Source organism: Dermacentor albipictus, chromosome 8 (genome assembly GCF_038994185.2).
Source record: "Dermacentor albipictus isolate Rhodes 1998 colony chromosome 8, USDA_Dalb.pri_finalv2, whole genome shotgun sequence".
Lineage (NCBI taxonomy): Eukaryota > Metazoa > Arthropoda > Arachnida > Ixodida > Ixodidae > Dermacentor > Dermacentor albipictus.
The window spans coordinates 23067391-23209026 of NC_091828.1; the positions used below are offsets into that span (position 1 = coordinate 23067391).

Consider the following 141636-nt stretch of genomic DNA (forward strand, 5'->3'; position numbering starts at 1 on the left):
ATAAGATCCTAGACTGCGCCGTTGGCTGTGCGCGTTAAAGGAAGTGTACGAGGGTGAGCCGAGATGCATACTGCCTGGATGGGTGCCCGAAGTATTTATAGGTGGTCGCGTTATAAAACGCGTGCAAGCTGGGGAAAGGAGGTGCTGGTTTAGCACGCTTCACCTCTGGCCGTCGCTCTAGCCCGGTCTCGCGACACTGCCGCTCTGTCTTGCAGATAATTTCCTATGGGTGCAAAGCGAGGGGGGGGGGGGGCGCTTTTATAGCGCCATTTTCAAGTTTCGAAGACGCTTTGAAGGACGCGGCAGCAGAAGCGTTCTGTCCGCCCTGTTCGCGCCCTTCATCACGCCGACACTGTGACAGCGAATGTTCGCGGTCATTGAGTGAGATCTGTTCATGTTTGCACGTGCGCGCGTGACCCCGCGCTTGCTACTTTACGGGCTAAGCGAATGTTTACTGCAGTTAATTCAGGCGATGAAACTACGAAACTTGGTTCGAGCAGTGGTTCATGCAGTGGTTCATGCAGCATTGGGGGGAGACAGCTACATTTTTGTTTTTACATTTCTAGGGGGGTTTAACAGCAGTGCTGCGTGCGCTAATGTTTGTTTTTGGTCGCGGAACGCAGCGCACTGCGGTAGCCCAGTGGCTTTGGTCTTGCACTGCTGAGCTCGAGCTCACGGGTCCAATCACAACCGCAGAAGTCGCATTGTAAAGGGGGCAGAATGTGAATACGCGCGTATACTGTGCATTCCGTGCACGCTAAATAACCCGAGCTGCTGAAAATAAATCTGTAGTTTTCCATTACCGTGCGCCTCATAACAAGATGTGGATTTGGGAACCTAAATCCTCAAAAATTAATTTTACGTAGCGCAATTACATTTGCAATCGACACTGTTGAGTGCGCCTACTGAATGTGGTATGTCGTTGCGGTGCTCTCTTTAGTAGCCAATGCTTTTTTTTAAGATTTACTTATGGTCAGAATCCAGTCTGACAAATCCGGGTCTTCCTTAGCATAGGAAACCACCTATCGCTTAAGCGCGTGAGATATTAACAAACATGTTCAAGGAAAATCGATGTTTAGAGTTCGATGCAATTGCAGAGCATGACAAGGACGAAAGAATGATACACCGCATTACAACCTGGACAGGAACCCGAGGGCCTGCCTAAAACAGAAGTCGTTATCTGGTATTTCTTCTCCTGCAATTTAATCTTTCTCTGGCCAGACTCATCTCGAATATGAGAAGAGCCGCGACCTTCCACGACGACTCTTCGCGTGCTATTGAGAGTCAAATGACCCAGACACAAATGTTGAATCTTGTTTTGTGACTCTACCCGCGTGAAAATGGGTCTTCGCAAGAAAAAAGAGCGTCAAGTTGCCGTGACTCACTTTTTACTCTTTTTTCTTAGAGTGTACCAGATTTACCAGATTCTCTAGGCTCACCAGAACCGCATCTTGTGCACGCATCACCAACCTTCAATAACCAAGATGGCTCCTCTACAACATATATGTAGTAAGCGCGGGGGCTCCCCAGGCGAGATCACAGTGTGGCACTGGAATTGCCGGGGCTACTAGAACAAGTACGAATCACTGATACATTACATCACTACATCAACACGACCACCTGAAATTATCGCACTGCAAGAAATGAACACACACGTCCGCCTACCAGGATACGTCACGAATGGCACCGATACAGGTGACAGCCTTCCCACCCTGGTCAGTAAGAAGCTACTGGCCGTTCAACACCATCTCCAACAATCGGAACCGCTCGTCATTCTGCTCGAATTTATCCCGCAGGCGACAAAGAAGAATAGCCCCATATTCCTGTTAAACGTATACTGTCGGCCGAAAAGCGCGCCATCGGTCCTCAAACAGCTTTTGGAGCAAGCCACGCACGCAGCGGGCAACGATCCGCTTCTAAGAGTGAGAGACTTAAATGAAGCCCACCCTCTATGAGGTTTTACGTACACCAACGCCAGCGGAAACCTGCTTCCCAGTGTTGTGCGCTCACAGTGTTCTGTGACTAAAACCAGCACTGCAACTCATCAGAAATTATATGAATCATAGAACCTCATAGTCCTCTGGTTTACCCCGCACCTCCACCAGATATGTTACGTAGGAAGACGCTGACGAAAAGCTATATACAAGTATATTGACACGTGTACTTCATCGGGCGACCACGTTTCGCCACCTAACAAATGTTATCGCACTGCGCAGGACGCGCCTGCATGTAAAAGAAGTTTCTGGAATATTATCGATTGTTCCATCCACTGTCTTTCGCCGCAACTTTTGTAATCTGATTCCATGCATGCGTGGCGCGAATAGTGTGGATCCTTGTGGAAGACACGCGGGTCCCACCGGTTAATCTGGAACATTCGACGACTGATCTATAAAAGCCGACGCGCTTGATGCGCTGATCAGATTTCCGACGATCGCCGACCATGTTCGCTGCTATCGTTGTGCTATAAGTGTAGCCTGTTTTGTGGGCACAGGTTCGCCCAATAAAAGTTAGTCTTGTCGTTCACAATATTGCTACTGTGTTCTTCAACGTCACAACCACGTGACAATATTTACAAGGCAATATGCCGCACTTGGCCAAGAGACAACAGCACGCACTAGCCTCTAATCGTCGTCGTCGTCTTCACCCTGCTCGCCTCTTTGTCATCTTTGTCATACTGTGGAAAAGAGGACAAGGTCGTTGATGGTAAAGACGACGAAGTGGCAACAGCCTAAGTTTCAATCGGTCACTTTTTTAAATAAACTGTTGCAAGATTACCTAGCACTCGTGCAAACAAATAACATAATAGCTACAGACGCTCCAGTGAACAACGAAAAGGTGGGCGTAGGCATCTTCTCGCTTCCGCTTGGCTGGTCATTCTCCCTGAGACTGCCAGATTTCACACCCGTTCTTGAAGCTGAGCTTTTAGCAATACTTTTAGCGCTTCGCAAACTCCCGTCGAACTCAATAAGTGCGGTTATTATAACAGATTCCCTTTCGGTCTGTACATCGCTTACGGCTTCACCCAAATCGCCACCACTAAAGATTTTTCTAACATTAATTCCTCCACAGTGGAATTCTCTAAAACTATTATGGGTACCTGGACATTGTGGCGTACATTCAAATGAAATGGCAGAGTCATTAGCACGAGCATCCCTGAGTGGACCCATAATGCCTGTTCTTCCTTTGGTGGCTCACGTAACACCAATCAGATATAGAAAATATTCAATTCATAGAGATGTCAGTGAATCAATAACAACATGGACAGAATATCAGCACCTCAGATTTCCGTGGAAAATCCAGTGGTGCCCCTCAAGACAATCAGAAGTAGCGATCAGGAGATTACGATGCCGTGTCCTTCAATTAAACCTATACACATGACTGGTCTGACGCTATCGCCTCTGTGTCGATACTCCCAGAAATAGAATCACTAGATCATTATTTTTTGGTATGTCGACGACACGAATTGTTATGAAAAAGACATCTAGAACTGCCGCTCGCAAAATTAGGGTTAATGTTATCACCATAAATCATACTATCTTTCGGTGCGTCAGTTATAGGGGTCAGCCACAGGGATGCATTTGATGCTGTTTGCAGTTACATACAATCAACAAAACGAATAACTTTTTAACTTTTAACTGGTAATTTGTTTGTTTTTTATGTTTTCTTATGACTTTCTGTATAATTTTTTCGCATCGAATAAGTAGTACTTCAAAAGAATAGGTAAACGTTTCAGCACGCAATTCTTGGCCAATCCCCCAGTGTGGGTATGAGCCATAACATGAGGCCATCATCATCATATTCATCTCAGGATTCTCGGCTGTTGTTTATATATGCCTTGTAAATACATTTTGTAAATAGTTTTATATCCGTGACATTTTGGTGGACGTGCGGGGTACGCGACTTCGCCACTGAGCTCCGCAGCGGTCGTCTCACCAAGCCTGGGACTATGCTTCCAGTGGAAAGTACCGCATCTGCATCTGCAATGTCAACTCCGCATACCCAGTACGTTGCTCTACCTCAACCACAAGACCCTGGCAAGTTCACTTGCCTCGGTGGTGTTGACGTTGAAGAACAGCTCAATATGTATGAGCACGTCAGGAAGGTGAGCACGTGGGATCCTACCACAATGCTGTTCAATGTCGTGTTCTACCTCGACGGAACACCGCGAACACACACGAGGAAGAGCTAACCACCTGGGACTTGTTCAAAGAAAAGCTGTGCGACGTATTTGGCCCTCCGACCGGTCGACAACTAGCCGCCAAGCAACAACTCGCCATGCGTGCCCAAACTGCTACCGAGACGTATGTCTCTTGCATTCAGGATGTCGTAGCCCTCTGGCATAAAATCGGCACGTCCATGCCAGATGCGGACAAGGTACTGCACATTATCAAAGGCATTGCTGACGACGCATTCAACCTTCTGGTCTTTAGGAACTTGTCGACTGTCGACGCCATCATGAAGGAATGCCGCTGCTTCGAGCAAGCAAAGAGTCGCCGTATATACAGTAAGTTTACACGGCTTCCAAATACTGCAGCGACCTCTTACTGAACCGACCCTACTGACAAATCTAGCTCTCCACCACCAAGCGAACACTTGAACCGTATTGTACGCCGCGAATTCAAAGCTGCGTTTCCTGCCTCGCCTCAATGGGCGTCATGGAACAACACCGCTGAGACGATATCGCTCATCCAGTCCGTGGTTTGCCAGGAAATCGCTAATATGGTCTTCCCAGCGCCTGCTCCTTGAGTCGCCCTTACACCCGCCCTGCTCCTATGCCTCGGTCCAATCGCAGTCCACCTCACAGTGTACGTTATTCCTGCACTACCAGGGATCCATCGGACAGGCGTACACCTGACGACAGGCCGATCTGTATCTGCTGTGGCCGAACCGGTCACGTTTCCCATCACTGCCGCAGCCGTAGGCCATCCCCTCGTCGAAACTGCTTCCGGAATTCAAGTTCGCCCCGAAGTTCCTAACCCCGTCGCTTCAATGATGCTTCCGACGCCATTACCTCGACTTGCCGCTATGCTCGCTCGCCCTCGCATCAACGTCGCCAGCCACGTCCGCCCCAGCTTCACCGCTCGCCGTGAGCGACCTACCCAGGTCTGTCCCAGCAGGAAGACTAGACAATGCGGCACCTTGAGGTGGTGCTGCAGCGTCGGATTCACCAAAACATCCTCCTTTGACGCTGTTTAAGAGAAATAACCTCCTTGACGACCAAGTTGATGGCACACCCATCACAGCCCTCATACATACCGGAGCCCTCATATCGATTATGATCAGCCGCCTACGCCGTCATTTAAAGAAATTTGTTATGCCTGCCGTTACTTGGTTCGTACGAATCGCCGACGGTAGCACGGTGACCATGGTCGGAATGTGTACTGCACATGTGAGCATTTCCGGCCGCCATACTGTCGTCCTTTCCCGGTGCTTGAACAATGCCTCCATGACCTCACCCTAGGCCTAGACTTCCTTTCCGCCCATTCAGCGCTCATCGATTGTTCCATTTCACAGCTTTCGGACAAGGCCAACGGGCAACGTCATGACCCTACTTTGAGGACCCTCATTGACCGAATGGAATCTGCTCCTACTGATCCATCGTTACGGTGGTTCGTTCGCAACGACGGGATGTTGTACAGATGCAGTTTTCATCCTGACGGTCCTCCCCTTCTCCTTGTCGATCCTCAACACATCCGCTCAACCGTGCTTCAGGAGCTTCATGACGCCCCAACTGCCGGACACCTTGGCTTTGCTCGCCCTTCCGACCGCGTGCGCCGTCGCTTCTACTGGTCCGGCCTCGCACGCTCCGTATGGCTAGAGCCGTACGGAGCGTGCGACATGCTATGTAGCTGCTTGCAAGCCTAGTGAAGATTGCAAAAAGCCAGCAACGCTTCCTGCCGGGTACTTACAGCCGATCGACATGCCACCTAAGCCATTCTTTCGCGTAGGCTCGAATCTCCTTGGCCCTTTCCAGGAGTCCAGCTCCGGCAACAGGTGGATCGCTGTCGCTACTGATTACGCGACACGCTATTCCATCACTTGGGCACTTCCCCCGAGCTGCGCAACCAACGTCGCTGATTTCCCACTCCGGTATATCATTTTAGTACATGGGGCCCCGCCGCAGCGCCTTACTGACCACGGCCGCACTTTCCTCTCCCAAGTCATCGCCGATATCTTATGCTCATGTTGTACCAAGCACAAAGTGGCTACCTCCTATCATCTCGAGACCAACGGCCTTACTGAGAGACTTAATCGGACCATTAATGACATGCTATCGAAATACGTTTCACCCGACTACAAGGAATGGGATGTGGCTGTCCATTATGCCACGTTCACCTATAATTCATCACGCCCCGATACTGCGGGGTATTCCCTCTTCGGTCGTGACCCTGCATTACCATTGGACACTTCGCTTCCCTTGGCACTTGAGTCGAGGACCGAGTATGCTCGCGACGCCATCGCCCACGCCTACCATGCGCGCCAGCTTGCCCGTACTCGTCTGCTGACATCGCAAGAATCTCAATGACACGCTTACAATCGCCGCCATCGAGGCACATATTTTCCACCAGGCTTTCTCGTGCTACTTTGGTCGACTTACCGCCGAGCGGGGCTATCCGAGAAACTCCTTCCGTGCTACACACGCCCTTACCGTGTTCAACGTCAAGTGACCAACGTAACTTACTAGATAATCCCCGCGACCTCCGTCCTGCCAGCCGGTTCCACATCACCTGACGTCGTGCACGTCTCTCGGCTTAAGCCTTACCCTTACCACCGGCCCCGTCTTAAGCACTGAGACGTGGCTTTTTCTGCCGGCGGTCGTGTTACGGTAGAAAAGAATAATAATAATAATATTTGGGGTTTTACGTGCCAAAACCACTTTCTGATTATGAGGCACGCCGTAGTGGAGGACTCCGGAAATTTTGACCTCCTGGGGTTCTTTAACGTGCACCTAAATCTAAGCACACCAGTGTTTTCGCATTTCGCCCCCATCGAAATGTGGCCGCCGTGGCCGGGATTCGATCCCGCGACCTCGTGCTCAGCAGCCCAACACCATAGCCACTGAGCAACCACGGCGGGTACGGTAGAAAAGAGGACAAGGCCGTCGATGGTGAAGACGACGAAGTGGTAAAGGCCTCTCGGTATTCTCGGCTGTTATTTATATATGCCTTGTAAATACATCTTGTAAATCGTTTTATACCCGTGACAATATAGTGTCTCGGCTTGCTGAGGCGTCTCAATCCGGGCATACCATCCTGATGCCCTGGATTTCTAGCCATTGTGGAATAACCGGAAATGAACAGGCTGATGCGGAAACAAAAACCGCGTGCACTGACGGGAACATTATAAAAATTCATTTTTACCTATATGACACTAGAGCCTTGCTCCATAACCCCATCAAAAAGCTCTATGGCGCGAGAATGGGACACCCCAAGCATTAGCAAGATCAGCTCCATAGACATGACGCAGGGTTGCGATTTCGGATTCCAGTTCGGTTGCGGAGAGGCCAGGAAACACTTATCCATCAATTGCGGCTTGGTGGGGGCACATTCACCGATAATTTCACAAGATTGGACAAGCACAGGACCCTGACTGTAGCGCCTGTTGCACTCCCGAGACAACAGCTCAACTACTTTGCATGTGCCCTCAATGTGCTGTTCCATTTCTTATGCCTTTGTTTGACGATACTGATACGTATACTTATCTTTATTGGGCAACCACGTTTCGCAGCTTAACAAATGTAATCGCACAGTGTGGGACGCGCCTGTATGTATCCGAAGTTCCTGGAACGTTATCGATGCTTCTATCCGCTGTCTGTTGTCGCCGAACGTTATGTTATCTGATTTCATCACCTGACGCGAATGGTGTAGAACTTTGTGGAAGGCACGCGGGTCCGAACGTTTAGTCTGGAACATTCGACGACTGCTATATAAAAGCCGACGCGCTTGACCCGCTGATCAGATTTTCGACGATCGCCGACTGTATTCGCCGCTATCGTTGTGCTTTAAGTGTAGCCTGTTTTGTGGGCACAGGTTAGCCCAATAAAAGCTAGTTCTGTCTTTCACAGTACTGCTACTGTGTTCTTTCTTCACCGTCACTACCTCGTGACATCTGGTGGAGGTGCTAGTGCGTTCATGTACCGAACGCCCCCGCGAAGCCGCGATCCAAGCCCGAAGCCCGAGGACAGAACCAACATCGCCCAAGACCAACGTGCTAGCCGCAGACTGCAAGGACTGCCCCCAGAGCACGGACTTCTACCTGAGACGACACAGAATATCGTGGTCAAGACAACCCCAATGGCTGCCCCAGCGTCCCCTGTTATCCTACAACAACCTCGGGACCCACCAACCTTCCATGGAGCAGCGACTGAAGACCCGGAATCATGGCTAGAGACCTACGAACGAATCGCAACATTCAACAACTGGGACTCCGACGAGAAGCTGCGGCATGTCTACTTCGCCTTAGAAGACACCGCCAGAACTTGGTTTGAGAACAGGGAATCGACCTTGACAACGTCGGACCTGTTCCGTAGCAGCTTCCTACGCACCTTTACAAGCGTCGTGCGCAAGGAAAGGGCCGAAGCTATGCTGGACGCCCGAGTGCAGCTACCAAACGGGAACGTTGCCATTTTTACGGAAGAAATGAGCCGTTTGTTCCGCCACGCCGACCCGGACATGGCCGAGGAGAAGAAAGTCCGCCTACTGATGCCTGGTGTAAAGGAGGAACTTTTCACCGGGATGGTAAGAAGCCCACCGAAGACCGTCGAAGAGTTTCTTCGTGAGGCGACGAACATCGAGAAGACACTCGAAATGCGGAACCGGCAATTCAACCGCCGTACAAGTTCTACCCACTACGCAGGAATTCAATCACTGGCCACGGACGATCTGCGCGAGACCATCAGGGCCATTGTGCGCGAAGAACTGCGCAAGGTCTTGCCTTCGGCGCAGCCTCAAGTGGCCTCGATCGCCGACATCGTAAAAGAAGAGGTGCACCGATCGCTTGCAGTTCTTGAGGTGCAACCAGAACCGCCGCAGCCTCAGCCGCAAGCGATGAGCTACGCCGCCGTCGCCCGCCGTCAAGGTCCCCTTCCACGACCGCGCCAGGGCCCCGTAACGCCGCAATTCCGTCGACCACCACCGCCGCTGCCAGCACGCCCACCTGTCGCCGAGCGCAGCTACCCGAGGAAGACAGACGTTTGGCGCGCTCCTGACCACCGCCCACTCTGCTACCAATGCGGAGAAGCAGGTCACGTCTACCGGATGCCCATACCGAGAGATGAGACTGCGAGGTTTCGCCGTCAACGCGCCGCGTCCACAGCTTGGAGAGCGCCCACGTGACATCGCCGACTACCTCGCCGCTACTCAGTGGAGCTCTCGACGACCATCGCGTTCGCCATCACCAGGCCGCTACGTGTCGCCGCAGCGCCGACCATACACTGGCCCAGCCCGGGGCCGGTCAGCGAGCCCATATCCGGAAAACTAAAAGCAGCAACCGATGGAGGTGCGGTTGCTGTTCGTCGAACTGACGAACATCCTCCGGCGCCGACGAAGTCGACGAAGAAACCATCTCGACGACCTAATGATGACACGCCGCGGTCCCGACGAAGTCAGCAAGCCAAGACTACACCGACGACAGACGACTTGACGACGCGACGTTCCAGCTTCAGTTCAACACGACGCAGCCATGATCCGACGCCAAGACCTAACTGCAACGCCAGACAAAGAACCACCGACCTCGATGTGCTTCTCGACGGCCACGCGGTTACCGCCTTAGTGGACACAGGGGCTGATTACTCCGTCATGAGTGGACACATCGCCGCCCAGTTGAAGAAGGTTAAGACTGCATGGGAAAGCCCTCAAATTCGCACTGCTGGAGGACACCTGATTACGCCGACTGGAATCTGCACGGCAAGGAGAACCATTCATGACCGGACTTACCCTGCCACTTTCGTTATCCTCCAACAGTGTTCTCGAGACGTCATTCTCGGTATGGACTTCCTGAACCAACACGGCGCAGTCATCGACCTGAAGTCGAAGTCAATAACGCTGTCGGAAGATAAAGCGATACCGCCGGAGAGCCCTCGTAGTCACCACGCCTTGAGTGTGCTCGAAGACCAAGTGAACATCCCGCCCCGCTCCAGCATTGTTATTTCGGTCGGCACCGAAATACCCGCTGACGTAGAAGGTGTCATCGAAGGCGACCAACGTCTCCTGCTAGACCGTGAAATTTGCGTCGCAAGAGGGATCGCTCGACTGCATGGAGGGAAAACTGAAGTATTGCTGACAAGCTTCAGCCCGGAGTTCAAGCACATCAACAAGGGCACGACGATCGCGTACATCGAGGAAATTGTGGAAAGCAGTAATGCGTTTGTCCTCTCGGATTCCGCCGCATCTACCCCGACGACCATGGTTCCCGAACCAGACTACGACATTAATCCAAGTCTCCCAGCGATTAAGCGACAGCAGCTCAGAAGTCTGCTCCGACGATACAAAGGCTGCTTTTCGACGACATCGAGGATTCGACAAACACCAGTCGCCAAGCATCGCATAATCACCGAGGAGTACGCTCGACCACTCCGCCAAAGCCCTTACCGAGTTTTGCGCGCGAGAACGCGAAGCTATAAGAGAACAAGTCGACGAAATGCTGCGCGACGACTCCATCCAGCCGTCGAAAAGCCCGTGGGCATCCCCTGTTGTCCTGGTGAAGAAAAAGGACGGAACCCTACGTTTCTCCGTCGATTATCGTCGTCTGAACAAGATCACGAAGAAGGGCGTATAGCCCCTTCCACGGATAGACGACGCATTGGATCGGCTCTGCAACGCTAAGTACTTCTCCTCGATGGACCTCAAGTCTGGCTATTGGCAAATAGAAGTCGACGAAAGAGATCGCGAAAAGACCGCCTTCATCACCCCAGACGGCCTCTACGAGTTCAAGGTTATGCCATTTGGACTGTGCTCGGCCCCTGCAACGTTCCAGCGCGTGATGGACACGGTTTTGCGGGATTGAATTAGCAGACCTGTCTCGTTTACTTGGATGACGTCGTTGTATTCGCCGGAAATTTCGACGATCACCTTAGGCGGCTTGCCACAGTACTAGAGGCCATCAAGTCATCAGGGCTCACTCTGAAGCCAGAAAAATGCCGCTTCGCTTACGACGAGCTTCTGTTCCTAGGCCACGTCATCAGTAAATCCTGAGTACGCCCCGACCCAAAGAAAACAGCTGCCATCGCAAAGTTCCCGCAGCCCACCGACAAGAAGGCAGTGCGTAGATTCCTTGGCATGTGTGCCTACTACAGGCGCTTTGTCAAGGACTTTTCACGCATCGCCGAGCCGTTGACACGTCTAACTAAATGTGATGTTGAGTTCAAGTGGGAAACGCCGCAGGCCGACGCATTTGAAGAACTCAAACGACGCATGCAGTCGCCGCCGGTACTTGCGCACTTCGACGAGTACGCCGATACAGAAATCCATACTGACGCCAGTAGCCTAGGCCTCGGTGCCGTTCTAGTCCAGAGAAAAAACGGAGTCGAACAGGTGATATCTTACGCTAGCCGGTCGCTGTCAAAAGCGGAAGGCAACTATTCTACGACCGAAAAGGAATGCCTCGCCATCGTTTGGGCTACAGCTAAATTTCGACCTTATCTTTATGGCAGGCCATTCAAAGTCGTCAGTGACCATCACGCGTTGTGTTGACTAGCGAGTATAAAGGATCCTTCAGGACGACTGGCGCGGTGGAGCCTACGCGGTGGAGGTTACAAGAATACGACATCACTGTAACCTACAAGTCCGGACGAAAACACTCCGATGCCGATTGCCTATCACGCGCCCCCATTGACCCGCCGCCGCAAGATGACGATGATGACGACGCCTTCCTTGCCATGATAAGCGCGGAAGACTTCGCTGAACAGCAACGGGCATACCCGGAGCTAAAAGGCCTGGTGAAATATTTGGAAGGGCACACCGACGTTGTCCCCAGGGCATTTAAGCGCGGACTATCTTCCTTCACGCTTCAAAACAATCTCCTCGTGAAGGAGAACTTTTCACCAGTCCGCGCCAACTACCTTCTTGTTGTCCCGTGAGGACTTCGTCCGGAAGTATTGCACGCCCGACATGACGATCCGACCACTGGACACCTCGGTTTTTCCCGGACACTCTCGAGGATACAACAAAAGTATTATTGGCCGCGCCTGACCGCCGACGTCGCCCATTATGTCAGAACATGCCGAGACTGTCAGCGACGTAAGACACCGCCGACAAGGCCAGCCGGATTACTACAGCCAATCGAGCCTCCTGGCCGGCCATTCCAGCAGATCGGGATGGACTTGCTGGGACCCTTTCCGATGTCAACAACCGGAAATAAGTGGATCGTCGTGGCGACACACTACCTCACCCGCTTCGCTGAAACTAAAGCACTGCCGAAAGGTAGCGCAGCCGAAGTGGCGAAATTTTTTGTCGAAAACATCCTGCTTCGTCATGGCGCCCCAGAAGTCCTCATCACCGACAGAGGAACGGCGTTTACAGCGGAGCTCACCGAAGCCATTCTGAAATACATTCAGACAAGGCACAGGAGGACCACGGCCTACCACCCGCAGACGAATGGTCTTACGGAGAGGCTGAATAAGACCCTCGCCGACATGCTAGCGATGTACGTCGACGTCGAACACAAGACCTGGGATGCCGTCCTGCCGTACGTAACATTTGCTTACAACACGGCGGTGCAAGAAACAACACAGATCACGCCGTTTAAGCTGGTTTACGGCAGGAACCCGACGACGACGCTCGACGCCATGCTGCCCCACGTCACTGACGAAGAGAATGTTGACGTCGCTAGCTATCTCCAGAGCGCCGAAGAAGCCCGACAGCTCGCCCGCCTACGGATCAAAAACCAACAGAGGACCGACAGCCGACACTACAACCTCCGACGACGCTTTGTTGAGTACCAGCCCGGCGACCGTGTTTGCGTATGGACACCGATACGCCGACGAGGACCCAGTGAGAAACTACTCCGACGCTATTTCGGACCGTACAAGGTCATCCGACGTATTGGCGCTCTAGACTATGAGGTCGTGCCAGACGGCATTTCGCATTCACAGCGGCGCCGCTCACGACCTGAAATAGTCCACGTTGTGCGACTCAAGCCGTACTACCAGCGTTAATGAACTTTGCGGCTTCGCGTAACTGACCTTTGGACTTTGTTTCTTTTCGTTGTTTTGTTACTTATGTTTAATAAGTGTCCTTTTGTGTTTCACTCTCTTATATTTGTAGCATCGGGACGATGCTTTTTAAGAGGGGGGTATTGACACGTACACTTATCTTTATTGGGCAACCACGTTTCGCAGCCTAACAAATGTAATCGCACAGCGTGGGACGCGCCTGTATGTATCCGAAGTTCCTGGAACGTTATCGATGCTTCTATCCGCTGTCTGTTGTCGCCGAACGTTATGTTATCTGATTTCATCACCTGACGCGAATGGCGTAGAACTTTGTGGAAGGCACGCGGATCCGAACGTTTAGTCTGGAACATTCGACGACTGCTGTATAAAAGCCGACGCGCTTGACCCGCTGATCAGATTTTCGACGATCGCCGACTGTGTTCGCCGCTATCGTTGTGCTTTAAGTGTAGCCTGTTTTGTGGGCACAGGTTCGCCCAATAAAAGCTAGTTTTGTCTTTCACAGTACTGCTACTGTGTTCTCTCTTCACCGTCACTTCCACGTGAAAATATCGTTATAAATACTGGAGGATGCCAATGCTCTTCACTAATCTATTTGTGCAGCAGTTTCTGGCAGGTGCCCCTCCAGGAAAAATAAATGCGCACGGCATTTATAAGGGCGTTTGATATGAATACAACCATCTGCAATTTGGTTGGAAGAACCCTGGCGCTTGGTTTCAGCACATGATGAACAGTGTATTGAAAGATTTCATAGGATATTTCTGCAATGTTTATGTTGCTGGCATCATCTGTAATACTCTTAGCGAAGAAGAGCATTAGTACCACTGTTATGTGCTAGAAGCACTGAGCAAATCACATTTAAAGATAAACAAGAAGAAAAGTGAATTCTTTCAGAGAAAGGTAGTATTCCATGGCAGAGTCCTGTACGGTTTCACGAAGACGGCAACGTAACACTCCGTACAACGAATTAAAGAGCTGCATAAGCCTTATGAGGTTCACTGACTGCGTGTGTTTTTAGGGCTGGCAGAACAATTTAGGGTGTTCATTAAAGACTTCGCATCAATATCCATTTGTCTTGCAAAGCTCACTCAAAAGGAAGTTTCATTTGAGTGGAGTGACGAGTGCGACCACGGATATGAAGAACTGGTGCGCGCAATATTTTCAGATTGAATTCTGATGTTACCCAATTTAGCCAAATCATTCAAGCTGTGCACTGACGCGTCCAAGTATGGTACAGGAGCAGTGTTATACCAACGAGATTAAAACCAAGACCGAATCCATTAGTTAAAGGTCATTGGCCATTGTTCTTATACTTTTCAAAAGTGGAAGTAAATTACAGCACCACAGGAATGGAGGCCTTAGCTGTAGTGCTGGCGTTATGATACTTCAGAAGTTATTCGGAGGGCCATCAGTTCAAGTTTTTCAGGGACAATCAGGCTTTCACATATATTCTGGGCATTACACAGCCGAACGGAAAAGTGGCAAGATGGATTAGCGAAATTCAGCAGTTCAGTTTTGATGTTAGCCACAGACCTAGTGAAAAGCTAGCTGACGTGGAGGTGTTATCAAGATTGCACATACCGCCAATAAACATCTGTCAAGGGGCACACGTCGCAAGTGTATGGGAAGACACTGAAGAGCTAAAATCGAAGGAAACTTTGTTGTTCCTGCACATCTAAAGTATTGCGGCTCTATAACTACAGTCCATAGTGAGAGGGCATGACAGCTCATGACGGACCTACTGGAATATTAAGAAACGTTTTATGTCGAAGAACACGAAAGCCAATGTAGATGATTACGTCAAGACCTTTCATCAAATTCAGAATATCAAAGCTTAGTTACACCCAAAAGGAAACCAGATGGTCATTGCTTTGTGTTCAGATGTCATCTTCGAAGTCGTTCATCTCGATTTTGCTGAAATGAAAAAGAAAGAAGCGAGTGTGTGCCGGACTCAGTCTCAATAGTGGCTGTGGACCAGTGCGCACGCATGGCGGCTGCAAAACAGGGAAGAGAAGATGCAAACAATGTGGTTGCAGCGATGGAAAGAGAGGGATTTAGACACGCCAACGTGATTGTCTCCGATAATGGACCTGCATTCCACAGCGAGAGGCTCTGCCCATGGGCAGCAGAAAAGGGTTGACTTGTGAAATTTTCAGCACCATACCACTTGAAAGGAAATGTACTAGCGGAATGCCTAATACGCGAATTCTAGACCTTCAGAATCAGAATCAGAATCAGTTTTATTTTCCTCAAGGAAAGGAAAAATGGACCCCAGACAAAATGCTGCTCATTGAGCAGCTTGACGAGGCCTGAGGCCCTACAGGCAGTGGCAACAGCGGCAAAACAGCAGTGTATGTCGTACTAGAAGAAAAAAAAAAGCAACTTGAGAAACAATAAAAAAACTGAAAAAAAGAAAGAACGAAACTGTTCGCACCAAGCTGTGAAGAACGAGAAAAAAAATATTTACATATACATACACCAATAACAAACCAATATTGTACACTGACATGTTATATTTACACGTACACACGCAAAAACCCGTAGAAGTGGCGCGCATACGCCCCTATATATATACATATATGTACAGCTACATATACATCAGTATATACACGCGTACATGGCATATATACACACACCATACAAGTGCACACATGTATAACTTCAAGGTAAATAATTTATGAAGGATGAACTGTTATAAAAACGGGGAGCGGGAAAAAAAAGTGAAATTGGACAATGTCTGCAAAATCATTCCACACTAGTCCACACAAAAGAACGCAAAATGCCGTATGTAAACTGCATGATATAAATCTGTTGCCGATTAAGCTATACTGTTTAAAAAGAATTCAATTAAAGCACGTTTATATATGGCGGGGCCATCAATTAGGCTTGCAATATTGTTCAGGGTGTAAGGTATTATATACTTTAACATTTGTTGACCGTAATTCGTTCGAGTTTTGGGAAGACACCACTTTTCTAATTGTCGAGTGTTGGCTGCCGGTACACGTTCCTTGAGCGTTGATATTCTGATAAGGAAGTTAGTACGAAACGTGGATTTAGCGGTGAATAAAGAAACAATAATGTGTGTTAGCATAACACTGATGGGCAGAATTTTTAACCGAAGGAAAAGCGGTTTGGAGTGTGCGCAGTGCTCTTCGTCTGCAATGACACGAATCGCTTTATTTTGCAGGTTCACAATTCTATTCATGTTAGTCGGTGATGCCGTGCCCCAAACAAGATGACAATATGCAATGTGTGATTGAAATAATGAAACATATATCTGTTTTTTAATTTGCACTGGAAGAATGCCGCGACACCGGGAAAGTGCTCCAACAGCTTTAGATAAACTTAGGGATACGTAAGTGGTGTGCTCAGTCCATCGAAGGTGCTCATCAAATACAACACCCAGTGCTCAATAATATAATTGCCTAGGTTAATGGTTAAGTTAGTCCCTATGTGACGATATATAGTGCGGAAAATAACAGCTTTTGACTTAGTTGTATTTATTTTGTGATTTTTTATTTTGACCAATTTAAAAGGCTGCTTAGGGCATTGTTTGCTAATGAAAGTATTTCTGTAGCCCAAAGACCAGAGATAAATAAGGAAGCGTCGTCGGCATAAATTACAAAATCAGCTTCTGTCGAAATTGTTATCACATCGTTTATATAGACATTGAAAAGAAAAGGTCCTAATATGCTGCCCTGAGGGACGCCACATTTCAGATAACTTTTGGATGAACAAAAACCGTCTATGTTCACTATTTGTTCACGGTCTTTAAGATATGAACTGAAAATTTGAAGTGTCCTTCCCCTAACGCCGTACTTGTTTAACTTATCTAAGAGAATATTATGGTCTAGACAATCGAAGGCCTTACTGAAATCCACAAAGATTACTAGTGTTAAGAGTTTGTTTTCAATATTCTGTAAAATAATTTCTTTCTGGACTAATAAAGCTGATTCTCTAGAAAAACCTTTGCGGAAGCCGAATTGAGAGTGTGATATTAACTGATTAGCATCAAAAAAGTTCTGCGCACGTTTGAGCGGAATTTTTTCTAGCACTTTCGAAAAAAGAGGAAGAATAGAGATGGGGCGATAATTGCTCTTGACGTCTTTCGAGCCTGTCATGAAAATGACTGTAACCTTAGCCAGTTTCATTCTTGCAGGGAAAACACACGATTCTAGTGAAAGGTTAATAATATGACACAAAGGTAGTGCAAGAAAGTCAGCAGCAAACTTTACCGGTTTAATTGTGAGGCCTTCTACATCAGAGCTGGAATTATTTCTTAAGGACATGAGAACGGTAAATATTTCTGATGGATCTGTTGGGCTAAGAAATACTCAGCTGGTTGTTTCATTTGAAATAACAGAACACGCATCTGCGTTATATTTTGCTGTTGCTTGCTCGGTGAAGAAGTTGTTAAAGCAATCAGCTAATAGTACGTCTGATTTTGGTGACCCGTCGATAATCAAATCGCGAATGTGATCCGATACATTTCTATGGTTAATTACCTCATTTATTGTATGCCAAATTAGCTTTGAATTATTCTTTCTTCCAGCGAAAATTACTGAGTAATAGTCACGCTTGGCTTTGCGCAAGTCATTATTTAATTTATTCCTAAACTGCTTAAACACAACGTAATCATTAGGATTTCTGGTTACCAAGAAACTGTGGTACAGGCGATCTTTTCTTTTATTCATTTTCAAAAGGCTAGGTGAAACCCATGGTTTCTTAATTTTTTGGGGTGATTGTCTCGTTTTTAATGGGAAACTTAATTCATAAAGCACTTTCAGTTTATCAATGAACGCATTATAAGCCTCATCTACTGAACGATAGTTGAGACATTGTGTCCATGGTGTCTCACTAATCAGTCGCCTAAATGATTGTAGTTTGTTATCAGTAATTGCCCGAAAGGTTACCGGTCTGCTTCGAACAGGTGCAGGTTGATGCTTTTCTATTGTTATAAAAATTGGACAATGATCGCTTAGATCACAAGACAGTGTACCCGAAGATTTTACGATGATATCTGTATTAACAATAAACAAGTCAATTATGCTTGACGAAGAGACCGTGATTCTCGTTGGAGATGTGATGGTGTTGGTGAACCCATTGGATTCAATGGCCGTAAGAAATTCTACTGAATCAGCGTTCACTTCGTATAGATTAATATTAAAATCGCCGCCGGGTGTAATTATTTTTAGAACAGCAGTTAAGAAGAGCATTCAAAATTTTGAAAAAAAAGGTGTTACAGTTTCTACCAGGGGGCCTGTAAATTACAGAAAGAATGTAAGTATTGTGTTGTTGCACGAGAGCTTCATAGTCGTTGGTTATAACGGTAAATTGTGGAACGATGCTACACTAGATTCTTGAGTCTTGAGTCTTGATAGCAATGCACACACACTAAAACTAATCACATATTGTGATTTTGTCAATTCCAAACTACTATTTAAAGGCTATACTGACTTAAACATGGTTGCACGTGTTGAAGCACATGACATGAAAGGAAGCTCTGATTATCTTGCAATACTATATATTGACCAATCGCAACTCCGCCGACGAAAATATAAAGAAAAATAAGAGAAAAATAAAACTAGGAAAAACAACAAATGCCGCACAGACCTAAAATATGATACGCATTCGCACCTGTTCAAACGCGTGGTGGTGCTCTCGTTGACCTAGCAAAGCAATATTCCTGGTACCAATGCACAAGCACTAAAAACCGCTAGTAGCCAATATACGGGCGTTACATAAGCTGCCACATACGGCGGCGGCGTAAAACTGAGGAACAAGATAAGGAAAGGTAGTGCTCTCACAGTGATAAAATTGTTGAGACTTATAGAGACACGATCTCAGTATAAAGTATGTTGTCGACATCACTGATTATGGTCTAATTTTACGTAAGTAAGCATTTGCAATATTTGAGTTTCAGTTCATCTATTTTCGCATGCTTACCGCAACGCGCACTCTTGCTCATAGCAGATACGATATGCCGAAAACGGGTCACACAGCGTAGGAAGCAATTTTCGGTCAAGAAATAAAATTTTTGTGCTGTACCCGAACAGACATACATGTTAAAACGAACAGCTTGTTTTGGCTCTTTTGGCCGTCGTCGAAGTGGTTTGGCAGTACTCCGATATTTCGACTTGCGGCAAATATGGCTAGGAAATGCGCCGACAGAAAGGGTGCGTGCTCTTGCGAAGAGGGGCGGTGAGAGTGGAGTGGAGGGAGTCCCGCACTGGGGGTCGCTCGCTTGCTCGCTAGCTGGTATGTCTCTTGAAGACATGGGAAAGGGCATGTTTTCACGGGCAAGTGAGAGGCAGCGAGAAGCTGAAGATAGGAAAAGGGAGACTGCCAATCGCTCGTTCACTCACTGGCTGCATCGTGGCATATATCGCTGGCAGCCCCGCGGTGGCCAGCCCATTGTGGACGATACCGTGGACAAAAATCAAATAGCGGGTTCTTGCCCACAAAAAAATGTACCGCACGCTCAGGCAAGCGTTCGGTCAAACACTGACGGCACTGGCGCCGACAGACAAAGGAAAGAATGGAGTGGACGCGCTCGTTCTTCGCTCGTTCTTCGCGGAAGACAGAAAGGGAAGGGCGCATGCTCTCGGGCAACCGAGTTCAGGGGTTGGGTGGCGACAAGGGCGGTGGAGGCAGTCAGTAGCTCACTCATTCGTGCCATCGTTAGGGCTATCCACGTAGATTGATAATCGCCATATATGGGGCCCTATAACGTAAATCTATTCTAATATGTTTCTATTCCAATCTCCTGACGTCAAATCTGCGTAACCACCAACGCAAGCATCGGGCGGTCACCCGCAGGGCTGTCTGAACAGACCAATCAGACGCTCTCCTCGTTCATAGGAGGTCACTTTCTCTTGCTTGAAATACGAATGACATTGCCTATACTGAGCGGCTTGTCTTATCTAATTGGCTGACAAGTGGCGAGGAGCACGCTCAAGTGGAGAGGGATTCGATGGGGCCGAGTCAGTGCACTGAAAATCAATAACCGGATAAAGAGGGTGGTGCCGGCGTCTGTGATTGGTCCGCTTTCTCTCACTTAGCTTGCGGTGGCTGGTCGAAATTCGCGGCGGCATACAACGGAAGTTTAAGAGTGACGCTGAAAGGGATCCCTAGGAAAAAAGAGTTAGCAGAACGAGGTCGTATATGTGCCGAAAGTGCTCGAAAACGTTACACGGCCATACAAAAAGTTTTACTATACGCAAATAAACCCATGCTCTCCGACAGGTGCGAATCGCCAGTGCCTGAGCGATTGGAGGCAGCCATCTGTTATTCCTTTCGGAACGGGGCAGCCTGCAGCTATACAGAAAAAAAATTCAGTTTGATTCGGTATATTATTGCATCTTTAACGCGTACACGTCACTTTGACGCAGTGAGATTTTGCGATTCTGTGACGTTGCGTGACAGGCAAACGAAGTGTGTGCAGCCCGAATACTTGTGACCAATAGCCGAGGGCTAATGGCGAAAAGGATCGAATCAGAAATAATTATTTTTCTTTTGTTTGGTCAAATCATGCATAATCAGTGTGTACACGTCATATCAGATGGGGAGCTGTCACGATTTTCGTGAAGTCACATGACAGACATATGGAGTGGGGGTGGTCCAAAAAAGTTTTTCACCAGTCGCGCACTGCGGAGTGCAGAAATTGAATATAAAAGTTTGGAATAGTTTTGAGGTATAGCGCCCATGGTTTTTGCACAATTTTTTTCGCTGGAAAGATCATTGTTGCCTCTATTGCTGCCGTAATATTACAGTTCTAAAATTTCAAACAGTCGCCATCACGCATCCTCCCTTTGGTGCGTGCCCCTGAGACTCATGAAAAAATATTTTAAAACTATTGTGCAAATGAACACACAGAAAATACAGGCATGCGTAGTTGTGGATGCGATCAATAAGGGCGCAAAAAGTTGAAAACGAAGGGAGAGCATACGAGAATAGAGGACTGCTGGTCTTCTTTGGCACGACATTTTTCACGTGGTATATGACAAGTACCACAATTTGTTAGCGTATAAACGTTCCGTGAACACCCGTTTAACAACTGATCAACTGCTACTCTTTACCGTAACTACTTCAACTCTTCCATTACTCCAAATGGTCAAAATTTAATCGGTGTCCTCCCCTACGGCATGCCTAATGAACACATCGCGTTTTTGGCATGGAAATCCGCAGAATGTTTCTATTTTTGTTAACTTTTCTTGCTTTTTCTCTGGACAGCATTACCCGCTTTAGTGGGAGCCTTACACTTTCTCGCGCAGTTTCCTCACGCGGTATTGCCGAGCACATTTAATAAACTGCGTGGCTGCAACATGCAGAAAGGGCGGTGTAGTTTTTATGAAATATTTCAAGAGGTTCTTCACCTTGTCAATAGGTAGGTAGGCTGCAAGAAATGGATTGATTACGCGTTAATGTACCTACTGAAAAACGGGGCCTTGAGCCGCCTTAAACCTTAAACGGCTTGTTAATGAAGTTTTCCTAAAAAGCTTTGAATTAGAGTTTATGTTCTTTGCCTCATGGCCTGGGCGGCATGTATCATGATTGAAATTTTACACAACAGTAGTGGATAATCGGATAGATTAATTTATGTTAGGCGATAGCCGCCTCTGTCGCGCGAGCTTTGCCAACCTCAGGATATATGTTTTGATAAGGTGAAAATCAGACATCGAACATTTGCCACATGTATGCAAACTGCTGACAAGTACACAATGGTAATATTGTTACCTAGAGAGCAAACCTCTAAGGGCCGCAGTGATTTCGAAACGGAATGATTTGCTCGTATACTGAATTCTTCACAGCGATTACTCAAATCCGCGTAAATTTAGTTGACAACCACAGCAATCGTAAGGGAAGACCCTCCCGCTAAACCATGGCGTCCACCTGCTCGGCGACCTACCACTGCAATACTAGCTATTTTTGGCTTCATATTTTTGACGCAGGCACTTTACGGCATTCTAGAGTATGTATAAAGAATTCACCTTGTTCCAGCAAAGATTCATTTTGCAGCTTTGTATTGAGTGTGTAAGAAATGATTGTTGGGACGCCACTAGCAGAATACTGCTGCGCAGGTGTGCATGAACGCTCAGCAGTTGTTGCTGTCATGCGCTTGTGCTGCTCAGAGACCCGTAATATAGTGAGCCGGATGGAAAGTTTAGGAGTCACGAACACAATGACTCAAATGTCTGACAAAAAAATAAACGAAACCAAGGAACGTGCACTATAAGTGATTTTCTTTATTTGTTATGGCCATCACAACGTCCACGGAAAAGCTGTTAACTTCAACCACAATACGAAAGCGAGATGGCCCGGTTTTTGCACCGATTCGTTCTTCCAAGATTGTACGGTTCCTTTATGCAATGTTACGATACTGTGATGTAGTTATCTTTTACACCAACAAAGTATCATTGCCTCGTGGCGATTTGTTGTAATTGTATTATCATGCTTATGATCACTGACACACAAATCGTCTGCGAAGTGTGTGCGTAATTTCATTGCGATACTGCCTTGTGCTTTCAATGAGACTGCAGTCTTTGCTGTCTTTTTCCAACATGCTTAATATTCTAGACTTGTCTCGCCAGCAGGGCAGCTCGAACTGCGAACAGTTATTTTTCTTCTCAGAAGTGTCCTGCTGCACAGGACGAATAATATATATAAAGTAGGACCATTTCTTTCCTCTGCGCCTGCATGGAACAATGTGCTTTGTTTCCATGGCCGAACGCCACTGACGACGGCGTGTGCTGATTATCAGGAAGTCAACGCGCATATGTGTTCTGCTGATTCGTGGACAACATGAGAAAAGAGAACATTTCTGCATTTGCTATTGCTAAAGCTGTAGCAGTACTCTAGCCACACGTACTTCGCAAGGAAGCGAAGGAGGAACCCTTGCACAAAATGGCGTAAAATCGAGCCAAACTTCACTTTTGTTGCTTCTTTTCACTTTTTTTACTAGAACAATGTTAAACTTGTGAGCAGAACGAGGTGGCAGACAACACAATGCACGTAGGCGCGTTGAATATTTTCTAACTCCTTGGTTTAAGTTTTGCCCATGGAGTTCAAACCAATAATCCTCGAAAAAAAGTTTTGTTATTCTAGAAAATGGAGCGTCACCTGCGAGGAGGCTTCTTTGTTATCTCACTGCGTTCGTGACCAGGTCTCATTATTAACAATCTTGAATATAATGATTCTGCATTGCCTTACTTTGATAAACGTGATTCTAATCACTCCATGCGCACATGGGAACAGTGGGCTGAGAGAGCTTCTTCAAGTAAGTTTTTTCCTTAGTTTTCTTATATTTATTGCCAAATTCGAGATGTAGATCTGAACGCCGATATCGCTGAGACATTAAAAAAATTCAATTCCGCATAAGATTACTCGTTGCCGTTGAATAGTACATCTAAACAATAACATATTAAGCTAACTCGCTCAATAAGGTCCCTTATGTCAGAGCTACGTGATAATTCAGCGCTCTAAACAATTCCTGAAATAATAATAAACAATATAACTATTAAATTCTCCAAGTAATGATGTCATACTTATAGCATTTTGCTGCAAGTCACGGCATTCCATATATCGTTCCAGGCCATGACGGCTGAATTTTAAAGGGAGCGGAATGCGAGAACACCCATGTACTACCATTTATCTGTTGATTTAAGACTCCTAGATGAACGAACATCTCCCGGACTCCGTCACTAACGGCGCCCGTCACAGGGCAAGAGTTCCTTTCCGACGTTAAACACACAAAATAACTGATGTTGTGTTGAGAAATGAAATTGTGCTAATCAAAACAGAGCTTGCCATTCGCGATTCTGTGTCGATTCTCGCCATTCTATGTGTAATTTTGTTTTCTTTGTGCCTGTTTTTTGTATCTTCACACAATGTTTCCCACCTGCTATGATTCCTGCTGCTTCGCTAGTCAGTACAAGATCGCAGTATTCATAAATAAATAAATAAATAAATAAATAAATAAATAAATAAATAAATAAATAAATAAATCTTCCAATCAAATCGTCCTGCGCACATCAGTACATCATTTCGACATGCGTTACCCTACATGGAACAGAAAGTTCTGGTGCCCACATTTAGCTCTATTGGCGTTGCGAATGTAATCGGTTATACGCGCTTGGGTCCTTATTGTGTTGGAAGTTTTCTCGACCTTGTAAATACATAAAGAGCTTTGCTCAAGCAGGATAGCATAATCGCAGTGACAACTGTTTCAGAGAAATTGAATTTAAAAGAACACGTGTTATCCAATTCTTTCCTGTCAGGGAGTGACGTGTTGATACAATAAACAGGACAGGAATACAGGAACCGCCAGCCTGAAATAAAGAACTAAACAGATTGGAAACAAGTTTAACACGCCCTAAGGAATATATTTCACGCCTATAAACAGGCTCATGGCTGTACTAGATGAATTGTGAGAGCATGTCCGCAAAGAAACGTTTCTTTTTCGGTGACGAGCCTTACAGTGTCACATGTCTTGGTGGAATATGCTTCAACGCCCTGGGTTTCGTTGCATTCCAGGTGTAGATCCGTTATAGCCAAGTGGGTAAGATTGTTGGCAGTCGCAAATATCTGCTTAATTTAAGGTTCTGACGAAAAAAAAGGCCATTTGGTGGATGCAGATACTCTATAGCTTTTGTGAAGTGGACATGATGAGTTTTGCGGGTCATTCGATTCATATTTGCGGGGTATTTTGATGTTGACATCCTCTAAAATATTTTGCCCTCATGAGCTACTGCAATTGCCCGTAGCGGAATTATTTCTCCTCTATATTCGCTAGCTCAGAGAGAGCAACACGATGGTAGTCGCCGTTGATTAGTTGTTTATAAAGACAGTGGTGCGCAAAAATCCCTACTCTATAGCACCCTGGAGACTAAGCTAGTCTGACCCAAGAGCCCTCCATGAAACGCATGACTGTTCGCTGTTTCTCGCCAAAGTTTGTTTTTCTTATTTCTCAAAGACAGTGGTCATCTTCTGCAAGCAGTGCTGGATCAAATGGATGTTGAACAGGCACTCGTTTTCTGTGCTTGTGTGCTATTACTTGTTTGCAACTGTTTTCAAATCTCTCCAGTCGAGGCCTCCCGTACGATGCGGCATGACAGGCAATATAAGGTATGGTGGTTGCGCGCACATTTTAAAAGACTATCGTGTATTTTTAAGACGAACCTTTTCGCGTAGCCGACATCCGTATATTCAAAATTTATTAACGTCTTGTTGTACCGGGCAGCATCGATGGTTTTGCCCAAGCTAAGTACCGGCTAGCACAGTTGATGAACTTCTGAAAACCTTCTTTCCTCTAGGCTTGCTTAGAACCAAGGCCTAGCCTGTTACCTTCGGCATCTACTTCAATTCAAGTGTCTTCGTTAATGCGAGCGAATAGTGCTGGGCATGACAGATGTCTTTTCAGTATGTGGGATGCTTATATGGTACTATTTTGCACTTGACATCAGATTTTGTTAATAAACTGGCGACTTAGAATTAGCTGAAATCGCATTTACAAAAGCCCCAATGTGCAGTAGCGCACACAAGTGCACAGACACAATCACAGACAGGCCGCCATTGGAATCTAAACCTGGCAACGTTTAACGTTAGGACGTTATCTAGTAAGGTGAGTCTAGCAGTGTTATTGGAGGAATTAGAGGGTAGTAAATGGGATATAATAGGGCTCAGTAAGGTTAGGGGTTAGGAAGACAAAGGAAGCATATACAGTGATAAAAAGTGGGCACGTCCTGTGCTACCGGGGCTTAGTGGAGAGACGGGAACTAGGAGTCAGATTCCTGATTAATAAGGATATAGTGGGTAACATACAGGAATTCTATAGCATTACCGAGAGGGCGGCGGGTCTTGCTGTGAAATTTATTGAGAGGTACACATTGAAGGTCGTACAGGTCTACGCGCCTACATCCAGTCATGATGGCCAGGAAGTCGAAAGCTTTTATGAAGACGTGGAAACGGTGATGGGCAAAGTCAAAACAAACTACACTATACTGATGGGCGATTCCAATGCCAGGGTAGGCAAGAAGCAGGCTGAAGAGAAGTCAGTGGGGGAATATGGCATAGGCTCTAGGAATAGCAGGGGGGAGTTATTAGTAGAGGTTGCAGAACAGAATATTATGCGGAAAATGAATACCTTCTTCCGCAAGCTGGTTAGCCGAAAGTGGACGCGGAGGAGCCCAAATGGCGAGACTAGAAAAGAAATAGACTTCATACTCTGCCCTAACCCTGGCATCATACAAGATGTGGACGTGCTCAGCAAGGTGCGCTGCAGTGACCACAGGATGGTAACAACTCGAATTAGCCTAGACTTGAGGAGGGAACGGAAGAAACTGGTACATAAGATGTCAATCGATGAGTTAGCGGGAAAAAGGAAACTAGAGGAATTGCGGATCAAGCTACAGGACAGGTATTCGGCTTTAACTCAGGAAGAGGACCTTAGTGTTGAAGCAAGGAACGACAATCTTATGGGCATCATTATGGAGTGTGCAATAGAAGTCGGTGGCAACTCCGTTAGGCAGGATACCAGTTAGCTATCGCAGGAGACGAATGATCTGATCAGGAAACGCCAATATATGAAAGCCTCTAACCCTACAGCTAGAATAGAACTGGCAGAACTTCCTAAGTTGATCAACAAGCGTAAGACAGCTGACATAAGAAACTATAATATGGATAGAATTCAGCATGCTCTCAGGAACGGAGGAAGCCTAAAAGCAGTGAAGAAGAAACTAGGAATAGGCAAGAATCAGATGTATGCGTTAAGAGACAAAGCCGGCAATATATTTGCTAATATGGATGAGATAGTTCAAGTGGCGGAGGAGTTCTATAGAGATTTATACAGTACCAGTAGCACGCACGACTATAATGTGAGAGAGAATAGTCCAGAGGAATTTGAAATCCCACAAGTAACGCCGCAAGATGTAAAGAACGCCTTGGGAGCTATGCAAAGGGGGAAGGCAGCGGGGGAGGATCAGGAAACAGCAGGTTTTTTGAAGGATGGTGGTAACATTGTTCTAGAAAGACTGGCCACTCTATATACCAAGTGCCTCATGACCTTGAGCGTACCGGAATCTTGGAAGAACGCTCACCTAATCCCACTCCATAAGAAAGGGGATGCCAATGACTTGAAAAATTATAGACCGATCAGCTTACTGTCCGTTGCCTACAAAGTATTTACTATGGTAATCGCAAATAGAATCATGAACACCTTAGACTTCTGTCAACCAAAGGACCAGGCAGGATTCGGTTAAGGCTACCCAACAATAGACCATATTCACACTGTCAATCACGTGATAGAGAAATGTGCGGAGTATAACCAACCCTTATATGTAGGTTTCATTGATTACGAAAAAGCATTTGCTTCAGTCGATACCTCAGCCGTTATGGTGGCATTACGGAGTCAGGATGTAGATGAGCCATGTGTAAAAATACTGAAAAATATCTATAGTGGCTCCACAGCAACCGTAGTCCTCCATAAGGAAAGGAACAAAATACCCAAAAGAAATGCTATTCACAGCGTGTTTACAGGAGTTATTCAGAGACCTGGAGTTGGCAGAACTGGGGATAAAAGTTGATGGAGAATACCTTCGTATTTTGCTATTCGGTGATGATATTGCCTTGCTTAGTAACTCAGGAGACCAATTGCAGTGAATGGTCACTGAGCTGGAGAGGCAAAGCAGAAGGGTGGATCAAGATATTATTCTGCACAAAACTAAAGTAATCTTTAACAGTCTCGAAAAAGAACAGCAGTTTGCGATAACACTGGAAGTGGTTTACAATAGCACTGGAAGGCACGGGAAGGCATTGGAAGTGGTAAGGGAATACATTTACTTAAGGTAGGTAGTGACCACGGATCCGGATCATGAGACTGAAATAATCAGAAGAATAAAAATCGGCTGGTGTGCATTTGGCAGGCATTCTTATATCATGAACAGCAGGATGCCACTATCCCTCAAGAGAGAAGTGTATAACAACTGTGTCTTACCAGTACTCACGTATGGGGCAGAAACCTGGAGGCTTACGAAAAGGGTTCTGCTTAAATTGAGGGCGACGCAACGGGCTATGGAAAGAAGAATGATAGGTGTAACGCTAAGCGATAAGAAAAGCGCAGATTGGGTTAGGGAACAAACGCGGGCTAATGACATCTTAGTTGAAATCAAGAAAAATAAATGGGCATGGGCAGGACATGTAATGAGGAGAGAAGATAACCGATGCTAGTTAAGGGTTACGGACTGGATTCCAAGGGAAAGTAAGCATAGCAGGGGGCGGCAGAATGTTAGGTGGGCGGATGACATTAATGAAGTTCGCAGGCACAACATGGTCACAATTAGTACATGACCGGGGTAGTTGGAGAAGTATGGAAGAGGCTTTTGCCCTGCAGTGGGCGCAACCAGGCTGACGATGGTGACAGAACAAGTAACGTGTGAACTGCATTCTTGTCGATGTGCTGTGGGGCTAGAAGTGACTCCTTACTTTCTGATGACGTCACCTTATAAGAAAACGCGGCACTTTATAAGGTCTTATAAGAAAACGCGGCACTTTGATGGCTTCGAGCTAAATGCGTGTATATGAATAGGATCATCTACTATTCCCTAGGCATATGGGGTGGCGAACACCATGGTGTCATCGACGTGTTGTATGTTGCGGGTGTGGAACAGAGCCCGAATATCATTACCTTAAATTTAAATAGGCTATCCGGCGTGGTCACGACGGCGTTCTCTCGTTTATTGTCGCTGAGTTCGACTTCAAAATTAGGTTCTGGGCCATGTGTCACTGACGAATGATAGGAGGATCCATCACTTGAGTACGCCTACCTCACGTTCGCAATACCATTTATGAATGCATTGCTTCAGATACATGAATCTCGTGCATTGAAGCGAAGCAAGGGTGATAGGGTCATACTTCAGTCAGGAATAGAAGCCTCTGAAGATAGGCATTCACATAATGTATTGCGAACGTCAGGTAGGCGTTCTTACGCAACAAATGCTCCCGGTATTACGTCAGTGACACACGGCCCAGAACCTAATGTGAAGGAACTTCGGCCTAGTGTTCCAAGCATAGGCAGAGAAAACTCGTCTTCCCTAGAGATGTTAGCGTTGCAATCGGTTTGGCGGTGTTTGCAGCGATGTTTCTACGTCTGGTGCATCTTCTGCACCGATTGGGATGATCATGTTCGCGCATGGCCCGGATTCCGCGTTATCATGCAGAGGAATTTCAATTGAGAATATACTTAGGTGGTTTAATTATTTTGCGGGTGCAATAGCCCTAACGTTATTTGCAAGAAGATGGCAACGCTGTATTATCTAAGGAAATCTATTCAGAGGATTACACCCCGTGAAGAAGTGATGAAAAATTCCGAATATCTCAGGCTCTTTATTTTTGAAAAAAAAAAAACTTATGTTCCTGTGCACTTTGCATACGGTGCAAGCATGGTAAACATGAGCCACGCCTGCTGGTATATATCGTCGCAATTCTGTAGCAGCAGCGCCAAATGTGAAGGCTCACGTACGGTGGAACATCTTTGCGGGTGTACACTACGGCGTGAGATACACGAACATTTAATGGGATTGCGATGGAGTTGGGGCTTGTGCGCCTAATATTGTGTTATCGATAATAGGAAATCAGGCAATAACGCCTTCCGGTAGTAATAATTTATAATTGCCTAATAGCTGTTATCTTCTTTGAACGCGATTGCCATTTCATTTAGTTGTGAGCACTTCTCTTGTGCTTAAAATACACCCCTAACACATCCCCTTAGTTCTTTTACTCCACGCTTAGCAAATTTTTATTCGCAGTCCTTCCGAGAGGCAGGCTATTAACTGAAGGACTGGACCGTCACGAAAATAACGTGTAACCCTTGAACAACGCTTGGCACTAATGAAGTTATTGAGCGCTTTTAAATTGGTTGATAAATTTTAGCCCGCTTACATTGCAACGATCATTTTCTAAAGTATTCGTACTAAGTGTTTCAAACGATCAATCTTTATTGCACATCTTAGTGATATTCGCATAAAGCATGCACAGCCTGTGGTAAGATTGAATAGGTCTCAATCCTATTGCTTTTGATCACTTTTACGCGCAAGCGTAACAGGCCACTCTTCAAATTGGTGGTGTCTGTCTGATGCCGCGAAGGAAGCGAACGGAGAAGGTGCTTGACCATCAAGAGAATCGCGCCCCAGAGAAAGTTCGAAAGAGCACGCTGAACACGCGGCAGAGTGCCGCCGTTGAGCGAAGTGGGGATGGAGAAACGAGGCAAAGCGTTGCGGAGGAGGAAGGCAGGCGGATTCGCGCTGCGTTGACTTAAACAATTATGGGGTTTTACGTGCAAAACCACGATTTGATTAAGGCACACCGTAGTGGGGTACTCCGAAAAGTTGGACCACATGGGGTTCTTTAACGTGAACCTAAACCTAAGTACCCGGGTGTTTTCGCATTTCGCCCTCATCGAAATGCGGCCGCCGTGGCCACGATTTGATCCCGCGACCTCGTGCTCTCCTGCATGAGATCTCGTGCTCTCGTGCACGAGCACGTGATCCCGTAATCTCGTGCTCAGCAGCCCAACGCCACAGCCACTGAACAACCATGGCGTGTAGGGCCTAATTCCTGTGGCAGTTGCTACAGGTTTTCCTTTTTTTGTGATGCATACGTAGTGGGTTCCCTTTATGGTAAGATCCTCGTCACGCACCGCGCGCTGTGTTCGCGACTGAAAGCGGGCGATGGTGATGTGACGGGAGGAAGCGTGCCGTATTCCGTCGCACCCATGGTACCATGACACCAGAGAAGAGGAGTGAGGTGGGGGGGGGGGTGTTGTATTTGACTGACAGCGGTCGATGGTGATGTGACGGGAGGAAGCGTGCCGTATTCCGTCGCGCCCATGGTACCATGACACCAGAGAAGAGGAGTGAGGTGGGGGGGGGGGGCGTTGTATTTGGTCGCGTGCGGTGACGCAGGCTTTATTTTTTAAGCGATCTGTTTTCGGGAATAGTCTAGGTGGGACGATGTCTGGTTGTTTTGCATGCGCTATGTTCTCATCCCTGGGTTTGCATTGAAGCAGTGCACAGCGCGAAGCTCATTTCGTTCCTTGCTGCTGCCGGGATTCCTCACGCCAGCATTTCAACATCAAGTGACCGCGGTCATCCAGCGTGAAACCTTCGTATTTGCCTGTACACGCTTACGCCATCCTAGGTAATTCAGATAGTAACCGAATCTTTACGACGGGGCGTTCTACTCTGTCCTCTGCTGCGTATGCCGTGGCCGTGCGAGCCTTGTTTTGAATACTATCGGCGATGCGGACAGTGTAGGCGTCAAGGCACACCGAAGGCCGATGACGTCATGTGCGCTGTAGCAGCTACACGCTTGCGCGTGACCAGCGTTGACGAAGTGAAATGGAACTAACTTTTTTAAGCAGTGCTTAGCGATGTTAGTTTTGACCCACAGGCTCGTGGTTATTTGTTACGGCTTTTTCACTTACATTTGCCTGCCTCCCTAGCTAACACCCAAAGAAATCATTCTCAGATATTAATTTCCTCTTTCTGCAATTGTAAAGCGTAGCATTGCACACCCTTCCTTTGACACTGCCCTGAATAATTCATTTGTTCACTGTTTCAAAGTATGCAGGGGCGATGCAGGGAACACTGCCAGTGCACTTGTACTTTTGATGCATATTTGGGGACGTCCAAGGGTCCGCACTATCGAGGATGTCATCTGTGCTGTCACAAACGTGCTCGAAGTTCCGGCTCCATGAACCTGATGTCTCGAGTAGGCGTGATGGAAATGGGGTGCGAGGCGACCTAAGTTTTCGCAAGCACTATACACACGCCAACGCACATGAAGAAAGTGTTTTGTTGACCAGGGGCGCTATAACGTAAAGCTATTCCAGACTTCTGTATTCTAAATCTGTAGTCAGCCCTCCGCGATTGGTCAAAAGCGTTTTAGACCACCCCCACTTCGCCTGTCTGTAGTGGGGTCGGAACGAAAACCGGGACGTTTACCAATATGACATCAGGGGAGCACAAAGCTTATGCATGATTCAACCCAACAAAAGAAAATATAATTATTTCTGATGCGACGCCTTTTCGCCATTAACCATCTTTTCGCCTGTCTGTCACCCGACGTCAAAATTCCGCGAGAACTCATTGCGTCAATGAGACGTGTACGCGTTAAAGAAGCATTAGTATGCCGAAGAAAACTGGATTTTTTTTCTACATAGTCAGAGACTGCTCCGTTCCGAAAAGAATAGAAGATGGCTCCCGGCGATTGCTCAGGCACCGGCTGCTCGCACCTGCCGAAGAGCATCACATTATTTGCGTGTAACAAAACTTTTTGCGTTGCCGTACAACCTTATCGAAACCATTTGGCAGGTATACGAAATCCCTATGCCAACTATTCTTTGCATAGAATCCGTTTAGCGGCAGTTTTGACTGTCCAGTGCACGCCGCCGCGTTTTGAGAAAAGCCACTGCAAGCTAAGTAACGGAAAGCGGACAAGTCGCAGACGCTAGCACTTCTCTCTTCATGCGGTTATCTTGTTTGCGTGCGCTCGCTCAGCTCTATCCAAACCCTCTCCCGTTGAGCATGCTTCTGGCCTCTTGTCAGCCAATCAAATAAAAAGAACGCTTAAAGAAGGAATTATTATTCGTTCTGAAAGAAAGCAAATGTTACCTCCTTTAATCGAGTACAGCGTTTGATTGGGCTCGTCAGGCAACGCTGTGGGTCATCGCCCCATGCTGGCGTTGGCAGTGGCGTAAATTTGGCATTAGGGGATTGGAATAAAAACATATTGGAGTAGGTTTACGTTATAGGGCCCAAGGACCGCACGAAACACGCACCAAAAGGGAAACTAATAAAACGCGCATGGCAAATCTTAACAAAAGTCCCTTTGGATGGCGCACCTGTTCGCATATTATACCAGCGAAATGCATTTAACTGTCGCTTTTACAGCATAAGCGGTTATAGCTGTTTCTAAAAGCCCTTACAGTTCGCCATGACGTCCACCGCCGGTGGCCGTCAAAGCTATCGCCGGAAATAGAGAAACACAACTGCTCTGTTGCCCCCGGAATCGAACCCGGACTCGTCATGTGGGAGTTAACTACTCTACCACTGAGCCACGCCAACGCTTCATTTTGTTTATTACCTGGGGGCAGACTATTCAAGAAATTAAGGAAACATAGCGATACAGAGATGAAAGGTGACCGAAAACACATTAAGAAGTCAAGCAAACATGCGCAAGTGTCCAGTAAAGGCATTAAATCCGGCGGTGCTTCTTGTGCAGGATACACACTACGAACGTAGGCAACAGATTCCTGAAGATACGACCGAGTGCTCGGCGCTGGTTCAGCGTATATGTCACACATTCTACTGTACCAAAGGCTATGTAGGCTAAGTACCAGGAACAGGTGATGTGGTGGGTCACAATGGTCTTTAAAAGGTAGGAAACATGTTGTGTATGGTGTGACATCTAAATCCCTTTTAAGTGTTCTTTGGAGAAAGTCTCAGAATAACACGGCTTCCCTACAATTTGCGAAACAGTGCTCGATCATTTCATCACGGAGAGAAAAGTGGCAGTTAGACCAGCATGGCACGAAACAGCCCCATTTTTGTAATCATGTTTTGACAGGAAGGCTTGTCGAATGTAATATAATGTAAAGAGTTTTGATACCCGGAGGAATGGCGATTCCACGGACACCTTTAAGTACGCCTAGGTAATGACATTCCGCATAAGACGCACAATGATGGCGAACAGGAAACAATGTGTCTATGAGTGTAGCAGATATTTCTTTGCGGGAGGCAGCGAAATCCATACAAAAGCGAGCTAAATCCTTCGGCAACCTCTTGCAAGAAGCCCCAAGGAGCCCGTGGTACATGTCTGATAGATGATGGCATAACTATGCCTAGAACGTAACTAATTAATCAAAGTAGTAACATTTCTCTTTGAAATGGACTGCTTACATTATGAAGGGGAATAACCGGGAGACAAGTCTAACAAAAAGGTTAACTAGGCCACTCTCAAGAAGTAAAGAAAGGTTCTCTGATCGCATGACCTCAAAACGTGATTTTCACACGTAGGTAACAAACACAACATGGAAAGTTTGCAACTAAAGCAGGAAGCAGTGTATGACCTGCAGGGCATACCTAAGTCAAGCTGCCAGAAAAGCAATGCAAGCCGCACCTCGGCTAAATATGGGAAACTGCCGTTCTTGCCAGTTGTTAATCTCATGTGCTTCTGCAAAATCGGCTTACCAGTACGGATTACTATCGATATATTGAACAAGGGGTACACCTACGTATTGAAAGTCTTGCCTGCGTTGAATACTTGAGATTTGGTTTGGCATAGTACACCATAGACCAAGCCAAAACTATCAACTTTTGTCACAGTTTACTGCTGCACCAGAAGCTGAGCAAAACTGTGGCGTTATGGCAAGGACATTCTCTACACTTGTCAGCACAAAAGAAAGCTATTCCTTATGCATAGGCAATACGCGGACTGCAGTGGATAAAAATCTGAACCCATGAAAAGCACGATCCTTCAGAATTCGTGCTGGATATATTTGGAGAAACAACCATTAACTATTAGTCTTGTTGTGCTGTTAGCACAGCATATAATAACGCCTTTAAAAAGACGAGACCCAATGTTTATGTCCTCTAACACAGGAAACAGGAAGTAGTGAATAACTTTATGAAGTGTTCTTGCCAAATGAACCCGAACTATTGCCACCTGACCTGCACTTTCTATTACACACCCTAGCAAATACCGCGTAACGTGGATATTTGACTAGTTAGTTCTTTCTTTAATGCCCCATGTTTTAGGGCCTCCCACCACTCATTGAATTACGTCTTGAAGGCGACTACCTATTATCTTCACAAATATCTTATAATACACGTTTCAAAGTGGTATCGGGCAAAATCCCACCACTTCCTGCAGTTTAGTTGCATCATTGCTTTTTGGGATAAGTACTGCGTGCCCTTGATAGAGCGTGGCGGGTACATATTCAATTCGGTAAGCTTCTTTGTGCACTTTAAGCAGAAAGGGAGCTAATATCGAGCAAATGCAGGGATAAAATTCCTCACTCAAGCCATCAGGCCCAGGAGTTTTGCCTTTAGCTCGTGGTGCAATGGTTGCTTCAACTTCTGCGATGCATATATCTGTACGAACCTCATCACATGCTTTTTGACTGGGCTGCGGCAGCAAGGAAACAATTTTTTCTGTTATAGCTGCACCATTACTAATACACTGAAAAATATTTTCGCAATGATCCGTTAACACTTTCATTATTCTAGCCTACTCATTATCAACTGCTGCGGCATACTCAATCTCGAGCACTTGCTTCAACAGAGTATGCCGACGCTCATCCCCAAGCAAAAGACTGTAAGGTTATTGCTCGAACTACCGACGAGTGCGTGCTCGGACTAGGGCACCTCTGTAACTCTCAGTATCCATTCTCTGCCTTTGTGCCTTAATGTTGTAAACGTCCTTAATGTACTTGCCAGGATGGAGGCATTCAAGTTCCCGTGGCTGGTCTAGCAACTTGCAGAACCCATTACATTTTCCTTTTTCCTCAAAAGACAATTTGGAAGCTTCTGCAATGCCTATCATTTCAACTTCTTGCTTAAATATCTCCCACTGCGAAAAAGAGATGAAGAAGTGGTACTGGATACTTGGTTAAAAATTCGCTGGACACGCTTTAGAAAAGGCTTATGTGAGGGTAACTTTTATTAAACTTCCATAAATTCCAGCTCATCCGCGAACTTTGAAATTGCCGGTTGCCAAAAACAACCGACACCAAGAAATCATCACTGAAGAACACAGGGTGCACATTGTAGCTGCATAGTCTAAACAGGATAGGTAATAACAGATCATTCCAAACAGGCCTTGCATGAGATTTACCGTGAAAGCGTATGTAGCGAATTGGGACTGTTTCATGCTCGCCTACATCAACAAGCTACATCAACATACAGAACAGATATAATCAACCGTAACGTTCGAGTAAGTTCCATATCAAGCTGGCGCGTCCTCCCCTGATCGATAACATTTAGTTGGCTGGTAACAATATGCACGTGTCAATAGCTACTGCGTGAGAAGTGAAAGCACTCATCAAAATACCATTGTTTTAAGCATGTCATATGGATTCTTAAACGCTATCGTTGGGACGGCTCTGCATTTTAAATTTTATATAGGCAATGTTATAATAAAATATTGACCACCCCTTTACTCCTGTGGGGAGGGGTGCAAGCGAAGCTAGAAATCCGTGGTTTACGTTGTCATAATGCCTCGGCTTCACGCTCCCTCATGGCAAAGTCGGCACGTCGACGACGACCCCTCGGTCGAGCGAGTTCTCGCGGCGTTCACCAATCGCTGCCTGCTCTTCGGCCAAACGTACGGCATGCTTCCGCTGCCGTTTCTTCAACGCAGCCTTCTCTTCGGCAGAACGAACCAAACGTGGCCTCCCCATCTGAGTGCTGGGCCTGAAATGGCCGGAAACCGCGGTCGCGAGGGGAGCGAACACGCGATAATACCCTTTCCTTCCTGCGGAGGAAGGAAGCGTCTGTGAATGGCTCGCGCCAGCGCTGCTTCTACTATTTCATTCATATAAAACCCCGGTTTAAAGGTCACGTCTCATCAACGGACAGTTCAAACGTTGTTTCCGTAAAAAGAACTATAAGCACCCTAGAATAAAAATTGTAGACTTTACAATCAACCAGAGACAATAGAACATTGCTTTATTCTTTGTCGTTGCGAATTTTATTTTTCGAACAATTTACAGACAATTATAAAAATGACTTGCCTCTCACATCTTATGTTATCCGGTTCCTTGCTTTCAAAAAGGCAGCTGGTAATACAACATATAATTTATTTATGTTATTAGGACTTCATGTGCAGAAGCCGAATGATTGACAGAAATGCCGAGCCACATCGCTCAACAAGACCTGTCTTTTGAGAAGAGGCTGCTCAAGTGCGTAGTGTGGTTGCTACCTATGATCCCGTTCCTGAATGCATTTTGCGTCTGGACGTTTGTGTTTGTTTGGCCAAATTTGAAACTTTCATTGGACTGTGTACCATGTGTAGATTTTTTCTCATGTATGTTCAAATGATATTGTAACAATTTTATATTGACACTACTGGTAATTACATAAAATAAAGAAAAAAGAAAACGACAGTGGCTGAATCGATTAGCGGTGGTGATCTCGCAACCCCGGAGGCCGGTGTTCCTAATCTACAGCCCAACAAGCAATTTTTTACTTTAGCGTGGCTTGGTTTTCTTCGTACGGCAACATCAACACTGCCGGCGGCACGAGTGAGGCAATACAGGCTTTGCTTGCAAATGCTTGTTATCTGTTCTTGTAGTACACCTTCATCGACCGGCTTGACTTATTTCATTGTTATTCACAATACTGCCGGGAGCTAATTAAAGTAGCTGGATACGTGCTTTCCAAGTATACTAGCCAAAAAAGATTTGACCTTCTCAAATAGGATAATCTTGCAGAAAGTGCACTCCTCGAACTTTGCGAAACTCGCTACATAATTGAAAATTGATAATGCGTGAAGCTGTAAACATTGGTGATATTAAACTTACAAGAAATATGGTGAAATAATTTTTCGAATGGACAAAACTATTTCAGCCAGTGGGAGACAATTCTCAAGTAACTACAAACGTATAGCTGGAAAGTTTGCCACAGACAAACTCTGTAAGTAATGAAAAATGCCTAACAGTTTATTTATTTTCTTCGCATCATGATGATGCCATCACCTGTCAGTAATGAATCTTGCTGCTCAGAAGCGAGGAAAACTTGTTTCATTTGCCTAAATCGCGGGCGCGGCGCACTGTTAGCTTTGTTTAATCGCTTTCGGTGGAATATCCATGGTAATAATATAAATATTATATTTCAAAATTTTATTATCCGTTACAAGTAACTTAAGTGGATGAGCATTAACAGTGTAGTAGCATGGAAAGCAAATTAGTGTGGTTTACTGTAGTTAGTCATCTCATTATTAGCTCTAGCGACCTCAAGGTATCTGTTGCGGTTGTCAACATTACAATCAGAAAATCGTAGAAGTGTTCAGTATTTGTTAACTTTAAGCAATTTGCCGCGGTTTTCCTCAATCACCTTGAAGATATTGGACTGGGTTGCTATGTAGGATGCGCCGAGCTTTTTGTTCACACGCGATTTTCCCGAGGTTGCTAGATGACAGCCAGTGAACGGAGGTAGCAGCGAACACGCGAAAACACCACGCGAAAAAAAAATGTCGTGAAAAAGTCGCGTATGACCACACTAGCGCACCCTGCGTTACTCATTGCCTTCTCCTATCAAGCACACAATGGTGCGCAAGGAAACGCGCCTGCGCTGCGTATTGTTATCAACGTATTATGGCAATTTAGCAATGCCGTGGCTGTCCGGCTGTATAAGTGTACTCTTGTCATCAGCCTCTTTACACGTCTTCCTCGTTTGCTTCAAGGGCATGCCTCATCTTTCGGGAATTATCTTTGTATCCTCCGTCGAATGCGAATAGGGCACATGCGGCGCATTTTTGTACCTACACTTTCGCTCAGTGGAATGCGTTGAAATGCAACAAATAAAATAACAAAGATACCAAGGCTCATATATCTTTTGGGGTCGCTGGAGCTCGTGAAGATCCCGAGTTTCGCCAAACAGCACATCGTGCATATCACTCCTGTTCCCATATATTATTTCTCATTATCGCGCTATTCGGCATCGGATAGACATCAACCAACGCGTCGAAAAACTAGTGCTACAGAATTTTACCAGAGCATCATTGCCGCGAGTCCAAAATTTTTTTTGGTATCGTTTGCTGCCGGGCTAGTTGCTACATGGCTTTTAGAAATGGTTTTAGACGCAAAAAATAAGACACGGAGAAAGTAATGAAAGTCACGGGCGGGCGCACAAACAATTTGGTAACGATTACAGTTTCAAATTTATTAGTACTTCGCTGAATTTCAGTGACTCTTTTTACGGTGACGGAAAGTTATTTGCTTGTCATAATTGAGAACTCTCTTTGCTACAATGGTGAAAGCAAGGCTTCCTATTTTAAAAATGACAAGTAAGTACGCTTTGTTTCAGATGTTGAGTTCCCCTGATCGAATTTGGATATACGCCGAAAGTTATTCAGAATACTACCGAGGCAGGCCTGCGGGATGTTTTGCCTACAAAAAAGAGTTCTTAAGGAGAACACATTACAATTTTACATTTGACATTGTTACTGATAAGAGAACGTGAGTACCTTTATTTATTAAAAGAGTTGTGGCGCAGGAGCGTAGGAGAGTGTTAATCCAGGTCTGCAGCCATACCCTCTTCAGGCTTTGTACACAAGACAAGTCGATAAAAGAATGAAAACAATATCGAACTTTTTTTCTGGGTCAGCAATTAACCCATATGTTCATGTTAGAAGATAGTGCCTTAAAAACTGTTTTGACAGGGTTCTGCGAGGCTAATTTCACGTGAAATATGTCCGAAACCCCTTTAGAAAAAAGCGGCACAACTTATTTCTCGATGACTGTTGACAGTATATTGAGAAGCACTTTGTTTTCTGTAATTAGTTCTTACTTTAGGTGCTCGTATCCTTTGTTCTCGTAAACAGTAGTATGGTTTTTCGATGCCGCTTTGTTTATATAATTTATTTTGTTGAATTACTTGGAGCAATTTAAAATTAAAATAGTACAACGGATCAACCCTAAGCATGGAATGTTTTATGAACAGCTGAGCAGTTGGCAGGTCTTGTAATTTTCCCCTGTACTTTTCGAAACAGCGCAATATTTTCTTCTGCATAGTAATAAGTCTATGGTAATTTCTTTGCGATGTTCCCCAGAGTAATATCCCATAAGTTACCTTAGAATGAACAATTGCATAGTGCATATTTAGTTTTAACCCTAATGTGATTAAGTGTACTTTTTAGTGAAAACAACCAACTATTCGCGCTAATGCGGTAATGAGGTGATTTACATGTGTATTCCAGTTTAATTCCTCCTGAAACCACGCACCAAGAAATTTGTGTTCCCTAACGTGTGTAATACAATTTCCTTCAAATGTGACACGTATTTTACTTATAGGTTTGTTTAGAGGTCGGAATATCATATAGGTTGTTTTTTTTGGCATTCAAGCGTAGCTTATTTTTCCTTAACCATTCTGAAAGATGCCTTAAATACTTATTTGTACTGACTTCAAGTGATGTTAAATTGTCTGATGAAAAGAAAATGTTTGTGTTATCAGCGTACATAATAAGTTCAGGGGAATCAGGAATTTCTATACCATCGTTTATATAAGCAAGGAACAATAGTGGCCCCAATATGGACCCTTGGGGGACTCCTTGGTTTAACTTTATCTTTTTAGACATTGTGCTAATAATTTGCACGAACTGATACCGATCTTCAAGGTAACTTTTGAAGAGTCGAAGTGCCACTCCACGCACTCCATATCTCGACAATTTCTGAATGAATAGTTGGAATTGTATGGAGTCAAATGCTTTTTGAAGATCAAGAAAGAGCCCAATAGTGTATTTTTTCTTTTCCGTATGGTCCATTATCTTATCCTTAATATATATTAGAGCTTGTTTCGTTGACTTACTTTTTTGAAACCCATATTGACTCTGTTATTATTTGATGTTTATCAAAAAAGGATGCAAGTCTATTGTAAATTACTCCTTAAAATAGTTTTGATATTGTTGGAAGCACAGATTTTGATAGATAATTTGACAAACTATTGATATTACCACCTTTATGTACTGCAGTGACGTTTGCCACATTTAACTGTTCCGGAAATACACCGGCAGTGAGGCTCAGGTTGATAATATAGGCGAATACATCACATATCAAATGGTGATATCAATTTCAACTGAGCGGAACCTATTTCATCTGTCCCCGATCCAAGATTATCTTTAAGCTTTCTGATTAAGTTTTCTACTTCAACCGGATCTGTGGGTACCAAAAAAATAGATTAAGGCACAGTAGACTTATCAGCAGTTGGGGCACTTTCCGCATTTCCATCGGTTGCAACATAGGAGCCCGCGTTTATAAAGTGTTCGTTCATGACATTGGGCAAACTTTCGTCGCTGAGTGTTTCGCCATTTATTGTTAGGTCATGTCTCCTACGACAGCCTTTATTCCTGTTCGTAAGCCCATTAATGACTTCCCATATTTTCCTCTGATTCTTGCAATTTTTTTCAAATAACTTTTCATAGTAGTGCGTTTTAGCCTTTTTTATGTCTGAAGTTAAAACACTTCTATATGACTTATATTTAGTGGACGCGTCAATCTCTCTCAAGTGGATGAAATCGTGGTACAACTTATTCTTTATTTGAATGCGCCTGTAAAGATCAGAATTTATCCAAGGCTTTCTACATTTGTTATATATATCCCGTGAGAACTCATGAAGTGGAAATGCTGCATCATAAATAGCACGCAACAGCTTTAGGAAGGCGTTATAAGCTTCATCAGGGTTATTTTGCCTATAAATATTGCTGCAATCAAGGTTTTGAACTAAGTGAAAAAAAATCTTCCCGAGTTTTGCTGTTTTTATTTCGATGTAGAAATGTCTGGGTTTTTGGTATGCGAAGGCGAGAAGTAGATAATACCAGAAAAAAGATGATCATATGCTCACTGATGTCATAAGAAAAAAACACGGTTTGTATATTCTGCGAATTTAAATCTGAAGCACATATATCAAGCAGGGTAGCGCTTACTGATGTAATCCTAGTAGGTAATGTCATAAATTTTGCACTTGCATACGTAATCAAAAGCGTTTCAAATTCTTTCACATAGGGATCATTGGAGCAGCGGTCAATATTTATGTCACCCATAATTATGCAAGGAGTATTCCAGAGAACAGTTGACGATAACACAACGTCAAGGAACTGAATAATTTTTTTTTGTGGCCACGGGGTGGCCTATATACACCAACTGCTAAAGATGGTCCGAGTGACCGACGAAACCGTTCAATAAACTATAGTGACCTAAGTAGACCACTTGGATCACTGGGTTAGCATAGGAAGAGGTGGAACAGAAGGAAGGAAAGCTAGGGTGGTCATCCAGACGCACGTCCGGTGGGTATTCTAGACGGGGTAAGAGGTTTAACGGATGACTAGCAAGCAATGGGGGGAAGGGTAGAAAGTGTTCTCATGTGAACATGTGCGGTTTTCATCACTAGACGATTACAATCGGTCACTGATGCCAACCGTAGCAATGCCCGCGTCGCTTGGTAAACCTGCGACGCGTGTTGTCATGACCTAGGAATCTTTCTTCTATGAAAATCATGTGCTGTCTAATCGGTTTGACAGATTCGCAAAAACAACTTTTCACTTCGATGGGTGTAAAATCTGGTAAACAAAACACGTGCTAAATTGTTACAGATAGGTGTGCGGGACATTCCAGTAACGGACGAGTTGGCTTTCGTAAACGCCACCCCTAACCAGAGGTGGAAAAGCAATGTTGTATCACGGAGGGAGAACAGCGATGGAATCGGCAGCTACAATGTATGATTCAGCCGGCAGAAATAGCAGCTCGAGAAATTCGTGGCGTCCCAAGAATGTTCAGTCTTGGTTTCAGCGAGTGTACGAAGATCCCTCGTGGCGTCTGTCCTTGGTAAAGGCATCGGAACTGTCAGGGTATCTTTATGGGCTGACTGAGCGCATCATCGACGAGATCATTACCGATGACGCAACAGTAGCACGGAAGCCATTGGAAGATTATGTCATGTTGGCTTAAGAAGTTGTGAGGGAGAACCCTTCTAGTCTCAATAACCAGTCGCTCATGGGCCTTGTGTCTTAAGGCTGACTACACTCTAAACCGCTGCCTTGAAGTCACACAAGTCCCAATTTCGAAGCTTCGATAGTGTGATGTAGAGAGAGGGGCAGAGAGAGAGATGCAAATGAGAGAAAGGCAGGAAGGTTAACCAGAGTTGAAACCTCCTGTTTGCTACCCTGCACTAGGGGAAGGGAAACGGGAAGTAACGACAGAAAGAAGAGCGTGAAAAAAGATGAAAAGGGGTGGAGTGGGATCACTATAGTCTTTCTTATAGGCGACTGCCACGTAAAAAGGTGAACAAAGCTTTAACCGACTTTCCGTGCAACGACAGTTCATGTAGGCATTCCAAGACTGGCTGTTGTGAAAGTGGCCTGTAATCAAGGCGTGCCAACGCGGTCGCTAGTGACAGCTGGTGAGCGCTGTATCGAGGACAGTGTAAAAGTACATGTTCTATTGTCTCGTCGATACCGCAATGACTGCAAGCCACGCTCTCGTCCATACCGACTTGGATGACGAGATCTTGCGTAAGCGACACCAAGCCACAGTCGTCAAACTGCTTCTGTCTCGAGTCGAGAGAGTCGAGGTGGGGGTCGAAGTCGAAGGGATGGGTCCAGTCGGTGTAGACGTGTGTGCTTCAAGCTTGGTGTGTTCCATAAAGTTCTGACGGCTTCATTTGCAAGCACACGAATTTCCATTGCAGCGTCTGTTCTTGAGAATGGAATGGAGACTTGTAAGCCCTCTTCATGTGCAGATCGTGCTGCCGCGTCGGCATGTTCATTGCCAGTTATGCCACAGTGGCTTGGAGTCCACTGTAACGTGATGTCGTGTCCTTGCTCGAAGAGGTGGTGAACCAGCAGTCTGATTTCTAGAACTAGTTGTTCGTGTGGTATGCGGCCTAAGGCCGAAACCAAGCAATGAAGAGCACCTTTGTAGTCACTGAACACGCTCCATTTCTTGGGTAGTTAATGCTAGTACGATGTAATTAGCAGCGACACGTAGGGTAGCAAGGTCTGCTGCCATAGAGGTCACTATATGGGACACTTTGAACTTCATTGTGACTTGTAAAGCTGGTATGACAACAGCGCCTGTGGTGCTGTTGGCTGAGATAGACCCATCGGTGTAAATGTACGTTCTTTCGTCGTATGCCTTGTTCAGTAATGAAAATGCTATCTGTCGTAGGGCCACTGTATAATGACGGGTCTTCGTAATTACCATAAGAGTTAGATGTATTTGTCGCTGTCGTTAGCACCACAGGGGAAACAGTGGTCTTGCTACTGCTGTAAAGCCCCAGGGAAGGCACCCAGATAGTCGCATGCTTAGTGTCATTAAGTGTTGTTAATCACGTTACGCGTAGAGTCCCTTCAAGATTTCCTTCATGTGGGGTCGAAACACGCCGGAACATCGAGCTCTGACGATATTACAAGGTCATCGCCTCCGGTCTCAATGGCCTACCGATTCGGTTCAAGTACAAAGACTTTCAGCTGAATCCATGGCGGACATCAGCTCTGTGGTCTAGTAACACCATTACATGAAGTCAAGCACCTAATTTTTCCTTCATCAACCAAAACAGTCGTAATATTTCCAATTTAGGGTCTCTTCTAATATAAAACTAAATGACCTCGAAATGTCTTGCAGTGCACGTTCTTGGGCAATCAGACATCCTTAAAAATTCCCACAAAAATAATGTTTTCCGGGTGAACCAGTGAATGACGTCCTATCACTGTGTGCAGTCATTGAAACTGAAGCGGAAGGCTAACGTGCGCAACTCGCGCTGCTTATCAAAGAAACCACGCTGGGTTAACATGCGCTGAGACTACCAAAATGGACCTCCGCACACCGACCTGAAGCATACAGGCTCTGTCATACTACCGTTTGTTCATGGGCACCGAAGCCGAGGTTGAACATGAACGCGTGGTAGGCTACAACGACTGAGCTGCCATCACATCTGCTAAATTCTACCGTCGCTTACGAAGCCTCCCCAATCAGGCTCCGTGAACCACACCGACAAAATCGACACCAGGATAACGTATTCAGCAGTCCGGCGTCCGCCTATAAAAAATCGAGCTATCTTAGTTTGAAAGTCCGTGACAGAATAAGTCAACTGGTGACACGCAGATGCTGAGTGGAATAACAAACGGGAGCCCATCGACCCGAATGCAGTCTCCGTGTCACACAACCGCGCTACAGCAGAAGCTTTGACAAGAACTACTAACTCGCCTAGCGACGGCAAATCATGCTTTTTCTCGAATTCAACGATCCACGCGAGAGAACTCTGCGGCGTTAATATCTCACTATACGTAACGAACTACCTACTGAAAGCAGGAAGACGATGCTTCCGCTGCACTCCAGAGCACCAAATGTCGAATTCTCGGCGAAGAGTTGGCAGTAGAGCCTACAATACAAGACAGGCAAAGACGATGTGCGACTCTAAGTTCCTTCAGGACCCATTTTGAAGGCATTGCAAGTCCCGTACAACTTCAAGCAAAAGGAACTGCATCTTCACACCATCTCATTTCCTTGCAGGCTAGTGTGGTACGGGCCGCAGGAAAGAGACATCGGATACTTGTGCGGGTCTTTTTCGACGCAGGCAGCCAACGCGCTTTCGTCGCCCAGGAATAGAAAAAAAAACGTAACTTAAAGTTGCCTTGCTGGGACGTCTCTACATAGATTTTTTTGGGAACAACAAAAATGGGATCCTGGTCAATGTGGCCTCCATTCACACGTCAAAATGTGTCATCGTCAAAGCACTCGTTACGCAAAAACATGCCACTAGCACCTACCTCTTACGCGTGCAAACGTCATGCAAGAGTTGACCCGCAGATGATACCAATTAACGGACGTAAGCGAAGCGAAAGCGGCAGGCTCCGTCAATGTTCTAACAGGCAGTGACCAATTCCTAACCGGTAACATGCAAGAACTGGAACAAAGGCTTAGAGCCATCGTAACGAAGCTCTGATGGACACTACATGGAGAAGTAGCTACATGCGCTTGTATCATTGCTAGCATTATGTATCACTGCTGTAAAGTTGTAGCACATAATACAGCAGTAACTCAAGTCAGCCAGGTATCTCACGTTCTAAAAAACTACTGGGAGCTCGAGAAAGTTCGTACAAAGAAAATAAAAGAAGCGACCAGCGAGGATACGGTCTTGAAGTACTCCAGGTATGCAACCACAGTAGAAGACAGTCCTAATGTTTTGTTGTTACTACGGAAACCCATAATTCCTTTGGACGACCTCAAAAGAAACCGCACGCACATAGCAGCATCAGCGTATCCGTTCGGCAGTACCGTTCGAAAGTGTGTCAATGATGGTGTGTCAGAGCTTGTCACGGTAACTCGGGAATATCTACCGGCGTGCTATAACACATGCCTCACCATGCGCTCATCAACGAGGATCCTACAACAAAACTTCCAGTGGTTTTCCACACATCGCCACACAACAAGGGCCAAATTTCGCTCAACGACAATTTGTTTTCTGGCCTGAACCAATAACCTCGTCGGTCTTCTACGGTTTACGAAATGTCGCATCACTTTTATCGCCGATTTGAAAAAGACATTCTGATACTTTCGCACCGACGAAAACGATCAAAGTGCGTTGCAATGCTCGTAGCTCAAGAACTTAACGATTCAAGGAAAGCGCTCACCGAACATTACCGTATAGTGCATGACTAAAGTGACGTTTGGACCGACATGCAGTCCCATTTTCTTATTGCGACTATTTCGCATCGTCTCGAGAAGATGGCTTCAAGCCACGCGGCCATAGTGAAGCACCTGAGGGATTTTATTTGCGTGGATGGCATTTTGACCGGAACCGAAACAATGAGGAATCACCTAAGTTTGCGTCTTGAAGCAACTGATATGTTCGGATCAGATTTCATGAAACTGTGCAAGTGGGCATCTAACGAACCAGTGATGCTCGTCACTAGTTCAGTGCCGCAACCTAGATTACATCTTGGACAAATCACTCGCGTGTTTAACGTACTTGGGTTTGTGCGGCACCCAGACGCTAACACGTAATTGTTCACTCCGACAAACGTCACTGAATTCGTCCACCAAAGGACGAACTCTAAAGGATGCATCCTTAAAACGACATCGCGCTTGTAAGGCCCACTGAGATATTTGACACGAGTAGGAAATTCGAATGTATATTCTTCCAAAAGCTCTTGAAAACCCGCATCAATAGAGCAGTAGAGCGTCGAGAAGAAATTTGTGCTGAATGACGCAAATGGTCCGAATAAGTTCGGAGATATTGTCAGGTAGAAGTTCGTCGTTTTTATAACAAACACATCATTCGACCGGGAATGAGACGCGCCCTTCACTACTTCGCTGGCGCGAGCAAACCAGCTTATGGTGCAATATGCTCCACCATAACCAGTGACACCGAGAGAGCTACGCACTCCAGCTTCGTCTTGTGCAAGTCTTTCATCGCACCTATTGAAGTGGTTACCCTCGCCTGTCTCGAACTCCTAACGTATTTCTCGTGACTTACTTCCTGAAACTATTAGTGGGAAATTCTGGACTGACTTGATTATTGCATTCTCTTGACTGACCGAATATCCCAGTATGCAGAAAAAGTTCGTACGGAGTCGAGAGGTAGAAATTCAAAGCAACACCGACGCTCAGTCGTATAGGCATTGCCCCAAATATGAAGAACCCTACCGACCTGCTTATACGACGAATTTCTGCAACATAAGTGAACGACAGAGAACAGTGGTGGTAAAGACCCTTGTAGATAAGCAGAATAAGCCATGGCCACGACCAAGCGCTCTTATATCTGACGGTTTTGAAACTTACGCTGAAGGTCGCTCAGTTTGAGTACTTCAAGTCAATGCTGCACCGTCGCAACCAATTCTGGGCGTACGAAAATACCACTTCCTAACACGTCTGGAACACGTGGCAGCCTGTATAAGGATATCCGTAGGATACGGTGTCAAATTAACGATTCCTGAGTTTTCTCAACGTGAAAGGTGCTAACCAGTGAACTTTAAGAAATAAAGCGCGTACAGAGAATGCCTTTCGTCAAAGAAATCGAATGTGTTTGCACAGATTTGGCACTTCGAGATGTCATGTGTTTTGCTGATTCCGATGGCGCTCGCGTCTCACGTCGTCTCTGAATTAGCAAGTTGCCTTATGAGACAAAGCATTCCCCCGCACTTCCGAAGGACAACTTGTACTGTAACATGCTTGTTCTACAGGGTTATCATCAACTTCTTGATGATGGAGTCCGTCACATAGTAGTACAACTCGGGCAGAGATGGATTTTACAAGGTCACCAGTTAGTGAAGGACGTCATTAGAGGATCAGTTATTCGCCAGCGCTACAACGCAGGACATGTATCGAAGTTGAAGCGCCTTTGCCAGTGGTGTGAGTTACCGCTTCCTAACCACATTACGTGACTGGACTGGCTTCACCGGACCACTGTGAAGGAATCAATGAAACAGCTGTGAAAATGTCTGCGTCGCAACTAGCGCAGTACATCTTCAGCTGTTACAGGACATGGCAACCACTTCCTCCTTGAATTCATTCCGTAAATTTGCTTACCGACGAGGGTTACCTGTACAGGGCATTTTCACGATGCTTTGGCACTCAAGAGCAGCAAGAAAGAATTTAGCCAACAGTGGAGACCGATGCGAAACAAATAAATCGTCGACTACATTTCAAGCGGGCCCATCAATTGGCAGTTGTTCGCTGACTGTTGTTACGTTTCGCCTCCGACGTGCGGTATAGCCGGCGCGGATGTAACGAACGCCGGGGCTTCGTTCAAAGCGGCGGACATTTTGGCCAGTTCAGCGCTGCCGCAACGCCTCCTGCCAAGCGCGTCCAGGCATGTTTCAATGCCATGTGTCTTCATGTGTGCGTGTGTATGTGTGTGCATGTTGGTGCCCACGCTTGTCAAAGCGCGGCAGCCGGTGAGAGGAGCTCCCCAACGGTGAAGCGAGGAGGTCTGACCGGCGCCGGCCCGGCGGATATGTCACTTCTTGTCACAACGTGTCCGTGCGCCGCCATCACGTGCGCCTCATCCGAGACGTTCCTTCTTGCCCTCGACTCCGAGAGCATAAAAGCAGCTGCCCCCTGACGCCAAGAGAGAAGCTTCGATTTATTCAGTTGAGTAACGTGGTCTCCCGTTTCTCCACTTCGGTCGACCTGACCGGCCGTTCTTTTGTGATGGTAGAATAAACAAGTTGTTCGGTTAGCAGTCGACTCATCCTTTGCCAGGACCTTCGCATGCTTCCAGCTGTGCCCCAGGCCGCCAGGCCAACGCTACCCTAGGGGCTTGCGACCCATTCACAACAGGTTGCAAGCGGTGAGATCGCGACAACGGAGGCCAGCAGCGAAGATGTGCGGTCGACTGTATGCAGAGCAGCACAACGACCATCCGGGAGCAGTGCAATGAGCCCTGTGTGATGACTGGTTGCCTGCAGCGGAACGACTGCGCTGAATTCTTGACTGCGAGGTTTGGTGAGTGCGGGACGTTATTTCCTGAGTTTTGCCAGGCTTTTGTTAGTGTCAGAAACAGAGCTGGTAATTGTGGTTTTTGTTGCTGCCGGGTTAGTTTGTGGCATGACAATAGTAGGCAGTAGAGAAAGCAGCATTCAGAGCAGCCATGGATTGGAAGTCGTTGCGCAAACCGAAATTGCTGGAGCTTGCAAGAAAGTTGGGTCTGGATGTCTCAGACAAACTCAGAAAACCAGAACTGCTAAGGGCTATTCTTGATTTAGAAGCTGAGGATGACAAGCTGTCGGAAGGCCTTGAGACCATTGAGGAGAGCGAGACGGCAAAAGGACAGGAGCGCGAACGTAAAGAGCAAAAAGAGAAAGAGGAGTGTGAACGTAAAGAGCAAAAAGAGAAAGAAGAGCGCGAACGTAAAGAGCAAAAAGAGAAAGAGAGAGAGCAACAAGAGAAAGAGGAGCGCAACCGTCAACACGCTCTGGAAATGAAGCGTCTCGAGGTAGAGATGGAACGCGCTCGTAATGGAAGCCAGGCACACGGTGCAGGAGAACGAGTATCGTTCAAAATGACGCACCTGATGCGGCCGTTTAAGCTTGGAGAGAACATTGGTTTGTTCCTGGTTAACGTTGAGCGAACGTGCGAGAAGCAGGGGTTCTCTCGGGAAACGTGGCCACAGCGCTTGCTCACTTTGTTACCCGGCGAGGCGGGCGACGTGGTCGCTCGATTGAAAAAAGAGGAGGCAGAGGATTTCGACCAAGTGAAATCGAGTCTGCTAAAAAAGTACAGGCTATCAGGGGAGGCGTTCCGTCGGAAGTTTCGGGAAAATGAGAACGGCAGAAGTGAGTCATATACACAGTTTGCCTACAGGCTTTTGTCAAAAATGCAGGAGTGGCTCAAAGAAGAGAAAGCATGTGTTGACCACGAGAAAGTTCTGCAGTGTTTCGGGCTGGAACGGTTTTATAGTCGGTTACCTGAGAACGTGCGGTACTGGGTCTTGGATAGGCCAGACGTTAGTACGGTGGCCAAAGCCGCCGAGCTAGCCGAGGAGTTTGTGACGCGTCGGGCTCGCGGAGCTAAGGACGGTCAAGAGGTAGAATTTGGCTCCAAGTTTGGGAGGCCGAAGTTCACACATATGAGAGCAAGGGTGGACACACGTAGTGCGGATGCGAGTGAAAGCAGTCCGGCCGAACGTAAGGAGATGGTGGCAGCCGAAGCCGAACGCAGAAAGCGGTTCGAGATGAGGCAAGCGCGCGTGCGTTATAGGTGCCAGAAGCCGGGTAACGTTTCGGCGCAGTGTCCAGAAACAAAAACAAAAGTCGTGTTTTTTCATTATGCAGCACTGACGAGAACATGAAGCTTCTCGAGCCTTACATGCGAGACCTCCTCGTGAACGGGAAAGAGTGCCAAGTGCTTCGTGATTCCGCAGCTACAATGGATGTAGTTCACCCCTCTTACGCAGAACCTGATATGTTCACGGGCGAGTGCGCATGGATCAAGCAAGCCGTGGAAGCTCATAGCATGTGTCTGTCCGTAGCAAAAGTGCTTATTGAAGGACCTTTCGGAGTGCTTGAGACAGAGGCAGCAGTGTCATCTATGCTGCCCCCCCCCCCCCTAGTACCTGTACCTATATTCGAACAGGTCCGATCACCTCATGCGCGAGAAGGGGCCTTTCTTTGGTGAGGCTAGCGTTCTGGCTTTAACCAGATCGAGAGTTCGAGAGCTCGCTGCAAAGGCGGTAGTTGCGGGGCCGACGTTGACGAACAATCAGAAAGGGTTGGAGGCGCAGCAAGCTGATGTTCAGAGCACGTCCGAACTGAATAAAATTGAGCCTGTAGCGTTGAAGGTACCAGATACTCGAGAGGAGATGCCCGACACGGGAAAGTTAAAAGAGCCATCTGCAGATTTGCTCATCGCGCCTACGTAAGATGGACTTAATAGGTTGCTAAAAGTCCGCCGGTCGGCTTTGATAGCTGAGCAAGAAAAAAAGATGGCAGCCTAGAGAACATGCGCTGCAATGTCAAGGAAAGTATCACCAAGAAAAATGCTCGTTTTGTGGAAAGAAGTGGGGTCCTGTACCGGAAGTATCTAGGCCGCAGGGGAGTGGAGTTCGATCAGCTGATCGTGCCTCAGTGCTACCGTCAGGATCTGTTGCACTTGTCACATGGAGGTTCGTGGTCTGGACACCTAGGAGTTAAGAAGACCAAGGATCGTCTCTTGCAAGAGTACTATTGGCCAGGGTGTTTTTGTGACGCAGAACACGTTGTGAGGACATGTGACACCTGTCAGCGGGTGGGCAAACCAGGGGACAAATCGAGGACACCATTGACGTTGGTGCCTATCTTTACGGAGCCTTTAAGACGGCTCGTTATTGATACAGTGGGACCTCTGCCGGTAACAACCACGGGGTACAGACACATTTTGACTGTGATCTGCCCAGCGACAAAGTTCCCTAAAGCAGTGCCCCTTAAAGAACTCAGCTCAGTTGAGATAGTCAGTGCAATACATTCCATATTTGCGCGAGTTGGTTTTCCTGCGGAAAGCCTGTCAGATCAGGGCACAGTGTTTACTAGCGCTTTGACGACAGCCTTTCTCGAAAGGTGTGGGGTAAAGCTGTTACACAGCTCAGTGTACCACCCACAGTCGAATTCCGTTGAGAAGCTCCACTCCATCCTGAAGCGCGTGTTCAGAGCATTGTGTTTTGAACACAAAACTGACTGGGAGCTGTGTTTGCCTGGGGTGATGTTTGCATTAAGGACCGCGCCGCATGCGGCTACGGGGTTTTCGCCAGCTGAGCTGGTGTACGGTCACTCGCTGTGGTCTCCGCTTCGCATGCTTCGAGACTCATGGGAAGGCAGGGGCGACGACCCAGTCGTGGTGGAGTACGTGCTTAGGCTCCTCGAACGCTTAAGAAGGGCACAGGAGTTGTCAGGTGAAGCAATGGCAAAGGCCCAGCAGAGGGCCAAGGTTTAGTATGATCGGACAGCCAGGGCCCGTCGTTTTGAGTTCGGCGATGAGGTAATGATATTCCGCACATCGCTGAAAAACAAACTCGACGTGCAGTGGGAGGGCCCAGCACAGCTTGTCCAAAAACTGTCGGACGTTAACTACGTGGTGAGTCTGCCAGGAAAACGGAACCCACAGCAAGTTTACCACTGTAACCTGCTCAAACCCTATAGACAATGGGAAGCACCGGTGTGTATGATGGTAAACGTTCCCGAAGAGCTTCCGGTCGAGCTTCCGGGACTAGGCTCAGTCACGAACAGGGAAGACACCGATCAAGCCATTAGTGACTTAATCAGTAAAGCACCGCTGTCGCCTCAGCAGAAACCCGAACTACACCAGCTCTTACAAAAGTTTCAAGGTCAGTTCACTGAGAGGCCTGGTAGGACTTCTGTCCTTACTCATGAAATAGAACTTACCTCCCCAGAGCCAGTACGATTCAAGGCGTACCGGGTGCCACCCCGCCAGCGCGATATTAGGGAGGCTGAGGTAAAGAAAATGCTACAGCTCGGTGTTAATGAGGCGGGTGAGAGTGATTATACCTCCCCTTCGATTTTAGTTGAGGTACCGGGCAAGGAACCTCGTCCTTGCGTCGATTACCGTAGGCTTAAGTCTATCACTAAGGATCAAATTTATCTGATCCCTAACATCGAGGAGCTCCTTGAGAAAGTTAGTAGCGCTCAGTTTATTTCCACTCTAGATCTTGTCAGGGGTTATTGGCAGGTTCCACGTTCAGAAGAGGCTTGTAGGTATGCGGCGTTCATTTCACCAATGGGAACATTCCGTCCTAAAGGTTTGAGTTTTGGTTTGAAGAACGCGCCATACTGCTTTTGAAGCCTCATGGACAAAGTGTTGCGGGTACAGGAAGAATTCGCTTTACCGTATTTACACGACGTAGCGATATTCTCCGCATCCTGGCCTGAGCATATGGCACACTTGCGGGCAGTGCTAACCCGCTTGCGCGAAGCGGGTTTGACAGTCAAGGCTCCCAAGTGCCAGTTAGCACAGGCCGAGGTTTTCTACCTCGGTCATGTGATTGGACGGGGTCGTCGCCGCCCCTGTGAAATAAAGGTGGCCGCTGTGCGAGACTTCCCGCAACCGCGGACGAAGACCGATATTCGGTCGTTCTTAGGTGTCACCGGCTACTATCCGAGGTACATCCCCGAATACTCTGATATCGCGGCTCCCCTGACAGATGCTCTAAAAGAAACAGAGCCCCAAACAGTCGTCTGGGACGAGACAAGGGAAAGAGCTTTTAGCGCCCAAAGAGCGCCCTAACAAGCCAGCCTTTGCTATGATCGCCAGACTACACAAAAGGGTTCGTTGTTCGGGGCGATGCTAGTGAGCGAGGCATGGGCGTTGTACTGTGCGCACGGGAAAATGGAGAAGTGGAACACCCCATCCTGTGTGCTAGTCGTAAGCTGACCAGTCGTGAGCCGGCGTAAAACGCCACCGAGAAAGAGTGTGCGTGTCTCGTGTGGGCCGTTCATAAATTGTCTTCCTACCTAGCCGGCTCGAGGTTTATCATTGAGGCGAATCACTGCCCTCTCCAATGGCTGCAGACCATCTCATCCAAAAATGGCTGCCTCCTGCGCTGGAGCCTCGCTTTGCAACAATATTCCTTTGAGGTGCGTTACAAAAAGGGGAGTCTCAACGGTAACGCCGATGGCTTAGGTCGAGGCCCCTAACGTAGGAATCAGCCTCAAAGTTGTTTGTTACTGTTGTTTTTCTTCCTGAGGCAGGATTTTAACATATTGCTTTTGTTCAGTGTTTCAAAGTCATAACGTGCTTTCTAGTGCGATTTTCCAATTTGTGAACGCATTCTGAGTGCTGCTAAACTACTGTAAGGAACTGGGCAGTAGTAAAAAAGGGGGCAGAGCCTGGCATGACTTAGTGAGGGTTCTGTTGTGCTTGCTGACGGAGCGGTTGAGTTTCGGCGTAGTTCTAACGCTTGGTGGGAACGAGAACAAAAAAGGCAACTCTCCCAAAGTCACTTTGCAGCGTCCTGTGTGAACCTGAACGTGAGAACAAGGCCTTCTCAGTGCGCTGCGCTCAAGAAACGCCGAGGGATGACCGACTTCGGTTATGAGCATCATCGAGCGACATCCTTCCGGACAGCGGATGCAGTTCCCTGACCATCGGGATCTCGTTCTCCCGGCGGGGTGGTCTGTTACGGTTCGCCTCCGACGTGCGGTATAGCCGGCGCGGATGCAACGGACGCCGGGGCTTCGTTCAAAGCGGCGGACATTTTGGCCAGTTCAGCGCTGCCGCAACGCCTCCTGCCAAGCGCGTCCAGGCATGTTTCAATGCCACGTGTCTTCGTGTGTGCATGTGTATGTGTGTGCACGTTGGTGCCCACACTTGTCAAAGCGCGGTAGCCGGCGAGAGGAGCTCCCCAACGGTGAAGCGAGGAGGTCTGACCGGCGCCGGCCCGGCGGATACGTCACTTCTTGTCGCAACGTGTCCGTGCGCCGCCGTCACGTGCGCCTCATCCGAGACGTTCCTTCTTGCCCTCGACTCTGAGAGTATAAAAGCAGCTGCCCCTGGACGCCATGAGAGAAGCTTCGATTTATTCAGTCGAGTAACGTGGCGTCCCGTTTGTCCACTTCGGTCGACCTGACCGGCCGCTCTTTTGCGATGCTAGAATAACCAAGTTGTTCAGTTAGCAGTCAACCCATCCTTTGCCAGGACCTTCGGATGCTTCCAGCTGTGCCCCAGGCCGCCACGCCAACGCTACCCTTGGGGCTTGCGGCCCATTTGCAACACTGTGCTTCATAGTGGCATAAATTTTTTTGAGCGGCTGATCATATCCGTCAAGCTCGCTCTCAAGAAAAGGATAGGAGCGAAATGGGTCAGCACAGGTGAACTTCAAACAATAGTGACAGATGTAGAGGTCGTAGTCAACTCTACACCGATAACCTGCTTCTACAACGGCTGCAGGGATCCTGGGTCCTTCATTCCGGCACGTTTTCTTATTGGGAAGTGCCTGACGGCTTTGCCGAATTTATAAATGGAGAGCTTCGCAACAAAATGATCTCAGCTGCTTCCATTGTGGACGCAACGAGCCGCAGTGTGACTTATGTTTTGCGAACGTTGGTTTATAGATTACCTGTCTGAAATAAGAGCCTCCTATAACACCAAACAGAGGACTTTACACAGGATCAAATTGGTCACTTTGTTTTCTTACACCACACTTGCAAGTAGTAACAAGGATGGAAGATGGGACTCGTTCAAGAAATGTTTCTATGGCTACTCGAAAAAACAAGATCATGTCTATGCAAAACAAGCGCAGGCGCTAACATTAAGAAAGCGGTGCAATAATTTAGCGCGCGGGTACGTTGTTGAAACTTTTAGCGGGTGGATGGCGGAAGACATGAACCACGCGGCGCGCCATCTTGGAGCAAGCCAGCCACTGACAGAGTCGGACACTTCTCAATTTCGTTGAACGTTGTTTAAGTTTAAGTTTAAGTTTAAGTTTAAGGCCAGGACTGTGAGGTGTGAACCCCACCGAAACAAGGGAGCCAGCCGAAAAACGTGGTGTAAGCACGCTCCTTAGGCTGTTCGTCTGGGTTCCTTACGCTGCTCGTCTAGCATATTAGCGATGCTGACGGGGAACATGACTGCGAAGGCCGTAAACAGTGAAGGCACATCAGAAGGTATCGGTGATTGGGAAAAGGGAACGGCGACAGAGTGCTTTCTTCGCGATCGGTAGACAATGCTGATGTGATATTCTTGCGTGTGAAGTGCCCATTAGCCTAGGCGATCTCACGGGTCTTTCAGTGAAGACAGCCAGCAAAGGGCTTGGTGCTCGGTGACAATATGAAAAGGGTTACCATATGAATATGAACGAAATTTGACGAGTGCCCAAATAATGGCCAAGCACTCGTTTTCTCTTACAGAGAAGTTGGCTTCTGCCTTCTTTAAAGCGCGGCGTACTCGTCGTAGCCGTCTTTGCTTTGTTCCAGGACTGCCTCAAGTCAGACGCCGCTGGCGTCCGTCTGTACTTCTGTAGGTGCTTCAGGATCGTAGTGTCGGAGAATCGGTGGCGAAGTACGCGACGTAGTTGCTTGAAGGCTTCGTCACACGAAGGTGACCACGTGGAGAAGCCGTTGCTAGCGGTAAGTAAATTGCTCAGGGGTGAAACTGTAGCTGCATAATTGCGCAAAAAACGCCTAAAGTAAGAGCAGAGCCCCAGTGAACTGTGGAGTGTCTGAATAGTAGCAGGCATCTGCAATCGTGCGAAGCTTGGCTTCGTCAGGAACACACTGTCTTTCGATACCACGTGTTCCAATATTGTTTACTTGGGAGCAACAAAACGGCACTTATCGATGGTGAGTTGGAGGCCGGCAGAGGTGAAGCAGGTCAGTATCTCACGCAAGTGAACAAGGTTTGTCGGGAAATCTCGCGAAAACAGGACGATGTCATTAACGTAGCTCATACATGTTCTCTACTTGTAGTTAGTTACCAAGGTTGGTGTCCGGGGCTTGTTGCATAGCAAATGGCATTACGGTAAATTCGTACGAGCAGCCAGGCGTAACGAAAGCTGTTTTCTCACCGTGATTTCCGGCGATAAGGAATTGCCAAAAGCCGAAGCAAAGATTCAAAGGCGCCTTGTAAGGAGTCGAAGGCGTCATCGATCCGAGGAAGCGGATATATATCTTTACGAGTGAACTTGTTGAGTCGACGGCGATCCACTACTACAGGAGACGCCCTAGAACTGCGGGAAGGATGCTACGGAGCAGTATATCATTGACTTGCTCCTTAACTATTGCACTATTATATGAATAAATAAATGAAATAAATAAATAATTATCTGTCGGCTGTCGACACGTGGTAAGGTCGCTGGCGTATTTGAGGATGCGAACGAGTGCGGACGCTGTGAGGGATGGTCGCTGTACGCCCAGGCGTGGTTGGTCGCGACCAAAACAGGAGCGAAAATTCTGAAGAAGCGCGATGACTTCATAGCGATACGGAGGTGGCAGATGAGCGTCCAAGACATATCCAAGGACGTCGAACGACAACGACATTGATGATGATTATGGCGATGTGCACAGCACCGGAGAATTGAGGGCGTCGAGCTGATCACAAGCCGTGTCATTGGAAGTATCGAGATTGTGAAGCAGGTCAAGGGATTGAAAATGATGTAGGGATTTTCCGCTCAGTAAGGTCACAGCGTATTGAGACGGATTACACACAAGCTTAGCGGACAATCCAGATACAGTGTTGAGGACAGCAAACGGTAGAGGTAGAGCTTTGCGACATAGAAAAATAGGTGATGGTGTAAAAATCTTTGAACGTCTGCTCCAATGGAGCAAGAGACGCACACAAAGCTGACATTCCGGGTGTTTTGTCCGTATGTGATACAACCGTGAGCTTGGCGGCTTTAATTCTTGGAAAGTCAGGCAGCGGGGAATCACCAAGCGGAAAAGTGCCACTTCGGTCAAGGCACAGTCGATGGCGGCTCCATGGTGATACAAGAAATCCCAGGCGAGAATGATGTCGTGTGAACGTGAAGGGAGCACGGAGAATTCAACAACACTGACAATGCCCTCAATGACCACCCTTGCGTTACATTGAGCAAGCGCTGCTATATTGCACTTAGCAAGCAGTGCGTAGAAGCATACAAGACAATGGCATTGTACAGGTTACCACAAAGCGTTTCGCCTTGGCAGAAACTGCAGCCCCCGTATCAATACACGCAGTTACGGCGGTTCGTTCGAACAAAGCATCTAATAAATTGTGCTAGGACGGTGCAGGCCTTACTGAAGTCGCGAAGTTTGCAGTTCGTGCCTGCGGAAATACAGCAACTAGGTTCCCTCGCTAGGTGACTGGCGACGACTTAAGGGGGAAAGCGTGCGATGACGCAGTGACGGAGAACGATGGGGGCCGAAACGGCGTCGAGGAGACGGCGAAAACTCTGGTTTGATATGCATGAGATGCCTGATAACCTCTGGGGAACAACCATATTCAGGCGTTGCGACAGCAGGTTTAGCAGGTTGCACGAGACTGTGGCAGAAACGCGTCAAATTGCTGGCGAAAGCTTTAGCGGAACATAGAGGCCGGTTGTCGCGTGTGCGCCAAGGATCATGAACTAGGCTTCGAGGTGGAATTAGAGCTGACATTAGACATTAGAGCTGGTGGTGGCAGAACTTGAAGGCGCGTTGACAGAAGAAGCGTGAATAACGGCGGCGCACGTCGTGCAGCGACAGCGGCTTAAGTCAGAACTACAACCACAATTGGACAGGGTTAAGCCGCAGGTAGCCACTCAGCAAGTTCCTCGCGAATGGCGCGCCTAACGCGAGCAGCGAGAGAGGCGTCAGGCTGGAGAGGTCGATCGCTGAGAGGCAGAATAGAGAACTGGTGCACTACTTCCTCACGTATGATATCCTTAATCTGAACGGAAAGCGATGATGCGGCATTGGAGTTGGAGGGAAACGGGAGGTCCGAGAGAGAGAGAGTCGCCAGCTGCACCAGCGCTGCGCGCAACTGGCCTTTGTCGATGCAGGTCATCCAAGCTTTGCCAAAGAGTGACGACAGCAGTGACAGAAGTAGCGTTTCCTCATATAAGCATTTGAAATGCGTCGTCTTCGATGCCCTTCAAGATATGCTTCACCTTGTACTCTTCACTCATCGTGCAATCGACATGGTGCAAACGACATCCTCGATGTAGCTTGTGCAAGTCTCGCGGGGCTGTTGAGCACGCTGGCCTAGAAGCTGTTCAGCTCGGTGTTTTCGGAAGACCGTCGGCCGAAAACTTCCGCGAATGCTGTCTTGAAAGCGGACCAGGTTTGTGGTACTCACTCATGATTGCGGAACTGCTTTCGTAACTTCAGCAAATTAGAAGATGACAGTACGTAGCTTCGTTTGGTCATTCCTCTTGCTGCGATTACTTTCGTAGAGAGCCAATTTTTCACCTCTTTATCATCTGATCCGCTGAATGGCGCCGCAAAGAATAGGAGTGGCGTATGCTCCAGGCGGATTGGAAGGAGCTTCGATCATCGTAGTCAGCAACGGGGCAGTCGGCAACGTTCGGTTGCGAATTTCGAAGGTGAGGTCGGGGATTGCAGCATCTTCCACCAATTGTAGCAGGACTACTTATTGTAAGACAATAACGTCTCACACAGTCTAGGTCACAACGGCGAAACAGGAACACTGATCGCCTGCATAGTGAGAGACGCAAGGGCGTTTTTTCGTCGTCTTTTCCACTAATAATAAGGGGAACCGTGGGGCTAAATTTTACTCGTACAAGCTGCATGAAAACAACGGGAATTTACAAGCTTATGCAGAATTCCCTTTAGTTATGAGTAGGTAACTTACCACTGGCGAAAGCGAAGCCTACAATATTCACATGAATATTGTAGTGCTCTAAGAGGGTGGATATTCCCTGTGCTCTTTGCTGGCATCTTTATGTTGTTAACATCACATTGTTACGAAACGCCTCTCGCAGTCATCGCAGCAGATATAGAACGTCATCTTAGACACAGGCGTCAAGCAGTTTATGGGCTATGTATGCTCAAATACTTTCTTAGTTGAGAGTCGTGTCCGTAAGTTATGTGTTTGCTATGATAATGTGCGCGGGTACAGTGCTTGTTGACCACATGAAAAAAATTACCGACGATTACGTTACTTCCTAATGCGAAATTTGAGCGCAGCAAATAAGCTGTTTCACCTTTTCGATAGATTGAGGCAAAGAAATCGAGCAACACATGTATGCGTTATCACAGAATTTTTTTTTAACTTTTCGCACGTATTCCTTTAACAAAGACTCCACTAACAGTTCTTGACCGTCATGAAGGAAGCTTTGTGGTCGGAGAAATAGACTGATATATGGTCGACTTGGTACACCAATGCTTGATTCTCAAGACGAGATCTATACAAGTGCCTCGCGAGGTTGTCACAGCCGTGGGACGCGTTACGAGCGAGAGGAACGGGATGTTCTCCCGCATAAGTGTTAGGAAATTGCTGTTTGTCTTTATGTCAACATTAAAGACGACCGACGGAGGACTTCCATCGGTCGTCTCGCTCATGGCTCAGAAAGAACTGGCAGATAATTTCGCAGTGGCGAACGGCAGCGGCAATTTCGGCTCGGGCGGTGCACATATACAGATCCGCCGCCACCGATCTGGCTCTCTGATTGCCACCGCACAGGGCGAACGGCAGCGGCAATTTCGGCTCGGGCGGTGCACATATACAGATCCGCCGCCACCGATCTGGCTCTCTGATTGCCACCGCACAGGGGTTGCATTGGAGGAGGAGCGAAGAAAGGAATTAAGTTCGAGCCGGCGCTTTGACAACCGGAGACTCGCAGGAAGAGGGGGGAGGGGGGCGGCGTGTACACCCAGCGGCAAACGATGGGGGCAGAAGCGCGCGCAGCAAGCCGACAACACGATAAAGGGAGGAGGGAAGAGATAGCAGTGACTGACTGATGCCGCTGACGCCGATAGTGAGTCAACCCCAGCTGCGGAGTTGGTTTCAGGGACAACGCCGCCGATGCCGACACAAACAATATGATACCCTCGCTTCCGCAGCGCTAAGAACCAGGTCTAGCCGTGGGAAGGTGGTCACGTATTCGTCGACGTGCCGGGGCCTACGTGAAATAACCGGCGCGTCGGCAACTGAAGAGCACCCTATCCGCCACACAAGAACAGGGGGGGGGGGACCCTTTCCTCCTCTTTCTGCATGGCGGCGACGGTGTTCTATGCAGTCACGTTATCTTGACTCTCTAGCGAAGTCAGCGGCATCCAGCGGTATCAGTCGGTCGCTGCTAGCGCTGGGGGGATGAAAGGGGGGCGGAGCTGGTTACGAGGCCGACGACAACGCCGACGACGACGCGAAACCCAGGAACGGACGCCAAAGAGCTGCGCTCTAAAAGATGACGGCGACATAAAATAGTGGCTCCACGAGCGTTCCCAATACGTTTTGTCGAAGACGAAGACGATACGAAGCTGCAGCACAAGGATAGTAAGAATGAGAACCAATCAGCAGTTTCTACGGAGAGCGGGAGGAAAAGAAACGAACGGGATTCAGACAGAAACCGGCGATCGTGGATGATGTGGCGGGGTTTGGGAGATGACGCCCGGGGCGAGCGGGGAGCGGCCACTCAAGCGTGTCGTCGCAACAGACACCACCTGGGAGCAGGCGCCTCATCTTGCCCTTATCGAAGCCTGCGGCTGGCGAACTCCGTAAGGGCATCCAGCGCAGGGCTGTTCGACGTCTCAAATACATCAGCCATGCTCCGGCCGGTGAACATCGACAGGGCATCCGGCCTCGTCGAACATACGCAAGGATCGACGCTGCGCTGAGCTTGAGCCAAAGAAAGTGTTCCTATTTGCCCTTAGCGTGCTCATCGTCTGGAATGTGCATCATGCCCACTTCACTGGTGAGCACTCTTTGTGCACCATGAACACTTGCATGAACTTCAGCTCTTTTCCTTGCGCATGCTTTTTCGTTTGCCCGTCGTGTGTGCTTTAAATAGGCCTGATTTGTTTTGCGCCATTACAAGGGATTTTGTCGTTTCCGATGACTTTCATCATCGTGATTTCATTTATGCAAAGAACATGAACTCGAAGCAACACAGCTTTGTGACAGTGGCGTCCGTGGCAGGACGAGGCCGTTTGTAAGCGCACAACAGAGGGCAAAACATGAGGGTCTCATAGAGTTTGTCGAGAATGGGGAAAGCATGGGTAGAGAAACAATAAGATATTCGGTGAAGAAGCGTGATACTGTAATGGAAGCCGAACGCGCTCGCCAGAAAGAGGAGCTTCTAGCTAAACGAGCTCGTTGGGGAGAAGAGCGTCGCATCCGGGAAGCGCAGATAGCAGCCTTTGAAGCACATTACGCTGATACCACTATATATATATATACTATGGATTATTTAGATGTAAGATTTGAACAGGACATGATATTCCTGAGATTCAGGCAATGCCTATGACATATCCGGTTACTAAGAATAGATTATTATCACCTATGGCTGGGAAAGTAAGTATGCTCGTGAGCAAAGGGTTGATAGGTAATTCAGATACTCTTAACCATGATGTCTAAAAAGTGTCAGTTGATGTTGGCTGCCACAGCACTATCCATTACATTTTCTTTGTTAAGGCGACCTAAGGATCATCAGTACTTTGCGACAAAATCCACTGTTTCCAGTTAGAGAAGACTAGGATCTCCTACAAACTGAGCGTCTTTTCCGAAGAATCTGCTAGTAGAACTTGTGACCTGGTTTCAAACACACCATCGGGGTTTCCGGATTTACTAAGTGTGATGAGATGCCACAAGCTTACGCAAAGTCAGAATAAAATTTGCTGATATACAAATCCCGTCTGACCTATCTGGAAAGTGCCGATGTGACTTGTCAATCACATTTCACGCTTGCTGCAAAACAAGGTCACATTTCGCAAAACTAAGATTTCAAATGCCAGGAGCCTTTCGAGTATCCCTGTACAGCAATAAACCAGTGCCTGGAATGTTCAATTTCATGCACCTCGAGTCAATCAAATATTTTGTGACTGGCAAAACTGCTCATTCATTAGGAAGTCTTGAGGTGCAATAACGTGATATCTGACTGAATGTTCCGTTAGATTAACTCTATGACCTGACCTGGACCAAAGAAGGGTGTTATTGGGTTGCATTTGTCTCTTGTTTATTTCTGTGCAAGGTTGACACGCGCGCAGACTAGTTCAGTTTTTTTTTTCTAAAACTTCCTGAAGGGGAGCCATATGTCATGATGTGTGCGGGCAGAGTGCTCGTTCACAAGACCAAGAAGATGAGGAAGACACATTAATGGCGGCGACATGAGCGCTCGCATCACGATTCGTCGAAGACGAACACGATGCACAGCTCCAGCACGCGTTTATACAGAATTGTAACCAATCAGCAGCTTGCATGGAGAGCGGGGGAAAGAATGTTCCCTGGTGGAACACAGTTAAACGAAGTTGGTGGAGTCGTAGCACGGTATTGCTTAATTTGCAAAAAGACGCAGACGCTGCTCGGCGCCGTCAGCAACTACCGCATCTACAACTGCGCCGCAACATAAGGAGGTACAGAGGTACAGGACGTATACAGAGACCTGGAATGGGCAAAATTGGGGATAAAAGTTAATGGTGAATACCTTAGTAACTAGCGATTCGCTGATGCTAGTGCCTTGCTTAGTAACTGAGCGGACCAATTGCAATGCATGCTCACTGACCTGGAGAGAAAAAGCAGAAGGGTGGGTCTAAAATTAATCTGAAGGAAACTAAATTAATGTTTAACAGCCTCACAAGAGAACAGCACTTTACGATAGGCAGCGAGGCACTGGAAGTGGTAAGGGAATACACCTACCTAGGATAGGTCGTGGCCGTAGATACAGATCATGAGACTGAAATAATAAGAACAATAAAAATGGGCCGGGGTGCGTTTGGCAGGCATTCTCAGATCATGAACAGCAGGTTGCCATTATCCCTCGAGAGAAAAGTGTATAACTGCTTTGTCTTACCAGTGCTCACGTACGGGGCAGAAACCTGGAGGCTTACGAAAAGGGTTCTAGTTAAATTGAGGACGACGCAACGAGCTATGGAAAGAAGAATGATAAGTGTAACGTTAAGGGATAAGAAAAGAGCAGATTGGGTGAGGGAACAAATGCGAGTTAATGAAATCTTAGTTGAAATCAAGACAAGGAAATGGGGCATGGGCAGGACACGTAATGAGGAGGGAAGATAACCGATGGTCATTAAGAGTTGCGGAATGGATTCCAAGGGAAGGGAGGCGTAGCAGAGGGCGGCAGAAAGTTAGGTGGGCGGATGAGATTAAGAAGTTTGCAGGGACAACATGGCCACAATTAGTACATGACCGGGGTAGTTGGAGAAGTATGGGAGAGGCCTTTGCCCTGCCGTGGGAATAACCAGGCTGACGATGATGATGACGATAACACACAGACCCAGCAGCAGCTACGCCTCGCTTCAAAGCAAAGCGCCGATAGCCCAGCGCATTCGAAGCTACGAGCACTCGGTGGTCTTTTATTTATTTATTTACAGTACTCTCAGAGTAAGTATACATTATGGAGGGGACAGGCAACGTAAAGGAGGAAAAGATGGTGCACAGAAAAGGCACAGTATAAGTAACAATGATAAATTGTCCTCGTTCAATGATTTACACATCATAAACAAAAAAAAATAATAGTGGTAGATCACCATAGAAATCTCTTGATACACTTTTCAATAAAACAAGCTGGGGATGATAGGTCAATACATACATAGTTGAGTTGCAAATATTCTATTTATACAATGAAAAGACATAAGATATATTGAATGCAAGTTTCATGATTTGAATGTAGTTAAATAAAGCGTTTCAAAACTGAACAGGATTACTTATACTAACAATGGATGCTTGCAGACCGTTCCAGTCGTTGCATGTTTTGGGTAAAAATGATTGCGGATGTGTTAGTGTGTTAGAGCGAGGCACATGTACTTTATGCGTATGATCTCTACGTGAGGAGATGAAAGGTGCTGAATTAATTCATGCTGACCGAAGCGCAGCGTTCTGGTAGTAAATATTATGAAATAAGCATAGGCGTGATTGTTTCCTGCATATTAACAGCGAAAGTAGGTTAAGTGTAGCCTTCATTTGTGTTACGCTTTGTGTTACGCATGTTATACTTGTACACATTGCAGAGCGCTTTCAAGAAATGGGCGCCCACATGGCGTACGCAGCAGTTGCCTGTAGTGGCAGGCAGTCCCACTTTGACCTTGACTGAGCTTGAAGGTCACACTTACAGAAACAGGCACTTTCTGGGTTTATACCTGCAGTAGTGAAGCTATCGCTCGAAAAGAAGCGAAGAGCACTGAGGGAGAAGGCCGGCAGTCCAGAAAGAGGCCATGGGAGATGGAAGATGGCGTTCGCGGCGAGGGGGTAGCGGCCACTCCAGGCTGTGGTCACAACAGGCTTCCATCTGGAGGCAGGCGCCTCATGTAGCCGCTTCGGAAGCCTAGGGCTGGCAAACGCCGTAAGGTCGTGCAGTTAAAACCTGTCCGACGTCTCCGATACATCAGCCAAGCTCCGGCCTGTGAACGTCGACAGGGCGTCTGGCCGATTCCGACATACACAAGCATCGAGTATGTGTCGTACTCCACCCACAGAATGTGCTTTAATCTGCTCTTCGCACGCTCATCGCACGGAATGTACATCATACTCACGTCATTGCTGAACGCTCTTCGTGTACGTTGAACACTTGCACGAATTTCAAGTCTTTACCAAATTTGTGTGTTTCGTTTGCTTTCCTGTGCGCTTTAAACATAGCTTCGTTGTCGTGTGCCTTTAGAAGCGACTCCCTCGTTTCCTATGACTTTCATCATCGCCATTTTTAATAATCTAAGAAGGCTGAACTCGAAGCAACGCAGTTCTTGGCAGTTGCATTGCATAAAAACTAATAATTATAGCGCATGTAAAGTTACGCATAAGGTCACCTCATAGCAAACTGATACCACAACTTTCCCTATGTTCTTGTGCTGTTACAGATATTACCTAGAATATTATGCAAGACTGGGCCTAGACTTTGAAGGAAATGCTTACATGCATATACGTGGACCTAGAAGTAAGAACTCTCTGTATTTAGCACCCTATATAATGACATCGCATGCCTAACCAATATATATATATATATATATATATATATATATATATATATATATATATATATATATATGTATATGTATATGTATATTCATCACCACATGTGCACAAACGATATATATAGATACAAGGGGCTTCAGCGCACATTTTGACGAATGTTTAAATGTTGTGTGGTGGATATGACAATTCTAGTTCATGAGCTGGTTTACGAAGTCCTACGCAACGAGGTATGGAGAGAATAATCCTGGGTTTAACGTTAAGGCATAAGAAAAGAGCAGATTGCGTGAGGGAACAAAGTAGAGTTAATGACATCTTAGCTGAAATGAAGAAAAAGAAATGGGCATGGGCAGGACATGTAATGAGGAGGAAAGGTAACCGATGGTCATTAAGGGTTACGGACTGGATTCCAAGGGAAGGGAAGTGTAGCAGGGGTTGGCAGAAAGTTAGGTGGGCGGATGAGATTAAGAAGTTTGCAGGGATGGCATGGCCACAGTTAGTACATGACCGGGGTTGTTGGAGAAGTATGGGAGAGGCCTTTGCCCTTCAGTGGGCGTAACCAGGCTGCTGCTGATGGTGATATGTCCCAAATTGCAATTTGCAAATTCTGGCCATGAAGTTTGCAAGTCGGATGCACTTGGAACGAATTTTCAAGATGACACCAATATCGAGACACAAATTCCAGAACTTTGCGGAGAAATGCGCTGACGTTCCAGTTAATTAGTCAAGAAAACGTCGTTTCACGTACTGAAGCACACAAGTACCTGGAACGATAACGCATTTCACTACAAAGTTCGGGAACTTATATCTCGAAACTGCTGTCGTTCTGAAATTCGCTCAAAGTTGATCCGCTTTGCGAAGTCCCCTGCTATAATTTGTAAATTGCAATATGGGTCATAAGATAATTAGCTAAAAAGGTAATTAGTGAATTCTTGTTAAGTTGTCGAGTTTGCATTTCAATTTGTTTTGTGCGCAAGTGTGTGCGCTGCTTCCAGTAGCTAAGTATGGACAGCTGGGCTAGTTGGTTATGATTAGCATTGTGAAACATAGTTCCAGCGCACATTTGAACAAGGACGAGGCGAGAAAGACAACACGTTCGTGTTGTCTTTCTCGCCTCGTCCTTGTTAAAATGTGCGCTGGAACTATGTTTCACAATGCTTCCGGTAGACCGGCTCATAAATTAGAATTGTGATGTCTAGCACAGGCGACCTTTAAAAATTTGAAAGTGTTCGCTGAAACACCCTGCATATTGAGAAGCAACGGTTTTACTCAAGCTTTTTTTCCAAAAGCACGAGCGAGCACGCCGACAATGAAGATGCCCAGTGATGGTGATGGTTAGGTTCGGATGTGGAAGATAACGTCTACAATATGAATACTCACGCTAATTGCCCCCACGGACGGAAACGGTGAACCTGGCCATAAATTAAGCTAGCAAGGAGCGCCGAAGCGGGAAACATGCAGGATTTTTGTCCTGCGGCAGCTTCGGTCAGTGGGGGAGTCAAAAGGGTTTCACACGGCAAGTTTCACGAGGTAGTCCACTGAGCTAGTCTGCTTTATAACTTTGTCGGTGTCGATGTACCGAGATTGAAGTTTTTCAGATAAACAAGACATTCGCACAGTGGTCGACCGCAGTACATCATCGCCAGCGTGTTAGAAAACAACATGGCAAGTAGCATCGTAACGACTCTTGCGATCTTCTTGGCTCGCCTCGGTGTTTATGCGAGCACGGTGGCGATATTGGGTAAGACGAGAGACAAAGTGGTCGCAAATTAACGGTGAAGTGTCTACAGTGCCAGAAAAGTAAGAAACGTCGATGCCAGAGGTTGTGTGTCGGTCATAGATAGAAAACTGAGGAGCTTGTGGTGCGCTACACGGTGGTGTTGTAGGCTAATGTCACTATGGGGAGAATGACATCTCAGTTACGATGGTCAGGCTGGATATACGTGGACAGCATATCATTGAGCGTGCGATGAAACCGTTCTGTCAGGGCGTTGGTTTGGGGGTGGTAGCCGGAGGCTGCCTTGTGCACGGTGTTGCAACCTCGGAGAACTTCATCAAGCGTGTTTTATAGAAATGCCTTGCCGCGGTGGCTCAAAAGGAGGCGAGGAGCTCCATGGCGTAAGCAGATAGATTGAAGGAAGAAGGCAGCCACTTAAGAAGCAGTACCTGGGCAGACAAAGGTTGTTTCTGCGTACCGCGTCAAGTGATCCACAGCAGTGACGATCTATCGGTTGCCGTCTGTAGTGGCCGGTAGAGCACCGTAAAGGTCAATTTCCACGACAACGGAAGATTCTCTTGTAAGAGGGAGTGGTTGTAGCGTCCCGGAGGCTGCAACTGTCCGTTGCTTGTGGCATTGGCAAAGGGTCCACGACGCGACTTATCAAGGTACGCTAGTTGAAAGACCTGGCGAGAAGAATGAACTTAGTCGCTCGCAGGTTTTGTGGCAGCGCAAGCCTGGAAAACTTCAGCACGAAGAGAACGCGGAACAACATGACCCCATTGATGGCCGTCCGGATGAATGATGCATCGGTAAAGAAGATCGCCCTCTAATTTGAATAGTTTGAATTGCTTTGGAAACGAGGGTTTAGGTGGAATTGAAACACCAATGAGGCGATTAATGATGTCTGGACAATATGGATCAGCACGCTGGTCAGTGGAAAACACAGAAGGGTGGCTAAATGGCGACTGGGTCAGGGAACTAATACGTAACACTGACGATGCGACGTCCTTGCGGCCATGTTGACAAGGTGACGTAACGTGATCGAGAGATGGCGGTAGTGGGCAGGGAGAAAGTGCGTAGGCGTCTTGGTGCTTTCTTCCGCACTTATAAACGACATCGAAATTAAATTGGCACGAGGATTTGTTTATCTTTATTGGGCGAACCCGTTTTACCGCCTAAGAAATGTTATCGCACAGCGCAGGACGCGCCTGCATCTATGGGAATTTCTGGAATGTTATCGATGGTTACATTCACTGTCTGTGGCCGAAGCTTGTGTAATATAATTGCATATATGCGCGATGCGAATAGTGTAGAACATTGTGGAAGACACGCGGTTCCCAGTGAATACTCTGGAACATTCGACGACTGATGTATAAAAACCAACGCGCTTGACCCGCAGATCAGATTTTCGACGAACACCGAGTGTGTTCGCCGTTATCGTTGTCTTTGAGTGTAGCCTGCTTTTGAGGGCACGACTTCGCCCAATTAAAGGCTAGTTTCGTTAACCACAGTTTTGGTGCTTTCTTCGCCATCACTGCTGCACAACATCTGCGGGGGCGTTGATGTACCGAACGCCCCAGCAAAGCCACGTTCTAAGTCCAAAACCCGAAGACAACACTAACGTTGCGAAGGACCAGCGGGCAAGCCGTAGGCAGCAAGGGTTGCGACCGCAATATGGACCTCTTCCCGAGAAGACCAGAAGGAGCAGGCCCAAATCAGAAACCGTAATGGCTGCCCCAGCGTCCCCCATTCTGCTGCAACAACCTCGGGACTCATCAACCTTTCATGGATCATCCTCTGAAGATCCAGAAACCTCGCTCGAGACATATGAAAGAATCACGACTTTCAACTAGTGGGACTCCGACGACAAGCTGCGGCATGTGTACTTTGCCTTAGAAGACGCGCCTGGACGAAGTTTCAGAACCGGGAGTGCGAACCTTTATGAGCGTCGTGTTTAACGAAAGGGCCGAAGCTATGCTGGAAGCCCGTGTACACCTACCTAACGAAAACATTGCCATATTCACTGAGGAGATGACGTACCTATTCCGCCACGCTGACCCCAAAATATCCGAGGACAAAAAGCTTCGCCTTTTCATGCGTGGCTTCAAACAAGAACTTTTCGCCGGAATGATACGATATCCACCGAAAACCGTCGAAGAATTTCTTCACAAGGTCACGAGCACCGAGAAAACTCTGTAAATGCGGAACCGCCAATTCAACCGCCGCGCAAGCCCAGCAAACTATGGCGAAGTTCAATCATTGGCCACCTACGACATCGCGAGACCATTAGAGCGGTCGTGTGAGAGCAACTTCAGAGGATGTTCCCAAGATCCCAGCCTCAGGTTGCGTCGATCGCGGACGTCATGACAGAAGAAATCCAGCGGTCACTGAAACTTCCAGAAGGCCAGCCGAATTCGCCATAGGCCCAGCCTGAAGCGATGAACTACGCCGCCGTCACCCGCCGTGAAAGTAACACTTCGCGCCTGCGCCAAAGCGCTGGAGCGACGGAGTTCCGCCGTCCGCTGCCGTTGCCAGCTCGCTCACCCGTCGTCCAGCGAAGGTACCCAAGCTACAGACGTCTGGCGTGCCCCTGACCACTGCCCGCTCTTTTACTACTGCGGAGAAGTGGGTCACGTCTACCACTGATGCCCCTACAGGAAGATGGGACTGTGAGGGTTCGCCGTTAACGCACCGTGACCACAGATTGGCGAACTACCTCGCGACATCACTGACTACCTCACCGCCACTCAGTGGAGCCCTCGACGATCATCCAGTTTGCCGTCACCAGGCCGCTAGCTGTCGCCGCAGCGCCGTCCATACACTGGCCTAGCCCGGGGGCGGTCCGTCAGGCCATATACGGAAACTAAAGGCAGCAACCGATGGAGGTGCGGATGCTGTTCGTGGAACTGACGGAGATCCTCCACCGCCGACGAAGACACCGAAAATACTGTCTCGACAATATATAAACGAGACGCCACCATCCCGATTAAGTTATAAAGTCAAGAATACACCGACGAAAGATGGCTTCCGACGCGACGTTCCAGCTTTAGTTCAACATTACGCAGCCGCGATCTGACGCCAAGACCTAACTGTAACGCAAGACAGATGACCACTGTCCTCGACGTGCTCCTGGACGGCCACACAGTCACCGCCTCAGTGGATACAGGAGCCGACTACTCCGTCATAAGTGCACCCATCGCTGCCCACCTAACGAAGGTTAGGACTGCATGGCAAGGCCCTCAAATTAGCACCGCTGTGGGGCACCTAATAACCCCGACTGGAATCTGCACGGCAAGAATTACTATTCATGACCATACTTACCCTGCCACCTTTGTTATCCTTTAAGAGTGTTAACGAGACATCATTGTCGGTATGGACTTTCTGAACCGACACAGCGCAATCATCGACCTGAAGTCGAAGCCGATAACGAACGGAAGATCAAGCGATACCGCCGGAGAACTGTCGTAGTCACTATGCATTGAGTATGCTGGAAAATCAAGTCAGGATCCCGCCGCGTTCCAGCATTATTATTTTCATGGGCATCGAAACACCCGCTGACGTAGAAGGTGCTATCGAGGGCGACCGACATCTACTGCTCGGCCGTGAAATTTTCGGCGCAAGATTGATCGCTCGGCTCCATGGAGGGAAAGCGGATGTTATGCTAACCAACTTCAGCCAAGAGTTCAAACACATCAGCAAGAGCACAATTGCGTACATCGGGGGAACTGTGGAAACAAAGAATGCCTTTGTCCTCACGGATTCTGCCGCATCTACCCCGACCAGCATAGTTCCTGAGCGATATTTCTACATAAATCCAGGTCTATGCCTGTGTAAGCAGCAACAGCTGACAAGTCTTTTTGGACGATACAAAGGCTGCTTTTCGACGTCAACGAGAATTCCATAAACACCAGACGCAAAGCATCGTAAATTAACGGAAGAGTGCGCTCGACCACTCCGCCAGAGCCTTTACTCAGTTTCGACGCGAGAACGTGAAGCTATTAGGCAAGAAGTTGACGAAATTCTGCGCGACGACATCATCCCGACGTCGAAAAGCCCCTGGGCATCTCCTGTAGTCCTGGTGAAGGAAAAGGACGCAACCCTAGGTTTCAGAGTCAATTATCGTCGACTGAACAAGGTCACGAAGAAGGGCGTATACCCCCTTCCCCGGATAGACGACGCATTGGATCGGCTCTGCAACGCTAAATACTTCTCGTGGATGGACCTCAAGTCTGGCTACTGGCAAATAGAAGTCGGCGAGAGAGATCGCGAAAAGACACATTCATCACGCCAGACGGCCTCTCGAATTCAAGGTCATGCCATTCGGACTTAGCTCGGCGTGTGAAACGTTTCAGCGCGTCATGGACACTGGGTTAGCAGTATTGAAGTGGCAGACGTGTCTTGTTTACTTGGATGACGCCATTGTCTTCCCTGGAAATTTCGACGATCAACTTAGGCGGCTTGCGACAGTCTTAGAGGAGATCAAGTCATCAGGGCTCATTCTAAAGCCGGAAAAGTGCCGCTTCGCTTACGATGAGCTTCTGTTCGTGGGCCACGTCATCAGCAAATCTAGAATAAGCCCTGACCCGCAGAAGACAGCTGCCATAGCGAAGTTCCCACAACCCATCGACAAGAGGTAGTGCGGAGATTTCTTGGCGTGTCTACTATAGGTGCTTTGTCAAGGACTTTTCACGTATCGCTGTGCCGCTAACACATCTAACCAAATGATGTAGAGCTCAAGTGAGAAACCCCACAGGTCGACGCATTTGAAGAACTCAAACTACGCATGCAGTCGCCGCCGGTACTTGCTCACTTCGACGAGGATGCCGATACCGAAATCCACACTGACGCCCGTAGCCTAGGCTTCGGTGCCGTCCTAGTCCAGAGTAAGGACGTACTTGAACGGGTGATATCTTATGCTAGCTGGTCGCTGTCAAAAGCTGAAGGCGATTACTCTACGACTTAAAAGGAATGCCTCGCTATCATTTCGGCTACAGCAAAACTCCGCCCTTACCTATAAAGCAGGCCATTAAAAGTCGTTAGCGAGCATCACGCATCCTGTTGGCTATAGCTACCGACCCTTCAGGATGGCTGGCACGGGGGGCCCTCAGACTACAAGAATATGACGTCCCGGTAATCTGCGAAGATGTTCTTCGAAAGAAGACCAGTCACGGAAGTCCCGCTCGTGAATATTAAACCATGTCTTCACGGCCTTAGTGATGTAGAAGTCAACTTTCTGCAATTTTGAAGCATCGTCCCAGTTTTTAAGTGAGCTTACTCGATCTTGGAATCCACCAAGTCTTCGAAGCCATCTTCAGGCAGCCCAGCGAGTGCCTCGGGATCGCGCTGACGGCTGCTTACAGTGTAGGAGGGTGTAATGCAATTCCAGAACAGTAATGTGGAGAGGTCAAATAGATCTTGAAGCAGTTCCACGACATGAGAAGCAATGGCTTAATGCGGCGGTTTTATTCCAAAAGAAAGACCGAGTGCGTGCGCCTACACTTAAGATGCCCAGTGGTGATGATGGCTATATAAAGACCACATAGTGAAATCAGCATCACTTGCACTTTCCCTCCGTGTGGTAGAGCGATCCCTCTTCCGACGCATATTTCACGGTTGAGCAGTATACGTTGGTCACCCTAGATGAAGCCTTCTATGTCTAAGGGTGTTAAAACAATGCGGGAGCGAAGAGGGATACTCACTTGATCCTCCAGCCCACTGAAGGCGCGGTGACTACGAGAGCTTCCCGGGGTAACCCCTTTATCTTCAGACAGCGTTATCGACTTAGACTACAGGTTGATGATTGCGCCGTGTTGGTTCAGGAAGTCCATGCCGAGAATGACGTCTGGCCTTGGAGGATAACGAAGGTGGCAGGGTAAGCTCGGTCATGAAAGGCAATTCTTGCTGTGCAGATTCTGGTCGGCGCTGCTAGGTGTCCTCCAGCTGTCTGCATATGAGGGCCTTCCCATGCAGTCTTAACTTTCTTCAACTGGGCGGCAAGAGAATCACTCATCACGGAATACTCGGCTCCTGTGTCCACTATGGCGGTGACTGCTGGTCATCGAGAAGCACGCCGAAATCAGTGGTTCTTTGTCATCCGTTGCAGTTAGGCCTCGGCGTTGGATAACGGCTGCGTCTTGTTTACCTACGGCTAGAACGTCACGTCGCCAAGTCTTTTGTCAGCGTAATCTTTGCTTCTAGGCTTCATCGGGATGGTGGCGTTTCGTTTATATATAATCGAGATCGTCTTCTCGGCATTTTCCTACGCGGCGGAGGATCTTCGTCAGTTCAACGAGCACCAACCGCACTTCCATCAGTTGCTGCTTTTATTTTTTCGGATATGGGCTGGCAGACCGGCCCTGGACTGGGCCAGTTATGGTCGGCGTTGCAGGGACAGGTAGCGGCCCGGTGACGGCGAACGGGACGGTTGTCGTAGGCTCCACTGAGTAGCGGCTAGGTAGTCGGAGATATCGCGAGGCTGTTCGCTTTGTTGCGGGCGCGGCGCGTTGATGGCGAACCCTCGCACACCCAAGTCCTGGTTTGGGCATCGACGGTAGACGCGGCCCACTTCTCCATAGTAATAGCACAGCGGGCGGTGGTCGGGGGCGTGCCATACATGTCTCTTCCTTGAGTAGCGGCGGCAGGCGGGAGAGTTGGTGGTGGCGGTGGCGGACTGCGGAATTGCGGCGTTACCGGGCTCTGGCGCGGGAGCGGAGGGGGAGCTTGACGGCGGGCGATGTCATCGCTTCTCGCACAGGACGCAGCGATTCGAGCTGCGTTTCCCAAAGCCTAGTGAGCGTCCAAGTTCATCCTTGACCATTTCGGTGACCGTGGAGACCTAAGGTGGCGACGAAGAAAACATCCTGCGCAGTTCTTCGCACTCAATGGCCGTTATGGTCTCGTGGAGATTACCGGAGCCAAGTGGCTGGGTTGTGCACTGTGGCGTGATAACTTCACGGTTAAATTGCCTACTGCGCACCTCCAGAGTTTTCTCAATCACTGTTTCCTCTGGCAAGAACTCAGCTACGGTCTTCGGTGGGTTGCAGATCAGACTGGCGAAAAGTTCTTGCTTTACGCCTAGCATCAAGAACCGGTCTTTTTTCTCCTTGGACATTAAGGGGTCGGCGTGCCGGAACAGACGAGTCCTCTCTTCCGTGAAGATGGCGATAGTCTCACTCGGTAGTTACCCTCGGGTTTTCACCAGAACTTCGGCCCTTTCTTTTCGGACAACGCTCGTGATGGTCCTTAGGTTGTTAATGCGGAACAGGTACCACGTTGTAAGGGTGGACTCCCGGTTCTCGAACCAAGTCCTCGCGGCATCTTCCGGGGAGAAATACACATGGCGCAGCTTATACTAAGAGGTCCAGTTGAACATTGAAATCCTTTCGAAGGTTACAAGCCAGGTTTCCGGATTCCCCGACGAAGCTCCACTGAAGGTAGGGGGCACTCTGGCTTGTTGAAGTACGATGGCATACGCTGTGGCTGCCATTGTGGTTGCTGATCTGACCATGGTCTTTCTCGTCGTATCAGGCAGAAGTCCCTGCTCCGGGGCCAGTCCTTGCAACCTGAAGTTTGCTCGCTGGTTTCCAGCGACGTTGGTGTCTTCGTCGGGTTTCAGGTTTGGGCTACGGCTTTGAGGGAGTGCTCCGTGCATGAACGCACTAGTACCTCCACCAGATGTCAGGTAGTAGTGACGGTGAAGAAAGCGGAAAAACTGGAAATGAAACTAGCGCTTAATTGGGCGAACATGGCGCCTCAAAAGCAGGCTAAACTCAAGGAACGGTGACGGAGGCGAACACATTCGACGATGGTCGAAATTCTAATCAGTGGTTCAAGCGCGTCGGCTTTTATACATCAGGCATGGAAGGTTCCAGAACAATCGTTGGTTCCCGTGTGTCTTCCAGAAAGTTCTACAGCATTCGCTTCGCGAATACATGAAATCAGATTACACAAGGTTCGCTGACCACAGACAGTGCATAAAACCTTCGATAACCTTCGTTAAACATCCGATACATGCAGGCACGGCATGCGCTGTGCGCCTACATTTCTTAAGCCCGGAAACGTGGCCACTTCATGCCGTCAATGTATGTTGGAGTTGAGCATGAGAAGTGGGATTCCAGACAGAGAGACAAGCAGACAGGCAGATGAAAAACTTTATCGAAGTCGTGAGGGACTACCCGGCACAGACACGTTAGAGTCCCCGGCTCGCCTCTTGCTGCATCGATGTCGGATTTTGGAGGCCAAGCCTCTCTGCTTTTTCAGAGACCCTCTGGATGGCCGTGGACCAGATGTTGAGTTCCGTTTATGAGATGGCCTCGTCCAAGCCCTGTCGGCTAGTGAGTGTCGTTTCCCGTAATGTAGGACACTGCCAGAACATATGAGTCAGAGTGCTAAAATCATCCACACAATCCGATCACTGCGGATTAGTTTTGTGTTAATCCTGCTTAGGAGACCTTGCGACGGGTATGACCTCATGTAAGGCCGCCTGAACGTGATTGCTTGAAATCCATATAGTTGTAAGCGTGGAGGCCTTCTATTTTGAAGTGTAAAACATTTACCTAGAATACGGCAGTAAAGGAAACAACACAGATGATGTCATTCAAGCTGGTTTACGTGTGTTACCCCGCGGCAACCCATGCTGCCGAGCTTCAGTGACGAAGACAAGGTTGACGTTGCAGCGCCCACCAAAGCCGCTGCGCGTGGACGCTAAAGGTCGGCGCTTTCGGTCACCACAGAAAAAGATAAAAAAAATAAAGTTGGGCTGCACTTGCGCGGCGGAAGCGCGCTTCGTGTTAGGCCGTTCGAAGAGCATGCTACGCTTGGTTTCTGGTTCTGGCACTCCGCTGCAACACTCGGTTCTCGACATTGGTGAAAATGAACTACGAGACGACCAACCCCAGCAAACTACCACGCTCAGGCAACCTTCCGCCTGATCCTACCTCACGCCCACATGACATTGCTGCTGTGTAGCTTCGCCTTCCCGCGTTCAAGCGCAAGAACACACAGGTTTGTTTCACCCAAGTCGAAGCCTTATCCGATCTAAACCACAGCACCTCGGAACTCACCAGGTGGGTCGGTTGCTCAACAGGTGGTGGACGTCATCGCTGCCCCATTGTGGGATGTACCATACCAGCAACTGAAGCAGAGTATTTTGGACCGCACCACGGTGTCGGAGAGCACGCCTCTCCAGCACCTGCTCAGCTCCAAGGAGCTTGGAGATCGCCGCCCTTCCCCGTTGTTCCACAGCATGCGACGGCTCCTGGGCTGAAGCAATGTCGGTGCGAACGGTGCGCGGCAGAAGAAGCTCATCCTACAGTGTTTGCCGTAGCTGACTCGCCTTGTCTCGGCCGTCGCAAGAGACTTGTCCCTCGACCCCCTCGCCCAGCTCGTTGATCGAGTCTCCGATCACGACGCTAGTTATGCTTCTATCGCCGTTTTCTCTTCAGCACCACAGTCTTCTATGATGTCCCACTTAGAGTCCGGGATCGACCAGCTCGTCTTCATTGACGTCTATCGGACGTCCTATCATGACGAGCACGGCTCATCTTCCCGCTTGAGCCACCATTCCTCTTAGCCGAGCAGGCCATGCTCGGATATTCTTCGAAACACGCCTATTTTCAAGTACCATTATACTTTCCTGCACCGCATCCGCCAGTTCACATACCAGTGGTGGGGAAATACACTGCGAGATCACTGTTGGCATCATGGGACCTGTCCTTACAACCCGGCTGCCTTTTCATCGTCATGTATTGCATTTGCGGCCTGGGCTTCTTTGTAAAGACTAGTGCCGAGGTCATCGTACTGCCGTCTTCTAAGAGTGACTGCACTAAGGGTCATTTGGCCCTACACTGTGCACGGCGAGCTCTACCTCTATCACCAAGCATGTTCTACCGTCCATAACTCTCGATTTTGGCCGGCGGCGCACGTTCCGGTGGATATTCAGAGTTGCCGAAGTCAATAAGGCTATCCTCGGCTCTGATTTCCGAACGCATTTAGACCTCTACGTAAGCAATCGCCGCTGTCGCCAGATTAACACCAAGACACGACTCTCGATCCCTGGAGGTCTGATGTCTATGTCTATCCCACTATGCGGGTAAGCTAGCGTGCTCGAAGACTTTCCAGAAGTGACGACGCCTTGAAATTTAAATCAGCCAGGCAAATATAGCTTAACCCATCACATTGTCACGCGTGGACGACACATCACAGGTCTTCCGAGCCGCCTCTTCGCTGAGCGTGTGGCCATTGCTAAAGAGAAATTCACGCACATGTTCTGGGTGGGTCTTATTCGCCCTTCATCCAGCGGTTCGGCCTCCGCACTTCATCGCGTTCCCAAGAAAGAACCATATGACCGGCGTCTGTACAGCGACTACCTGGCGCTCAACGTTCACAGGATCGACAAGAGCTATCCCCTTCCACACATTAAATATTTCACAGGCACCTCGCAAGGCTGCAAAATCTTTAATAAGGTGGGCTTTGTCAAGGCCCATCACCGGTGAGAATATGCATATCCCGAAGATGGTCATTACTACACCCTCCAGCCTTTTTTATTTAGGGTGCATGCTGTGTGGGCTACATGACGCAGCTGAAACATTCCAAGGATTTATTGCCGAGGTGACGCACGAGCTCCCGGCTGTATTTGCCTACATCGATGACATCCTCATTGGGAATCCCAATCCGCAGTATTATGAGCGTCTCTTCGAGGAACTCTTTCAACACCTTCCACAATTTGGCCTGGCTGTTGACCCCTAGAAACACGTCTTTAGGTCTTTCGAGCTCGATTTCGTTGGTCACCACATCTCGGCATTGGGAATTCGTCCATCGCACATCCACGTCCAGGCCTCAAGACCTTCCCACACCCACTACTCTACGTCAGCAACGCGAGTTCCTGGGCCTAGAGAATTTCTCGCGACTCTTTATTCCCCATCAAGTTGAGATTCTGCAACCATTAACTCAGCTTCTTCGCACAACTAATGTTCCTCCTCTGCAATTTCCTTATCTCCGGAAGACCAAGCTGCTTTCAGGGCTGCTAAAGAAGCGTAGTGGATTCTGTGCTTATTATCCACCCCAGAGCTAACGTGCCTGCTGGCATACTAGTGGATGCTTCTATTGAGGCCATTGGGGCTGTTCTGAAGCAGCAAAATGACTTCTAGTTGCGTCCACTGCACTTCTTTCGGAAGCTACAGCCTTCTGAGAATTGCCACAGCCTTTGTGGCCAAGAGCTGCTCGCTATCTATTCTACCATCCAACAGTCCCGGTACTTCTTGGAGGGCCGGCCATTGTCATTCATTCGTTTGTCATCACCCTAGTAACGCCCACTGCAGGACAAAGGCATCGCCCATACTTCTCCAACTGCCCCGGTCATGTACTAATTGTGGCCATGTTGTCCCTGAAACTTTTTAATCTCATCCGCCCACATAACTTTCTGCCGCCTCCTGCTACGCTTCACTTCCCTGGGAATTCAGTCCGTAACACTTAATTACCATCGGTTATCTTCTCTCCTTATTATATGTCCTGCCCATGTCCATTTCTTTTTCTTGATTTCAACTAAGATGCCATTTACTCGCGTCTGTTCCCTCACCCAATCTGCTCTTTTCTTATCCCTTAACGTTACACCCGTCATTCTTTGCGTAGCTCATTGCGTCGTCTTCAAGTTAAGTAGAACGCTTTTCGTAAGCCTCCAGGTTTCTGCCCCGCGGGTGAGTACTGGTAAGACACAGCTGTTATGCACTTTTCTTTTGAGGGATAAAGGCAAACTGCTGTTCATGATCGGAGAATGCCTGCCAAATGCACCGCAACCCATTGTTATTGTTCTGGTTAATTCAGTCTCATGATCCGGATCCGCGGTGATTACCTGCCCAAAGTTGATGTATTGCCTTATCACTTCCAGTGCCTCGCTACCTATCGTAAACTGCTGTTCTCTTCCGAGACTGTTAAACAACACTTTAGTTTTCTGCAGATTAATTTTTAGATCCACCCTTGTGCTTTCCCTCTCCAGTTCAGTGAGCATGCATTGCAATTGGTCCCCTGAGTTACTAAGCAAGGCATTATCATTAGCGAACTGCAAGTTACTAAGGTATTCTCCACTAACTCTTATCCGCAATTCTTCCCAATCCAGGTCTCTGAATGCCTCCTGTAAACACGTTGTGAATAGCATTGGAGAGATCGTTTTTCCCACGTGACGCCCTTCTTTATAGGAATTTGGTTGCTTTCTTTATGGAAGACTACGGTGGCTGTGGAGCCACTGTATATATCTTTCAGTATATTAATATACGGCTCGTCTACACCCGGATTCCGTAATGCGTCCATGACTGCTGAGGTTTCGACTGAATCAAACACTTCCTCGTAATCAATGATAGCTATTTATAAGGGTTGATTATATTCCGCACATTTCTCTATCCCCTGATTGATAGTGTGAATATGGTCTAATGTTGAGTAGCCTTTACGGAATCTGGCATGGTCCTTCGGTTGACAGAAGTCTAAGGTGTTCCTTATTCTATTCGCGATTCCCTTAGTAAATAATTTGTAGGCAACGGACAGTAAGCTGATCGGTCTATAATTTTTCAAATCTTTGGCGTCCCCTTTCTTATGGATTAGGATTATATTAGCGTTCTTCCAAGATTCCAGTACGCTCGAGATCATGAGGCACTGCATATACAGGGTGGCTAGTTTATCAAGAGCAGTCTGCCCACCAACCTTCAAGAAATCTGCCGGGACCTGGGGCGCTATAACGTAAACCATTCCAAACTTTTCTATTCCAATTCTGGGTTGCAGTACTCGTCATCGTCAGAGGTCGGCCGGCCTGTTTCCCTCCCAGCCGCAGGAACGCCGACAGTGACGAGCAAATGTTTCCAAAACGGTGGTGGTGGTAGCAAATGCCAGACGTTGTAGCTGATGTTTCATGGCTGGTGCCCGTGCCTCCTGATTTGCTGGAACTACGGCTGCGTGGGCGATGAGATGACGTGCGGAGCTGTTTCACTCTAGAAATGATGTCTTCCAGGTGCTCACACAAGGACTCGAGTTGAGATTGCGCTGCTGAAGAGTAGGAAAGGATTAGCAGGGTCGTTCTATTGTCCCGTGAGACGATGCCGTAGGTGCGATGGTTGGGGTGTCTACTTCCATGATTCTTTTGGCCAAAGCTGCAAGTCCGGTCAGGTCAAAGACAGAGGCTCTCGCCAGGACCACGTTAGCTGGGAGGCGTTGAAAAAACAATTCGCGCAACAGTGTGTCGTCGATGGATCTCGCGTTGTTTCCGAGCAGCTGCCTCATTCGGCGAAGAAGTTAACTAGGGCGTAGGTGGCCGAGTTCTTCAGCGGATAGAAGCTGCTGGATGCGAGAACGCTGTGAAGCTGCTGTGCCCTGTAGCAGGGCTGCCTTGGGATTGTCATAAGTGGCGGCTGACAACGGGGAGTTCAACAAATCTGCTATTTCGTCAATGGTGGTGGGTGAGAGCACTGCAGCGCCGTAATGAGACTTTGAGGCTTGAGAACGGATACCAGCGACTTGAAATTGCGATTCGGCCTGAAGAAACCACGCCAGGGGATGCTGGTTCCAATACTGTGGAGGACGGACAGCGATGGCCGAACAGGAGGGCTCACCACGTTCTTCAGAAGGGTTCTGGCCTTGGGCTCTCGTAGCGTTGGTCTGGTCCATGGTCGTCTCTTCCATAGGAGCGTATGGCAGTATCATGTCAGGGGTCACCAAACTGTGATGACGAGCAACCACGTAGGCCGGTAAAGTCTTGAGCTCTTGCGGGAGAGGAAACACTGACACTCGTTCTCTTAGCGTACCATTTTTTAAATCCCTTTCGAAACGTTAGCCCGTGCGGAAGCGTGCCAGCCGGTCGTGCATCGTGTAGAAGAAAGCGTCTGCGTGATTCTCATGCGACGCCGATGCTGCTGCCGCTACAAGGAAAAACGTAAGGCACACAGCGGGAAGTCTAATGCAGCTACAGAAGGAGTGTGAAGAGAAGGGCAGAGCAGTCATCCATGGCAGAGATTGAAGTGACATTCTCACCTTGTAGTGACCGCCAAGAACACAGTAGCAAAACTAACTAACTTCTATTAGAAGAACTTGTGCCAACAAAAGCAAGTGACAATGAAACCACAAGGAAAGTGGCGAACACAGTCGGCAATAGTTGGAAATCTGATCAGTGGGTCAAGCGCGTCGGCTTTCAAACATTAGTTATTTAAGGCTGCAGAGAAGCCGCTGGTGCCCTCGTGTCTTCGAGGAAATTTTACTAAATTGAAGTAGCGCATACATGCTAATTAGCTTACATGAGGTTCAGTGACAACAGGCAGAGGACAGAACCATCAATAACAAATTCCGATACATGCAGGCGCATCCTGCGCTGAGCGACAGCATTTGCTGGACGGTGACATACGGTCAACCGATAACAGAGAATCAAGTACACAGGCCAATATTATAAATATACACACTTCGAAGGCGTAAGATGTCTTTGACGCAAGGCAGATGCAAGTGGATATCGCCGCGAGACGTCTTGTTGCGGCAGTGGACATAAAACGGGCTGATGCTAACAATAATCACCTCCTAACCGGCGTATGCAAGTGCTTAGAACTCATTAAACAGCACCTGAATTTTTAAGACTCAGTTCATTCAACCGCTTTGCGCCTTTCAAGACGAGCACCTTTCAAGAACGTAGCTCGTCAGATTCAGCATAAAGAATATACCGCCGTGAACGTGCCCACGTATCTTTGGCTACAACCAGGTGACCTGTAATTCTAAAGGAGAGCTCCAACAAATTGCTCCATGCTCCTTCTCACGGGAGTCACCAGTACTAGAGTCAGTGCAAGATTCTTGATAAAATTCGCGAACCTTAATATTACTAATGACCTGCGTCATTCATTCCCATATATTGTTTTACTTCACCTAGAGCACCGATTGACTTGAATATAGGTATTTTTTAATGCTTAGTCTGTAGAACAATATTGCCAATCTTTCTCGCGAGACCCTATGATGTTGTTACATTGAAACGCAGGTAGCATCTACTCCCAAAAGTATAGTAACACCGCTACTCGCAGTCCCTCATTCTTTGTTTCCGCTTTATTTTAGAAAAGAGTACAAAATATTTTGCATAGCAATCTGCCAGTTCAATAAAAATATCTCAACAAAATTTGCATTAAAATTTTTATGCAGGCGTCGGAGCAATTACGAAGACACCTAAGTACTGGAATAACACTAAACGTTGTGGAATTCTAGCAATGCGGCGCCAGGGTAAGCAGAGCAATTTACGACAATGCTGTTTGCGCAAGCTTTTGTATAGGTTTGGGGTTCCGTGCGCCGCGAATATGCTGCACCACGAGCTACTGACATACAGACATCCTTACCTTTTTCCCTGAAATACTCATTAATATCACCAATGCAACAACAATCTATCACTTAACACACTTGATTATGGATCGCATAGACATCGACGTCAATGATCAATCATTTTGCGAGACGCGTGTTTTTCGCACTTTTGATGACCAAGAGAAAAAGGAAATATTCGATGCGTTCGGAACTCCTAATGGCAGAAATATGTGGGAGCGCCTTTTGAGTGGAGCACTACAAGAAATAAATGGGTCATATAAATTGAAGTGTAGTATGTGCACCTAATAGTGTATTACTAGCATTTTGTGCCATTTTTATTAAATTTTCATTGACCTCCGAGTCCCCTCCGTTGTTTGCATGCCAGCATGCTGCGCGTCGCAATAAACGATGAGTTGAAATCAGAGCTCTTCCTTTGTGTGTGCTCCTTGTCTGTCTTCTGTTTTTCGCGCTTTCAGAATACATGAGAAAAAAAAATGGCCGGCAATTACGCTTCATGGTAATGCTATCTTTGAGCGCAGTTGCTGACTTTTTTCTACAACAGCCAACCGCATACAGAACGCGGAGTGCCGAACGGAGGCGGTTTGGCGTTTCTGATTGGGCAACATGCACCGCAATCCGCCGCTATCGTGCCGGTGCTCCGGGGACGTGCCATATTATAGTGGGTCAGAGTCGTGGAGAGGGGGAGGAGGTGAGCAACTATTATTTAGCTTTTCTTCGGAGCAGCTGGGATGAGGAATCCGGTGAACAGTGGCATCGAGCAGAGGTCACACACTCATTCACTTTACAGACAGGACTAAATGCGGTCGCACTAGGTTGGGATGGGAAGTATAAGGGGACGATATAAGGTTGGCTATATTTAGCACATTTTTCTATCACCTAATTGATAGTGTGAATTTGGTCTATTGTTGAGTAGCCTTTGCGGAATCCTGCCTGGTCCTTTGGTTGACGGAAGTCTAAGGCAATCCTGATTCTATTTGCAATTACCTTAGTAAATACTTTGTAGGCAACGGACAGTAAGCTGATCGGTCTATAATATTTCAAGTCTTTGGCGTCCCCTTTCTTATGGATTAGGATTATCTTAGCGTTTTCCAAGATTCCGCTATGCTCGAGGTGATGAGGCATTGCGTATACAGGGTGGCCAGTTTCTCTAGAACAAGCTGCCCACCATCCTTCAACAAATCTGCTGTTACCTGACCCTCCCCAGCTGCCTTCCCCCTTTGCATAGCTCCCAAGGCTTTCTTTGCTTCTTCCGGCATTACCTGTCGGATTTCGAATTCCTCTAGACTATTCTCTCTTCCAGTATTGTCGTGATTGCCACTGGTACTGTATAAATCTCTATAGAACTCCTCAGCCACTTGAACCATCTCATCCATATTAGTAAAGATATTGCCGGCTTTGTCTCTTAACGCATTCACCTGGGGCCCTATAACGTGAAACTATTCCAATATATTTCTATTCCAATCTCGTGACGTCACATTTGCGTAACCACCGACGCAAGCACCGGGCGATCACCCGCAGGGTTGTCTGAACAGACCAATCTAGCGCTCTCCTCGTTCATAGGAGGTCACTTTTGTTTGCTTGAAAAACGAATAACATTGTTTACACTGAGCGGCTTGTAGTATCTAATTGGCTGACAGGAGGCGAGGAGAACGCTCAATTGGAGAGGGATTCACTGGGGCAGAGCCAGTGCACTCAAAATCGATAACCGGATGAAGCGGGTGTTGCCGGCGTCTGCGATTGGTCGGCTTTCTCTTACTTAGCTTGTGGTGGCTGGTCGAAAATCACGGCGGCATGCAACGGAAGCTTAAGAATGACGCTAAAACTGACCCTCAGCAAAGAATAGTTGGCAGAATGAGGTGGTTAACGTGCCGAATGGGCTCGAAAAGGTTACACAGCCACGCAAGAAGCTTTATTATACGCAAATACACCCATGCTCTCCGACAGGTGCGAGTAGCCGGCATCTCAGCGATCGGCAGCAGCCATCGTTTATTCCTTTCGGAACGGAGCAGCCTGCGGCTATTCCGAAGAAAATTCAGTTTTGTTCGGCATATTAATGCATCTTGATCGCGTACACGTCACTTTGACGCGGTGAGTTTGTGCGGTTTTGTGACGTCGCGTTACAGGCAGGTGAAGTGGGTGCAGGCCGAAAACTGCTTACCAATAGCCGAGGGCTAATGGCGAAAAGGGGTCGAATCAGGAATAACTGTTTTTCTTTTTCTGTCAAATCATGCATAATCAGTGCGTTTCCATCATATCGGATGGGGAGGTATCACGGTTTTCGTGACGTCGCGTGACAGACAAGGGAAGTGGGCGTGGTCGAAAAAGGTTTTTGACCAATCGTGGAGGGCTGATAGCAGAATTGGAATAGAAAAGTTTGGAATAGTTTTAAGTTATAGCGCCCCTGATTCTTGCCAATTCCTAGTTTCTTCTTCACTGCTTTTAGGCTTGCTCCGTTCCTGAGAGCATGTTCAATTGGATCCATATTATACTTCCTTATGTCAGCTGTCTTACGTTCGTTGATCGTACGTTCGTTGATTTACGTTCGGTGATTCGTTGAGCTGTAGGGTTAGAGGCTTTCATACATTGGCGTTTCTTAATCAGATCTTTCGTCTCCTGCCTTAGCTTACCGCTATCCTGTCTAACGCAGTTACCACCGACTTATATTGCACACTCCTTAATGATGTCCACAAGATTATCGTTCATTGTTTCAACAATAGGGTCCTCTTCCTGAGTTAAAGCCGAATACCTGTTCTGTAGCTTGATCTGGAATTCCTCTATTTTCCCTCTTACCAACTCATTGGTCGGCTTCTTATGTCTCCTCAGGTCTAGGCTAATTCGAGTTCTTACCAGCCTATGGTCACTGCAGCGCACCTTGCTGAGCACGTCCACATCTTGTATGATGCCAGGGTTAGCGCAGAGTATGAGGTCTATTTCATTTCTAGTCTCGCCGTTCGGGCTCCTCCACGTCCACTTTCGGCTATCCCACTTGCGGAAGAAGGTATTCATTATCAGCGTATTATTCTGTTCCGCAAACTCTACTAATAACTCCCCCCTGCTATTCCTAGTGCCTATGCCATATTCCCCCACTACCTTGTCTCCAGCCTGGTTCTTGCCTACCTTCGCATTGAAGTCGCCCATCAGTATAGTGTATTTTGTTTTGACTTTAGCCATCGCCAATTCCACGTCTTCATGGGAGCTTTCGACTTCCTGGTCATCATGACTGGATGTAGGGGCGTAGACCTGTACGACATTCATTTTGTACCTCTTATTAAGTTTCACAACAAGACCTGCGACCCTCTCGTTAATGCTATAGAATTCCTGTATGTTACCAGCTATGTTGTTATTAATCAGGAATCCGACTCCTAGTTTTCGTCTCTCCGCTAAGCCCCGGTAGCACGGGACGTGAATGCTTTTTAGCACTGTATATGCATATTTTGGCCTCCTAACTTCACTGAGCCCTATTATGTCCAATTTACTGCGCTCTAATTCCTCCAATAACACTGCTAGACTTGCCTCACTAGATAATACTGTGAAACACAAAACTAATTTTTATTGGGCGAACCTGTGCCCACCAAAGAGGCTACACGCTACAACGATAGCGGCGAACACGGTCGGCGATCGTCGAAAATCTGATCAGCGGGTCAAGCGCGTCCGCTTTTATAGAGCAGTCATCGAATGTTCCAGACAAGTCGTTGGGACCCGCGTGCCTTCTACAAAGTACTACACTATTCGCGTCAGGCGATGAAATCAGATAACACAATGTTCAACGACAACAGACAGCGGATAGAAGCATCGATAACTTTCCAGAAACTTCGGATACATGCAGGCGTGTCCCGCGCTGTGCGATAACATTTGTTAGGAGGCGAAGCGTGGTCGCCCGATAAAGATAAGTACACGTGTCAATATATACGACAGGATACGAGCACGCTACAACCAGTCAGTGTAAGTTAGGTGGGTGGATGAGATTAAGAAGTTTGCAGGGGCGGCATGGCCACAATTAGTACATGACCGGGGTTGTTGGAGAAGTATGGGAGAGGCCTTTGCCCTGCAGTGGGCGTAACCAGGCTGATGATGATGAGTAAATATCACTGTAGTTAGTGTTTATATAAAATCTTCTACAAATATTTCACGTTCCAGATTGACGGACCTGTTTCAGAAATATACAAAAGATGTAATATTTTGCGAAGATTTCAGTGCGCGCCAAGCCTTATGGGGAAGTGCCTACTGTGACCGTCAGGGCAATGAGCTAGAAAAGGCAATTCATAAGAGAGGTCTGTGTTTGTTGAATGATTGCTCAGTGACGTTCCTACGGGGTTTTTATTAATCTAGCTGTAAGGAGATTAGGCTCTGCTCAAACAATATTGCATGTGGGGCAACATGGGGAACAGACATTGAAACGAGGGGCAGGGATCAATTTCCCATTCTAATACAGCATTCAAGACTACGAGTTGCGACTTATCGGCACTCTGCAAGAATATATATTTCCAGGCGCCTCGATATCACATAACACCTCCAGGTGATGCTTTCAGCGATATAGACAGTCCATTATCGCTCATACAATTCAAATGTTTGACGTAGTAGTTCTGGGGAAACCCGCAAGAGGGAGGCAAGTAAATACTAAAGAGAAAATTAGACATCCACGGAGTCGATCGGATGGACGTCTAATTTTCTCTTTATTAATTACTTCCCTGCACCTTGCGTAGTTTCCGCAGAACTATCACGTCTAACTCCTGCCTTTGTTTCAGAGTTACTGGTGCATTCGACTTCATCCTACCATCTGCTAACCACCTGGTTAGCTCAGATGGTAGAGGGGCTACCCCGGAAAGGCGTTAGTTGAGAGTTCGAATCCCGGACCAGGACGAATTTTTCTTCAACTCCAAAGCTTTTTCTCTCAAAGAACCCCTATGGGTTTCCTTTGTAGCAATTGCTACGATAGGGTGGATCTCCAATTGTCCCTTTATTAAATACTATGCAAACGAAACTTTTGTTCAATGATTGTCAAGATTTCAGAAGTTTACGGTGGTGTGCAATTTCAATATAGAATCCTCGGAGCTGTACGCTGCAGAGCTAAAAAAATATGCCGACGCATAGGCCTTATTGAAGATTACCGAGAATGTCAGAACATGTATGATTATGTGGGTCTGCATCTGGAGCACGTAGGTACAAAGCGCTGGCAGGAATTTTTCGTTTCGCTTCTTCACCTTACACCTGAATCAGAATTATGAAATGTGCTGTGCTCTTTGAGTGGGCCATTACCGCACCAACAATCATTCAGAGCTCTAAGTTTGGTACAGAAAGTACTGGAACCAACCATTCCAAACGAGCTATGCCAGCTTATTACACACCCAAATGCAGCAGTAAACAAATCTGAATACAGTAACACTGTGAAAATATTAAAAGCATCGATAAATTTTTCTATCAGTAGGCATCATGACCTACACAAGCTGTTTTCATGGGACGAAGTAAATTATGCACTTGTATTGCGCTTGCTGAGGGCAGCAGCCGGACTTCACGGCGTCAAATATTCTGCCCTGAAACACCTGGGTCCTGTGGCGACAAAACGTTTGGTGTGTTTACCCAATGATGCGTGGATATCGGGATGTCTTCCTTATTCCTGGGAAATTGCGCGAGTGAATCCAATCCAAAAACGAGTAAAATTCCTTTATCGCTAGATTATTTCCGCCCTGTCAGTCTGACCAGTTCTCTATGTAACCTTATGGAAATTATGATAGACGCTAGGCGTTTGTGGTGGGCAGGATCACCAACGCATTACCGAAAAATATGGCAGGCTCCGGCGGGCGCCGGTGTGAGATGGATACTATTTTAGATATTGTTACTTACATAGATCAGGAGAGGAGCTCTGCAACAATTACCATTGCAGTGTTTCAAAACCTAAAGCGTTCATGTGACACAGCCAAGCATGGTTGCGTACTGGATGAGTTAATTCCTTTGGGCATAGTTGGCTGGGCACTTAGATTTCGGGCTTTTTAAGAGACTGGAAAATCTTCATTGAAACTGCTGATGACCAAAGCACAGAGCCAAAATTGAATCGCGGCGTTCCTGACGGCCGTGTACACAGTCCATTTATATTTACCTGTGTGATCACTGAATTACCCCGTATCATTCATGCTACCTCGAATTATTCACTATATTGACACGCGCACTTGACCATCTTTATCGCGCTACCACGTTTCGCCGCCTAACAAATGTTATCGCACAGCACAGGACGCGCCTGCATGTATAAGAAGTTTCTGGAATGTTTTCGATGCTTCTATCCACTGTCTGTTGTCGCCGAACCTTGTGCTATCTGATTTCATCGCGTGACGCGAATGGCGTAGAGCTTTGTGGAAGACACGCGAGTCCCAGTGATTAATCTGGAACATTCGATGACTGCTGTATAAAAGCCGGCGCGCTTGACCCGCCGATCAGATTTTCGACGATCGCCGACCGTTCTCGCCGCTGTCGTTGTGCTATAAGTGTAGCCTGTTTTTGTGGGCACAGGTTCGCCCAATAAACGTTAGTTTTGTCTTTCACAGTGTTGCTACTGTGTTCTTCAACGTCGTTACCACGTGACATCTGGTGGAGGTGCTTTTCGTTCATGTACCGGACGCCCCCGACTAACCGTGATCCAAGCTCCGACTGCAAAGAGTCCCGGACCGCAACGTAGTCCCAGACCATCGAGCAAGCCGCCGTCTTCAACAGCTGCCCCCGGAGCATGGACTTCTACCTGAGAAGACCAAGAAGATTGTGGCCAAGGCAACCCCAATGGCAGCCCTAGCGTCACCCATCGTGCTGCAGCAGCTCAGAGAGCCTCCGACGTTCCGCGTTCAACATTCGAGGACCCGGAAACGTGGCTTGAGACGTATGAGAGGGTCGCTGCTTTTAACAGCTCGAGCAGCGATGACAAACTGCGACATGTCTTCTTCGCATTGCAAGACGCTGCCAGGACGTGGTTCGAGAACCGAGAAGCCACCTTAACGAAGTGGGACCTGTTCCGAAGCGGCTTCCTGCAGACCTTCACAAGCGTCGTACGCCGAGAACGAGCCCAAGCACTACTAGAAACCAGAGTGCAGCTGCCTAATGAAACCACCGCGATCATTAGAGAATAAATGAGCCGCCTATTCCGCCACGCCGACCCGGTAATGTCCGAGGAAAAGAAAGTCCGCCTACTGATGCGTGGTGTAAAGGAGGAACTTTTCGCCGTAATGGTACGGAACCCACCGAAGACCGTCGAGGAGTTTCTTCGCGACGCCATCAGCATCGAGAAGACACTGGTAATGTGGAACCGGCAATTCAACCGCCACACGAATTCAACAAACTACGCCGGAGTCGCGTCACTGGCCACCGACGACCTGCGCGAGACTATCCGAGCGGTCGTGCGGCAGGAACTACAGAAACTGTTGCCTTCACCACAGCCTCAAGTGTCTTCGATTGCCGACGCCGTGCGCGAGGAGCTGCAACAACAACTCGGAGTAGGCCCTGAATCGCCGCAGCCTCAGCGACAAGCGATGACATACACCGTTGTAGCCCGCAGTCACGTTTCCCCTCCGCGCCCACCGCAGGGCCCAGTGACGACACAGTTCTGTCGTGCACCACCACCCCCGCCACCAGCACGCCAAGCCGTCACCAGAAGAGGCAAAGAAATCTTCGGGGTAAAAGTGAATTGGTTAGTAATCGTGCAACGCGTATGTTCACTGTGTTTTCATCCAGCTGAATAACCTTAAATCTAACTTAAATAACACAATGTCCACTGAGAGAACGGAAGCCATTCTCACTGTATGGGCTTTTCTCCGAAGTAACAATAAATGCCACCTCAGTTACACGCAGTTCGTGCACGTTGATCGCGAGATCGACACGAAGGAGGTATGTGGAGTCAGTGATAACAGTCACGCTAAACCCAGTGACGCAATCGAACACAGAGGACACGCGCATATACACGACAAAACGGAGGACGCTTTTCAGCAATAATAATTGCTACCTGGTATTTCAATGCAATTTCAGGCGACTGACTGCAGTTGAGGGAAGCGTGTTTTTTATCCGTCTCGTTTCGCAACACCTTTGCACACAAGCATATCACAGGAAGCGAACCAACACTGAAACCAAGGACAACACAAAGGAAATTACTTGTGCCTAATAAATGAAATAAACAAACGATAAATCAATGGAAATTATAAATGATGAAAAAAAAAACTTGCCGCAGGTAGTAAACAATCGCACAAACTTCGCAGTTCGCGTGCGATGTTCTAATAATTGAGCTGCCGCGGTGCCGTTTCCCGATCTAATTTTTGGGTATTCAGGCTTCCTAGTAGAAACCTGGGATTGTTAGCCAGGGCCATCGCCCACAGTCTTTGGCGGCGGATGGGATGTGAAACATCCTTTCTGGCGCAGGCATCATGAGAACGTGACATTTTTTGCCTGAAGACATCATCATCATCATCAGCCTGGTTACGCCCACTGCAGGGCAAAGGACTCTGCCATACTTCTCCAACTACCCCAGTCATGTACTAATTGTGGCCATGTTGTCCCTGCAAACATCCTGATCTCATCCGCCAACCTAACATTCTGCCGCCCTCTGCAGCGCTTCCCTTCCCTTGGAATTCATTCCGCAACTCTTAATGACCATCGGTTATCTTCACTCCTCATTACGTGTCCTGCCCATGCCCATTTCTTTTTCTTGTTTTCAACTAAGATATCATTAACTCGTGTTTGTTCCCTCACCCAATCTGCTATTTTCTTATCCCTTAACGTTACACCTATCATTCTTCTTTCCATAGCTCATTGCGTCGTCCTAAATTTAAGTAGGACCCTTTTCGTAAGCCTCAAGGTTTCTGCCTCGTACGTGAGTACTGAGGACAACCGGTGAATAAACCCACACATGCTGCGTGAAGGCATCAATGTTGCCGGACTCGAAACCCTCGTTATGTAATAAACTGGAAGAAAGGGGGCTAACGGAGGGGTCCCATTTTTATTAATCATATCAGAAGAAGCCAAGAAACACTGATAACAAGGACAACATACGGGAAATTACTTGTACTTAATAAATGAAATTAGGAAACGATGAATAATGGATATGAAAGTGGATGAAAAAAAGAACTTGCCGCCGGTGGAGAACGATCCCACATTTGCACTTTGCGTGCGATGCTCTACCGATTCAGCTACCGCGGTGCCGTTTGCCCATCCACCGATTCAGCTACCGCCGCGCCGTTTGCCCATCCACTTTCTTGCGTATTTTTGCTTCCTAGTAGAACCGTTGGAGTGTTAGCCAGCGCCACCACTCACAGACCTTGGCGGCAGGTGTGGAACATCCGTGCGAAGGTTGCGGAATCTTTCCCCACCTGCGGCAAGTTATTTTTTTCATCCACATTCATTTCCAATATTTATCGTTTTCTAATTTCATTTATTAGGTACATGTAAATTCTGTGTTGTCCTTGGTGTCAGTGTTTGTTGGCTTCTTATGATATAAGAATAAGTCATTAAACAGTCACTGCTCGCATTGCCATTATTAACAGACACCATTAATTACATGTTTATTGTGTCTTTGAGTTCATGTAGAATTTCTGTTTGTTGTACTTCGAGTGCGGCATAGCAGAGGGACCTCATTCGCAACTGCCCAGCGTCTGCGGTGGGAATATGTTGGTCTTGTGAACATTTATGCGGTGTGAACGCATGCATTGCGCGTGAACACTTCGCTTTTGTGAGTATTTATGCCGTGTGAATTCTTCTCTTCCGCGAACACTTATTTATATTGCAATACTGACATTTAGTACGTGAATATTAGTTGATGTGCTTATTCGTCCAGTTTTGTGATTATTAGCAACTTTCCGACAACAACCATCATTTAAGAGGAGAGGAGTAACCGGTGCCACACATGGGCAGCAACCTCTCCTTAAATACATTCACTAGAAAACATAAATGGCATGCGTGCTATGACATGAATGACAAAACATCAAGGACCATGTCATGTCATGTCATTAACGACGTCACAAGCTTCTTATACAACGTATGTATTCACATGAATGGCTTGAATGACATGCTATCATGTTTGTTTTTTAACACGATATATATGGGGATATGAATGACATGAAATGCGTAAACGACCTGACATGAATGATATGATTTAAATGTGATCACATGAATGTACTGCGTGTCATTACATGAATGCTATGAATTGCATGGCATGTCATGTACGCCATGACATAACATTATTGGCAAGAAATGCATGCACATGTTATGCCATTATATTCTTCCTCGCGCATGTCTCGTCTCTGAGATTCTGATACATATCACGTAAACAAAAAATCATGATGCCATGAACTAATCTCCTTTATGTCATTCATTACAACCACATCAGGACATACCTATTGTGTTATTCATGCGATGCATGCGATGTCATTTCTGTCGTGCCAGGGATAGCCTGATATGACTTTTTTAGAAATAGGCGTGACATGAATGGCAATTATATTGTGGCATGGATAACATTACATAATATTCATGTCATAAGTGAGATGACATGGCGTTAACTAATTGAATAACATGTCGTACATTTGTTGAACTGGATATGTTCCCGTAACATAAGTCAAACTAAATATATGCCCATGCAACGCAGCTGGACAGAACCAAGGTAGTGTTGTTGTTTGCGGTCCCTTGGACATACTCAAATTTTTTTATTCCGCCTTATAACATAATTAGTCTTTATTAGTTTATTAAGTTCCAATTATCGTATTTAGATGGAAAGTGCCAACGGGAAACTACTAGAGCAACATGAAAAACTCCCGATACAGTTTTCTGATGCTGAATGCATGCTAGATAAGAGTGTTTTTGCGACCATGGAAGAACGCCGCAAGTACACTGAAAGTGTGTTGAGCAGCCAGACGCACGGCGATTTTGCGTGTATTCGCAGGCTCCTTTCACGCTCGGCAAGCACTTTTGCGTAGCACGATTAAGCAACAGAATGCTCTATCGCGAGTTTTGCATGTTGCTCTGCCATTTTCTCATTGATACTTTTGTTCTAGTTAAAATAGTTGAGGAGTTTATTTATTAATTATGACAAATTACGTAATGAGGTGCAATGAAATAAATAATCTGAGCATCTCCAAGCGAAGACAAGCAACATTAGGTTGGGTCTGTCCAGCTGCGTCGCATTTGCATACATTTCAAGTTTGGCTAAAATTGCGTGGAATACCCGATATGTATGCGTGAGAAAAATGACACGTCATGCCATGCATGTAATTACAATATTGACCTGAATGCAATGAAGGCATATTGTCATTTGTGTGTAAATGGATGACAAGAACGAAATAAATTGATGGCATGCTACAAGCATGAACAGCGTGAGATTGCCACGACAAGAACTGATGCCGACTCAATGGACCGACGAAGTTGTCTAAGAACTCGGGCTGGTGACTGTTATTTTGTGCTCGTGATGTCCTCACGGTCACTGCATCGTAGTTACAGCTTCGTAATTTAACTCTCGCCTTGGACTTTCCCTGCTGCTTGCGCTCGAGCCAAGTAGCACGCGGAGGCACCCGGCAGCTCAGCAGCAAAATACAGGGAGGAGGCTGCATTCATTTCCAGAGCGATCGGAAAGTAAATTTCCGACAAGCATTGATTTTCGAACAGCGCACAGCAACGCGCGGGCTCCTCGTTGCTCCGTACGCAAGTACCGGACTCTCGCGGTTCTTTTTGTCCTTACCAGGCTACCTTATAAAACATCAACGACTGCTCTTTCCTGGTGCACGTCGTGTCCGAGTATGAAGGAGCGGTACAAACTTCCACTATGACAGCATCATCACGACTCGGCCAAGGCGCGAAAGGCACACCACCACCCTCTCCCAAAGGCTACGAAAGGCACGGACTTCAGGTTGCGGTGCAGTTTCGCCGTCGAGGGATCCATTCATGTCCTTCAAGTGATACCATGTGCTGCTGACCGCCTGTGAGCATTTCATTTCTGCAAGATATCACCCATCTCCCACGTCCACGCCACTCGCTCACATAAATTGGTTTGTTCGTAGAAATCACGCAGCGTTCGTTATCGATCGTCGTTTTCTTGGTGTTGACGTCATGCCACGCACCCACCCGTTCATTCCAGTTCACGTTACTCGAGTCATACATTTATCCAAACCCCTTGCTCCACCTGGTAAAATTTTGGGGACCCCAAACAATGATGCATGGTGAGCTGCCCGAAAATTCTTCGCATGATGTCGATTCGCGCCGTGTGTGGGATCTGTAAAAGGGTTTTCTGCCAAATAAAATAAACTTCTAGCCCCTCATAAATTCGCTGTACGTATATTTACTGTCCACTGCAGCGGATATGTCGCATCGTATATATTTTGTGTCTGATAAAATGGTTCTTGAGGTAGCTGCTAGTATTGCCGCTTATTCTCCTAAAACGCTACCTGGAAAGGTTTTTCTGCTTTAGCAGAAATTTCTTTTATGAGGAAACGGGCGGTTCAACGCGTCCGACATAGTGCACATATATGCCTTGTATTGCTCGAATTAAGGTTGGGAGTTTCTCTTTTACCGTACTTAATCGCAGGAACACCGTGTAAAAGTCGAATCAAGGGAGGCGATGTCAGCAGGTAATGCACGGTAGTGCGGGTTTGAGCAGCAACAGCAACAGGCCATCGTTGTTATGTCATCCGCTGGATTTCGTTGCCATGGTCATTTTCCATCTCATCGTCATCCTTACACCACTTTCACTCTGTCGATGTAACTGTGCTTGCATGTTGTCGTCATCACCCCGCGATCTTTAGAGGCACCGTCAGAACACTGTTATCGTATACTGTCGCGATAATTTCATCCTCATCATTCCATTGTATCATCGCGTCGTCATCACAGAATTGGCATCATGCCATCGGGATCATTCCGTCGTTGTCATTTCTTTATTGTAATTTCACTTTCGCGAGCCCGTTGAGCTCATGCTGTCATGCTGTCGTCATCATACCATCGACGCCATTGCATCATCGGAATCATGTTGTCGTCAAGTTGTTGTCACGTCTGTGTCGTCATACCTTCGCCGTCATTGTCACCGCTTGGTGGTGGCGGTGAAAATCATTTATTGGGCTATATATACAGAGAGGTGCTCGGGGAGAGACCTCTAGCTGGTCGCGCCCCTTGCAATACTGGGCGGAGTCTCTCATTCCGGGACCCCGTTGGTCTTGACCGCTACGCCGGTCCGCCGAACTAGGGCTTGTTGGGCTGATAGATCCTGGCAGCCGAGTAGGGCCGCCTCCCAGTCCACTCGGGAAGGGGAAGGGGTGATGGGGGGAGAGAAGGATTTTGCCTGCATGCCCAAACCATGTGGAAGGTGTCAGCCACCTCCCACCAGAAAAAGCGGCAACCGGCAAAAGAAGGATCAAAGTGCTTGAGAACCGTCGCACACAGCAGGGTGTTTGTAATGAGCCTAAGGAGAGTTCGTTCGCCAGCTTTACCTAGGCCCTTCATAGGAACCGGGTAACGGTGGTGTTCGGCGCTCAGTAATGTCTTTAAAAGAAAGAAGAGGCCTGTGATCTGGGTCAAGGTCCTCCCAAGTGATGCGTGGTGCCCGGTAAGTGAGTGCGCGGGCTGCCTCATGGGCGGCTTCGTTACCTGCATCCCTTGGTGGCCGGGGACCCATATTATTGAGCGATGAGTTGGATCGCAGTCGCGAATACAGCGGCGACGAATTTTGTCAGCGGCAGGAGTGATCCATCCCAATTGAAAGTTACGACAGGCTCGACGGGAGTCTGTGAGGATGAATTCAGAGTCGGCTTGGGAGGCTGCGAGGTCGATCGCCACCTCCTCCGCATGTGCTGAGGTGGGTGCTTTCAAAGAGGGGCCGTCTACTTGTCTTTCCTCGTGTATGATTGCAGCCGTGTAACATCCCCCCCCTGGAGTGGTTGGGACTTGCGATATCGACGTAGAAGACGTGTTTCTTAGAGCCATAGAGGAGGTGCAGGGCCTCCGCCCGCACCTGGTGCCGGTCATTATGGTCCTCCTTGTTCATCTTAGTTGGAAGGAGTCGAACGTAGAGGGCGCGTCTCCACAGTTCGGGCACTCGAACCCTTTACATCGTATGGTGGTCATGTTTAATATGTAACCTGTCTAAGGGGCGGTGACCGGACATGGTCTGGGCGAGACGCGCGTATTGGTTAACTAGATGCGCCTCGCGAAGTTCCCGATACGTGTTTACCAGCCCCAACGCGAGAAGACGCACGTTGTAAGTGGAGATAAGGAGGTCGAGGGTTCTCTTAAACATTTTGCGGGGTACTACGTCCAAGCAATCTACGTCATGTTTCCGTAAGCGTAGGTATGGGGTCGAGTACAGTACTCTAGTAGTTACGAAGGCATGTGCGAGCCGCACCGCATCCTTACTTCGCAACCCTCCTCGCTTGTTGGAAACGCGGCGAACCATCCGGCCCACCTGGTTGCCGACCTTGCGGAGTTTGGCAAGACTTTTGCCTACTTTGCGGTGTTGATTAATGAAGAGACCTAGTATTCGAATCTCCTCCACTTCTCGGATGGGGACACTGCCGAGAGAAAGCTGAACTGAGATTTTGCATTTCGGGGAAGTTCGTATATGCACAAATTGAGACTTGGACGGGAGCATCGGAGGCCGCAGTACGTGGCATAGTGGTCTATTATGCTCGCCGCTGCTTGCAGGCATTCCTCCATTTCTCCTATGTTTCCCGTAGTGGCCCAGATGGTGATGTCGTCGGCATACAGCGCATGCTGAACACCATCGACACCCGCCAGCTGTGCCGGGAGGCGTGCCATGGAAATTTTAAAAAGAAGCGGGGACAACACAGCGCCTTGTGGTGTGCCCCATGTTCCCATCTCAAATGGGCCGTACTCGGTCTGTTGTAGGCGTATATAGGGCAAGCGGTCCTTTGAGAAATGTTTGATATAGTTGAATGTACGAGCGCCGCAGTTGGTCTCGCTAAGGTGCTTCAGTATGACGGCGTGCTTGACATTATCAAAGGCACCCTCGAGATCGAGTGCCAGGACACTCTTGTCGTTATGTGAGTGTTCTGTAGGTTCTAGGATCTCGTGATGAAGCTGTAAAAGGATCTCTTGTGCCGAGATATGAGGTCGGAAGCCGAACATTGTGTCGGCGAAGGTGTCCTTGCTCTCGAGTCCCGAGAGGCGGTCACGGACCATTGTTTCTACGAGTTTCCCTACACATGAAGTGAGGGAGCTGGGCCGGAGGTTGTCTATGTTTACCGATTTCTTCACCTTCGGGATAAAAGTTACCAACGATGTCTTCCAATTGGCTGGCAACGAAGTGTCTCCCGCCCAAATGGCGTTGATGCATTCGAGTAGGGTTTCATACGCCCGATCTGGAAGGTTTGCCAATAGTTTGACTGTTACCTTATCCCTCCCGGGTGCCGTCCCCCTGCACATTCGTGCAAGAGCCATGCGAAGGTCGTGAAGCTGGAAAGGCTGATCCATTTCCGGATTGTTGCAGCCTGCATACGAATAGTCCATCCCTCGCGGGTTTCGATCCTGATTGAGGTATTGGGAGCGTAAAGCGTTCGCTAGCTGCTCCGTGTTTCCTTGAAAGTGGTGTAGTGCGCGAGTGAGGTGTTTCTTGGTTTCCGATCGTGTTTGTGTAGGTTGTGTGAGACTCCTGAAGATCCGCCAAGTGTTGCGGCTCGACATCTGTTTTGCTGTGCTGTTACATCTATCCACCCAGTTATTGCCGGCGAGCTGGGCAGCGTACTCGGCTGCTTGCTGAGTAAGGTCAGAGATACGAGCGCGGAGTTTACGATTGTGTTTCTGCCACCGCCATCGTATGGTTAAGCCGCGGCGAGCTTCCTAGAGGTTCATCAGGTGGTTATCCCCGTCCGTTGCACGTTACGTAAGCTGTATCTGCTTTTCGTGTGAACGGAGTGCTTGCATGAGTCCGTGCGCCCAAGTGGAGCAGCCTTGTTCCAAAAGAGAAGTTACTGGGAGGGCCTGGCGGAAAGCATTCCAGTCGGGAAGTTTGGCTTCTGCAAGGGGACGATGTCAGGGTCGAGTGTAAATGATATTATGCAGTGGTAGCTACCGAGGGTCTCCTCGGTCTAGTGTTTCGTGAGGGTAAGGTCGGGGCAGGTGTCCCGAGTGACAGAATTCCCTACCCGTGTTGGGTGGACCGGGTCGGTTAGAAGAGTGATGCCCAGCGTAGATATAAGTCCCGCCAACTTACGATCATGCGGCGGCTCTTCCTTGCGATAGCCCCACATGGGACTAGGGGCGTTAAAATCGCCCACAATCATCAGGGGATCGCAACCCGCGATCCTTAGCGCTGCGCTAAAGATGTTAGAAAAAGTAACGTTTTTTGTTTAGTTTCGGGGGGCAGTATATATCAAGTATGTGTACGGGGCTATCTGTTCGGCGCAGGGGGAGGACAGAAACCATCACGTACGATTATTCCAGATTTAGGTCGAGATCAACCTCCTGCGCTGTGTAGCCTTTATTGACTAGGAGACAGGTGGACGGGTCTGGCTGAAAAGCGTTATAGCCCGAGAGCTTAACCGCAGCCTCAGTTTCTTGCTGTGCAAGGACTGCGGCAGGGTATTCGACATTGTCAATGTACGCCCTTAAGTGGGCATGTTTCGTCCTGTCTTTGAAACTCCGACAGTGCCACTGTACAAGACAGAGAGCTTGCTGTCGTTGCGGGGGGCGCCGCCCTCTAGGGAGTTGGTTGGGAGGGGACGCAGCCATTTCGATTTGAAGGGAGATCGCCTTGGAGAGCCGGCCCAGGTTCCGTCACCTGCAACTGGAGCGATTCCAGCTCCTCCGAGAGTTCTGTTAGATCGATGGGTCGAGTGAATTTTGATGGGCGGTTCGCGTCTTTGAGGGGTCCCGTTCGACGGAAAATCCGGGGGTTTGACACTAGCCACGTGTTAATTTTGGCCGTCACGGCGGCCGTAACGGTTGCTGTGACCGCCTTGAGAAGGCTGTCTTGGATTTGGCCAAAGTTTAATATCTGAGCCGTTAATACGGCAAGGGCGTTTTCTAGGGCGGTGAAAGGCACGTCAGAGCTAGAGGGTGCCAGGTCCACCTGCACCACTTGCATCGGTTCCGGAGCTACATGGGCAGGGGGCGGGGAGTACCGAGCCGTTTCTAGCGCGAGAATTTTGGCGTTAAGTGAAGCATTTTGTGCCCGGAGAGCTTCGAGCTCGCGGCGGAGGTCCATGACGTCAGAATTAAGGGGGGGGGGGATGAAGAGGAATCTTTGGTGCGGGAGAAGGTAGGGGAGTGCGGGGAGGCGGAGGAGGCCCGTCTCGTCTGCCTACCTTGGGCTGAGACGTATCCTTTGGTGTGCCAGAAGGAGGGTTTTCGAGAGCCGGGACGTCCGCGTCTTGGAATGTAGGGGCGCCTGTATCCCGTGACGCTTTGGGGTTAGTTGACCGAGGTGACATGGGGACACGTCCAGGCAAGGTGCTCGCCGGTGGCTCTGGTGCGGTTGTGCCTTTCGTCCTCTTGTTGCAAGTCGTGGGAGCTTTTCAAGTGGTGTCAGAACCCGAGGGCACTGCAGTCCGAGGTTGGGTTCGTTGACCGGACGGCTTGCCCGGTTGTTGCAGCCGTCGAAATTTGGCTTTGCAGTCTTGCGAGCCCAGAAGATGAGCGCCACTGCCCACGATGCAGGAAGGAGTGCACTCGAGGGGCGCCATGTTGCCGTCTTCGAGGACTGCGACCGTTTAGCCGCAGTGTCCACAGCGATTGTCTTGAGGATTCGGGCATAAGTCCCGACAGTGACCGATGGTGCCTCAGCTTGCGGATGAAGGCTATCTATCTTCCGCGCCACTGGACTTTACATTTCAGGGTGCTAGAAATTTCCTGCTCATGGACCGTAATAATCCCCCTGCAGGCTTCACTGTTGACTTTGGCGTGTCCGACCACCGGGATGGGGCCTTTGGAAGCATTGAGTGTAAATTCACGAGCGAGCGCGTTCGCCACATTGACGTCTTGAGTGGTGGCAATGACAATATTCTGGTTCCAGATGGGCCACACACTAAGAATGTCCACCGAAGATGGATTTACATAGGCAGAGAGCAAAGCACCAAGATCACCGTTCTGCAGGGCTGTCTTCAGGGAGATCGTTACTCTGGGCTTGAGACAACCGTGAAATCTTCTTTGCGGAGTTGAGGCATAGCGGTGGGCCGCCATTTATTTGATCCCGCTGCTTGCGAGCGCTCAGCATTGGACTTATTAAGATTCAGAGGCACAGAAACGCCGGAACTCATGGAGCGTCCGTTGACCGCCGAAGTGCTCGGGCGTTGCTGGCGTTTACGAAGTGCCACCAACCAGAAAAGGCCTTCATCCACTATCTCCTCCGTTGGAGTGGAAGTTTCAAGTGAAGACGGGGCTTCTGCGACCATTTCTGACCATGTCATCGTCTCGGGATCGCACCCGCGCCAAGCAGAGGCCACCATGGCGGCCGCGGAGAACGATGGAGATCGAGTCCGGGGTGTTAGGCTCAGTTGGGTGAAGTGGCGGAGACAAAAATGGGCCTAAAAGGCTCCAAAAGATGGTCCCCCTGCTCCAGAGCGGTATCTTCGGGCGCCGGGTGATGTTATCCGTCTAGTAGAAGCAAAATTTCACGGGGTCCCTCGGCATTTTCGGTAAACCGGAGGAAAATTGCCGGAGCTGATGTGAGGCGCGTCCGCTCGCTCCGCACTCGCAGCGTTCCTCCGTCGCCGCTTCAGCGTCCTCATCTCACGGTAATCAAACTAATGTTGTAATATTATGCTCGTCATCCACCTTGGTTACTTAGCCACTGTGGCGTTGGGGTGCTAGGCATGAGAGCGCGGTATCAAATCCCGTCCAGGGCGGCCGCATTCGGATGGGGGCAAAATGCAAAAAGATCTGTGTATAAGATTTAGGTGCACGTTAAATAACCCCAGGTGGCGCAAGTTTCCTAGTTACCCTCGGCGGCATCCCTCGTAATCAGATCGTGGTTTTGGCGGGTAAAACGCTATAATTTATTTCAGTTAACAAGAAAGTTCTCACTCCAGTGACTTCATGCCATTGTTGCGATTGAGTGATATTCACCAAAGCACCGCCGCTACATCAGCATGCTTATTCCATGATCGCAGCGCTGTCATCGACAGTCCAGCGTCGTCATCCTTTGGTGGTAGCGACGTCGGCGTTGCCCCCCCCCCCTTGTCAGGTTATTGTTGCCATGAGTATCGTCATCCTATGGTTGTCACGCAGTCGTCGCCACACCCTAGTCGTCATATCATCGTTGCCACTCCATCCTCCTCTCATGGTAGGCGCACAGTTGTCGTCATTTCATGGTCGTCATTCCATGGTGGTGGCAACATCGTAGTGAGACCATGTTCGCCATTCCAGTGTTGTCACCCTGTGGTTCTCTAACGTCGTAATCATGCCATTGTCCCATCAGCGTCGTGAACTCGTGGTCGGCACGCGACCGTCCTGATTCTCTCATCGTGATTTATCCCACGGTAGTCACGGAATCGTCGTAGCACCATCGTCACAACTCCCGCATCGTCATCCCACAGTCTTCACGCTGTTGTCTGCCCACCATTGTCGCCACTCTGGTGTCGTCGTACCATGGTCGTCACGCCGTTGCAGTCATATCACCGTCGTTATTGCATGGTCGTCGAGCAGGGGTCATCGCGCCGTTATGGCCGTTATACCGGATTCATTTGCCGTGATCATTCCAATATGGTCATGCCATTGTCACCATGTTGCCATGGTCAAATCGTTATTGTCGTGGCGGCATCACTATACAGTCCCTCTCATACCATAGCAGTCTTTCAGTCTTCGTCATTTATTCGTCATTTGTGTCACTGTCCCAATCGAGCGCAACAAATTTAATTTACGCGAAGTGGTTCCAAGTGAAAATATCAGTCTGGGCCATGTGGTTTCTAACTGAAAATGGTGTCCAGCGGCCGCAGAGCTCTATACACTGGCACTCTTCGGCCATCCGTGGTCTTTGTACCTTATAAACTTAGTCATCCTCATCAGCATATCTAGCCCAACTCCTATGAAAGCTTCACTTAAATCGAATACCAATGAGCCTCGGTATGCAATTTTTCTGTGTTTTATTTTTGAAAGGCTGTATACTATTTTTCTTGGAAGTGTTATGTACAATTAGAATTGTTGTGCGATGTGCGCTCGTAAGAAATTCGCTTGAGTTTTACTATCGCAAGAAAAAAAAAGAAAAATTACATTAACGATAGTAAGTGATCATCCTTTTCCGTATTTAGAGGCTTCTAATGTCATCACAATTACGCTTTTTCGCTATGACGCCTTGTGTGAAGCCCAATGATAAATAGGCGCAATAGTGTAGATCCTCTGTAAAGGCGTTTAAATTGATGGTTGAGATTTCGCATTTTCCGTATATTACTATCTAAGCTGTTTGAAGGTTTCCGCTTGTAGAAATATTTCTTTCTCTAATAGCTGTATGATCTGCTTTTTTCGCAGGAAGGAGTGAATGCGAGCTTCTTGTGTGGGACAATAAAATACGACATATATATAAACAACGTGGGCACTATACGGACTGTCAGAATGAATACAGGATGCACTGTACGAATGCAACGTTTTTGGTGCAGATTCACCCCCGTTGCCCCAATTTTGTCCCCGTAATTCAGCATACCCGACGAAATTGAAACTGATATTTTAATTTTATTTTTGGTGGCAATAAAAGGCAGAAACTTGCAGCAAGAAATTTCGCAAATACCAGTCGTTTTCCGTGAACCAACTCAGCGTTGTAGGATATAAAAATAGACTAAAACACACAATAGCTGCCTCACTTATTTTCAATAAATTGTAAAGCCGCCCCTAAATTCCAGCGTGCATTTCGACTATGTTCGTAGAGATAATTTTTCGTGCAGAGCTTGGATGTTTTAGTACTCTGCAATATAAGCTGATTGTTCCCTATTCAGCTGAAATATCCCATATTCAGCTTGAGGTAAAGCTTTCTCAGGCACTTGCGTCAACGCGGGGTTACCAAGAGCTACAGTTAGCACTTCTGTCAAGTACGTGCTGTTTAAGAAAGCGCAACGTAGTTCAAAAGACGTGTTTTGCAACAATTGCACTTGCTGCCTGATGCACTAGGCACTTTAAGAGAACGGAGAACAAAGGTAGGTGGCACACAATACTATCGCCTGCCTTGTTTTATCCGACGCACTTGCAGGTGTGTAAGAGAAATCAATAAGGTCTAAGTGGGATGATTTAGTTTAGATCCACCAGCAAGGAATACCGGAGAAATGCAACTTCTAAACAGCGATTTCGTTAAAACGCACACGGGGTGCAGCAGCCTTGAGCAAGCATCATTTACCCGCATAATGTGGGAATGTCCTTGGATGCATGAGAGTAGACGTGCCAGGCGTTGAAAAGAACAAGCTTTGTTCTATTGTCCATGAACATCACTCGGTTTAACTCGGTTTTCACAGCTTCTCTGCAGCTGAGGATGTGGTATTTGCGGCAGCAGCAAGGCAGTTATTAAAAAAATAATAATAAATGGGCTGACCCCTCTAACCACGAATTCCGTTGAAAACGTAGTCGATTACTGGTGCAACTGGTCAGCGACTACCTTTGAAAGAACGCGAAAACGCCCGACAAAAGCTGACGCATTCACTCACTTGACCACCTCCACCACCAGCATTGCAGTCTTCATCATCATCGGCTATTTTTATGTCCACTGAAGGACGAAAGGCATCTCCCAGCGATAGGAAATTACGGCAGTCTTTTGCCGATTCCAAATTGCCCCGGCAAATTCCCTTATTTCAACCCACCACCTATTCTTCTGCCGTCCTCGAGAGCTCTACCCATCCCTTGGCACCTATTCTTCAACTCTAATGGCTAACCGGTTATCAACCCTTTGCATTACATTCAATGCCCAGCTCCATTTTATTTTCTCTTAATGTGAGCTAGCATATCGGCCATCCCCAGTTGCTCTCTGATCCTAACCGCCCTATTCCCGTCTCTCAACGACACGCCTAACATTTATTTATTTATTTATTTATTTGAGAAATACTGCCAGCCTTCAGAGAAGGCCGTAGGCAGGAGTGGACAATACATATAAAAAAATGATCAAAAATAACAATACACATTTTTCGTTCTATTTCACCATAGGAGTGTGTAAATCATGAGTGATACCACCAAGCTGAAAGAGAAAGCCGCCGACCTATTTGACGGCAGAACTCGTTCGTAGTCCATGTCACAAAATATTTGTACAGTAGCCAGAGCTCGTTGTTACTTAGCCATGACTGCGCTACTCTAAGTATTCAACAAAGACAAACTCTATTAAAGACGCAAGAATCAGTTAAGGGCCGCCATGCGACGCAAGGCGCTTGCGACCAAGCTGACAGGTCAGAAAACTTGCAACACGCGATTTACCCTTTCGAAACTGTTTAAAATTTTCCTATGTTGCAAGATTCGTGATGACTTCCCAACCACTTCAGCTATCAACGGGGTTCTTTATTTACCTTAGAAGATCAGGTACTGCCATGTTACCGAGGCTAAATACAAATAGCTGCAATTAAAGAGATGTGCAAGTTTGAGCACCGCTTCCGCAGTGCTCTCGCTTCCGCGGTGACCCTACCTGGTCCATCTATTTCCCACGCCGGTGCACGGATACAATGCAAAGCAACGTGGTATTGGCCACTTCAGCAATAAAGAAAGCATTAATAACAATAACAATACTTGCATGTGCGCTTGAGTCCATGCAGTGAAGCGCAATGCCAGAAAAATTCTCCTTCGCAGCAAGCACTACGCGCTGGCTCGTCTCAAGCGCGCAAGAACTCTGGCTCGGTAAGTAACGGCCGCAGCGGCGTTACTGGCGTCGTACCTCGATGGTGCACCAGGTGAGACAGTTGGAAAGCGTCACCGTTTCCAAGTTCCCCATGAAATGATAGGATAAATAAAGCTTCTCGTTAACTGTCCCATCCGCTCAGACTATAGTGCATGCTTCACGATCGGGCATGTGCACAAGCGCTCAGGAGTAATGCTACTGCGCGCCGCAAGTGCTCTTGCCAGCAGCAGAACACTGCCCGGGTTCCGGCAAATATCGATTCAGCGAAGCACGACGGTATCTCCACTTGACTTCGTCGCTTTTCTCTGGTGACCTACCTCTCCACGCGTGGGCAACTCAGGCACGTCGACACCATGAAAGCATGGCTCACAGAGTGAACGCGCCTCAAGTGCCAGTGTATCCCAATCGCTATGAAACTTTCTAAACAAGCACGGAACCACGCCCATACAGAGTGCAGCGCCATAGTATGGGTGGGGAGAGCTAGCTTAAAGTGGTCCGAATGCGACTACATGCAGTGCGGTAGCCTGAAATTTTTGGTCCATTTCTCAAAGCCACCATTATTAAAGTGAACTCGGCAATTTCCTAACGGTGGTTTGGTCGAAAAGGGCAGAAATCTTATCAAGTAAATGACTATTTGTTTTCCTATTTGGAGCACCTTTAGGCGACACTTACTCAGTTATGATGGCAAAACAATAGGCCTGAGCCGGATAAGAAAAGTACAGAATTCTATTGATATGAAGGATAGCAGTTTTTTACCCTACCAAGTAATACGATTGAAAAAAATATGCTCGCAATAACGACGTGCACTATAATATTTGTTGGTATACTTCAATTTAGACGCAGTGCACGACACATAAACTATAGAAAGACGAGGAATTGTTGGCTTTCGCTCGAGATTTGTAGCATCTTTTTCTCGATTTTTCAGCTAACCATGAATACCTGTTCTAAAACGAACGATTACAAAACTAAAATTGCAGTACTGACCTCAGATAGGCGAGCAAACATGTGTAACATTTCAGTTCTATTTCTATTTTTCTGCTTAGTCTACACAAGCAGTGCAAAGCTTGGGTCCTCTAGCGTAAACCCATTCCAACCTGTTTTTAGTCTAACGTCCTGACGTCAGATTTACGTGACCCACGGCGTTGTCTTAATTGCCCTATCAAACGCTCTTTTGTTTCTACGAGGTCACATATGTTTGCTTTAAAAAGGAATTGCCTCTATTGCGCGGTTTTTCTTACGTAATTGGCTGAGAGGAGACTGGAGCACGCTTAAATGGAGAGGGTTTAGATAGGGCAGAGGCAGCACAGGAAAATGGATAACCAGATTAGGAGGGTGGTGACGGCGTCTGCCACACCTACACCTTACTGTGCTTGTGGTGGATTATCGAATAATCCGGCGGCGTGCAACGGAAAGTTAGGAATGCTGCTAAAACAGATCCTCGTTAGAAGATAGAACAGATACAAAAGTTTGCATAGCGATGTCGTATACGTGCTGAAAGGGCTCGATGAGGCTACATGGCCACGCAACGAGTTTTATTATCCGCAAATAAACCCTTGCTCTCTGGCAGCTGTGAGTAGCCAGTGCCTGAGCGATCGGCGGGCAGCCCTTTTCTATTCCTTTCAGAACCGGGCAGCCTCCGGCTATTCAGAAGAAAAATAGTTTTTGTTCGGCACATTATTGCGCCTTCAACTTTTTTCAAAACTCACCACGTCACTTTGAAGTGGACAGTTTTCGCGGCTCTGTGACGTCACACGACGGGCCGGTGAACCGGGGGAAGCGAGCGCAGCCCGAAATCTTTTCACCAGTAGCACATGGCTAATGGCAAAAAAAAGCATCCAATCAGAAATAATAATGTTTTCTTTTGTTTTGTTCGCCATAACCATGCGCAATCAGTGTGCACCTATCATATTAGATTGGGCGTTACCGCGCTTTTGGTGACATCGCGTGACAGGCAGCTGAAGTGGGACCGAAAAGTTTTCCACCAACCGTCAAGGGCTCATTGCAGGGTTGGAATAGAAAAGTTTGGAATAGTTTTACCATAAAGCGCCGCTTGTACGTTCATTTCGACCTGGCAGAATCAAGTTCCGACAAAAGGAAGTTCGGGAAAGAAGCCACGCTGCCGCCGAAGTTGTGATTCACTGATATAGCGGTTGGTTTCTAGTTGACAAGTGACCTTTGTGGATCGTTCCTCACGTTTCATGTGAAAATGTTTGTTAATAACTAAGGAGTGCGTTGTTCTGTGCAGTGAGTTTATTATCACGGCGACGGTCGCGTTCGACACTCACATATGTACAGTAATAAAATGTTTCCTATGCCACCTTGCTATAACAGCATGAAATTAGGCAGTATTATCTAAGCGCAAGTAGTATGCCACAATTTTATAAAGTAAGGTGTACAATATACCCGGAAATTTTTTTTTTCACTGGTTGGTCAAGCGACCTCACAATTGAGCGCATATGATCGCTTTAGGCACGGGCCGCACATGTGTAATGCATATGAAGTAGGAAACGCACACAGCCAACATGGAATTTCATATACTTGTGACCGCCCAAAATTTGATAAAAGATCTCGTTAATTGCAATCATTCAAGCGTGTTTTCAGTAGCAGTGCAGAAAAAAGCAAGACTACGGGGAGCGGAAGCCATGTACTGCCCTATGCATGCTTCAAAGCTGCAACCAACACCTTCTACGAGAACCAAAATTTATCTCCCGGAAAAAAGCATGCCTCAACTCAAAACAATAGTGAAGTGAAATTGAAGGAAGTCATTCGCATTACTTCTCCCGTGCAAAAATGTTGCATTCACTTTGCTGAACTATCTTGTTTTGTTTTTATGCGCTTGTATGGAAGCTTTGCTGACATAGATACAAACTGCTTGCGAGAAGACGTCGCACACGCGGGCACACTTATAGGGAAAGGTTCGCGAAAGTATCTAAAAAATTAATATTGTTCCATTTGGATGGATGTTATGAGCGCCCTTTTTGGAACGAGCGGTGGATTGCGCCACCAAGCTCTTGCTATTATACTGGCTAATGTCCTATCTAGGATAAAAAAAATGGCTGTGGCTTAGCTAAGGTTAAGCCCAAGATGCGAAGCATACTAGCCTTTATTTTAACGCGACAGCGTTAAGGAGCTCGTGTCGCAGAAAAGCCGGTGTCGTCGGCGTCGGCTCAGGCGTGCGGCGCTTGCTCAGGCGCACATTTCGTTGTCGCGCCGAACGCTGCGTTGCTCGACGCTCACCGCGTCCGATGCGGGGCGCGTAGTCGCTGCGCCGCAGCAAAGCCACCTAGAAACAGTCTCTGTAGCACGCCGCAACCTTCGCTTCTCATTCCAACGAGCAGCTCTGTCTCCAGGATGCATCTCACCTCGTGAGTGTCTAGCAGAGGCAAGCGCAGCTGCTCATATACCGCCGTGACGCCGCGAGCGACGGCGCGAGTTGGAGTCCCGTTTCTCCTCTGTCGTGACGTCACGGTGTCACGTGGTCAGCTTGGAGGGCGACGCCGCGAGCGACGGCGTGAGTTGGAGCCCCGTTTCTCCTCTGCCGTGACGTCACGGTGTCACGCCGTATTGAAGGCGACACTGCCGCGCCTGAGGAGCTGGGTTGAGCTCTAGTAATATGCTTCGCATAAAAAGAAATAAAAGCACTATGAACTCCCACAACCAAATTTTCTTACCACCTATTGCGAACTTTGCTTTTGTACGTCTCTATTTTTTGTCGCTCCCTAATTTTTTTCCACCAATCTTCCAATCTTCCACCGTTCTTAAGCCTCGCCACGAGAGCTCACCGCTTAGAGTCATAGCAACAATGAAAGCAATGTCAAATTTGTAGGTTTTCTTTTATGTAGCATTATGTAGCATTGAATTCTGTGTTACCCATAGAAACACTGCATGCACCATGATAATGGAGCTGGGGACAAAAAGAAGTATTAAGTTCCATGAAGGGACGCGATGAGTGCTGCATACCAACCACAGCCTTCTAAACTTTCATGCGTCGGAAAGTTCTTGACCGTGAGCTATTGCGTCGTACGAGTACCAGCAAAAGAAAACAAATAATAATAGGCTGTTTTCTTTCAAAGGCTGGAAGTTCTAAAGTAATACAATTGACTTAATAGAGGAATGACACGTATGAAGGAATATGGTCGTTCCAGTCAATATATTTATTTAGCTTTTGTTGTTTCACTGCGGAATTCTGTAGAGAATAAAGCAGGCAACTGGCACATCCGCTGTGCAGGGTCGCTCGCAAACTTCCTGGTGCAAACAGAGCGAGAGGGAGAGAGAGGGAGAGAGAAATAGTGAAAGGAGAAGTAAAATTAAAGCACGAAATCAAGGATGCTCACAATGAAAGTGGCTGATTGGCTACACTGCGCTGAGGTAACGTAAGGGGGAATGGAAAGGTGTGAGACAAAGGGGCAGGCATTGATTGTGTGCAAGTGCACGGTATCCACGAAAGAGTGTAGGGCAATGTAACAAATAAGCGGTTTTCAAAAAACACAAGGTGACTTCATTGCCGTCTGGGCCGATCATTGGTGGGATGGTGTCCTAGTAGTAGTCGCTATGCAGACTATGGGAATCAACTGAGACAACTGTTAAGAGCAAGCTGACTGCGCGGCTAAACTAAGAATATGTGGGATAGTTGCGCTTCACTTTTGCATTTATACAAGAAGCGTAGTACGCAATTGGGAAGATGACGCCACCCGAGGAAACTAATGGTAACATAGAAAGCCCGTTGCATACGAAGAACTGTCATGAGGCGCTGCAAGTTTATAATCGGTAACGACACAGGATTATTTTTCTTCGTCGTTACTGTGCTATTCGCGAGCACAACCTTCTGTGGCAATGAAGGGAGCGGTACGGAGGCAGTGATTAGGAGAAAATAATTATACATATTTTATAAAACCGAATGTTACACTATATACCACTGAGTGATACATTTACCTCACATTTCCATAATTCTCTTCCACGTTTGGGTGATTGTGATATGGTCGCGGGTGGCAGCTTATTTTAAAGCATTGTTTCTGAAAACACATGTGCTTTATTTTACCAAGCCAGACGTAACGCGCTCAAAAACACAACAGGACACATCATACCCCATTTACGCCTGGTCTCGGTGTATTTGTTAGCTAAACACGTATTGCACAAAAATCTTTTCACTCGTCTTCAAGCAAAGTCCCTACGCCCCTCAAATATGACAGACACAATCGTAAACAGTTCTAAGCTTTCATTTTTGGCCGGAAATATAGGCCTATATTTTACGCATGGAACTACACATCCATGGAACTGTTCACATTTAACAATTGCTAAGCCTATCAATCATGCTTCCGGTTGGCCGGCAATCAATGTAGCTCTATATTTTCAGTTTGATGTGATCTTCTGTAATGAGAAAATAAAAATGGTGTCCATGCAGGCTTTCGTGATCGCTTGCTATAAGTAAACCATGTTATAAAGACAATCAGCGAAAAAAAAACGAGAAGCAGAGAACCTTGCAGAAAATGTCGTGTTTCTTTTGTGAACCTTTACTTATCATACCACAATATGTTTTATCCACTGCTCGAAGCAATGTTTCCACTACAATCGGATGGCGTAGTTCTACCCGCTTATCTTTATTTCTAGCAATGCGTGGGCAATTATAGACCACATATTGTGGCATTGGTTTACCTTGAACAGCCAGCGTGCTTTGGTGAGCGCCTAGATTTTTTATGCAATAACGTGTTTAGGGTACGCGTCTATCTATAACAGCCACATAGGTATAGTTAATGAGGAGTGCAACTGTTAGGTGGCACTCTTAATAAAAACGAACCCTATAGCTAACAAAAACACGGGGGTTTGTGATTGCGCCTATATAGATTGGGGTTAAACGCATAACAAAGACGTAGATACAAAAACAAGATATATACAGAAGTGAAATTCGTTACAGACACGTATGATTACACAATATAAGAAAAATCCAATACAAATCACTTGGTAACGTTTAAAGATAAAAAATCCGCAAGACAGTGGCTGCGAGTAAATTATGGGGTTTTGCGAGCCAGAACCACTATCTGATTATTAGCCACGCCGTAGTGGGGAACTGCGGAAATTTCGACCACCTGGTGTTTTTTACGGTGCACCTAATTTTATGTACGCGGATGTTATCGCATGTCGCCCACATCGAATTGCGGGCTCCGTGGCCGGGATTCGATCCCGTGACCTCGTGCAGAGCAGCCAAACAACATAGCAGCCAGTGAATGAGTGGATGAATCAAGAAGCGAGTTAAGGAGCGAAGAAAGAAAGAACCTTCGGTATCACTTAAATGCCAATCTTAAAACGGTGCTTGCTTCATGAAGCATTCCTCACCGAGGAGGTCTAAACGACTGATCGTTATGTAAAAGTGAAAACTCGAAGACAATTATGTGATAGTAAGCTCATAAAAAACAAACATCTCGTTTTGCAACCAGATAATTGCATGCCCGCAAGGCTTTTTTGAGTAGCAAATATTGTAGTGGTACCATTGTATTTCAAGAATATTGAACAAATTTGATTATTATGAAGAAACATTATTGATGGAATTTGTTCGTCGTAAGCAAAACACAACACAGCATCTCCGCATGCCAGCTTTGGATGCACTAGTGCTTACATGAGAAGCATATTCAGAAACTAAAGGAAGTCTAAAAAGCTTAACATAGGTCGCCGAGCATGCTGTCAACCTTGTTGACTACGTAGTCAGTATGGAGTACATAATGAGAACCCTTTTTGCTATGAAAAGGCAGATTGAAAATTGTCGTTTAGGCTATTGCACCTAAAAACGGTCACACTACAGAAGAGTACGCATTTGGGCTGGTTGGTTCATCATTACGAGCAATAACAAACAACCCTAAACAACAAGTCCAGTGAAGGGACACAAAAAACAGCGGTGATGCGCTGTTGTCTGTGTCCCTTCGCTCGCGCTGTTGTTTAGCGCTGTTTCTTTATTGCTTGCTGTCATACTTCGTAAAAACCCTTTTTTAAAGAAAAACTTGCGAATCTAGCCACCACTTTATTCCTGTAGCCATTTCGTCAAGCATTTATTACGTTTTCACGGAGCCAGGGAAGAGGCATACATTATATGAGCATAGCGAAACACAAGCAATCAAAGTAAATCCATGCATTATTTGTTTTTTCTTCGCTCCAAAAGCACACACCTGCCATGTGACACTTCAGACAAGGTTTTCCGCGTTCGTAGTGACCTCGAACAGTTGTCACATGTTCACCTGCTAAGAATGCCGATAAAAAACAGCGTACTTCTACAATGCCTGTACTTGTACTTGCCAAGGCTTCATGTGGAGGCACACGTCCGGCGGCGAGTACAACAAGTATACATTTCAGTCTGCGCTTTAGGCCAGATTACGATTTGCGCGATGGAAAACTAACAAAAAAAACCGCACAAAAGTTCTAAATTTGTCCTGAGCACAAAAAAAGCTGTTTCTATTTGCGCTAAACGAAAAGAATTCCTTTCCTTCAACTTTCTACGAAAGTTATTGGCAATAGTTTTTTCAAGCAAGTATATGTGCGCCATTTTCGAATTCCTACAATTTCTCTAGAGTAGACAGTCTCATGTCTTCAAAGTTGCAAAGTGTGTTATGACGGAAAAAGAGTATGAAAAAGTGCACACAATACAGGCACTTTGTACGTCTTCCTCGCTTTCGTAATGCTTCTTTTTTTGCCCTGCTTAATTAAAGAATGTTGCTCTGGTGTTGGACAAATTGAGTACTACCAAATTGTTGAACCAGTGTTTTTGTCACTGGTGTCAGACCACTGCGTAACAAACAGATCCATCGTCTTATGCAACATATTGTACTGTCTGCCAACGCAATTAAGGCACAATCAATCAATGATATCGTTCTTACAGAGGAGGTGTTGCAGCTTGCGTTTCAGCTGTGCGCGGCGACCACCCGATACTCGCGCAGCTATGCAAAGGTAAGTGGAGAGTAGGAAATGCTAAGCGAGACTGGCGAAACAGGCAACGGCTAGGAGCCTCTGTCGCGGCGCAGCTGTTTGGGTGAAAAGGCGCACAGTGGGGTATTGGCTGCGCCTAGCGACGACCTATGCTTTGTCGTGCACGTGCAATGCTTGTTGAGCGACGCGGCGTCCACCGGCGGGATCAGCGTCCGATCCACCGATATGGGCAGACATAGGAAGGTGCTCTCTCCCGAAGAAGGAGCGACTGCGAAGGAGGAGGAGGTGACCAATCAAAGGCCGAGCGCGGCCGCGGCATTAGACAGGTCCTTGACTGCTATGCGCAGTTTCGAAAGATGGAATCCGCTCGTCCGTAGCGCCAGCGGGAGCTTGCACGCGAATGCGGTCAACGAGTCGGCGGTGGCATCAACGGCCGCCTCACCCGCAGTACCTGCTTACGCAACATGGCAGCGCCGGCTGCAACCACAGTGACACAGCTGCTGCCAGACGTCGCAACCTACTGCCGCCACTACCTTCAACGTTCAGGTTCGTAACCCCGTACATCCTCCAAATGCAGTTCGCAGTGGGTGTTCTTCGATTTGTCGTCCCGGACTGCCTGAGTACTGTACGCGTAGCTGCGTACACCAAAGCTCTTTTCGCTATTTCTGCTGTTTTCTGAACCTCACTTCGCCGTCTTTGAAGCTCTACATACATTTGTCAACTCAGTTTTCGAAAAATAAACGAACTAACGCGGAAAAAGAACAAGACGGAGTGACAAGGCAGCAAGATAAAAAGGAATAAAAATTAAATTGAATGAAAAAATGATCTATTCTATACTCCGGCACAGAGGTCGAAAAACTCGACACGCCCTTCACGGAATCGGAAATTTGGGATGCCTTAGAAGGCCTGAACGGACGCTCCGCGACGGGCCCTGACGGGGTCTCGAATAAACTGTTAAGAAACCTAGACGGAAAGTCGATCGAGAAGCTCACCGAAGAAATCAACAGAGCGTGGGAAACGGGACATGTACCAGAGATCTGGAAAGAGGCCTCGGTCATACTAATACTGAAACGCGGTAAACCACTTGCGGCGGAGAACATGCGGCCAATATCGCTGACCTCGTGCGTAGGCAAGACGGCGGAACATGCCCTACATAACCGAGTATCGCTGTACATAGAGAGAGAGGGCCTCTTCCCACAAAACATGGTGGGCTTCAGACCGGGCCTCTCCACACAGGACGTAATGTTACAACTCAAAAATCACATAATCGACGGCATAACCTGAGACAACAGGGGCATACTGGCCCTGGACCTAACGAAAGCGTTGGACATGGTGAAACACCGATTTCTAATGGAAACGATCTCGGTTATGGGGGTCGGCCGGAAATTGCACTTACATAGGCTCCTTCCTCAGAGACAGGAAAGCCGCGATCGAAATAGGACAAGCCACGTCCGATTGGTACACGCTGGGCGCGAGGGGCACCCCACAAGGGGTGGTGCTCTCCCCGCTATTATTCAATCTAGCACTGAAAGGGCTCTCGGACCGGCTGACGAGAGTGACCAACGTCAATCACGCCCTGTACGCAGACGATGTTACGGTGTGGGGCCCGGCAGGGTCAAACGCAGAAGTCGAGCGGGCTCTTCAAGAGGCGCTGGACACAACGGAAGAGTACCTGAAGGAAACGGGGCTCCGTCAGTCACCCAGCAAATCGGAACTGTTGCTCTACAGGCGCTCGAAACAAGGCATGAGGATTTTTACGCCGATCGATCAAATACCAATCAAATTACACACGAGTTACGGCCAACCGATCCCCAAAGTGGACGCTATAAGAATCCTGGGGCTGCTAATAGAGGCTGAAGGCGGTAACACGCAAACGGTCATGAGACTCACGTCCAAAACTGAGAACATGCTCCGGCTGATCCTCAGGGTGACCAACCGCAGGGGAGGGCTCAGCGAGAGCAATCTCATCAGACTTTACCACGCCTTCCTCATGAGTCACGTAAATTGCGTAGTCTCGGCGCTAAAATGGTCCAACACAGACGCGGCCAAGATAGACACACTGATGCGCCAGAGCATCAAGAGGGTACAAGCACGGAGCGGCTCGATCGGCTAGGGGTCCACAATTCGCTAGCAGAAATCATCAAAGCACAGACCAAGGCACAGGTCGTGCGGCTGTCGACCACCAGGCCGGCAGACGCATCCTAGAAGAAGTAGGGATAAATGCCGAGGCAGAGTGCAACGCACGCAGCGTCGGGCTCAGCGCGGTGGTCAGGAGCACTTTCAAGGTAGAACCGCTTCCCAGAAATGTCCACCCGCAGTTCAACGAGGGGCGCCGAAAGGCGAGGGCCCGAGCACTGCTAAAATCGACCGCCAGCTGTCCGGGACTGGCGGCATTTGTAGACGCGGCCCAGTACAGGCGCAGCGACCGGTACGCAGCCGTCTCGATACGATGGGATGGTACGATCATTAACGCAGCATCGGTCAAGGGGGTAACGTCCGAGGTGGCCGAACAGGTGGCAATAGCCATGGCAATGAGGGACCCCGAATGTCCTTACGTATACACAGATTCGCGATCGGCGGCCAGAGCATTCGCCTCGGGCTCGATATCGCGGAAACCGGCGGCCGTCCTCGGCAGTGAGGGAGCCGTGGGTCATCACATCCTCAAATGGTTTCCAGCCCACATGGGGGCTGGCGTGCACCCCGACTTTCCCAACGCCAACGAGCTGGCACACGGACGCACGCGAGGACTCACCCACCTCGGCGATCGTGGCGAGCGCAGTGGCGGGGAGGGAGGGGAGCACCGAGACTCGCTGCTCACCTTCAACGAAATAACAACGCATTATCAGCTGTCGAGGAGGACCTTCCCGCTCCCCCACGCTAAACTTACTAGACGACAGTCATCCATATTCAGAATGCTGCAAACAAGGTCGTTCCCCTCGAGAGGCAGAATTAGCCTTTATTCACCGGACGTACAGACGCAATGTCCGGATTGCGGCGAATCGTACTGCTCGCTATCGCACATGCTTTGGCAATGCTCCGCGTTAAGCGGCACCGTGTTCAGCAAAGTGGAAGACTGGATGGACGCCCTGGGAAGCGCCGACCACCCGACCCAGCTACGAGCCGTCCAGAGGGCTCATGAAATGGCGGAGGCTCACGGGCTTCCCGTTCCAACGTGGGGGCGGCCCGCGACCCCTGCCGACCACTAAACCAAGAATGGGTGAGAAAAGGTTCCTCAGGACCCAATAAAGTTCTTACCTCCTCCTCGTTAGCGCGGTCACTGCTTTCAAGTTTTACGAGGCATATTTAACGACATCTTTACATGTTTTGTAAGGTGGTTTAATAAACAAGCGGGAACGTTACACCACACACTGGCATGTTGGTTGATCAAGCGTCGGGCACCGTGCTCACGAGCTCTGCTCTCGAGCGAGGCGTTGAAGATGCGCCAGAAGTACACGCCCATCGTCTTCATTACAACTCGCCCCCAAGACGAGGGAGCTATTCTGAGAGGACGCGGGTGGTAGTAATATTCGAGTTGTTGCAAGTGCACCATCCCAATTCCTTGGCGCCTTAAGTCTCCGGACAGCGAGAGAGGCTCGACAAGGTAATTGGCAAGAGGCGTCGGTTGCACGACGGAGTAGGTATCGTAGTACTTGGCAAGGAGTTTACAGGAAAGACTGAGCGTGGTCATAAGCATACATAGCCAGACTGAAGAGTCCGTTTCTTATGAACATGTGGGTCGGTTGGCATCACGACGGAACTTCTCGTGCCATTGGCTATCAGTCGTAAAAGAGTGCGCGAGCAGGCATTGTTCCTCGGCGTATCTGGAAGCTTCAGAAGGGTGGCGTGTACGCGGACGGGTCACATCGGCAGGGGAGAATCTTGTCAAAGGTGCTCGAAAGATTGTGAACATATGCGCGGAACAATGAGGAAAAGCCAGTGGTGGCCTGTGAGGTGGTGTTGCATGTGTAGCTCACATACGGTGAAACAAAATCCTTGTTAGTGTGGTCAGACGCAATGTGTATGGATAGCATATCGCTCAATGTGCGAATGAATAGCTCAATCATGCCGTTATGTCTCCGAGTGATAGGCAGTAGTGGAAGACACGTCCTCTATCACTGAGAAGTTCCCCGGGCGCACCATGGCGAAGTACGAGGTGTTGCAAAAGGAGCGACGCAATGTCGCAGTCTGTGGCGGTTGGTAGGGCAGCTGTTCTGCATAGCACGTCAGGTGGTCTACGGCAACAACAGTCCAGCGGCGGTGCGTGATTGGCAATAAGGGACAAAAAGGGCGGCGAGCAGGTGAATTGCGGCGTTGGCATTCTCAACATGAGTGGATGTGCTTCTGCAGAAGGCTGTTGATCCCATACCAGTAAAAGTGTAAGCGAAGAATGGTGTACGTTTTTCAGAGGCCAGCATGGGCTCATTGTAGATCTCCATACAAAGCGGAGGATACATCGGCGAGGAGGTGGCGAGGGAGGAAGAACAACCCCGTGTGACCATTGGAAGCGTATAGTTGCGGCTATAGAGAAGTCCATCCCGTACCGCAAAGTGAGAAGCTTGACAGCGGAGAGAACGGGAAGGGCGAGTCACCGAAGAGTCTGATAGGCAATCCAAAAAGAGCCGGTATCCACGGATCATTACGCTGCTCCACCGCCATATTGATGAGTTCTGGTTATGAAAACACCAAGTCAATGCCAAAAGGCAAGTCGTGTCACTAGCCATGGGGGAGTAAGACAGAGCTTCTGCGTTGGTGCGCTTGTTGCCCGACCAATAGACAACGCGCATGTAGATGTCTTGTAACCGGATGATCCAGCTGGCGAGGGGGCATGATGGGTCTTTCAATGTCGACAGCCAACATAGGGCGTGATGACCGGCAAAGTCATTGAAGGGAGGGCCGCGCAGGTGTGGCCGAAATTTTCATTGGCCAAAATAATAGCTGAGCACTCCTTTCAGTTACAGAGTAATTACATTTGGCCGCGGTTATTGGTGTGCTGGCGTAGGCTACTACGTATTCGCCGCATCCACATCTGCGCTGAGCGATCACAGCACCACGTCCTACGCTGCTCACGCCCATGCGAACTTCAGTGGCAGCCATGGCGTCAAATTGGCGCAGTACATGTGGTGTTGTGAGCCGGCGGTGAAATGTTGTAATCGCGTCGTCACAACCTGGGTGGGGACCGGGTAGAAATGCCGGTGTCAACTCGCAGAAATTGGGTTAACAAAGCAATAATAGGAACGACATTACTGACAGAACGACGAAAGTATGAACAGAGCACGATGAAACTTCGAAGTTTCTTCAGGGTCGTCGGTTTCGGGGTATCGGTCCTAGCGCGAAGTTTAGAAGAATCGGTTAAAACGCCACGTTTGGAAACCACGTGTCCGAGTATCGTGAGTTGCTTGTCTCTAAAGCGACATTTCTTTATGTTGTGTTGGAGGCCCGCGTTAGTTAAGCACTGCAAGACCTGCACGAGACGGCACAGATGAAAAGGGAAGTCAGAGGACAGGACGACCACGTCATCAAGGTCACAAATGATATTTCCCATCATCCGTTCAAAAGAAGCAGGAGTATTGCGAAGACCAAGCGGCATAATGGTAAATTCACACAGGCCGTCTGGTGTTACAAAAGCTAATTTTGGGTGATCGCCTTCTACAATACCACTTCCCATTAGCCGCAACGTAAGTCGAGTGAGGAAAAGCACTCCGCGCCATGCAAAGAATCGAGGGCGTCGTCAATGCGTGGCAAAGGATAGACGTATCTGGGCGCTATCCTGTTAAGGCAGCGATAGTCCACGCTTTAACCGGGTGGACCCATCCCTTTTCTTCACAAGGACTACAAGGACGCCGAGGGACTCTATGAAGGTTGAACAACTCCACGCAGAAGTATATCGCTGACTTGGTCTTCAATAGGACGGGGCTCTGTGAGTGGCACGCGATAAGGTCGCTGGGCCCGCGAAGCATGGGCACCCGTAACGACCCCGTGATACACCGCCGATGTGCGTCCCAAAGTCGCTTGTTTACAATCGAACGTAGAGGAGTACTAGCGAAGCAGGTTGAGAACCTGCGAACGTTGTGGGGTGCACAGATTGGTACCCATAGAGCAGTCGAAGACGTGCAGCGGAGGCGGCAACAAGCCAGTGTACTGATCTCGAAGCAGGTGCGACCAAGAGGGGCATCGAAGATGGTCGTAGAGTCGATGCGCTCAAGACGTCCAAGACACTCACCACCGTGCAAAGTGAGAGACAAGGCATAATCGTTGGAGACAACCATATGAGTGGAGCTCCCGTTCATAGTGATGATAGCGAAGGGAAGAGAACGTCGTCGATGAACAAAAATATGCGACGGTGTAAAAAGAGCAGTGGTATCTTTAACACCCTTAGAGCAGGGAGTTGAAATCACAGATGAGTGCGGATGTATCGTAGAGCCGTCAGCAACAAGAATCTTGGCACCCGAATCAGCACCATCAGTTTGGGCGTCAGGAACCGGAAAGAATTGGACTTCAGTGCGAGAACAGTCAACGACGGCCTTGTGATAAGACAGGAAGTACCGCCCCAAGATATTGTCGAAGAAGCATTTACACAGAACAACGAATTGGACTGTGTATGACAGTCCTTGAATCGTGATACGGGTAGTGCATGCAGCAACAGTGGTAATGTGTTCTGGGCTTGTTGTACGCGGCGATAGGGCGGACAAGGGTGCCATCATTTTGTGAACGAGCGATAAAGTTCTTTGGTAATTACACAAACAGCGGCTCCTGTATCGACTAGCGCAAGTGCAACTATTCCATCTACAGATATTTCAATTACCTTTGCCGGAGAATAGCGAGACGTTGTGCTGTTCAACGCAGACGCAGTTCTTGCCTCGAGAACTGCCGCGACTAGTTTTCCTGGTCGGGAGGAGTTGGGCGACGACGCATTGGCGAAAGTGAACGGCGTCGGGCGGTTTTGGAGATGCGTAGAGATTTCGGACGTAACTCACGAGGCGACCAGAAGAACGGAACGAAGGGGTGTAGGACTACGCAGGTTGGTCAGCTTGGGGAAGCCATGAGTGACGGCGACAGAATTATGCCATGTACACAGGGATGCCACGATAGAAGCATATTTGGTGGTTGTCGTGACTGCGCCATTATCCAGTGTTCGCTGGTAGCCTGGTTGGAAACGTGGTCGGATGTGATAGTACAGCAGGCTGTGGTGTTGAGAACGTCTGTGGAACAGTCCGCGCTACAGTTCAGCGTGTGGTATAAGTGCAGACGCCGGCGAGGGTGCGCACGGGGTCCGAATAGGCTCCGAGACTTGCTCCTGTATCAATTGTCGCAGGTTTGGAGACAAAGATGTCGCAGAGGTTGGAGCGGCATTGTGCATAAATGTATGGATGAACTCTTTATGTTCATCCCTACATCATTTTTATGTTTACCCCTACATCATCTTTATGTTTATAAATGTAAGGATGAACTCGGCATGGGTGAACTCTTTCATCTCGCAGAGCAGGGGGCCGTGGTCGAGAACTGCGGTTAAGCTCGAAAGAGGGACTTCCTGCGTGGGAGAACGCCGAGTCAGCAAACGTTGTCTGCGTAGTTCATCGTAACTCTGACAAGGATCAGCAGCTTAGATGGTGGTCTAGGTGTTTTTCGATTGCAGCAATGGAAATGCGTCGCTTTCCGATGGCCTTCAAAATTTTGATGGATACTATCGGAATCACTCATGGATGCGTTGACGCGCTTGCAAACGTCGAGGACGTCGTCTATGTACTAGTTGAAGTTCTCACCTTGCTGCTGGGAACGATTGCGTAAGCACTCTTAGGTACGAAGTTTTCGCACCACTGAGCGCCCAAAATGTATGCATGTATATGGATGTGTATGCACCACCCTTCCACTTTTGCAGTCGTTTGCGGCGCGTGAAGCTCGGAAACGAAGCGCGAAGTCAGATTTCTCTCAAATGTTCTTATTTCCACAGCTGCTCGTCGATCCCTTCTGGACGCTTTATTTCGTCATAGAGCGGATTTTCATACGCGGGTCTAATAGGAAAATAGCTAACGTCCGTCAAAGGAGGTGTTTGAGTGAGTGAGCTTCTTGCCACTGCTAATCTTTATGTTTTATGACAATGTTCAATGAATAGCAAAAGTAAGCGGAAACGTGCTTTGAAATTTCTATAATAGCTACGAACTTCCGAAAGAAGCCGACTACCGTCCGCTCACGCTAGGCCGCTGCAGGCCGCGTAGGAAATAAATTTTGGCCACCCCGCTTTTCGGTGCCTTAACCGTCCGGTGTCCCCAATCTCGACTAGTTTTGAACGCACTGCCATGGGGAAGAGTTTGTTTGATATGTAAAAACGTGAGTCAATCGATCACCTTTTCCTGCATTGTTGAGAAGGAGAGCATTGTTTGGTTGTTTTACAAAGGACAGGTACAAATACACCGTCTATATCCTTACGGCAGCAGGTATACAGCGACGAAAAATGACGATGGGCGAAATTTCGATCTAGAAATGCTCATTGGCCCTTGCAGCATCTGGTGCTCCAGAATGGCCGGGTATTATTGGTACACAGACGCTTGACTGCGCGAATCTACTTCTGAGAAAGTATAAACGCCAATTAGAAGTGCAAAAAGCTCAACAATGATTGTCCTCCAGAATGGTTGTCGAGGTTAGAACCCTTGAAAAAACTTAGAGGATTGTGATCTGAGTGCAGTCGCGTTTGTTGACAGATGTCACATGTGCCTTTCACGTGCTTGTTCTTCGAACTTTGGTGTCATAATGAGTGACATTAAAATGAGACAATAAAAATAATGTTTCGCCCAGTGCGTAAGACACTAGGCGCCTGAGCACGGTGCGGTATTTTCGAAAGCCACCAGCGCCAACACTTTTCATTTGAATTTATTTTCTTTTACAAAGTACACAACATCCTTCTCATGTATATGTTAATTTATTTGAGGGGTTCGTCTTACGTGATGAATGCGTGGATGGTTTTCCTCTGTAAGTAGGCATAGAACTTATCCATTAAAAAGATTGGGCCAAACCCGTCTCACATGACTCTCAAATTATTGTAATTGGCATTTAAGGAACGTAGCGACCCACCGCATTGCTGAAGGCGCCGTTATTTGCAGTCTGTAGTGGTAATCTTGAGATTGCCGTTGATTAGGCTGTATAGCGCATACGGTGTAACCAGGATCGGTCCACGTTTCTTTCACGCTCACTTGCCCGGGTCGCCCATGACGATGACGATGCGCTGACCACGATGTAAAGGCCAACAAGGAGTGAAGTGCATGGAAGACAAAATGCCGACGAAGGCGTGACAACAATAGGATGACGAAGAATGCATGACGACGGTGGATAGATAGATAAATAGACAGACAGACAGACAGACAGACAGACAGACAGACAGACAGACAGACAGACAGACAGACAGACAGACAGACAGATAGATAGATAGATAGATAGATAGATAGATAGATAGATAGATAGATAGATAGATAGATAGATAGATAGACGGACAGACAGACAGACAAATAAATAGATAGATAGATAGATAGATAGATAGATAGATAGATAGATAGATAGATAGATAGATAGATAGATAGATAGATAGATAGATAGATAGATAGATAGATAGATAGATAGATAGATAGATAGATAGATAGATAGATAGATAGATAGATAGATAGATAGATAGATAGATAGATAGATAGATAGATAGATAGATAGATAGATAGATAGATAGATTCAATGTTCTTAAACTGGGCGAATGATGCTAAGGGTTTTAAATTTAGAAAAAAATGTTCGTAAGTTGTACTAATCGTCCACAAAATCAGAATATGACCACATAAAGGACCACTATCTAGCCATTTCAAATGATTATGAAAGGTATCTGGCTGCGCAGCTACTCAAACCAAATGCTCAAGCGTTTCTCAAACACATTTTGTGAAACGCCCATCAATCAAACACATACTTAGCCAAAACGATCATTTTGTGACAGTAACGCAAGCAAACATTTCTTGATAATCAGCGCAATCCTGACTGTACCATTCCGATAGCGAATCACGGTTTTTCACACTGCCTGAATATGGCACGCAGTGATTCTATCAAAGTTTATTTTGAAAAAAAGTATGCTTCCATATTGAATGATCCGTCGTTCTGTGCTGGATGCCAAGGCTTCACTCTCGCAATTATATGTTTTGTACCCTTGGAACTATTTCACACAGAGACGGATGTCCGTGCATTCTCTGTTCAACTTCCACTGCTTCGCCGTGAAGCGGAAACGAGCACCTGTGCTAAGTGCAGCTTGCACCTGCACTCCAATTCGTCCGGTGGTCTTCGCCACACGTGCTGCCGCTATTTTTCTTTTATTTCTCCGAGGCACTAGTTTCAACTTTTTTGCCTTTGGGCGTGCTTTTCGAATGCCTTTCTTTTTCTATTGTTTAGCCAAGCAAACTGGGCACATAAGTGTGTTACCCTGCCTGCAAACGCCTTTCCACGTCGTAGTTCAAATGGGGCTTCTTTGAGTAGGTCCAACGCCACTGCTCTACCACAAAGTAAGTAAACGTTTATTTGAAATGTTTCCATTACGCCGAGTACACTAGAAGAAGCAATGCCTGCATTATCTGTGCTTATCTGCTAACCACAGGATAATTCATTAAGAAAGCATGCAGTAGCAAACAATTTTTTTTTATTTTCATTTATAGAGATTGTGCAGTAAATATGCAACGTTTACGTTCACATATCGCGAAGGCCGTTTTCAAACACTTTCGCAACTACTAAATATATAATAGTCATGAACACTGACAGAAGCAGCCACTAAGGCATCCGCGAGATTTGAACTGCCAGTAGTGTACGAAACACCATGTCATACTTTTCTAAATTAGGTGTACTTACACAAATTTCCTGGAAGGTAAGACGTGTTTTTTTATAGTTCAGTGCCCATGGCCATTACGGACTGTTTTCAGAGTGATCCCATGTGTACCTTCATGCTTGTTCAAATGGTGACGGGCCCACTGCTTGAGTTAACTGCCTCCCTGATACCATGTTTGAAATGAATACGCATGACGCCCGCGGTACGGTAAGAAGCCTGCGTTTCGGCGGATATAACTGACGGTAACTACTACACGCTACTTTCACGAAAGCTTAACAAGGCATCCAAGTACATTTGGAGCTCATTTTCGTCCAAATGCAGCGAGCAATGAATACAGGCCGTCTTGTGCTTTTACAAGAAGCAAGGCTTGAAATCTATTCCAAGCAGTCCATACTGTTCGCTTCTGAAGTAAACCATGATCAGACTTTAGTTTCCCTTTCTCTAGTTGTCTATCACTTAGAATCAACGGCTGGTCATATTTCCGACACAATGAAATCGTTCCGTGTCATCACTATGTGATTGTCGATTTTCTACCTAATAACTCACATGTGTGCGTAGTAGCGGTAGATTTCTTCATTCCGGGCACCAGGCTTGGAATGCGGTTGTTCAGTACTCAGTGATTCCTTGCAGCTAAGACGTATTTTGGCTTGTCAATCACTTACTCTGTCCTTATTCACGCTAATTTTAATCAATAGTGTGCCCATACATAGTTTGATGCATGAATGATTATCTGGACGTGAATGTGAGTAGGGGTGTATGAATGTACATTTTCGCTTCTTAACTGCCCCCCACGCTTCCTCAAAAAATGGTAGCGAGGAGAGTGTGAGCAAGTGCCCACATAATTTTCCTCGTACTTTGTCATGGGTGAAAAATTATCCGAAAGAACAGTTCTACTACCGCAAGAGTTCGCTTGTGCTAGTTGGTTTTTGGACACCGTATTAGGGGTTTATAGAGCAGAAAAAAAAGAACAAAGATTAGGACAGCATGATGAAAAGGACATGTGCTACAATCAAGCAGCTAGCAAAGCGGCATTCAGCGCAGTAGAATATTGCAGAACTTCTTTTTTCTAAGCTTCTCTATTAGCATTGTTAAAAAGCTGTACGCAGATTCATCGAATTTTAATGTGGAGATGAATGTGAGAATACCACAACTGTCGCTCTAGTACACCGAGAACAGCCTAATCAATATAGCATGCGCATCACATTTAGCGCTTTTTAGAGCATTTAGAGCATTTTCATTTATGTGGACCATGTTTACTTCGCTTCCAAATTTTCTACCACGAAGTATAACGTTAAAATTCCACAATATAAAAGAAGGATCAACACTCGGAAGCCCTGTTTCTTTCAGTGCTTAAGTGAATTAGATATTGGCAGATGCACAGGGCTACAGAAGAGGCATCTAGGTTCATAGTTTTTGCCAGGGAAATATTTACTTCCTTATAGGCGGTTTAAAGGCGCCCGTAAGCGCAAACGGCAATAATTTCTAGTACACTCGTTGTCTAGCGAACGAAGGAATCTTGATGCTTAATTTTCGCTATTATGGTGCTAAATACATGGTGCTAAAGACTTACCTCTCGGTTTCGCTCATACGAGGCGAGAAACTGACCACGCTAAGAAGTGGAATTACTTGCTCCCTTCATCACAGTGTAACGAGCGGCACTTTGTTGAGCGAACGTTCGCGGAGTTGAAGTCCTTTCTTTGGAGGTTAAGGACGCACGGTTGGTGGATAAGGGCATAATTTTTAACCTCGTGGAGAGCAATGCTTCAGGTAAGGTTGCCAACACGGACAGTTATTAGGTAGCACCCTTTCATCAAATTCCAATACATTCTATTCTATATCTTCAATTCTTTTTACATTCCTCTATATTTTTTAAATGTCCGTCACTTGCAGCCAACTACTGCACAGGTATGCTCTCTATCGCTCCACATTTTGCAGCTCGACTGGAGCACAGCGTTATAACAATCACCCAGTTACCTTGCTTACAGCAGATAGTATGGTAGCAGCCCTAAAGGTTTGATATTCGTGCACTTTCTGTTCAGGCAACATAGAGCGAGAAGGCCGAAAGTGCCGCCTCGTTTATCTAGGGCTATCCGCAGCGCGAAAATTGCCTCTACAGTGCGTTCCTAATTTCGGATGTTTTTTTTTTTAAATAAACGCCTCAATAATGTGCTCGTATTACGCCACTACAGATGAATTATCTACCCAGGCGGACATCATTGGCAAGGAAAACCAACGCAGTCAATTCACTTAATTCCGCAAGAATATTTTAGCTAGAAATGTCGCAGCACATGATCATATTAGAAATTTGAACGTTATGGTCATACAAATCTAGTTCCTTTTTGCTACTTTTCAAAATTGGCATTTAAATCAAAATAACAGCATTGAAGTAATTTCTTACGTACACTTACGCTTAGGTACTCACACTTACGTATACTTACACGTACACTTAGTACACTTCTTAAGCACACTTTGAGTACACGTTGAGCACGCTAAACTGAAGCATGGCAGGCCGCGCAGCGCCTCTGTGACGTAATGGGAAGGGGTAAAATGAAGATTGACCATACCATGTGATGAAGAAGTTGGTCTTGCCCCTGCTGCTGCAGTGACTGTGCGTCCAATGGAGAGCTGCACTAATGGCCAATTTTCATCATCTTGTTGGAAATTACAAGCACGACGGTAGCTCCATTTTACTTCACAATTTTACACCACAGTTTAATTTAGCGAATAATCGTGCTTCTCGAAGACAGGCGCGCTATCAGGTAAATCGAAGGACTAAGCGAAAGTTCTGGGTTCGGTCCCCACCTGCTTCAAGTTGCTTTTTCATAGACTTTCATTTTCAATATTTATCGTTTCTTTGTTTCATTTACTAAGCGCAAGTAAGTTCCGCTATGTTGTCCTTGCTGTCAGTGTATTTTTGCCTCGCTGGATATGACTAATAAAAATCGGGCGCCTAGGTTCATCCCTTTCTTTATCGGTTATTAAAGAACGAGGGTCTCGAATCCGGCAACATTGCTGTCTTTAGGTGGCATGCGTGGGTTTATTGACCAGTCGCCTTCACCCAAAAATCTCACGTTCTCGTGACGCCAGCGGCAGACAGGACGTTTCACGTCCGCCGCGAACGTCTGTGAGTGGTGCCGAATTCGTACCCTCTCTTTGGTCGTTCGTTCCACCAAAAAAATTGGCGGGAGGAAACTGGAGGGTTGGTGGCATTGGCTCTCCGTAATTGGGGCCAATCCACTCTGTGATGGCGAAATGCCAGCGAAGCTGATGTTGTGCTCCCAAATTCGCCCCATTCTATGGTGTGAACGTGGTTGGACGGACAAGCCAAACGAGTGCACCAAACAAAACATGTTTTACGGGGGCACAGTTCAAAGGAAGGCACAAAACAAAACAGGTTGGTTTTCCAATTTGTGACTAGCCATGGAGATATTCGCCATGGAGATATTAGCCATGGAGATATTAACTGAATGGTTCGCCTTAACAAAATTACGCGCAAAGAAGTACATCCCCTACTGTGCATAGACGATGCTCTGGAATGTTTGCAAGGTGCTGAGTTCTTTTCCTTTTTCGATTTTCGGTCTGGATGTTGGCAAATCCTCATGTCAGAGGCTGACAGCTCGAAAACCACCTTCGTCGCACCGGACGAATTATACGAATGTAATGTCATGCCATTCGGCCTATGTAACGCGCCCGCTACTTTCCAGCGTATGATGGGCAGCATCTTGCGCGGTCTCAAGTGGCAAACATGTTTGTTCTACCAAGGTGATGTCGTTGTCTTCTGACCTGATTTGTCGACTCACCTCCAACGGCTAAGAGAGGTATTAAGCTGCCTTCCTAAGGCTGTTCTGCAGGTTAACATCAAAAATGCTTCTTTGCTGCCAGTAAGGTTACCATCTTAGGCCACTTCGTATCCAAAGAAGGCTTGCTTCCGGATCCTGCAAAAGTCCGTGCAGTTGCGGAGTTCCACAAACCCACCAACCTGAAGACACTACGCACGTTCATCGGCGTCTGCTCCTATTTTCGCCGCTTTGTGAAGAACTTCGCTATGATCATCGCCCTTTGAACGAACTGCGGGCTGGAGACAACGCCCTACTCGCCTTGTAGAAAGCATGCGATGGCGCATTCACGACCCTTCGCCATCTGCTCACCTCTCCTCCTATTTTGCCACATTTGAATCCCACTGCCCCAACTTAGTTTCATACCGATGCTAGTGCAGTGGGCCTTCGGTTGGTTCTTGCCCAACGCAAACGTGGTCTTGAGAAATACGTCATTGCTTATGATAGCCGAGCGCTGGCAAAGTCGGAACTACACTACTCTGTTACAGAAAAGGAGTGTTTAGCCATACTCTGGGCCTTTACTTAATTTCGACCTTACTTATACGGCCGCCAATTTGATGTAGTAACGCGCCACCATGCGCTTGAAAGACCCCTCTGGCCGCTTCGCACGATGGGCGCTTCGTTTGCAAGAGTAGAACATCCGGGTCATGTATCACTCTGGACGCAAGTATATCGATGCCGACGGTCTCTCCTGCTCGCCCATTTCACCTGACGCGCACAGTCTTTGCCCACTCAACTTTCTGCAGTCAACACTCGCGCTATCGAGAACATGAGTTCTGAGCAGAGCAAAGACCCGTGGATTTCTTTGCGTTTGGAGTTTGTCGGTGATCCTGTGAGTGTTACAGCATCTAGGACGCTACGGTGGCAGGCGCATCACTTTGTTGTTCGCGACCAACTCCTCTACCGTCGCAACTATCTCCCCAAGGGTCCACGATGACTCCTCGTAATACCGCTTCATTTTCGGGCTGATTTATGCGCATCGTTTCACACTGATCGCCAATGTGCTAATGGTGGCATGATAAAGACCACCATTCGCCTTAGGCTCCGGTATGACTGGCCTGGAATATACAACTTCGCTGTCAAGTATGTCCACTGCTGCCTCGACTACCAGCGCCAAAAGTCGGTCCCTACTTCCACTGCCGCACCTTTGCACCCGCTTCCTTGTCCGTCCCATCCTTTTCATCGCGTGGGAATCGACCTTTACTGTCCACTTCCTTGTACCGGGGCTGGCAACCACTGGATTATCGTTGCAGTTGGTCATCTCACAGGCTATGCAGAAACCGCTGCACTTCCATCTCCCACTGCCCAAGATGTTGGATCATTCGTACTGCGGCATTTGTTCTTCCTCACGGAACCCCTCGGGAACTTCGTAGTGATCTAGGCCACGCTTTATATCTGTAGTCCCGACGTCGCTTCTGAGGGAATGTCACATCATCCACAGGACCACTAGTGCATACCATCCGCAAACGAACGGATTGACAGAGCGTTTCAACCGTACTCTTGGCGACACGCTCGCCATGTACGTCGCGTCCGACCATCCTAACTGGGATGCTGTGCTTCCGTTCGTCTCGTTCGCCTATAATACTGCCACTGAAGCCGCCAGTCGTTTTTCCCCGTTTTTCTTACTGTACGGCCGCGGAACATCCTGCACCATCGATACCATTCTAGCCTACCAGCCTGATTCATCAGAATGTGTTCCTGTCTCTCAATCTGCGCAGCAATGCAGACAACTCGCGCCCTGTCTTTCCACCGCTGATCGGACACACCAGAAGCTTCGTCGTCCTGGCTCTGATCCTACAAGCTTCCCTTCTGATACATTGGCTTGGCTGTGGCCTGCATCTTAAGCTCTTGGCCTTTCTTCTAAGCTGCTTCGACGATATCATGGACCTTACCGTGTTATTGCACAATCATTCCCCGTGAACTATGTCGTCGAGCCTGGGTAGCCGTCTCGTGATCAGTGCCGTCGCGGTCACGAAACTGTTCCCATAGATCGGCTCAAGCCCTTCTAAGAACCCTCTATGCTACCTTATGCTTAAATCACCAGGATGGCCCCTATTTCTCCAGGGGGCAAATGTAACGAAGAAGAAGCGCCCGTTAGCCCGGCACTTTTCCAGCGCATGAAATGTAATGAAAAATTGCCGATACGCCAGGCGCATCACCAGCGCTTTACGCAAGGGGCAGGTTATGACTGCTCGAAGAGTTTTGAATACCACACCGAGATGGACTTTTCACTCCTTGGGCACCCTGCCAATAAACACATTGGCAGTTCTTTCTTTTCTTCACTGCCTACGTCGAGGTGCACACTCATCATGCGTGGGACGTGTCACAGATAGACTTGCGGATGATGGACGAACGATACACGGAGAAACAAGAAAAAACTAGATTTATGTGACGCTTCAAAACATCTCACAGTTTGGCAGCGGTGCGCAAACGGAAAGCACGTCGCTAACTCCGTCTGGTCTTTGCAGCATCAAACGTCTACATTTCGTCACACGTGCCTGAGCTCCTTCGGACTACACTGCGCAACCACTCCTGCCTGGACTCAGCGGATTTCCTGCAGTACCTGGGCCGCAATCGGCGTCCAATCGGCACCCGACAGCTGTTTTTCTACGAGCATATAAACAGTGACACTCCTGGATCTGCAACAGTTTGGTAGCGGTGCGCAAACGGAAAGCACGTCGCTGATTCCCTCTGCCCTTTGCAGGTGAGCGATTTGAACAGACTTTTATTAGTGCATAGTTTGTTGCACTGTAGCGCACTGCTGCCAAACTTGAAAACTTGAATCATTTGCGCATTTGCTTTTCTGTCATTCCTGTGCCATGTCGAAAGAAAAAGAAATCATGAAGGCTTTAAAAGATTTCAAATGTGAGATGAGGACCGAGTTGCGTTCCGTCAAGGATAGCCTGAAGTTCTGTAGCGACACTTGTGACGAGACGAAAGTTATCACCTCTGATATAAAGGCGCTAAGAAAGGAGATTAGCGATCTTGTAAGCTGTAATGAAAATCTTCGATCTGAAAACAAACGCTTGGCCCAAAATGTGGAAGAACTTGAACAATACAGCCGCGTAGACAACCTAGAAATCAAAGGTGTGAAGTCACATATTGAACCCAGAGAAGTAATTGAGAAACTTGGCGAGGCCATCAATGAAGAAGTTTCGATCGCCGACTTAGACACGTGTCACAAACTTCCCATCAGTAGTAAAGGCGAAACCAACATTTTGGTCCGCTTTGTCCGCCGAGATAAGCGCCATGCATTTCTTTCTAAGGCTAGAAAGCACACGCTATCTAACAGGAACCTTGGTCTCAGTGATGGCGGGCGCATCTATGTCAACGAACACTTGACTTACGGCAACAAACAACTGCTGGGAGCAACCATTCCCCGTAAGAAAGAAGTTGGTTGGAAATTTGTATGGACGAACGGAGGCAAAATCTTTGCACGCAGGGATAAAACTTCTGACACAATAAAAATTTCTGCACGATCTGACCTGAGTAAAATGACCCATTAGGCATCTACATCTTTGTCAGCTGGTGACTAGCCAGTCAATATCATGGATTGCCCGCCCCACTGTATTCATTGTGATGCTTCTTGCTTTAACAATAAGTTTACTCCTCTCACAGAAATGTTCTCTGCTATGCATATTAATGTCCGCAGTATGAAGAACAAATGCGATGGTCTAGATATGTATCTTGGATCAATAAACCGACCGCTTGATGTGCTTTTGTTTACTGAAACATGGCTTAAAACGCACGATGATCATCTTCCATTCATATATTACTAGCATCATGGCCTCCTTCGTTCGAATATGAGAGGTGGTGGTCTTGCCGTGTATATAAAAAGTTGTTATCCACAGTGTGTGTTAGACGAAATTTCTGTAACAAATTCCAATGTTGAGTGTTTAGCCGCATCACTGTCTAGTCTTATTGTAGCTGTTGTATACAGATCCGCAGGGAACAAACTACCTTTTTTCAGATTTTTCGAAAACTTACTCTCGAACCTCGCCAATTCCCTGTTGCCTTTTCTAATAATGGGTGATATTAATATTAACCTCATGCACGATGATCACAGTACGCGAGAATTTAATAGTCTTATTGCATCTTATGGTTGTTTAAATACTATAAACAAGCCTACCAGAATCAGCGTTGCTACAGCTTGCCTGCTGGATGTTTGTGTTACAAATATTGTATCTCCAGAAACGGAGTCTGGCCTGTTATCTTGTGAAATCAGTGACCATATCCCGATTTTTTGTTTTCTTCCTGTGAAACGCATTAAGACAGTATCTAAAAATGCCACGAGGGTAACTAGGGTAATTTCCGATGAAAATCTCACCAAATGTATGACTCTTATTCAGAATATATGTTAGGAGAACGTATACAGCATATCTGAAGTCAACGTGGCGTATACTGCTTTTCTTGCCAAGTTCATTGAATGTTATAATGCTGCATTTCCTGCAATTGAGGTAAAACACAATTTCCGAAAATCTAGAAAGCCATGGGTTGATAAAGTGTTATATAACAGGATACGTATTAAAAATAAAATGTATCATGACTTTGTACGTACTCGCGATGCAGCCCTTTTTAGAGAATTCAAAAAAATTGGGAATAAACCAAATAAAGACCTCAAGTTTGCAAAAACAGCTTACTATACAAAATGGTTCTCCAGAATATATAATGATCGCAAGAAAGTTTGGGGGGAGATAAATGAACTAATAAACAAGCACAAGTGCAGGGACCACTCGGAAATCGCTGCATCTAATTCCGAAGCTAGCGGAACTCAATTAGCTAACACCATAAACCATTTCTTCATTCAAGCTGGCAAGCCTACATTAGATCAAGCTCTGTCTAGTGCTCCCGCATGCAACCTCATTATCCCTTTACCTAACTCTATCTCGTTGCTACCTGTGATCCCACAAGAAGTAGCTACCTACATTTGGAAAATAAAAAACAATGACTCAGCACGCCATGATGACATCAAAGCGATACCATTGAAGTATGTGTCTGCATTAATATGAGAGCTTCTAGCATATATGATAAATTTGATGTTCACAAGTGGTACGTTCCCAGATGAATTGAAGATTGCTCGTGTTTGTCCGATACATAAAGGAGGAAATCGAAATGAAATCACAAACTATCGTCCCATCTCCGTGTTATGAGTGTTATCGAACGTATTTGAAGCAGCCATTAATAATAGATTAGAAAAGTTCTTTAGCGTACATAAAATTATTAACCCTTCTCAGTATGGTTTTTTGAAAAATAAATCTGAGCAAGCATTACTCGCCGTTAAAGAAAAGATCATTGACAACATTGAATCAAGAGCATACAATCTCGGTCTGTTCTTAGACCTCCGGAAAGCTTTTGACTGCGTACAGCATGAAATTCTTTTGAGTAAGCTGAACAGTTACGGTATACGCGGAATAGCTCTAAACCTGCTGAAAAGTTACTTAAATAACAGGATACAATACGTTAAATGGAATAATTTTGTTTCGGACCGTTTGCGCATTACCCAAGGGGTTCCGCAGGGGTCTATATTAGGTCCACTTTTGTTTTTATTGTATATAAATGACATCTGTAACATACCTGATTCTCCAGATTTGGTTATGTATGCTGATGATACAAATATTTTTTTCACTTCACGTACTCTGCCGGAATTAGAAACTATCGTGAACGCTTAATTGGTAAAATTATACGCTTGGATGCAGGCGAATATGTTTAGTTTAAACTTGTCAAAAACGAGGTACATAATTTTCAGACCCACTAATGCCTCTGTTCATTACACACTTAACCTAATATACGCCAACACAAAACTGCAACAGGTAACAACTCAGAAATTTCTTGGTGTCTGGTTTAATGAGCACTTATCATGGAACACGCATACTTCAATACTTATTACGGACCTTAATAAAACTGTAGGTTGTCTTTACCGGATCAGCGATCTCTTGCCCGTTTCCCTGAAGGTGTCCATATACTATGCCCTATTTTTTTCCAGATTGTCCTATTGTGCACTGGCCTGGGGCACTACAACAATAAGTAATTTACAGAAGTTATTGCTTTTGCAAAAGAAGGCATTGCGGGCTATTGAGGGTTACCATGGTAGGCCCGAAAACCTACCAACATTACCACTCTATCATAAGAATAATTTACTTAAAGCAAACCATGTTTACATATATCGCCTGTTACACTACATCCATCGTAATCGTTTGTATTCCATTGCTCCAAACCACCCTCCTTCTAAATATCCCCTTCGGCAACACAGAAACTTCGTCCCTAAAACGAGGACAAATTACGGCAAACAAAAGCTCGATTACCAAATTAAAGTTGTTCTCAATAACACATCTTTAAGCGTCATGTTTGATCTCCCTAAGAACAAATTTAAAAAAAGACATAAAAAAGTTACTAATTAGCACTGACTCTATATAACTTCAGTTTTTTACTTAGCGGAGCATCTCTTGTTTTCATATCAAGTTGTTTATGTGTGTGTTTTCTTTATCGACCTCATGCCATGTTTATACACTGCCTTTGATTTATGGTTCACTGTCTTTGTATTAAGCGTAATATTTTTCATCGTAATATTCTCGTTTCATGAAATGTAGTTTGTACTATCATAGTGCAGTTTGTACTACCATACTATGATGCAATGTATTTGATGCAATGTTGTTTTGATGCAATGTATTTTTCACTATCATACTATGTTAATATTTATTTCTGTGTTGCTCACTGCTGTATCGGCTGTTTTGGGGAACTGTGACCTCGTCAGGCTTTACCGCCTTTTGTCGCAGTTCCCTCTTTGATCTTTGAAGGAAAAAATAAACCTCAACTTCAACTTACACTAAAACACATAGAGAAGTAACGAAAGCTTCCCATTCAGCTACCACAGCTCTGTAAACACTTCTTTCTCAGCTTCCAAAGTTGACACAACACTTAACAATTGAACTGAAACCTCACTCTTCACGACTTCCCATAAGCCGGAGTTTCCTCCTTCAATGCTCGAAGCCTGACCTCAAAACCAAATAACAATATGCAGCACGCCGAGCACGTGGCCCAAAAATTCTAGCAACGGGTGGCGGCGCCGAAAAATTCAGTTGGCACCACAACGCGCGCTAAGTTGCTTCACACTCCCGCTTGTCTTCAAAGAGCTCGAGCCTTCACTCAGCCTCTGACCCCACACGCGCTCCATCGTCTAGGTCGCCGGGAGAAGAGGGCCTGGGCCATGCTCTGCAACGCGCTCGCGGGTGCTCGGGCCTTCGAGTTTGTTCGCGAAAGTTATCGTCTTTCTGTTTCCCAGCGGGCTTCGCTGAAAGCGTCCGACGTTACCCGTAGCAGCCTTACAGGATGCTTCTAGTGTCAACGCTGGCGAACATTTCAGTGAGAAGAGGAGGAGTGACGCCGATTATTCACGGAATATGCAGCCGTCACTTGTCGAGTAGGATGTTTTAATGACCACGTTGGTCGCGGATGTCGATCACGCACTCAATTGTTGTGCCGCGGTGGTTGCTGTTACGACAGTTTGCGGAAGCTTTCAATGCGGTGGCAATTGCTTTGGGGCCCTATTACATTTTAAAACTATTCCAATCTCCTGACTTCAAAATTAACCACCGACGCCGAGCATCAGGCGGTGACCCGCAATCAGTGCATGAGCGATCGGCAGACAGCCATCTTCCATTCCTTTTCAAACATGGCAGTCTTCCACTATTTAGAAAAAAAAGTCAGTTTTATTCGGCATAATAATGGCCGTATAACGTAAAACTATTCCAATATGTTTTTATTCCAATCTCCTGACGTAAAACTTGCGTAACCACCGACGCCAGCATCGAACGGTCATCCGCAGGGTTGTCTGAACAAACCAATGAAATGCTCGCCTCGTTAATGGGAGGTCACTTTTGTTTGCTTGAAAAACGAATAGCATTGCCTGAACTGAGCTGCTTGTCTTATCTAATTGGCTCACAAGAGGCGAGCAGCATGTTCAAGTGGAGAGGGATTGGATGGGGCCGAGCCACAGCACTGAAGGTCGATAACCGGATGAAGAGGGTGATGCCGGCGTCTGCGATTGGTCCACTTTCTGTTACTTAGCTTGCGGTGGCTCGTGGACAATCGCGGCGGCATGCAATGGCAGCTTAAGTAAGACGCTAAAACGAATCCTCAGCAAAGAAGAGTTGGCAGAACGAGGTCGTAAACTTCGTTCTGCGAACACACTTCTCGAAAACGTTACAAGGCCATGCAAAAAGTTTTATTACACGCAAATAAGCCCATGCTCTCTGGGAGGGGTGAATAGCCAGTGCCGGAGCGATCGGGGGCAGCCATCTTCCCCCGCCGATTGTGCATAGCACCTCATGTTGTGTCCAGAACGCCAACACGGGACAACGCCTACTTGGGGTAACGGGTTCTCAAGCGCTCGATGCAGTGCCCCAAGCATTTAAAGACCTATCACCACCGAGCGGCTTGGAGAGTAGTCACCCGGCGCACCAATTACCAATTCTGTGCGCAGATCGTAGTGTGAGTGGTGCGCCAACTATTCCAGTATTGCGCTTCGTCTTCACACCCTTTCTTTTTCTCAGTTGATGGTTTTGCTCCTCTCCCTAAAATAACATGCAAGAAAGCGCAACAAGGGAGAGGGTCACAAACGCATCGGAATCGTACCTCATGCAAAGCCCCAGAGCCCAGAACAATGGGCACAATAAAATTGATAATAAACATGCAGCACCAGCAAACTAACGCGGCCAGGTGATTGACCTATACTGGGTGGCCCGTCCGATGCTTCCAATAGCGTACGTCCTTTGGAAAGACCGACAACGTAGTAATTGTGGGTCATACGTCAACGAAACTTATCAACGTGGTGTTTTCACTCGTGTACATTTGTCGAGCAAATGCTTGCTCAGAAAGGGGTTCTCAAGACGCTCAATTGGCCATGGTCAATAATGGGCACGTTCATGCGTTCTCCGCTGATGAAACGCCTGGCTCGCTCACTTCAGGAGCCAGCGGGGGACGCTGGCCTCTTAGATGACGCTGTAAAACGACCACACGCGATGGACGTGGCGAAGCACCGACATCGACACTTCTTGAGGTCAGCTTTGTGCACTAATGGGCGCTAATCACGTCGTCATGCGCTACCAGTCTGCTGCGTGCCACAGGCTCGCATGTACATCTGGTTACCAGTAATCGCTTTTGTCGTACTTGATCCCGCCTGAAAACCCGCCGTCGCCGCTACAGCCACTCGCCACTGACAACCAATTCTGTTATTGTGTTTCCCATGTCAAGCAAGGATCACCTACCACATACCGCTTACCGTGAACTGCTCTTTCGTTGCAGCCGTTCCCTTCGGCGGAACCAAAGGGCGGGAAAAGGTAAATACAAACTCCCAGAGCTAAAACTTGCGTTTTTCTGGCGGCAGGCTTTAAGAAGGTAGTTATTTTAATTACTGTATTTAGTAAATAAATTTCTTGTTTCTTTTAGGAAATTGTGTCCGCTCCGGCACATCATTTATCTGTACAGATGTGATTAAAGTGCATTTTGTAGGCTTATTTTAAGAGTTGAAAAAAGGACGTGCTATATATAAACTCCTGGAACTGTCCATGTCTCTGGCACGCTACATCTCATAATTTACATATTACTCTGAGCTTCTCCGCATTTAGCAGATTCAGACTTCCATACTAAGGAACCACATTCAGCTGGAAGTGAGCACGGAGGTCAGGTATAGTAGTGAATTTTAATAAAGGACCAATCAGACATCCACCCTTTCGTAGCAATTGCTACAAAGGAAACCCCCACGGGTTCCTCGAAAGAAAAGCCTCAGAGTTGAAGACGAATTCGTCCTCCAGGACGAATTTTTTTCAACTCTGAGGCTTTTGCTATTGCTATGAACGGGTGGATATCTGATTTGCCCTTTAATATTTACTTCTCTCTACCTTGCGGCTTTCCGCAGAATTACTACGTCAGTAGTGAATCTTGCGTTGGCTTTCCTGTTACCCTATAGCCCTGAACCTGTCTGTGTGTCGGTTTCTTTGGCCTTCTGTTTTAGCTGTTATCATTCATGGTACAGCAACTCATCGCAATTTTTTGTCAATAATTTTCCGCCTGATGGCAAAAAAAGCGCTTCATGAATGCTTGTCATTCAAGGTAAAAGGAAGACGGGGCTCCCAGCCTTTTCTACATTCGTTCAGCTGTTGTATCCTCTGACGCCGCATATATGACCGCATTGACAAAATATAAATGAGAGTGAGCAAGCAGTTTGTGCGCCATAATATAAAAATATTCCAACCTGTTTCTTTTGCAATCTTCTGACGTCACATCTACATAACCACCGGCGCAAACATCGGGCGGCGACCCGCAGGGTTCTCTGAATAGCCCAATCAAACGCTCTCTTCATTTATAGGATGTCATTTTGTTGCCTACATTGGGCAGTTTTACTCATCTAATTGGCTGAAAAGAAGTGAGGAGCATGCTCCAGTGGAGAAGAGGGGTTCGATGGGGCCGAGACAGCGCATTGAAAATAGATAACCGGATGAGGATGGTGGTACGGGCGTCCGCCATTGGTCCGCTTCCCCTTACATAGCTTGCGGTGGCGTCGAAAACCACCGCGGCGTGAAACGGAACGTCGAGAATTCCACTAGAATGGATGCTAAACAAATAGCAGTTGGCTGAGCGATGTCGTATACGTGCCGAAAGGGCTCTATAACGCTACACTGCCACGCAAGAAGTTTTATTGTACGCATAGGCCCATGCTCTCTGGCAGGTGCGAGTAGCTCGTGCATGAACGACCGGCGGACAGCTGTCTTCTATTCCTTTCGGAACGGCGCAGTCAGCGGCTAACCAGGAAAAAAAAATCAGTTTTGTTCTGCATATTAGGGCATCTTTAACGCGTACACGTCACTTTTACGTGGTGAGCTCTCGCGGTTTTGTGTCTTCGCCTGACAGACAGGCGAAGCAGGCGCAGCCCGAAATCTGTTGACTAATAGCCGAGGGCAAATGGGGAAAAGGCGATAAATTTTAACTAATCATTTTTCTTTTCTTAGGTCTGTTCATGCATAATCAGTCTGCACACGTCATATCACATGGTGAGCTATCACGCTTTTCTTGACGTAGCGTGACCGACAGCTGAAGTGGGGTTGTCCCGAAAATGTTTGACCGATCCAAGGGTTGATTGCAGAAGTTGAATAGAAAAGTTTAGAATAGGGGTGCTATAACGTAAAGCTACTCCAAACTTTTGCCTTCCAATTATGCAATCAGCCCTCCGCGATTGGTGACGTCTCAAAAACCATGATAGCGCCAGATCTGATATGACGCGTGAAGACTGATTATGCATGATTGGACCGACCAAATGAAAAATAGAGATTTCTCATCCAACACCTTTTCGCAATTACCCCACGGCAGTTGGTCAAATGTTTCCAGGCTGCACCCACTTCACCTGCCGGTCACGCGACGTCACAAAGCCACTAAAGCTGACCGCGTCAAAGTTACGTGTATTTATTAAAGATGCAATACTATACCGAACAAAACTGATTTTTTTCTGAATAGCCGCAAGCTGCCCCGTTCCGAAAGGAATAAAAAATGGCTGCTGCCGATCGCTCAGGTACTGTCTACTCCAATCTGCCGGACTGGATTGGTTTATTTGTGTAAAATAAATCTTTCTGTGTGGGGGTGTAACGTTTTCGAGCACTTTAAGCACGTTTACGGCCCCGTTCTCCCAAGTCCTCTTTGCTGAGGATCCGTGTTAGTGGCATTCTTAACCTTCTGTTGCACGCCACTACAATTTTCAACCAGCCACCGCAAGCTGACTAAGGGAAAGCGGACCAAACATAGACGCCGGAACCACCCTCTTCATCCGGTTATGTATTTTGAGTGCAGTGGCTCGGCCCAAACTAAACTCTCTCTACTTGAGCGTGCTCCTCGCCTCCTGGCAGCCAAATGCAGGTGAAAAATGGCTCAATCTCGGCAGTGTTATTCGTTTTGAAAGCAAAAAAAGTGACCTCTGATAAACTAAAAGGACGTATGACTGGGCTAGTGACGCAAAGCTGCGGGTCCCTCTCCGGTGCTTGTTCGGCGCTTACGCAGATTTGACGTCAGGAGATTCAAATAAACACACATTGAAATAGTTTTACCTTAGTGGGTCCTAGCTTTTTGTTATAGCGGCTCAAGTGCACAAATGGCTGCTACTGTAAACAATGAAAAACGCGCTTAACATATACTAACCTTTTTTTTCATAAAAAAACTAAGCATAATTCTTTCCCTTCTTCTATATTGCGTACGGTTTAGGGCAGTCAGCAGTCAGCAGTCATCAGCAGGATTATTTCGCATATATATGGCACAAGTATGGTTTTGTCTTTTTCTTTAATTTTATTTCTTCACGTTTCTGTCACGCTGTTGTCCCAGTGCGGAAGAATTTGTCACATATTATTTCATAATCTCATCATTAGCGGGATGCGCAGATAGGCGGTACAGTGTAATAAGTCTGCTATGGCAGACAAGCCATTATGGCAAAATAGGGCACATTTACAGAGGAGTGGGCACCGTAACCGCTAATGAATACCACACAACAAAATCGCTTATTTTTATATTAGCAGGTGTTTCACCCGGATCACAGGGTGTGATAGCATGATTTCGCTGAGGAGAGGTGAACTTGACACCATGACGAGAGCGGAGAAATAGCTGCCGCGCAAGGTGCAAAAGGCAATCGTGAGCTGAGCCCTCAAGAAAGCGCAAAATGAGAGCAGAATATCAAACAATAATCAAGGCTCACTATTCATACAACATGACTGTTTATCCTAGCAATTGCCTGTTGAAAAAAAAAAACATACTGGCACATGATTTACTTTCATAGTGTAAAGAAATTTCGTAGTGTTCTAACTCATACCAATATTACCGAAAACTGTACTTCATAAAACACTTACTGTTTCAAAGTTGGAGAAAACCTTAAAATTTTTGTAAAAGTTGCTTAAAAACTTACGGCCACCCGCCGTAGTGGCTTGGCGGCTGGGACGTTGCCTTACTAAGCACGAGGTTGCGGGATCAAATCCTGGGCACGGCGGCTGAGTTTTCACGGAGGCGAAATGCAAAAACGCCCCTGTGCCGCTTATTGTGGGCACGTTAAAGAATTTCAGGCGTTCAAAATGATTGCGGGTTCCCTAGCCACGACTAGCTTGAAACTCAGATCGTGATTCTGACAAAAAACACGAGAATTGTTTTTTTTATAGTCTCTAACGTCAATTACAAAAAAATATTCCCTTGTTTGTTTGTCAGTCTTTTTTAGATTTGTACACGTGGCTTTGTTCCTTCACTTTCGCCAACCGCTTGGCCAATGG

At 47.3% G+C, this 141636-nt stretch overlaps 1 long non-coding RNA gene across 1 annotated transcript; it reads left to right on the forward strand.

The window, feature by feature from the left end:
* Nucleotides 1-23253: 23253 nt before the first annotated feature.
* LOC139048387 (uncharacterized) lies at nucleotides 23254-65938 on the forward strand. Its single transcript, XR_011507656.1, has 3 exons — nucleotides 23254-23444; nucleotides 39247-39398; nucleotides 65861-65938. It is a non-coding gene; the product is annotated as an uncharacterized lncRNA (long non-coding RNA).
* Nucleotides 65939-141636: the final 75698 nt, after the last annotated feature.